Source organism: Schistocerca cancellata, chromosome 10 (genome assembly GCF_023864275.1).
Source record: "Schistocerca cancellata isolate TAMUIC-IGC-003103 chromosome 10, iqSchCanc2.1, whole genome shotgun sequence".
In the NCBI taxonomy this organism is placed as follows: Eukaryota; Metazoa; Arthropoda; class Insecta; order Orthoptera; family Acrididae; genus Schistocerca; species Schistocerca cancellata.
In genome coordinates, this window is record NC_064635.1 from 68775589 (window position 1) to 68919767 (window position 144179).

The following is a 144179-nucleotide window of genomic DNA, read 5'->3' on the forward strand; positions in this document are numbered from 1 at the left end:
TAGATACAGGCTCCCAGGTAGATGCCATTTTCCTTGACTTCCGGAAGGCGTTCGATACAGTTCCGCACTGTCGCCTGATAAACAAAGTAAGAGCCTACGGAATATCAGACCAGCTGTGTGGCTGGATTGAAGAGTTTCTAGCAAACAGAACACAGCATGTTGTTATCAATGGAGAGACATCTACAGACGTTAAAGTAACCTCTGGCGTGCCACAGGGGAGTGTTATGGGACCATTGCTTTTCACAATATATATAAATGACCTAGTAGATAGTGTCGGAAGTTCCATGCGGCTTTTCGCGGATGATGCTGTAGTATACAGAGAAGTTGCAGCATTAGAAAATTGTAGCGAAATGCAGGAAGATCTGCAGCGGATAGGCACTTGGTGCAGGGAGTGGCAACTGACCCTTAACATAGACAAATGTAATGTATTGCGAATACATAGAAAGAAGGATCCTTTATTGTATGATTATATGATAGCGGAACAAACACTGGTAGCAGTTACTTCTGTAAAATATCTGGGAGTATGCGTGCGGAACGATTTGAAGTGGAATGATCACATAAAATTAATTGTTGGTAAGGCGGGTACCAGGTTGAGATTCATTGGGAGAGTCCTTAGAAAATGTAGTCCATCAACAAAGGAGGTGGCTTACAAAACACTCGTTCGACCTATACTTGAGTATTGCTCATCAGTGTGGGATCCGTACCAGATCGGGTTGACGGAGGAGATAGAGAAGATCCAAAGAAGAGCGGCGCGTTTCGTCACAGGGTTATTTGGTAACTGTGATAGCGTTACGGAGATGTTTAACAAACTCAAGTGGCAGACTCTGCAAGAGAGGCGCTCTGCATCGCGGTGTAGCTTGCTCGCCAGGTTTCGAGAGGGTGCGTTTCTGGATGAGGTATCGAATATATTGCTTCCCCCTACTTATACCTCCCGAGGAGATCACGAATGTAAAATTAGAGAGATTAGAGCGCGCACAGAGGCTTTCAGACAGTCGTTCTTCCCGCGAACCATACGCGACTGGAACAGGAAAGGGAGATAATGACAGTGGCACGTAAAGTGCCCTCCGCCACACACCGTTGGGTGGCTTGCGGAGTATAAATGTAGATGTAGATGTAGATGTAGCTCGTGGATGCAGGCGGCGCGTTATTGTCTTGAAACACCCCAGGACCGCCACGGTGTTGGAAGGACATAAACAGGTGGAGTTGGTCCCCGAGCAGCTCAACATATACAAATATGGCACAAACTTTACGGCCTCATTTTTTTTCCGCTTAGTCGTCACTGGACCACTCAGTGGACTACGCCTGTCTGTATAGACTAACCTCCTTGCGTCCAAGCGTCCATACTTCAGCACCTGACCTGCTACCCAGAGAAAAATAAGCATTAATGGGTTGGTCTTACAACACATACTTGGAGTTACTAGTCAACCTAAAAATGTTGTTGTTGTTGTGGTCTTCAGAGACTGGTTTGATGCAGCTCTCCATGCTACTCTATCCCGTGCAAGCTACTTCATCTCCCAGTACCTACTGCAATCTACATCCTTTTGAATTTGCTTAGTGCATTCATCTCTCGGTCTCCCTCTACGATTTTTGCCCTCCACGCTGCCCTCCAATACTAAATTGGTGATCCCTTGATGCCTCGGAACATGTCCTGCCAACCGATCCCTTCTTCTAGTCTAGTTGTGCCACAAATTTCTCTTCTCCCCAATTATATTCAATACCTCCTTGTTAGTTATGTGGTCTACCCACCTAATCTTCAGCATTCTTCTGTAGCACCACATTTCGAAAGCTTCTATTCTCTTCTTGTCCAAACTATTTATCGTCCATGTTTCACTTCCATACGTGGCTACACTCCACACAAATACTTTCAGAAACGACTTCCTGGCACTTAAATCTATACTCGATGTTAACAAATTTCTCTTCTTCAGAAATGCTTTACTTGCCATTGCTAGTCTACATTTTATATCCTCTCTACTTCGACCATCATCAGTTTTGCTCCCCAAATAGCAAAACTCCTTTACTACTTCGTCTCATTTCCTAATCTAATTCCCTCAGCATCACCCGACTTAATTCGACTACATTCCATTATCCTCGTTTTCCTTTTGTTGATGTTCTTCTTATACCCTCCTTTCAAGACACTGTCCATTCCGTTCAACTTCTCTTCCAAGTCCTTTGCTGTCTCTGACAGAATTACAATGTCATCGGCGAACCTCAAAGTTTTTATTTCTTCTCCATGGATTTTAATACCTACTCCGAACCTTTCTTTTGTTTCCTTTACTGCTTGCTCAATATACAGATTGAATAGCATCGGGGAGAGGCTACAACCCTGTATCACTTCCTTCTCAACCACTGCTTCCCTTTCATGTCCCTCGACTCTCATAACTGCCATCTGGTTTCTGTACAAACTGTAAGTAGCCTTTCGCTCCCTGTTTTTTACCCCTGCCACCTTCAGAATTTGAAAGCGAGTATTCCAGTCAACATTGTCAAAAGCTTCCTCTAAGTCTACAAATGCTAGAAACGTAGGTTTGTTTTTCCTTGTTCTATCTTCTAAAATAAGTCGTAGGGTCAGTATTGCCTCACGTTTTCCAACATTTATATGGAATCCAAACTGATCTTCCCCGAGGTCGGCTTCTACTAGTTTTTCCATTCGTCTGTAAAGAATTCTTGTTAGTATTTTGCAGCCGTGACTTATTAAACTGGTAGTCCCGTAATTTTCACATCTATCAGCACCTGCTTTCTTTGGGATTGGAATTATTATATTGTTCTTTAAGTCTGGGAGTATTTCGCCTGTCTCATATATCTTGGTCACCAGAGGGTAGAGTTTTGTCAGGGCTGGTTTTCCCAAGGCTATCAGTAGTTCTAATGGAATGTTGTCTACTCCCGGGGCCTTGTTTCGACTTAGATCTTCCAGTGTTTTGTCAAACTCTTCACATAGTATCATATCTCCCATAACCTAAAAGTATACGACTTGTAATAGCTGTAATTATTACTCCGCAAATGACACAAACGCTCATGTAATATTGTTCAGTACACCGTCCTCTGTTACCAACAGAAATATTTCCACTTACACTTGTTACACCCTATATAATTTGACTTTACCGGAATTTCAGCGTGAAGTCTGCGAAAGAAGACAGTAAAATTGCCTTCTTCTGGCAACTCGAGAAGACGACACCAGTCGTGTGCATTAGGTAAAGGTGACGATCTAGTGAAAGTTCTTCACTTAAAACTCCCGGGCTGATAGGCCGTGGTCGAAGTATAAAACTCTCTCCTGACGTTTCGTCTCCGACAGCGGGAGACATCCTCGGAGGTAAAGCGGCGAACTGCTATGCATTACAAGATGCACGCGATACAATTGGATGGCTTTGTGGACACTGCTGGCTGCTCACTACTGTAGCAGACGACAACGCCAGTCGCAAACTGAACTGCCCCAATCATGTCCCTAGCAGAGTGCCATTCCATTGGCAATGCAAGTTCAGGGTTATTACAAATGATTGAAGCGATTTCACAGCTCTACAATAACTTTATTATTTGAGATATTTTCACAATGCTTTGCACACACATACAAAAACTCAAAAAGTCTTTTTAGGCATTCACAAATGTTCGATATGTGCCCCTTTAGTGATTCGGCAGACATCAAGCCGATAATCAAGTTCCTCCCACACCCGGCGCAGCATGTCCCCATCAATGAGTTCGAAAGCATCGTTGATGCGAGCTCGCAGTTCTGGCACGTTTCTTGGTAGAGGAGGTTTAAACGCTGAATCTTTCACATAACCCCACAGAAAGAAATCGCATGGGGTTAAGTCGGGAGAGCGTGGAAGCCATGACATGAATTGCTGATCATGATCTCCACCACGACCGATCTATCGGTTTTCCAATCTCCTGTTTAAGAAATGCCGAACATCATGATGGAAGTGCGGTTGAGCACCATCCTGTTGAAAGATGAAGTCGGCGCTGTCGGTCTCCAGTTGTGGCATGAGCCAATTTTCCAGCATATCCAGATACACGTGTCCTGTAACGTTTTTTTCGCAGAAGAAAAAGGGGCCCTAAACTTTAAACCGTGAGATTGCACAAAACACGTTAACTTTTGGTGAATTGCGAATTTGCTGCACGAATGCGTGAGGATTCTCTACCGCCCAGATTCGCACATTGCGTCTGTTCACTTCACCATTAAGAAAAAATGTTGCTTCATCACTGAAAACAAGTTTCGCACTGAACGCATCCTCTTCCATGAGCTGTTGCAACCGCGCCGAAAATTCAAAGCGTTTGACTTTGTCATCGGGTGTCAGGGCTTGTAAACGGTAAGGCTTCTGCTTTTGCCTTTTCCGTAAGATTTTCCAAACCGTCGGCTGTGGTACGTTTAGCTCCCTTCTTGCTTTATTCGTCGACTTCCGCGGGCTACGGGTGAAACTTGCCCGCACGCGTTCAACCGTTTCTTCGCTCACTGCATGCCGACCCGTTGATTTCCCCTTACAGAGGCATCCAAAAGCTTTAAACTACGCATACCATCGCCGAATGGGGTTAGCAGTTGGTGGATCTTTGTCGAACTTCGTCCTGAAGTGTCGTTGCACTGTTATGACTGACTGATGTGAGTGCATTTCAAGCACGACATACGCTTTCTCGGCTCCTGTCGTCATTTTGTCTCACTGCGCTCTCGAGCGCTCTGGCGGCAGAAACCTGAAGTGCGACTTCAGCCGAACAAAACTTTATTAGTTTTTCTACGTATCTGTAGTGTGTCGTGACCATATGTCAATGAATGGAGCTACAGTGAATTTATGAAATCGCTTCAATCATTTGTAATAGCCCTGTATTGCCGCTCCGGCTTCAGTGTTTTGGTTACAAGGGGAAATATCGACAGTACGTATTTTCACAACACACATGTCGTGCAGATGAAATATTCCACATTTTTCACAGATTTTTCTGCTGCTCCTTGTCTCTCGTAATTTTACTTTCCGCCTGGTCGATTCAAAGTCCCTTCCGGAACATCTAGCGGCCGATCCCTTACCAGGAAAATGCACCCCAAACAGTAACAGAGACAGCACCGCCTCCGGCGGGGGGAATCCATTGATTCGTGTTGTCTGCGCCACACAAGGTGCCTCCCATCGCGATGGAGCAGCTGAAATCGTGATTCGTCCGACCACGTCTCGTTGCGCCATTGTTCCAGTGTCCACCCCGGGAGATTGGCGACAAATGGAAGCTGTTGTGCGCGATGACGCCGAGTTAACTGTGGCGCCGGCTCCCGCACTCCGTGGAAGCCGTGTTCCTACGGATTGTCCACTGAGGGGCGCTTCTAGGGCGTCCTGTGTTGAACCGGGCCGTGATGTGTTGCCCCTCTGCCGTTACTGAGGATCCGTCTCACACGTCGCCGGTCAGGGCCATGGAAGGTCGTTGGACGGCCAGTAGTTGGTCTGCTGTGCGCTGCGAAACCTCGTTCAGCCATTCACAACACATTCTAGACACGGTTTAAGTCAGGGGAGTGCAGTAGGTGGTGGTATAGCACTTAGCAGCGCCATCAGTCAAACAAATCGGTAACACAGAATGAGATTTTCACTCTGCAGCGGAGTGTGCGCTGATATGAAACTTCCTGGCAGGTTAAAACTGTGTGCCCGACCGAGACTCGAACTCGGGACCTTTGCCTGTGAGTACCGGGCGTGAGTCGTGCTTCGGTAGCTCAGTTGGTAGAGCACTTGCCCGCGAAAGGCAAAGGTCCCGAGTTTGAGTCTCGGTCGTGCACACAGTTTTAATCTGCCAGGAAGTTTCATATCAGCGCACACTCCGCTGCAGAGTGAAAATCTCATTCTGGAAACATCCCCCAGGCTGTGGCTAAGCCATGTCTCCGCTATATCCATTCTTTCACTAGTGCTAGTTCTGCAAGATTCGCAGGAGAGCTTCTGCAATGTTTGGAAGGTAGGAGACGAGATACTGGCAGAAGTAAAGCTGTGAGTACCGGGCGTGAGTCGTGCTTCGGTAGCTCAGTTGGTAGATCACTTGCCCGCGAAAAGCAAAGGTCCCGAGTTCGAGTCTCGGTCGGGCACACAGTTTTAATCTGCCAGGAAGTTTCAAATCGGTAACAGCTTGCACTGTACGTGCATGAGCATTGTCCAGCAAAATGATGGGCAGGTCCTGCAGAAAGTTGTTCACTTCTATCCCTACGTAGTTCATTTTTGGAACGCAACCTACGAACAGCTAAAAGACAGAAGTGATGACACTTTCTGTAGGACCTGACCATCAGTTTGCATGACAGTGCTGAAGCACGTACAGTGCAAGCTATTACTGATTTCTTTGACTGATGGGGCTGCTAAGTGCTATACAACCTACTGCACTCCCCTGATTTCAGCCCTCATGAGTTCGACTCGATTTGTAAACTGAAGGAAACACTACACGGCATTCGCTTCAGAACTGCTACAAATTCGACGGGCAACAGACCGCGCCGCTCGAACTGTCAACACAACTGGCACTGCTAAGATTACCCTACGACTTCCACATCGCTGGCAACGTGTTATACACAATTCTGGTGACTACTTTGAAGGTCAGTAAAAGTATGAAACACGTATCTATTTTGTAGGAGCTGTAAATAAATAGATGCCACTATTAAAGTTCCAACCCTCGTATACAGAGTGGTCCATTGATCATGACCGGGCCAAATATCCACGAAATAAGCATCAAACGAAAAAACTGCAAAGAACGAAACTCGTCTGGCTTGAAGGGGGAAACCAGATGGCGCTATGGTTGGCCCGCTAGATGGCGTTCCCATAGGTCAAACGGGTATATCAACTGCGTTTTTTAAAATAGGAACCCTCATTTTTATTACATATTCGTGTAGTACGTAAAGAAATATGAATGTTGTAAGTGGACCACTTTTTTCGCTTTGTGATAGATGGCGCTGTAATAGTGGCAAACGTATAACTACGTGGTATCACGTAACATTTCGCCAGTGCGGACGGTATTTGCTTCGTGATACATTACCCGTGTTAAAATGGACCGTTTACCAATTGCGGAAAAGGTCGATATCGTGTTGATGTATGGCTATTGTGATCAAAATGCCCAACGGGCGTGTGCTATGTATGGTGCTCGGTATCCTGGATGACATCATCCAAGTATCCGGACCGTTCGCCGGATAGTTACGTTATTTAAGGAAACAGGAATTGTTCAGCCACATGTGAAACGTCAACCACAACCTGCAACAAATGCTGATGCCCAAGTAGGTGTTTTAGCTACCGTCGCGGCTAATCCGTACATCAGTAGCAGACAAATTGCGCGAGAATCCGGAATCTCAAAAACGTCGGTGTTGAGAATGCTACATCAACATCGGCTGCACCCGTACCATATTTCTATGCACCAGGAATTGCATGGTGACGACTTTGAACGTCGTGTACAGTTGTGCCACTGGGCACAAGAGAAATTACGGGACGATGACGATTTTTTTGCACGCGTTCTATATAGCGACGAAACGTCATTCACCAACAGCGGTAACGTAAACCGGCATAATATGCACTATTGGGCAAGGTAGAATCCACGATGGCTGCGACAAGTGGAACATCAGCGACCTTGGCGGGTTAATGTACGGTGCGGCATTATGGGAGGAAGGATAATTGGCCCCCATTTTATCGATGGAAATCTAAATGGTGCAATGTATGCTGATTTCCTACGTAATGTTCTACCGATGTTACTACAAGATATTTCACTGAATGACAGTATGGCGATATACTTCCAGCATGATGGATATCTGGCACATAGCTCGCGTGCGGTTGAAGCGGTATTGAATATCATATTTCATGACAGGTGGATTGGTCGTCGTAGCACCATACCGTGGCCCCCACATTCACCGCATCTGACATCCCCGGAGTTCTTTCTGTGGGGAAAGTTGAAGGATATTTGCTATCGTCATCCACCGACAACGCCTGACAACATGCGTCAGCGCATTGTCAATGCATGTGTGAACATTACGGCAGGCGAACTACTCGCTGTTGAGAGGAATGTCGTTACACGTATTGCCAAATGCATTGAGGTTGACGGACATCATTTTAAGCATTTATGCATGAATGTGGTATTTACAGGTAATTACGCTGTAACAGGATGCTTTCTCAGAAAAGATAAGTTCACAAAGGTACATGTATCACATTGGAACAAGCGAAATAAAATATTCAAACGTACCTACGTTCTGTATTTTAATTTAAAAAACCTACCTGTTACCAACTGTTCGTCTAAAATTGTGAGCCATATGTTTGTGACTATTACAGCGCCATCGTTCAGAAAGCGAAAAAACTGGTCCAACTAAAACATTCATATTTCTTTACGTAGTACACGAATATGTAACAAAAAATGGGGGTTCCTGTTTTTAAGAAAAGGAGTTGATATGCGTTTGACCTATGACAGCGCCATCTAGCGGGCCAACCATAGCGCCATCTGGTTTCCCCCTTCAAGCTAGACAAGCTTCGTCCTTTGTAATTTTTCGTTTGACGCTTATTGGGTGAGATATTTGACCCGGTCAAGATCAGTGGACCACCCTGTATATTGAACTTTAAAACCGAATTGCTCCATATAGCCTAACGCAGAATAAAACCAGAAAAATATCGGTATAACTCATTTTGCGAGAGGCAGAATGGTTTGCTTGTAATTTAATCTTAAACTCGAGTCTCCCATGGTAGTGGACAATTCCGCATTACGTAGGGTGTCCTGATGCATCTGACTAGATAGGGCACTGCATCTGCGAGCGCAAGCGACCGGAAGCGAGTTTTTGAGCAACACGCTCCTAGTAATACTAGGGAGCGTGCTGCGCGGATTTGAATGCCCGCCACGGTTCGTACTGCGCGCCACAGGCTAACCAGCCAATCAGAAGCCGCCAAGCGCTCAGTGCAGAGACTAAGTCCGCTTCAAGGTCACCCGCCTAGCGAGCAACCAAGAGAGGCACGACCTCCTACTTTCAAATGTATAGTGTTTTTCGTCTTTTTAAAAAACAAATCTCACGGAGATAGGTAAGGATGGTTCTCGGGTAAGTGGATCAATCTTTATTGTCTATAATACAACATACAATCACCATTTATTTTTATTTTACAATTTCCATTGCCAACTTTAGCCCATATAAACAGGTACTCGTCAGCATTCAATTTCTTCTTTCTTCTGGCAGTCAATACAAATGGCATACTGGGAACAAGCGTACCATATGGAACCTTAGCTAAAAGTCCTGTTGTCTCTGCTATACTCCATGGTTTCCAGGCTAAAATATTAGCATCTGGAAATGCTTCAAGGCCACCTAGTCACAGTGATTGCCCCACACTACAGCTAGTGTAAGCCATGTACTGCCTCCAAAAAGAGCTTGTACATCACATGTAAAGTTCAGGCGGAGTCCACGAAACACATTGGGACCTCCAATCAGTTGTTGTTTATTGAACTGTCCAGCCAAATCAATATCAGTTGCCTTCAGTGCACGATACACAGGAACGCTGTGCCGCAAGCGACGTCGCCATGGACGTCGCCGAGGCATTGCTGTGGCACGTTAATGCGTCTGGAGAGCGTTGCGACCGGCTGGAAACGCTTTGGCCCCGCTGATCCAGCCGGGACGCGCGCCCTGGATCCAGCCTGCCATCAGAGTAAGCTGTCTGGCTGGATATAAGCACCGCGTCAGCGCGGGGGCGGAGAGAGGGAGGGCTTAGCGGCTGACGGCTCAGCTGCGGCCATCACATCACACAGGGGAGGTAGGGGCGCCAAGGGCCGTCCCTACACACACACACACACACACACACACTGACAAAAGACACTCAGCGGGGCAGAGCCGTGACTCGCGAGCACCAGGTGCGTGCGGGAGCCGACACGCAGACAGTGACAGAGCAGAGTACGTCGCAGCTGGTGTGGCCACTGGCGTCGCGTGAACACTCGCCAGATTAGTGGCGAGTGTCTGACGCCAGTAGAACGCGTCGCTGCGTTGCCGTTTAGGACCGGAAATCGGGATCACTTGCCGGCCGGAGTGGCCGTGCGGTTCTAGGCGCTACAGTCTGGAACCGAGCGACCGCTATGGTCGCAGGTTCGAATCCTGCCTCGGGCATGGATGTGTGTGATGTCCTTAGGTTTAATTAGTTCTAAGTTCTAGGCGACTGATGACCTCAGAAGTTAAGTCGCATAGTGCTTCGAGCCATCTTCGGTATCACTTGACTTGCTGCTGTACGCGAATAGCTGCACAGACGGATGCACAACTGACGCGGAATTCTTTGCTGGGGTGGACTTTGGTTGTACACAGAAGCGCCAAAGAAACTAGTATAGGCGTGCGTGTTCAAATACAGACATATGTAACCAAGGAGAATACGGCGTTGCGGTCGGCAACGCCTATAGAAAACAAATACCTGGCGCAATTCTCAGATCGGTTACTGAAGCTACAATGACAGGTTATCAAGATTTGAGTGAGTTTGAACGTGGTGTAACAGTCGGTGCACGAGCGATGGGACATAGCATCTCCGAGGTAGCGATGAAGTGTATTTTCCCGTACGACGATTTCACGAGTGTACCGTGAATATTAGGAATCCGGAAAAACATCAGGTCTCCGACCTCGCTGCGGCCTGAAAAAGATCCTGCCAGAGCGGGGCCAACGACGACTGAAGAGAATCGTTCAAAGTGACAGAAGTGCAGCCCTTCCGCAAATTGCAGCAAATGTCAACATCAACAAGTGACAGCGTGCTAAACATTCAGCGAAACATCATCGATATGGGCTTTCAGAGCCTGACGCCATGATGACGCGTCAGAGCAGTCTCGACAGTAAAAATCACTGTGTCGAAGCCATCTGCAATCCGTTTGCCTCTATACAACACGCCCAGTGGGTTCTGCGAACTCACCTGCCAGTTACCGTGTAGTACTAAGGCGGTACTGTCGTGCCCTTACACCCAAATGACGGTCCTCCCTTTCTGAAGTCACGTGATCGGACCCGCCCTGGTCTTCGGAACACAGTTTCGGTTTCTACACGGTCTCATCCGAGAAATAACAGAACCATTCACACTAAGCCATCGGGCCACATCGGTTTGCGACCTGCTTCCGTTCTTTCTATGACCCTCCAGAGTATGGCAGGCGTCTTCTCTGTGCTATGCTGCACCGGCTGTGCTGTGCTGTAAGGGTACCAAAGGGGTCCTACTATGAAAAGAAGTGATACCCCAGACCATCACCCCTGGTTGTTGGACCGTACTGCGGGCGGTTCGCTGTTGGGGAGGTTTTCCTGTGAGCAACACCGAGTGTTTCTACTGCTGAAATTTAGCCGCCATGCGGTGCAGTTAACTATGTCGGTTGACTACAAATCAAGTGCACCAGCGGAATTTTCTCCCTTTTGGCCGTTAGTGTTTTGGTTACCTGCCCTGGCCGCTGACGTAAATTCAGACAGTGTTCCTTTTGGGTAAAGTTAACTACACTCCTGGAAATTGAAATAAGAACACCGTGAATTCATTGTCCCAGGAAGGGGAAACTTTATTGACACATTCCTGGGGTCAGATACATCACATGATCACACTGACAGAACCACAGGCACATAGACACAGGCAACAGAGCATGCACAATGTCGGCACTAGTACAGTGTATATCCACCTTTCACAGCAATGCAGGCTGCTATTCTCCCATGGAGACGATCGTAGAGATGCTGGATGTAGTCCTGTGGAACGGCTTGCCATGCCATTTCCACCTGGCGCCTCAGTTGGACCAGCGTTTGTGCTGGACGTGCAGACCGCGTGATACGACGCTTCATCCAGTCCCAAACATGCTCAATGGGGGACAGATCCGGAGATCTTGCTGGCCAGGGTAGTTGACTTACACCTTCTAGAGCACGTTGGGTGGCACGGGATACATGCGGACGTGCATTGTCCTGTTGGAACAGCAAGTTCCCTTGCCGGTCTAGGAATGGTAGAACGATGGGTTCGATGACGGTTTGGATGTACCGTGCACTATTCAGTGTCCCCTCGACGATCACCAGTGGTGTACGGCCAGTGTAGGAGATCGCTCCCCACACCATGATGCCGGGTGTTGGCCCTGTGTGCCTCGGTCGTATGCAGTCCTGACTGTGGCGCTCACCTGCACGGCGCCAAACACGCATACGACCATCATTGGCACCAAGGCAGAAGCGACTCTCATCGCTGAAGACGACACGTCTCCATTCGTCCCTCCATTCACGCCTGTCGCGACACCACTGGAGGCGGGCTGCACGATGTTGGGGCGTGAGCGGAAGACGGCCTAACGGTGTGCGGGACCGTAGCCCAGCTTCATGGAGACGGTTGCGAATGGTCCTCGCCGATACCCCAGGAGCAACAGTGTCCCTAATTTGCTGGGAAGTGGCGGTGCGGTCCCCTACGGCACTGCGTAGGATCCTACGGTCTTGGCGTGCATCCGTGCGTCGCTGCGGTCCGGTCCCAGGTCGACGGGCACGTGCACCTTCCGCCGACCACTGGCGACAACATCGATGTACTGTGGAGACCTCACGCCCCACGTGTTGAGCAATTCGGCGGTACATCCACCCGGCCTCCCGCATGCCCACTATACGCCCTCGCTCAAAGTCCGTCAACTGCACATACGGTTCACGTCCACGCTGTCGCGGCATGCTACCAGTGTTAAAGACTGCGATGGAGCTCCGTATGCCACGGCAAACTGGCTGACACTGACGGCGGCGGTGCACAAATGCTGCGCAGCTAGCGCCATTCGACGGCCAACACCGCGGTTCCTGGTGTGTCCGCTGTGCCGTGCGTGTGATCATTGCTTGTACAGCCCTCTCGCAGTGTCCGGAGCAAGTATGGTGGGTCTGACACACCGGTGTCAATGTGTTCTTTTTTCCATTTCCAGGAGTGTATATTAGCGTATTTCAAATTCAAGTGTACCAGCGGAATTTTCTACCTTGTGGCCGCTAGTGTTCCGGTTACCTGCCCTGGCCTCTAACGTAATTACAGGCAGCGTCCTTTCCTCGCCTATTGTCGCTGTCGTGTAGTTTAGACAGCTAATATATATTTCATTGTGGATAACCACGTTCGTAACCTTTTGTGTTTGGTTCTCATGTAGTGATTGGTGGCAAGCAAGTCGTTTTGTCGGTCGGTCCGTGGCTGTCCTCTGGTTGCTCTCACCACCTGCCTCACCTAAGTGAACGAGGGCAGATCGACGTGACTGGAGGCTTCTGAGTGACGTTTTCTTTATTGTCCTTGTCACCAGTGATTAATTGTCTGTTTATAATCTATCATAGCGAATGATTTAAAAAATTCTTGCTTTTACTGAATTTTTATGTATTTTAGAATTTTGGGACATCAATTGTGTGCCTTCAGCCACTTAAATCCTTGTCCTTATTTTTTTAAAAAAGTGCGGTCTTTGAAAGGTTATGGTAACTTATATTTTAAAATCTTGAAAATTTTATTGTGGGCCTTCGGTCGTTTGTATTGCATCTTGTTTGTCTATTTACTTATATATATATTATTTGCAATTTTAAGTGCATGTTTTTTTCCACTTGCGATTTATCTTGTTGCTGTGAGATTTCTTGTTACAAGGTCTTCATCCGTGAAATAATTCGCCTTTTGAAACTCGTACTTCTAAAGGTTCAGCTATGTGCGGTTTTGGTTTAAAGATATTCTTCTTCTTCGCGGATGGATCACTTAGGACCACGCGTAATCAACATTTGTTGGCCTTCCTTTGCGCCCAGTATTCCTTCATAAACAACGAATGGGCTAGCTTTCGTTGCGTAAACCACGTATGTAGGTTAGTTTTTCTCTCTTCTTCCTCAAAACCCCGTGTGTTTGTGATTTTTCTGATTTCATTTCTATCATGTAGATTTGGAGACCCTAATGCTTAACCATATTTGGAAACATAAAAGACCAAAAGACATACTTGCAAGGACATAACATCTATGGCCAAGCATACGCAAACATAATGGCACAGGCGAGCCCCTGTTAATCAGACGCATTTACTGGATATCCAGCTGAAATACACTGCCGAATAACTGGCACCACACAGGGAAGCCGTACCGTACACTGCATGCAAACAAGCTCCACACATCCCCCACACAGTGAGACGATCTATGGCCGATCTCCCACTACTGTATAACGATCTTGATTGTTCCAGGAATGTAGCAGCTGCTGCAACTGGGACACATCGCCATCGCTTGTCATGGTAATGATACATGATACCTATACTAACAAATCCAACCTTGCATGAGCTATCGCAGCTAGTAAGCCACTACTGCTCTTACTACCCATCCCACTGTCGCAGAGGTTTTTTTTCCCACGGCACGAGCCATGGCACTTTTTTCCCCTCTGCTCTTCAAATCGCTACCCTCACTCGCGTTTCGTGCACTATCTATCACCTGATGGACCGTGTTAATGCGTAGCCTTACCCAGACGCACGGACAACATCACAGCCCAGCATCCTGTGATCCACTTACTAGATAACTAACATGTATACGGAGGTGACAGTAGGACTTTTGGTTTGGTCACCACGTTGGTGCGGGCGTGGAGGGGCCCCATCTCTAAAAAAAAAAAAAAAAAAGAAAAAAAGGCTCAGGTCTTTTTCCGTCTGTTTGTACCAGTTCGGTCTTGTAGTTTTGTTCTTTAAAAATGTATGGATTTTGTGCGTTAACCTGTTTGAGTCCATTCTTTCTAAAAGATATTAAAGATATTAGTAAATTACCATAAATGGCAATTTTGAGTGAATCTGACCGACACCCTATTTGGCCCCCTTTCCACAATCCTAATTACCTGTTCTGGCCTCCTGTGGGTTTAGCGGGCGTTTCATCGCACAACTCGTTCTTGGTGGTGCAGTTACCTTTTCCCGTCAGTGTAGAATGACAGTGAGACTGCGAAAGCATTACCGTCTAGTTGGTCCTACAGAATGGGACATCTACTGACATGCTGATTCTTCGAGGAACGACGCAGGCAGTGCGTAGAGAACAGAGGGATGAGCAAGGCGTGGGCAGGCTGTGGTCTGGAGACCCAGTACTCACTCCACTGCACTCCACTCCATTCACGCCTCGCGCCATGGCAACGGCCGGCGGTGTCCCGTGCGTGCTCTTACCTGCAACACGAGAAAAGCGAGGTGTTATGGGGCGAGCGTGGAACGTCCGACTACACTTCTTGCCTGTCCTGCATGCTTACCCTCTAAGTACCGGCCATCCCTTATTTGTAATCTAGGAAAAGACAGATTGCTAGCGACTCGTCGAGTTGCAGACACACCAACACCATTCACACACGCATGCAAGCATACCTCACGCACACACGACCGCCAACTCCAGTATCTCCAGCCGGAATGCTGGAGTTGGGGGTGTGTATGCGTGAGGTATGCTTGCATGCGTATGTGAATGGTGTTGGTGTCTCTCTTTCACTGATGAATGCTGTAGCTGAAAGCTGCATGTGAGTGTCTTTTAATCGTACCTCTCTGCTACTTGACGTGTCTTCTTTACAGTAAGTAGCAATCAGTCTTTTGCTACATTGTTGATATTCCTAACTGGAGTTTCCAATGTTTGAGTTCATCCTTTATTTATTTACTAATGCATCTACAGTAGTGGCATTAATTCTGGACACTCTGTTGAAACGTTCATTCGTTTTAACATCACGAGGTGTAAGTAAGTTTTGGTATACTAAATTATTAAATTCTACTTTTATATTTTCTATATGTTATGTCCTACTGAACATTTATCATTTCTGGGGAATGTGATGTTATATTCTTTTATTAAGAATGAAGAAAAAGGCTTTATGTGACAACGGTTAAGAAACGTCACTGTTTTACCTGCTTGTGCAGCTGTTTGTATTTGATACAGTCATTTTTGAAAGCGTCTTACTCCAAATTTTGACAAAATTAGTTAAGAAAGGTACCAGATTATACTCACATAAATGCATCTATCTTCGTGAAACAGGCCTTATTCTATACATTGTAAATTCTTTTTGCGATTTCGTTGCAGCGACGTCATTTTTCAAAGGGCTTCACTGCTGGAATAATGTCATTTCAAAGGTGATCACACTTGCGGACCATCTATCGGCTACCTAACGGACTAGGCGTTACATTTCGCCTTCCATAGTTCAACTGTTACTATTTGTTTTGTTTACACAAAATAGGAAAAAGTAAAATAATGGATATGATGGAAGAAATGGAAATTTTCATACATAACACAAAGCATGGAGATAACATTCTTAATGAAATAACCTATTTCAAAAACTCAGAATTCTTCAACAGTCTTAAGCCAGTTCTAACTCAATTGATTCAAAATATGTTAATGTAAATAATTGACTACAAATCTGAAACTTCCTGACAGATTAAAACTGTGTGCCCGACCGAGACTCGAACTCGGGACCTTTGCCTTTCGCGGGCAAGTGCTCTACCAACTTTTTTTTTTTAATAAAGAGAATATAATATTGCTTTTTCTATACTTCAAAAAATATCTTGAACTTAACTTAAAGGAATGTATAACAATGAAATTATATATGACCAACAATCAACTGTCAGATCTTGGCACACAAATATATGTCAAAAATGTTTACATGATTATTTACAAATTATTTTTTTACAAGAACTTAGAACTACTTTTTTTATTGCTTATTTTTTTTCAACTTTTTTTGTAAAGTTAATTTTTTTTAAAAAAATAAAATAAAAATAAAAACGCGGTTCCTCCGCTTTATGGTCCAACAATGCGACCACTTCTCGACCATCTGAGCTACCGAAGCACGACTCACGCCCGGTACTCACAGCTTTACTTCTGCCAGTACCTCGTCTCCTACCTTCCAAACTTTACAGAAGCTCTCCTGCGAAACTTGCAGAACTAGCACTCCTGAAAGAAAGGATATTGTGGAGACATGGCTTAGCCACAGCCTGGGGGATGTTTCCAGAATGAGATTTTCACTCTGCAGCGGAGTGTGCGCTGATATGAAACTTCCTGGCAGATTAAAACTGTGTGCCCGACCGAGACTCGAACTCGGGACCTTTGCCTTTAGCGGGCAAGTGCTCTACCATCTGAGCTACCTAAGCACGACTCACGCCCGGTACTCACAGCTTTCATATCAGCGCACACTCCGCTGCAGAGTGAAAATCTCATTCTGGAAACATCCCCCAGGCTGTGGCTAAGCCATGTCTCCGCAATATCCTTTCTTTCAGGAGTGCTAGTTCTGCAAGTTTCGCAGGAGAGCTTCTGTAAAGTTTGGAAGGTAGGAGACGAGGTACTGGCAGAAGTAAAGCTGTGAGTACCGGGCGTGAGTCGTGCTTCGGTAGCTCAGATGGCAGCCGGCACGGTAGCTCAGCGTGTTCGGTCAGAGGGTTAGCTGCCCTCTATAATAAAAAAAACTGAGCTAATCGATCAACAACGATCAGAAGCGAACAAAATGAGATTAATAAAAAAAAAAAAGATGGTAGAGCACTTGCCCGCGAAAGGCAAAGGTCCCGAGTTCGAGTCTCGGTCGGGCACACAGTTTTAATCTGCCAGGAAGTTTCATATCAGCGCACACTCCGCTGCAGAGTGAAAATCTCATTCTGACTACAAATCTGTCTGTACCAAGAATATCGATACAAAACCTTGATAATCGATACAGACTCACATGCTACAGTCCGCCATCTTATGTTGTGTGTGTAACATCGAAGCAATTTGTGCAGTGAATTACGTTGGCAATCAGTGACAAAATATAATGTGCAATAGTGTAATGTCAATCAACAGCTCCGCCATGATGCAAGTGAAGCAGCAAGATGATGAAATTGTAACACGTAACTGATGCGAATCCATCTGCATTCTATACAGGCTGTGATATACATAGTCAAGAACAAAGAAGAAAACCATCAGAAGACATCACTGATTTCAATCTCCAGCCATACACTCACTGCCCCTCCCTCCTTCCCCCCAAATCCCACACCAGCAGCTGCAGTAAAAAATAAAAAAATAATAATAATAATGGACAAAGTGTTCTACATTAATCTAGTTTAAGACTGTTCATTTTTAAGTAAATTGAAATAAATATTGTTACTATTTCTCTGTATGTGTCGTGAGATGTAAAATAGCATCAAGTATTGAATTGGAACATAGTGAAAGTACGAAAAAAAAAAGAAAGAAAGAAGAACGTCAATAGAATGGTATAAAAACACCAAGAATTTAAGGTCATGAGTTTACTACCTGTAAAAGTAAAAAAATATTGCATTAAGAAAAAAACAGTGAAAAATGCAGGTCTGTACAATGTTTTCACAGCTGTATCAAAATACATTATTACTTTTATTGGTGCATATTGTGTCACGTCTTCCTATGATTTTTTTTTGGTGCCAGTAAACACTAAATGACGTAAAGTGTGCCTTACAGCTTTTATTTCATTATATAGGTATGCCTGTGATGATGTGATGAAACGGCCTCTAGGTAACAATGCTGCTGCTGTTGAGAATGATGATGATCAATGACACTATTTTGTAGTTTGATTGAAGTTGAACAACTGTGACAGAATGGTTGAAAAACCTTAAAACAGTGCTAAAACGATAACTTGGCTATGTGTATGATACTTCCTCAAGAAAAGGGCGATGTTCCTACTGAGCTTATTTTTTTTATATAGACTGCAATAGCCGGCAACTGCAGTAACGACAAAAAAAATTCATTTCATTGCAAAGCCCATGGTGTTCTATTCCATATACTCACCCGTAGAATGTTTTCCTTCGGTCCTGAAAACTTAAGATTTTGGAGTAAGGCCCTTTCAAAAATGACTGTATCAATTTGTTCTGTTATTATTGATTTATCCAGTAAGAAAAAGCGTTCTGGCCATTACTGTAATTCCAGTAGTAGAAGTGTATTGTTGTTGTTGAAGTGTATGGTTTATTTAGTAAAAGCTAAATTCGGAAGGATGTCTCCAGTACTGAAACATGCTGAGTGTTCACCAGATAACCGGTGTAAGTCAGTAACACTCCGTGAAGAAGAGGCATAGAGGTTGGGTCGAGGCGCTACAAAGTCGGTTGTGAGGAAAATTTGCAACAGGTATGAAGAAACTGGGTCAATGAAAATTGCTCCAAGAACCGGCCGGAAACCAATATTGACTAATCAAGACTGTCGTAGAATCTGCCGCAAATGACATAAATGCCATCTTGATGACTTTAGGGGTTGAAGTTTCTGCTCGAGTCTTCAGACAAAAACTTTGCAAAAAGTTTGCGAGCAAGGACTCCAAGGAAGAAGCCTTTTCTGAAGAAAATGGAGAGGCAGAAACGTGCGTATTGGGCGTTAGCATACAGGAAGTGTACGCATGCGGACTGGGCTGGAGTAATTTGGAGTGACGAGACTGAGATCAGAATCTTTGAAAGCGATAGAGTTAACTCCATTCGTCGTCGACCAGGCGAAGACTTATGGAGCCGGCCTTTGTGGCTGAGCGGTTCTAGGCGCTACAGTCTGGACACGCGCGACCGCTACGGTCGCAGGTTCGAATCCTGCCTCGGGAATGGATGTGTGTGATGTCCTTAGGTTAGTTAGGTTTAAGTAGTTCTAAGTTCTAGGGGACTGATGACCTGAGACGTTAAGTCCCATAGTGCTCAGAGCCATTTGAACCATTTTGAAGACTTATGGCCTCAGTGCAGCACTGCCTCTGTGAAACATCCCATCAGTGTTGTGGTGTGGGGCTGCATGCCAGGTCATGGCACTTGACCTCTGGCAGTGTTACAGGGCAACATTAGCGCAAAAAAGTACCAAGGCGTAGTGCTGAAATTGCTGCGTTTTATCCGCGGTTTGTTCGAAGGTAACAACCATCGGTGCATAATCAATAAGAAATGTTTCAGTGACTATCAGATTATTGTGCTGCTTTGGCATGGAAGCAGTCCCGACTTCAACCCAATTGGGAAGTTGTGGTCAAGGCTTAAAATCAGGGTTTCACGGTGGAATCCCAGCAACAAAAGGGAGCTCCTACACGCCATCGTCAGTCCTCGCTGCAGTGATCAGACCAGGAGATCTGTGACGTTTGGTGCATCGATGTTGTGCAGAGTCGAGGCAGTGATTAAATCAAAATGATATCCCACAAAATACTAAGAAACATTGCAATAACTTTCGTGCCAAGTAATTTCTAATTTTCTGAAATTGTTGGTTTGTGAGTACATCTTTTTAAAAAATTTTAATTAAATTTTCATATTTGGACTTTAATTTTCAGATAATGAACATTTAGGAATGTCTTCTGAAAATTTTTAGTGGATAGTTTATTTCAAATGAAATAAAATCCTGAATGCAATATTCAATTGTCGAGAATTAATGCCACTGCTGTATTTCACCAGCCAAGATTATGATCTTCAGGTCCTGTCTTATACGTAAGCAGACATCCTTATCGAATTAACACTGCCAATGTGGGCAGTACATGGGCTGTATGCAATGTGTATTATCGACAGTATGATTCTATTGGGTATCAAGGGGAATTTCCTTTTCAGGACTGAGGATTCCTTGGTAGGAAAGACGCATCTTAAATGGATCGAAAGTCGCTGAAAAATGTACAAGTATCAGCAAGTGTAGCCCCAGGAAAGTGTTGTAACGGAACATATTAAAGGCTTTACTGTACCGAAGTATGCGATACCCTCCAAATTCAACCAGTTGAACGAGTATTTATGATTATAGAAAAGTTATTGTGTATGTTAACAATGATTGCATAACATGTCTGCATAAACAGTCAACCCATTAAATTATACTGAATAACTGACCCACACAAAAGTTTATATCACTTGATCACTGATACAGCAAATGTCATCATGTAAAAACACTAAGTTCATCTTAAATAATTAATATGAAGTACGAAAAATAGTGGCCAACTTTGGTATTTTAGATCTCCTTAAATAAAAATCACCCAGTGAAACCTATTTGTTCACTAGGAGCGGTTTCACTCAGTATTCACGAAATCAATCTTATTTTAGACGAAAACCAATGTAATTCTTAATAATTCATGTTATTTACTTATTTATGCAAATTAGAGAAGTCAATTGACAAACTTCTAAAAAACGGCCTTTTTGTAACAAAGAATTATTCTGTCAAGTAACAAATCTGTCTGTCATTTTAATAACATGTTAAATTATGTCACTCATTGCAAATTAATAACTTTTCTGCACAAATTATGATAACAGATGTACATGTGACTTGTAAACTATATCTCTTTTTAGTAGTTCTTTGACAATGTTATAAATACAAGCAGCAAGAACGGTTGGGGGGCAGTCGGAATGTCACTATGGTAAAGTGTGTTTGTGTGTTATTGTTTGAGGTGGATAAACAATGCAAAGAACATGTAAAGGAAGTTGTGTTGTGTCATGGTCTCTGGTGGACAGTGGAATTAAGATGGCCACCAGAGTAATAAATATTTGAAGTTTACATATTTGTTGGTTTCGCTCGTTCTTTATCATCAAAAGCACATGAAAAACACGGGACCTCATGTTCTTAACCCTAGACAACCAGATTTAGAGCCAGCATCAGCCAGCATCGAGACACGGCAGCGATCCAGCAAGTAGCAGCGATTACCACAACACAATGCATTTTAATGGCGCCAACCTAACATCAAGTGCTAACAAGCTCCGTAAATGGGAGTGAAATAGTGCGATTATAGCAATTAGCAATATCTACGACTAGGCGACCGTTGGGACCCTTGCTGTTCAGATTATATATTAATCACCTTCAAGGTAAGTTAACAATGCAGCAAGTGTCCTACATACAGACGATGTCGGAAAGGTAGAAAATTATAGTGACTGGGGTAAAAATCACAAAGGGAGTTGCACAGGGTTCAGTTTTGGGTCCACTCCTATTCCTTATGTACTGTATGTGAATGAGCTCCCACTTAAAATTCCACCTTTTTTTTTTTAAGACGATACCAGTGTTATATCTAATTCCATTGGAGAGAAAGCAATAAAAGACTTCGTGAATTTTTAAAAAACACAGTACGTTCACTTCTGTACAACAGACAGTCATACCAACAATTGATGTAACATGTGAGCAGGAGTAGGGTAGCATGCCCCAAATTTTTTGGATGTACATATCAATGAAAACTGGAAGAAGCATATTACTGAGTTTTTCAAACAACTAATTGCAGTTACTCTTGCCCTTCCTACAATTTCTAATCTTGGAAACAAACGTATCAACCTCCTGATATATGTTGTATACTTCCACTCAATAGTGTTGTGCGGGATAATTTTCTGGGCAAACTCATCACTTAGAAAGTAATGATTGCACAAAAGCGAGCAGTAAGAATAATATGTGGTGTTCACCCACAGTCACCTTGTGGACAACTCTTCAAGGAACTAGGCATTTTAACTGCGCCGTCACGATACATATTCTCGCTAATGAAGTTCGTCATAAATAATCAGTCACAATTTGAGGAGATCACTGAAGTACATACCTACAACACTACAAGAAAAAATTATTTTTATTACCCATTGTTAAAGCTGTGAGTGGCCCAGAGAGGAGTTCAGTATGCAACAATAATTTTTTTTTATCTCAGGCCCAATATCATAATGTTAATAAACCGATAATATGTTAATTAATGTTTACGTGAACCATATGTATACATATATTGTAAACTGACTCGTTCCAGTTCATATCGATAAATAAACCGTTGAAATGATCTATGGAACATATGTCTAAATAACTAACTATACTGGACTGCAAAGTCGACCCCCAGCTTCTTGGCTCTGGATTCTACTGAACTCTTGTGAAACCAAGAATACACAGTAGTTTAGATTTCTAACGCTCTGTAGCGTGCACCCCAGTTAGTCTGCTGCTCTTGTTACTTATCATATCTCCATTATATGTATTGACAATGCACTGCGTTGTAGGACATTTTCACTCATTTCTCCTAGATGTTGGCAGGTACGCCTTTTAACATATACATGTTCTTAAGTAATAAGGGTTAAGATTTGTTTGGTTAAAAATTTATTTGATTCACAAAATGTATGCAGTAATTGCTGAAACTGTTTCCCCTTCAGTTACTTACATCGGTTCCTTACTTTTTCGAGTTTTAAAGTACGCCTGTACTAGTACACACTCCTATTCTCTTGGACTTCTATTGCAGATTCGAAGAGGATGATGGAGAAGGTTGACCAAAGGAAGTGCGAGTCCTTTTAAAATGACAAAAGCTATTGATACAGTTAAGAAAAAGAAGTTGGGTTGGAAGAAAGCCAGTGAACAGTTTAATGTTCCAATAACAATCCTTACGAAGTTTTACAGCATGAAGAAGTACGCTACACTTGAGAAAGCAGCAGAAATATAATAGACAGACCTATAATTCTAGGTGATGATCCTGAAGAAGAGCTGGTATGTTACGGAAGCTTCTTTCTTTACTAATAATAACGTGTGAATATGGGCGTGCAATCGGCAAGGAGAAGTAACACTGAATTGTCTTTCAAAGACGACATTGCTGGGCAAAAGTGGGTTAATCTCTTCCTTAAGCGTCACGAAATCTGACTGTCTGAAAGAAAGTCTACAAGAACATCCTATAATAGGGCTGTTGGTTTCAGGAAGAAAACTCAGAGAAATTCTTTAACTTTCTGAAACATGTTACATTACACCCACTTTCAAACTACAGTATCTTATGTTTTATGTAATTGAATACCTTTCATCAATTTCTTTAGTACCATTTTACAAACTCCCAAGTGTAAGGTTTCTGAAAATGATTTTCTAAGTTTAAAAGGTAAATGGAGCATAACATTACTTTGTATATATTATATCCTCTTAAAACATAACTTTTACTGTATTCAGTTACTTTTAAATCAAAAACAAAATGAGGGTCCGGTTGTGGACATTTTGATTTGCCCTCAGACTTTTTGCGAATGATGCAGTTTTCTATAATGAAGTTGGTACTGCAATTCGGTTTTATAGAGAATACCTTGTGGCACTGGCCGCTTACTTATCTTGCATTTATCGCGAATTTATTGCCCAGCGCAAAGTCCCAAGGGACTGGAAAAAAGCGCAGATGATTCCTGTGTATCAGAAGAGTAAAAGAACAGACCTGCAAAATTGAATATTAACCTCACTAACGTCGGTGTGCTGCAAAATTCTTGACCATATTCTAAATGCGAATATAATAAATTTTCTTGAGACAGTGTAATGTCCCCACGGAAAATACCCTCTACCACGCACCAATTAATCATTGTCAATCAAACCATCCACATTCATTCACTTTGGAAAAGTATCTGAACTGATTTTCTCGTAACATATACGGCGACAGCTCGACGACGCCAAAGTATTTTCTAGTGCGTTTATTCTTTGAAATAACAGAGATGCATATATGCATTCTCCATGGTTGTTAGAGTGGCAGCTTCTGGAGTATCTGTTGAGGGATTGACGTGTTTCTGAGAGATACATATTCTGCTTTTCTTCTCGCTAAAGCGAGCCAATTAACATTTGTGCCGATAGCGATTTGTTTGAAGAGAAAGAGACTGTAAACGGAAAATAATTAAGACGTGGAATCACCGGAGATCTGGACATGTATTGGAGATGGATTTAATACACGATTTCCTTCACAAATAAGGTTTGTGACTTTTTTGTTCTGGAGTGAATGGTTTTTTCTGAATCATTTGATGATCACGTTGGCCCTGTAATTAGTGGGGAAGTTTCAGCTGTGTCGAAGAGAGCCTGCAATCACTGAGTCTGTGTTAAATCGTCCAAAAAGGCTTCGTACACATCTGGAATTCGCAATCTTTCGTAAAAGGAACAAATTGTCCACACGATTGATTCTCCCGACTGAATGCAGTGTTTAACAGTAATAATAAATGTAAAGATCTCTTACAGCAAGCCAGCCGCTGATTACCAAGACGAAGGACTCCACCAAAGATCCTATTTGGCTGATTTCACGTAATGAAATATTATATTAAAAACTGTACATAGATAAAGGAGAGAAAGAGAGAGAGCGAATGAAAATAGAGATAATACTAATAATCCTCCATTAGTCTAACTTTTCGCCTGTCTTATCATGGATCAGCCAAGAAATGGGAGGCCTTTACTTTACTGTGAAGGTGAAGGGATCTTAAGGGCAACAGATACACGTCTATACAGACAAGACATTACACAGAGATAGCGGCTAGCTGCATTCACCATCCTGTCACGGTCGCCATTTTAACATTTTTTAAATGTTAAGGATAATGAGTTGCCGTCTCTTCATCTAAGAATAGATGGTGAATACAGCTAGCCGCTGACTTTGTGTAATGTCTTGTCTGTATAGACGTGTATCTGGTCATGAGCCTAGGAGGGGCACTGCAGGCGGTGTCGTGCTGTTAACAAAGGCACTCGCATCGGTCGTCTGCTGCCATAACCTATTTACGCCAAATTTCGCCACACTGCCCTACAGGATGCGTTCGTCGTACGTCGCACATTCATTTCTGCGCCTAATTCACGCAATGTTGCTTGTCTGTTAGAATTGAAAACTCCACCCAAACGCGTTTTCTCTCGGTCGTTAAGCGAAGGACGTCGGGCACTGCACTGTCTGTGGTGTGAGATAATTCCTGAAATTTGATATTCTCGGTACACTCGTGGCACTGTGGATCTCGGAATACTGAGTTTCCTAACGATTTCCGGAATGGAATATCCGTTGCGCCTATCTCCAGCTACTATACCACAAGTCTGTTATTTTCTGCCGAGCGGCCATAATCACGTTAAAAACCTTTTCGCTTGAATCGCCTAAGTACGAATGACGGCTCTGCCAATGCACTGCCCTTTTATTCCCAGCGTGCGCGACAGCACCGCCATCTTTATGGGTGCACATCGCTATCCTATGACTTTTGTCGTCTCAGTGTTTATAGCATACTATGTATCATGGCCTAAGCTGAATCCATCACGTCCGAAAACCACACATAAAAGACAACGAAACAGAAGTAAACATGAACCCCGTGTCAGCACCCCTCTTGTAAAGCATAGTGCAAACCGACTGATCGTTCAGCCTCACTGCATCAGATGTTTGTCACAGACTGTTTGTGACTGACTTATTTGTCCCACCATGCACTGAATCTTGTCCGCAGCTAGATTTGATTGCAGGGGAGTAGGAAGCTGTAAATTGAGTTATCTGCTTAGCAGCAAAAAATAGCCTGCTTTATGCTGTTGAAAACCGTGCGTCTTGTGCTGAAGTAGTTAAGTGGAAAATATCTTACTTTTTGTATTAAGAAATTAAAAAGCCGCAGATTTCAGACACGCATGTTTTTCCCTTATGCAGTTATTCTCAAATGATTGCTTTCAATACTTTCAAGTAAAGTAACCCACTGTCCGTAGCCAATTATGAGTTTGAATTGTGATTGCAAATAAGAGGGAAACAGAAGCTGACTGCCTGAAAACTTTTTTCTAAACGCAACCCCAACGGTCTGTGGAAATCTTTAGAAACATTCTCTGTTCATCCACTGGGAATTTCTGAATGTCATTCGATCTTATATCTTTTTAATTGTCAAGAATGTCACAGCCATGTCTGTTCACTTCTTTAAGAAGTTCAGGAATTCACCAGCCTTTATGAACAATGCTGTTACTTCTCGGTTGGTGCACTACAGGTTACACACTGTTGCGCGTGAAATGTATTTTAATTAAAAAGTCCAAATAAATAGTATGTGAATACGGTGAGTCGTATCCACAGTGATGGTACTGCATTAAACACATTCCTTCTGTTATCGAGACATCGAAGACCCTGCTGTAGTTTGGCTGCGGCTACACTGCTCTGCACAGAGCTGTAGACCCAAGGAGCTTTTCCATCCACTGCTACATGGCAATGGCCCCATTCTCACAGCGGCAGTTGGCAAACTCATCATAAATCAATCAGTTTCCTCAAAATATTTATAAATTATATCCACAAACCTCAGATTTCAAGAAGAATATAATAATTCCAATACCAAAGAAAGCAGGTGCTGACAGATGTGAAAATTACCGAACTATCAGTTTAATAAGTCACGGATGCAAAATACTAACGCGAATTCTTTACAGACGAGTGGAAAAACTGGTAGAAGCCGACCTCGGGGAGGATCAGTTTGGATTCGGTAGAAATACTGGAACACGTGAGGCAATACTGACCTTACGACTTATCTTAGAAGCTAGATTAACGAAAGGCAAACCTACGTTTCAAGCATTTGTAGACTTAGAGAAAGCTTTTGAAAATGTTGACTGGAATACTCTCTTTCAAATTCTGAAGGTGGCAGGGGTAAAATATAGGGAGCGAAGAGCTATTTATAACTTGTACAGAAACCAGATGGCAGTTATAATAGTCGAGGGACATGAAAGGGAAGCACTGGTTGGGAAGGGAGTGAGACAGGGTTGTGGCCTCTCCCCAATGTTATTCAATCTGTATATTAAGCAAGTAGTAAAGGAAACAAAAGAAAAATTCGGTGTAGGTATTAAAATCCATGGGGAAGAAACAGAAACTTTGAGGTTCGCCGATTACATTGTTTTCTGTCAGAGACAGCAAAGGACTTGGAAGAGCAGTTGAACGGAATGGACAGTGTCTTGAAAGGAGGATATAAGATGAACATCAACAAAAGCAAAACGAGGATAATGGAATGTAGTCCAATTAAGTCGGGTGATGCTGAGGGAATTAGATTAGGAAATGAGACACTTAAAGTAGTAAAGGAGTTTTCCTATTTGGGGAGCAAAATAGCTGATGACGGTTGAAGTGGAGAGGATATAAAATGTAGACTGGTAATGGCAAGGAAAGCGTTTCTGAAGAAGAGAAATTTGTGAACATCGAGTATAGATTTAAATGTCAGGAACTCGTTTCTGAAAGTATTTGTATGGAGTGTAGCCATGTATGGAAGTGAAACATGGGCGATAACTAGTTTGGATAAGAAGAGAATAGAAGCTTTTGAAATGTGGTGCTATAGAAGAATGCTGAAGATTAGATGGGTAGATCATATAACTAATGAGGAGGTATTGAATAGGACTGGGGAGAAGAGAAGTTTGTGGCACAACTTGAGTAGAAGAAGGGATCGGTTGGTAAGACATGTTCTGAGGCATCAAGGGTCAACAATTTAGTATTGGAGAGCAGCGTGGAGAGTAAAAATCGTAGAGGGAGGCCAAGAGATGAATAGACTAAAGAGATTCAGAAGGATGTAGGTTGCAGTAGGTACTGGGAGATGAAGAAGCTTGCACAGGATAGAGTAGCATGGAGAGCTGCATCAAACCAGTCTCAGGACTGAATACCACAACAACAACATCCACAAACCTTCCTCATAAGTCACTCTACCTATCACAAAAATCGTATCACAATCCTTACAGCAGTTCGCGACAGGCTGCGCGGGGTATCTGTGCGGTCTGGGGCGTCTTATCACGATCCGCGCGGCTCCCCCCCCCCCCCCCCCCGTAGGTTCGAGTTCTCCCTCGGGCATGTGTATGTGTGTGTGTCGTCCTTAGCGTTAGTTTAAGTTAGATGAAGTAGTGCATAAGCCTAGGAACCGATTACCTCAGCAATTTGGTCCCACAGTACTTACCACAAAAAAAAAAGTTCGTGACATTAGCCCAAACATACAAGAAGAAGATACCAAGCGGCTATAATTTATATGTATATGCAGTGATTTTCGATTGTTAGCTGCTGGGACTTAGAATACCAAACCCTAATGTCATGTGGTGCCCTTAGTGTGAAATCGGAAACTTAAAGGACTTAATAAAGTTTATTTGTTTTTAAATACAATATTAAGAAAAGAATAGACTGCTAATTACCAAATAGAGCAGAATTGGGATCGCAGACCGGGACAACGAAAAGACTGCTATTCATTTAACCCTTCGGCCAAAAGGCCTTGTTCGGAAGTAGCAAATACACACATATACGAGGGTAAGTCAATTATTATCCGTAAAGTAGTTATAAAATTTAATTGTAATCAAATAGGGAACTTGCAAGAACATCATATTTCGACATCGACACAGTCTCCTTGCGTTTCAACACACTTGGTCCATCGTTATACAAGCTTCCTGATGCTCTCATAAAACAAGGTTCTCGGTTGAGCTGCGAGCCAGGAATGCACCGCATCTTTCATTGCTTCGTACGAGGCAAATCGACGGCCCCTTAAAGCCCATCTCAGTGGACCAAACAAGTGACAGTCAGAAGGGGCAAGATCGGGACTATATGGAGGATGATCCAGTGCTTCAGATTTGAGTTTATGGAGAGTTTCAGCAGTGTGGCTAGCAGTATGCGGACGGGCATTGTCGTGCAACAACACGACACTTTTTTGACAGCAATCCTCGGCGTCTGCTTCAAAGTGCAGGCTTTAGCCTGGCAGTAAGCATCTCACTGTAACGTACACTGTTTATAGTTGTGCCCCTTTCCTCATAATGTTCCAGTACTGGACCTTGTGCGTCGCAAACAACCTTAAGCATCAGTTTTCCTGCGGACGGTTGGGTCTTGCACTTTTCCTTGCACGGCGAATTTGCATGTTTCCTTTTCATACTCTGTCGTTTACTCTCCGGCTCGTAATGATGGATCCGTGTTTCGTCACCAGTAATGATACTGTCTAAGAAGTTGTCCGTTACCATAGCGATCCAAATGCTTTTTGCAGGTGTCCAAGTTTTTTTATGCAGTTGTGTGAGGAGTTTTGGGACTCATCTTGCACAACTTCATGAAACCCAAGTCTGTTGTGGATGATTTCGTAGGCAGAACCGTGACTAATTTGCAGACGATGTGCCATTTCGTCAATAGTTAATCGTCTGTCTTATAGAATCATTCCACGTGAACGCTCAATCATTTTTTCATTTGTGGCGGTAACTGGTCGTCCGCCACCTTCTTCGTGCGTAACACTTGTGCGACCATTTCGGAATTTTTCAATACATTCGTAGACACTCCGTTGTTCAAAACATTGTTCCCGTAATGTACCGAAAGTCTTCGATGAATTTCGGCTCCTAATACGCCTTCCGACCACAAAAACCGGATCACTGAACGTTGCTCTTCTTTGGTTCAAATCGACAGCGGAGCAGCCATGGTTATCAACATGGCAGCGAAAACGAAGCCTTTTTTTCTTTTTTTATTCGCTTCTAGCATAAAAAATTTTTAACCATCACAAGATAACGAAATCAACCTAGCAGCCTGACAATTGCAATGATATAACAACAAATAAACAAAGCATGCGTCATCAACGTAAAACGACAGTACTACCAAAATAAGCCGGCCTGAGTGGCCGTGCGGTTCTAGGCGCTACAGTCTGGAGCCGGGCAGGTTCGAATCCTGCCTCGGGCATGGATGTATGTGATGTCCTTAGGTTAGTTAGGTTTAATTAGTTCTAAGTTCTAGCGGACTGATGACCTCAGATGCTAAGTCCCATAGTGCTCAGAGCCATTTGAACCATTTGAGCCACTACCAAAATAAACAAAAATGTAACTAAACTGCGGATAATAATTGACTTTCCCTCGTATATTTACACAAGCACAACAAACAAACGCCTACACACACACACACACACACACACACACACACACATACATTCATATCTACAAACTGTAAAATTATGGGATAAGGATTTGGTAATAAGGCAAATATTATTTAAACGGTTAAATAATTGTTTAAGATCATTCTGAAACGTATTATCGGATAAGGGACGGGTTTCGGCTATCTGAAGAGGCACTAACGAAGAAAAAATTAACAATAAGATTTCTTTATGAATACACAGATAAAAAAATTAAAAATTTTCTTTTGACCCTTCTTCAACTGATTTCTTATACCTCTTCAACGCTGCGATGAGACTTTGGTGTTTCCCACCATTACTACTGGTGTCCTTGTAACTCCTGACGATCGTCCAAACATTTATTACGACATACTTTCATGGACTAATAAATAAATATTCAAATAACTTTTTAAAACAATCCCGAATATATCTAGAAGGAGACGAGGTACTGGCGGAATTAAAGCTGTGAGGACGGGACGTGAGTCGTGCTTGGGTAGCTCAGTCGGTAGAGCACTTGCCCACGAAAGGCAAACGTCCCGAGTTCGAGTCTCGGTCCGGCACGCAGTTTTAATCTGCCAGGACGTTTCAATCCCGAATATATTTTTACACACAACCTTTACGTAATACATTAAAAGCGTTATTAATACTTGGCGCACATACGTTTTTTACACGAATCATCTTTTTTCAGATCTCAACACAGACAGACAGCTACTAATTAATTAGTGCACGATGGCCTGCTCATCAATAATCATCTCTGGCCTCGCTATCTTTTATTATTGTCACAGATGTTTCAGCTGTCTAGCGACCAGGGAACGCGTCTTTTAATGAACTTAAAATTAACGCCACAACAAACACATGACAGGAACTGTATGAGGTAGTAATCAGGTGAATGGGTGTTGTGCTTGTATGATTGTGTGTGTGTGTTTTCTATTTCTGAAGAACGCCTTTTGGCCGAAAGGTTAAATGAGTAGCAGTCTTTTCACTGTGCCTGTCTGAGACTCAGCGACTCCTGTACATGAGTAGCAGGCTATTCTTTCCATAACATTGCTATTAAATCCTTTAAGTTCGATAAACCGCAACCTCGGTAGGCCACAATGCGCTATTGACTTTTGAGACGTGGTAATAGACGTTCTCCTTTCTACACTGAACGTAACGATCTCCTCACAAACAAAAGAAGACTAAAATGCTATTTTGGAATGAGAAACCAGCTACGATGTCTGTCCTCACATGTATAGAATGTACATGGCGTTACTACTACTTACCTTGCGGCTTTGCGCTGATAAGTTAATAAAGTGCACATCCTAGCATACACGGTGTAAATTTGAAGTTGACAAACCAGAATAACTCGAACAATAAGATTCACACGAAAAAATGTGTAGAATCCAAAGTTGATTATTTTCGAGGGAGACATCTTCTGGTGCTAAAATTAGTCCGCCACCCCAGCCCCCTGGGGGTGGGGCTGGAGACAACTTTAAAATTTCAAATGGAAACCCCCATTTTTTTATTGTAGAATCAGATTCTACATAAAAACTATGCACATTTTGTCTCAAACATTTTTTTTTTTTTATTCTTGGTAGTCGGCGCTGTAATTCAAGAAGATCCATGCTCTCATTTTCGCGTGGAAAATGGTTACGGATATATAAAAAATACTTATTTACTTCGTAAATCTTGATTCGCTAAAACTAAAACTCTCCCTCTCTCCCCATAGGGTGGGGTTTGAGAGAGAGGAATTAGAGTTTTACAAATGTTGATCCTGCAGAAAAAATTAATTCCTCTCTCTGATACCCCAGCCTATGGGGATACAGGGAGAGTTATAGTTTTAGCGAATCAAAATTCACGAAGTAAATAAGTATTTTTTATTTATCTGTAACCATTTTTCACGTAAAAATGAGAACATGGATTTTCTTGAAGTACAGCGCCAACTACCAAAAATCAAAACAAATGTTTAAGATAAAATGTACGTAGTTTTTTTATGTAGAATCTGATTCTGCAATAAAAAAAATGGGGGTTCCCATTTGAAATTTTGGAGTTGCCTCCCGCCCCACCACCAGGAAGCTGGGGTGGCGGACTAATTTTAGCACCGGGAGATATCGCCCTCGAAAATAATCGACTTTGGATTCTACACACTTTTTCGTGTGAATCATTGTTCGAGTTATTCTGGTTTGTCAACTTAAAATTTACGCGTATTGTACACTTCATGCCGATTAGACATGTGTTGCATGATACGAGGTTTGTCCGGAAAATACGTATAAAAGTTGAATAATGTCTTCATGTTACAGGTTGCAGTCACCGCCAGGTGGGACTACTGCTGTAATCAATCCCATCAACGCTCAGTTCGAGTCAGAGCACTCTGCGTGAAGGTGGGAGTGTGCGGCAGCTTGTTGACAGTTACCCTTTTTCACCTGCCGTCGACATGGAGCTCTCTCTCTGATTGAGGAACAGCGCGTCAACATCAAGTTTCTTGCAAAGCTAGGCAAGAACGGCCGTGAGATATTTGAGTGTTTGAAACAGGTTTACGGAGACAATTCTCTGAAGGAACCAACCGTGAACAAGTGATTAAAAAGGTTCCGGGATGGCCGAGAAGAAGTGAACGATGACCCTCGCCCAGGACGCCCGTCGACATCGAGTTCAAAATGGTTCAAATGGCTCTGAGCACTATGGGACTCAACTGCTGTGGTCATAAGTCTCCTAGAACTTAGAATTACTTAAACCTAACTAACCTAAGGACATCACACACATCCATGCCCGAGGCAGGATTCGAACCTGCGACCGCAGCGGTCGTGCGGTTCCAGACTGTAGCGCCTTTAACCGCTCGGCCACTCCGGCCGGCACATCGAGTTCCGATGCAAATGTTGAACGAATTCGGGCTTGTGTTCTTAAAGACCGTAGATTGACAGTCTGAATGATTGCTGACGAGCTGTCAATCCTCAAAACAAATGTTCACGAAATCCTCACACAAAAACTTGAAATGAAGAAATTGTGTGCGAAAATCGTACCGAAGCTCTTGACGCCAGAACAGAAAGCAAAGAGGGTAGAGTGCTGTGAGGATTGGTTGGAAGCAGAGGAACGAGGGGACTTTCTCAACCGAGTCATCGCTGGAGACGAGTCCTGGTTTTACGAATTCTATGTGGAGCTCAAACCTCAAAGCAAGGAATGGAAACTAGCAGGAGAAGCGAGAACAAAAAAGTCGCGAAAATCAAGGTCCAATTTGAAGACAATGTTGATTGTTTTCTTTGATTCTAGGGGCATTGTTCAAAAGGAATTTGTCCCTTCCGGCCAGAGAGTTTACGTTGAAGTTCTGACACGCCTCAGACCTCGTGTGGCCCGAGTTCGACCGGAGTTGGCAAAAGGGGGCACGTGGATCCTTCATCACGACAATGCACCCGCTCACACGTCGCTCGTTGTGCGCGAGTTTTTGGCCCAAAGCTCAATCACCGTGACAGACCACCCGCCTTATTCACCCGATTTAGCCCCGTGTGACTTCTTCATGTTCCCGAAATGCAAAATGGTGCTTCGGGGGCGGCACTTGGGAGATGTGGAAGCCATCAAGGCGGAAACGACACGGCAACTGAACAACATAACTGAAGACTTTCAGCAATGTTATCAACAGTGGAATCAGCGTTGGCAGAAGTGTATCGCGTCTCAGGGCGAGTACTTTGCAGGAGACCGTATTGTAATACCTGAATAATTGTAAAATAAAGTTATTATTCAACTTTTATACGTATTTTCCGGACAAACCATGCATCTTGACGGTGATGCAGTTTTAATGCGGAGCAGCGTCTAAACAGCTTGTCGTCTATTACTGAGAGACTGTAGAAGTTCCGACGTTGAGTTGATTTCGAAATCTCATCTCGAAATGCGAGAGTGTTTTTGTCGGCAGGTCTCCGGAGCATCTCGTGTCGCTTCAGCGAGACTGCTTTGACGTGACTGAGACATGCAGATGAGTTTCGTTGCCTCTCGTCCATGAACGGACACTGCGTCTCAGACACGCTCCCTCTCGTGAATAATTCTCTCTGAGAGGAGGGCACCTGCTCCCCTCCCCCTCCCCGGCGCTTTGTTCGGCGGGAGAATGCGGGGAGGGGTCGGAGACGGAACACGCCAGAAGACGACTAATCAAGCGAGCGAGGATGGCGAAGGGGAAAGGTGGGGGGGGGGGCAGAGTAACACCACCTGCCGGCGGCCAATCACATGTAGGCAGGCCTACCAGCACTCACTCACTCAAGGGATGAGGGCGTGCGACCAGAGCGAGGGAAGCTCTGACCGTGACAGCATCAAAACATCCAACTGGGAAGGTCTGAAAACGTAGCTACGAATTCCAATTAAATACTTATATTAAAGAGCAGAAATATGTCAAAACAACTGAAGAGGAAGTATGGCACTGGTTGCTCGTAGCTGCCACACACACAGTGACGGAAAAAAATCACAGCACCAAGAATGAGTTGTGCTCAAATTTCTGGCCAATTGCATATAACCTACTGGCGGGTGCAAAGCAGGTTTGCTTCAAATTCAGTGACTGGATGTGGTGAGTGTGAAGTGTCAGAAAGTTTGTCTCTTGAAGGTGTAGTTACTTTGCACATAAAAAGGTACATTGGTGCATAAATTGTGAAATTCTTTTTTTGATGTTGAAGAATAAAATAATTATGAAATTACTGCAAAAATAAAACTTCCTCTGTTTTCTCTTGAGGTATATGCTCTTAATAACAGTATATCAATAGATATTTAATACACAATAAAAATTTTCGCTTCCCAAAACTTGAAAAATAAAAAATGGAGAAAACGGTAAAACGTTTTGTGGAACTATCTCTGTAAAAGTAAGACATAGAGCAGTTTAGAGTAACACTGAACATACGTCATTGGCTGTACATGATGTTGAGAATCATTCAAATGGACGTTCTCCAATGTACCAGTAGTTTATTTCTTACTTTTAGCCAAATCATTTCACAAAACATTTGACCGTTTTTTTTTTTGTTATGTTTTTTTTTTCTTCTTTGCAGTGTCTGGCGATCTAAGAGGCCAAGAATACAGGGCAGTCCCACGGTCCCGTGCAACCTGTCCAGTGTTGAGAAAGAGTGTCACCGAGAAACTGACGTAAGTTGTGCCAGTGTGTAGGAACTCCGTCGTATTGGAAATGAGGTTTTGGAGAAAGCCAGTTCTGCAGCATTTCAAGACAGCTCAACGCCGGATAGGGCGCAGAAGACCCCGAGATCGCCAGATATGATCCCAAGCGATTTTTTCTTGTGAAGCAAAGTGTGTTCATTTCCCCTTTATCTCGTGAGACAGAAGAAGTCAAGAACAAAATAACAGCCTCCAAAACTTCTGTAAAACCAGATACGCTGTGTAAAGTATATGACGAGTTTAGCTATCGTCTAGATGTTGTTCGTGCTGCTGCTGGTGGACAAATACAGCATTTACAACAGAAAATGTAAAATTGTGTGAGTATTTTTCAATTCATTCCATGTGTGTCGTACGTTTTTATCAATAAATATGGAGTTTTGAAATCAGGTCATTCTTTTTCAAACGCCTTGTTCTTTGTGGCCCGCAGTGCACAGTATGTCCTCAATGATTATTATGAATGTCAGCCAGCTACACTGAGCTTTCAATGGTTTTTATTTTACAGATCACTCACGATGAGCCCATCTCGGCATATTGTCATCATCAGCTGCTCTGTAAGTATATAAGTAAGTGATGGTCTTAATACACTCCTGGAAATGGAAAAAAGAACACATTGACACCGGTGTGTCAGACCCACCATACTTGCTCCGGACACTGCGAGAGAGCTGTACAAGCAATGATCACACGCACGGCACAGCGGACACACCAGGAACCGCGGTGTTGGCCGTCGAATGGCGCTAGCTGCGCAGCATTTGTGCACCGCCGCCGTCAGTGTCAGCCAGTTTGCCGTGGCATACGGAACTCCATCGCAGTCTTTAACACTGGTAGCATGCCGCGACAGCGTGGACGTGAACCGTATGTGCAGTTGACGGACTTTGAGCGAGGGCGTATAGTCGGCATGCGGGAGGCTGGGTGGACGTACCGCCGAATTGCTCAACACGTGGGGCGTGAGGTCTCCACAGTACATCGATGTTGTCGCCAGTGGTCGGCGGAAGGTGCACGTGCCCGTCGACCTGGGACCGGACCGCAGCGACGCACGGATGCACGCCAAGACCGTAGGATCCTACGCAGTGCCGTAGGGGACCGCACCGCCACTTCCCAGCAAATTAGGGACACTGTTGCTCCTGGGGTATCGGCGAGGACCATTCGCAACCGTCTCCATGAAGCTGGGCTACGGTCCCGCACACCGTTAGGCCGTCTTCCGCTCACGCCCCAACATCGTGCAGCCCGCCTCCAGTGGTGTCGCGACAGGCGTGAATGGAGGGACGAATGGAGACGTGTCGTCTTCAGCGATGAGAGTCGCTTCTGCCTTGGTGCCAATGATGGTCGTATGCGTGTTTGGCGCCGTGCAGGTGAGCGCCACAATCAGGACTGCATACGACCGAGGCACACAGGGCCAACACCCGGCATCATGGTGTGGGGAGCGATCTCGTACACTGGCCGTACACCACTGGTGATCGTCGAGGGGACACTGAATAGTGCACGGTACATCCAAACCGTCATCGAACCCATCGTTCTACCATTCCTAGACCGGCCAGGGAACTTGCTGTTCCAACAGGACAATGCACGTCCGCATGTATCCCGTGCCACCCAACGTGCTCTAGAAGGTGTAAGTCAACTACCCTGGCCAGCAAGATCTCCGGATCTGTCCCCCATTGAGCATGTTTGGGACTGGATGAAGCGTCGTCTCACGCGGTCTGCACGTCCAGCACGAACGCTGGTCCAACTGAGGCGCCAGTTGGAAATGGCATGGCAAGCCGTTCCACAGGACTACATCCAGCATCTCTACGATCGTCTCCATGGGAGAATAGCAGCCTGCATTGCTGCGAAAGGTGGATATACACTGTACTAGTGCCGACATTGTGCATGCTCTGTTGCCTGTGTCTATGTGCCTGTGGTTCTGTCAGTGTGATCATGTGATGTATCTGACCCCAGGAATGTGTCAATAAAGTTTCCCCTTCCTGGGACAATGAATTCACGGTGTTCTTATTTGAATTTCCAGGAGTGTATAATCGTCTGTAAGTGTGATCGGAAAATCTATAATACATTCATTTGGTGTTTTTACCTTACATGTAATATTGTGGTTGTGGTGCCATGTCGTGTCTTTTTGTTGTAAATATTAGTTTCTCCTTATATGTACGCGGGAGACGTATATCTGACTTGAGTCGGTCTTTATATTGGCTTTTTTTCCATCTTGGATGACAGTGGATCATTGATATTACATGTTGACATAGTTACCATTATAAGTAAGTCATGTGTGGAAATTCGGTTGTTTTATTTTTATTTTTTATTTTTTTATAGGTTTGGTCCCAATTACGTTTTTGACTGGAATTCCTTTTAGTTGAGTTTTTTGAGTTATATTTTTATTTTTCCATAACGTTTTCGTGATTGTCTACGATTTGTGATATTTTCTTGGTGTCATATCCTTGTTGTATACTCTTCATGTTGTTATCGCTGTTGCTATGGATATTTATTATATAGTGTCTTTGATTTATTATCTTTCCCGTTTTCTTGCTTTGTAAAGTGAATAATGTTTTTATGAACATTTTGTACTTTTGGTTTGTTGATTCATTCATTCATTAAATTTGTGGGGCTGCTGTATGCATGTGAATATTGTGACTTGGCAAGACAGCCAAGCCACTATGATTGGTAGCCGAAAGGCACGCCTTAAGCTCACGCAGGCTGGCGTGAGGTCTGAAACAGGTAAAGTAATTATACTAGCAAAAAAAAGGTACGTAGTTCTGAAATACTTAACTTTAATCCATAATTGGTGAACATCGGTCTGACGGTACATGCATCACAAGATAAATAGCAAATGATAATGGCGCCTTGCTAGGTCGTAGCAAATGACGTAGCTGAAGGCTATGCTAACTATCGTCTCGGCAAATGAGAGCGTAATTTGTCAGTGAACCAACTCTAGCAAAGTCGGCTGTACAACTGGGGCGAGTGCTAGGAAGTGTCTCTAGACCTGCCGTGTGGCGGCGCTCGGTCTGCAATCACTGATAATGGCGACACGCGGGTCCGACGTATACTAACGGACCGCGGCCGATTTAAAGGCTACCACCTAGCAATCGTGGTGTCTGGCGGTGACACCACAAATATATGTCTATTTCCTCAAGGATGGTCATGATTGCTCCGTTTTGGCAAGTTCTTCGTTATTGGGCTTTACGTCGTGTTTTTCTACCTGCAGATGTTGAAAAAATTGTGAATGGGTTGTTTCCACTTTCTCTGGTAAAATGTAAATGTCGTGTGACTAGGGCCTCCCATCAGGTAGACCGTTCGCCTGGTGCAACTCTTTCGATTTGACGCCACTTCGGCGACTTTCGCGTCGATGCGGATGAAATGATGATGAGGACAATACAACACCCAGTCCCTGAGCGGAGAAAATCTCCGACCCACCCGGGAATTGACCCCGGCCCTTACGATTGACATTCTGTGGCGCTGACCACTTTTTTTTTTCATTTTGTTCGATATAGTTCGTTGCGCTTGGTCCTGGGCGGACGTCACAAGACGTCCGTTCACGTTGATCGTTGATTCCTTGATTCAGTTTTATTATTACAGAGAGCACGGAGCCCTCTGACCGAACACGCTGAGCTATCGTGCCGGCTCACTCAGCTACCAGGCGCGGACACTTCCTTTGGTGTGCGCTTTATATCTAATGTCGACATTTCTACAGATTTGTCCTATGTAGAATTTGTGGCACGTGTCACGCGAAATTACTGGTCTTCTTTGAACCTCGTAAAGTACGTCCCGTCCATAACGCATGTGACATTACAGCCTTTATCACTGCGATTTTTAACATGTAAAAGTTTTTTTTCTGTATTCGCGTCAGTATGTGCGAACTTTTAACATATACCAATGAATGTTGTAACCAGATATCTTTGCCGCGCTCCTGAAAAGCGCAGAATATCACGATAGCTATAAACTGTTATACGCTGCTATCGATCAGTAAAAAAAAAACGATGCACCTATGTTTCAAAATAACAATTGCCAATTTTTTTTACTTCTGCAGGGAGCCGCGCCGCTCTCTAGCTGTTCTTCTGTGAATGTGTTGCGAGTCGGACGCAAAAGTATTGTGATCCATACTGATATAATCATTTTATTGTAAATTTATTCGCTCCACCGCCACAATGGGTGGCCATGTTAATGTAAGTTTCCGTTTCATAATATAATACTTGAAGCCTTGAAGTTTATTTAATTTCAAAGAAAATCTCTCAACCTTATTTTCATTAATTATACTTGTGATAATATTTTCTGTTTAAAAGATTTGTGCAGCTTATGATCCAGCTTGTGTTCTCTCGGAACAGGAGGCTGTCGTGACGACATCGCTATAGTATTTATTCCAAGTTCTTTCAGTTCCGTTTATATGTTCGTACAAATCCAATTAGTTGGTCCCTTAGGTTTCTTTCATGTAACTTCTGTCTGTTTTCTCCGCGCGATCTTCCTCCGAAAAAAAATTTCTGTTCATTTTTTAGTAATTTTCGATATCGCGAATGAGAAAAGACAGCCGCCTCCTGCTTCGAACGGAACACCACGACTTTTCTAACGTCGGAGAGTACCGCACGAATTTTCCGCTAAAAGGTAATAGAATTTCTTAAAGCTGGATCAATTACACATGTTGCTGCTGTTCTCCGACAAATCTGGTGTGATTAATAGTAATTTATTCTGTCACGACAAAAAGAACCAATTTTATTTTTACCAAAGCAACAAAGCTTTCAATTAAATTACTAAAAGAAAAATATATATACCAGACGCACTAGGGTCCGCTAGTACCTACTGGCTCAGCGATGTGTTGTAGTGGCTCTGCCAATCAGACACATGCTCGCTCCACTGCACTCGGCTGTGAAATCTTCATCAGAATCCCACTTTCGAACGCTTGTACATTTCATGTACTGGAAAACTTGCTTGACCATGCAGGATCACCAACCGCTGACTTCAGGAACACACTTTAAGAGCAGCAGCTCCGGCCCAGAGGCCACACGACACCACCTGTACTTGCGAGGAGCCGGCCGCGGTGGCCGAGCGTTTCTAGGCGCTTCAGTCTGGAGCCACGCAGCTGCTACGGTCGCAGGTTCGAATCCTGCCTCGGGCATGGGTGTGTGTGATGTCGTTAGGTTAGTTAAGTTCAAGTAGTTCTAAGTCAAGGGTACTGATGACCTCAGATGTTAAGTCCCATAGTGCTTAGAGCCATTTGAACCATTTGAACTTGCGAGGACTCCCGACCGACTCCGCGACTTGGCAACCTCTAGTCGCTCCTGTGTTTAAAACTCAGGCCTTTCGACTAGTCGGACGCAATAGTTGCACGCAGACAGTTTGATTGGCCATTTGCTCGCCCTAACCACTCCACCCTAAACCACCGCCTGCTGCCACAGGTATTCAACTTCAGTAGTTTCCTTGTCTGCAGGTCTCTCCTTTCGTGTGCAGCGTAGTTGTCGTGCGGGTTGCGGATGCTGCCCCTGGACACCACAGCAGCTTCCGTCACCCGGACACAGCAGGTGCCGAGCGAAATATTCTGACCGCAAGGGGATTTCGCTCTCTGGAATTGGGTGCGAAATGAGCTGAAAGTGTCAAACATCGGCCTTAAATTGAGGACAAATTTCTGAGAATCTCGTAGGGCAAATCAGGTAGAAGCGCCGCATGTCGTATATACTCGGCACGTCGCGTAGTTTCCGCAGACACAGAAAGAGTGGGCACTTTATCGCCACTGTAGTTTGTGGACGCAAGGCTATAATAAAAGTGTTTACTTTCCCATCGAGTAAGTTTTACAGAGGCTCTAGTGGGAAACTGAAGTAAGTCTATAAATATCCCTTCAAAACCTTTTCAGCGTCACTATTAATCGTCCGCAGCTCGTGGTCGTGCGGTATCGTTCGCGCTTCCCACGGCCGGGTTCCCGGGTTCGATTCCCGGCGGGGTCAGGGATTTTCTCGGCCTCGTGATGACTGGGTGTTGTGTGCTGTCCTTAGGTTAGTTAGGTTTAAGTAGTTCTAAGTTCTAGGGGACTGATGACCATAGCTGTTAAGTCCCATAGTGCTCACAGCCATTTGAACCATTTTTTTTTCACTATTAGTTCTTAGTCTAAGCTAAACAGTTAAACATTTCCAAATGTTTGAGTTGTATTCACAGTGCGCTCTATTGGGCGTGTTTTGATTCTAGTATGGCCTCCATGACTATCAAAGTCATGAATTTATACGGTGCGGCGTCTCTCCTCTACAGATAGGGATACATATCGCAATAAAATACGGTACATATGTCACATTTTTTTTCGTTAGGGATACTTATCGCACAAATCTAATAACAGTTTTAAATAAGTGAAAACATTGCTCTTTGGTTGCTATTTTCGTTCAAATATTTTCAGCTATCAATAAATAAACAAGTTACGTAAATAGTAAACTACTTACATGTATAAATGAAATATCATCAAAAAAACCTGTTTTTAACACACCAAAATGTATTTTTATGTTTGTTTATTTACACACACACACACACACACACACACACACACACACACACATATATATATATATATATATATATATATATATATATATATATATATATATATATATATATATATATATGAATCAGACACAACATTACCAATTACTATTGCAGGAAGGGGGCTAGGGTATGACGTATGAGGAACAACACCACCCTCTAGGAGGAAAGCATGAATACTGCAACAGTGGCTGCATGGTACCTGCTGGTACAGCGCGTATTAGACCGCAGTCTCTGTAACAAAGTATGATTAAGTAAATGGTCTCTAGCACAGAAACCATGCATTTCCATACGTAAGTTCATTAGACCTTTTTTGTTCTGTATCCTCTCAGTGATCAATCCCTAGAGTTCGTACACGGTGGAAAAAATCACCCCACAACATATATGTTCATAAAAATGCTGTGAGGTGAAGAAAAAGCGATATAATTGACTTGAAAAACAGGACAGTTTTACGGCTTTTTGGAATGTGGCACATCATCCATAGCAAATGGAATAGAGGCCGTAATGTAAAATGTTATGTTTAAATGTCACATTGAAAAAAAATTGAAAAATTGGTATGTCATAGACAACTTGCGTTTTCAGTTATACAAAAGAAGTTACTAATAGTGGATCATGGGACTTAACATATGCGATTTTGAAAATGTGCTCCATCTCTCCCGGATTTACCCTATGCATGCAGCACAGCACAGCACTGTATGGAACTGAATAATAGAGTGTGGGCAAACCGGAAATGAAAAGTATCGATGTGTTCGAGATGTGGTGCTACAGAAGGACAGAGAAAATTAGGTGGACTGATAAGAAGTGAGGAAATTCTCCGCAGAATAGGTAACGAGAAGAATATATGGGAAACATTGGCAACAGCAAGGGACAGGATGAGAGGCATGTGTTACGACATCGGGAAATAACTTTAGTGGTACTGCAATGTGATATAGAGATTGGAATACATCCAAGAAATAACTGAGAATGTTGGGCGCAAGTGCTGTTCTGAGGTGAAGAGGTTGCCAGAAGAAAGTAATCTAAGCCGTGGCAGGTCGCATCACACCAGTCATAAGAGGCTTTTTCTTTTTCAGCCATCGTTCTTCTAACTGGTTTTAAGTGGCCTGCCACGAACTCCTCTTCTATGCCGAACCTTCACAGTAGCCAATATCGGAGCTCTCAACTGTAGAAGAAGTAACGGATGGAAAGATTACCGGGTAAGCCTGCCTGGAGAGGGGGGGATGAGGGGGGGGGGAGGGAGAAGTGGGCAGTAGCGGCGCAGCAGAGCAGCGTCAGCACAAAGCAAATCCCCGAAGAGGGCGCGCGGGACTGCGGCCGAAACGTTGGACAGTCTGAGCCAGCAGATTTATGGTGGGAGTCCTCCTGTACCTGCCTCCTGCTTGTGACGGCACGATGTGCACGCGGCCGGGGATCGCCGCGCCGTCACAAACTGTCGCACATCGCGTCCTACAGGCAGTCTCGCATCCTCCGTAAAACCGCTGTTTTCTTTTTAGCTGTTGTACTGCTCTTCTATCGTATTACAGTTGAAATGCCCAGCTAAACCCGCAGGACAGGACAGATAGAGTAAATTGTGGAAAGGGGCCAAAGTAAGGGACTGTCAGTTGCACTTGAACATACAACTTAATTATTTGATCAAAATTACAAGAGCCCAAAAACATTTTTTAAACATACAGCTTTAATCTTTGGGACTTAATTACTGGCTGAAAGCCACTTTAATTTATAAACGGTTGAAGGCCAATAACTTAAGACGCAAGTATAATCAGAAATTTAAAAGGCAAGTCTTATCTCAAAACAGTTCTTTAGTTAGGCTGAAGTGAACAAGTTAAATTCAAATCGGCTGAAGGCCGAACATTTAAAACTCCAAAACATTAATTTTTTAAAAATACCAAAGTCCTTACGTGAAACAGTTCTTTAGGCTGGAGGCCTCAAGCACAAATAAGTGAAACTGAAACCGGCTGAAGGCCGAAGACTTAAAAATTCAATGGGTTGAAGTAAACAAGTTAAATTCAAATCTGCTGAAGGCCGAAGACTTAAAAATTGAATTGTTTTAAAATGACAAACGGCTTACGTGAAACAGTACTCCTTAAGAGTAAAACAACTCTAATTTAAAACACAAAACTGGGTAGAAGCCATACAAGTACCAACAACAAGAACAAATTTAAAAAATAATGGCAGTCCACACAAGGGCACACAGATGTTAGAGAGTCGGCCTGTAATTCAAACACCAGCGCTCGCTTAGGTGAGACAGGCAGTCGGGCCAACCATTCACGATCCGACGACAACCCAACCGACCGACAGTCAGCGGACCCACCGACAAGATAACTTCCACTTCACCCAACCAGGGCACAACACGGAGTTCAACGGAACAACGTAGAAGATATTGGAGCCCACAAGCAATCATACACGTAGCTGTCAAACTACACACCGTGCTGGACAGCAACAACACGATGAGGAAACTACACTGCCCAAAATTTAAGGTCAACACCCGGGGCAGATAACCGGAACGTTAACAGCCATAAGGCATAAGATTCCGCTGGTGCACTTCAATTCGAATAACCAAACACAGTGAAACTCCACCGGGGGCTGGCTAGAATTTTCCAACTTGAAAACCACGTTGTTGCTCGCGGGAGTATCCCAACGGCCGACAACGAACTCCAAGCGACACAATGTGAACAGTCTTAAATTGCTGGTAGGTTAAATCAAAACTCAACTTTCGTGTCCAGGGTCGGTGAGCCACGGACCTCGTATCAATTGGAGCAGCGACACACCCTCCGACACCGCGTAGAGACCGACCGACGACGAACCATAATAGTCCCCACTCCAATCATGCGTGTCAGCAACCGTCTGTCGAGTCATGGCGGTAGGGATCTCACTGCTGCCGCGCCCCGACTGAACTTGTGCCGCGTGGTAACTCAAACGCTGCCGGATCCGAGCTAACTCACAACACACGACGACCGGAAAGTAATAGCAGTCCAGCAAAGATAATACGGGCAGGCAAGGCAGCAACTCAGTGACACGAGTAATTGAAAATTAACATAGCGAGGTGGCAGTACAGTAAGAAAAACAAGATGTTAAATAAGGGATGGCACAAACACGAGCCACGCACGGCTCAACAACGTTCTGTATTAGTAAATTATCATTATTCCTTAGAGAATCGAATTCGAATGTATAAAAGAGCTTCAAACTTCCGATTACTCTACGAATGAGTTAACGTGTTAAATAGTTGACTCCAAGCACGTAAGCGAGAGAAAGTTTAAGAAAGCTTTGAAATTATGTTTAAAGTTCGTTGGAAGTCGCTAACTCATCTCATTATAGAACACTGTATGAATACAGACTGGTAAATTTGCGCCCCATTTCAATCGAAAGCCAGTTTTTCACGCAACGCAATGTTTATGACATCATATGCCCTAAACCATGGTTCCGACAATTATATACACTGCTGGCCATCCAAAATTGAACGCCATGAAGGACCAGACGTATCACAGCCAGATTGATTTGGGAGATAACAAAAAAAATGTGTGTGAAATCTTATGGGACTTAACTGCTAAGGTCATCAGTCCCTAAGCTTACACACTACTTAACCTAAATTATCCTAAGGACAAACACACACACCCATGCCCGGACTCGAACCTCCGCCGGGACCAGCCGCACAGTCCATGACTGCAGCGCCCCAGACCGCACGGCTAATCCCGTGCGGCCGGGAGATAACACGTTGTACAAAGATCTCACGACTGAAAATACAGCCCGATGCGAAGGGAGGAAGATGATGAAATCAGTATCAAGTATTGCCGCCGTTGCTGGCTATAACCCCCGCTACATGCCTCGGAATTGATTCAAATACACTCTGTTTCGCTGGGGTGCAGGACTTCATACTGCTTCCACATATTGCTTGAGTTGATCTGATGTAGCAGCGGGTGGTGTATCCCGGGCCAGTCGTTCTGCAATCATCAAAAAAATGGCTCTAAGTACTATGGGACTTAACATCTGAAGCCATCAGTCCCCTAGAACTTAGAACTACTTAAACCTAACTAACCTAAGGACGTAACACACATCCATACCCGACGCAGGATTCGAACCTGCGACCGTAGCAGCAGCGCGGTTCCGGACCGAAGCGCCTAGAGCCGCTCGGCCACAGCGGCCGGCCTGCAATCACCAACTACATGTTTTCGATAAGTGAAACACTGAGCGAACAGGGAGGTAGAGGCAGCAATGCTATCCGACGGACGATGAAGGAGTCTCAGACACTGCGTGCCAAGTGTGGTCGCACATTATCCTGTCGGAATGGCGGCGTCGGAAGGCTCCGAAGATGCGGGAGGACAACAAGCTCCAACAGTTCAGAGATTTAAAGCTAGCTGGTTAGTGTACCGGCACTGCATAAGTAGGGGGCAGCGAAAGTGGAATTCAATACCACCCGAAACCACAATACCGAGTGCAGGATAAGTATGGTGAAGCATAAGGCAATAGTTCAACATTGTCTCACCACGGTGTCTCCAGACTCTAATCCGATCATCGTGGTGGTGCGGCCAGAATCGGGATTCGTCGGCAAAAACAATGTCGTCCAATTCGGCCGTCCACGTCCGTCGTTCATCGCACCATTGCCGGTGCAGACGCCTCTGACGTCGACTCAGTGGCAATTGCAGCAATGGACCGCCTTGCGGACAGTCCACTTTGCTGTAAACGACGTCGAATGGTATGCGCGCCCACTGCTTGTTGCACAGCAGACCGAATTTGTTGGGATACGGTTCGTGATGTGACAGAGCAGTCCATGACCGCAACACGCACAGTACGCCTGCGACCACGTGTAGCGGCGCAACGAGGTGGCTGCAATCGGCCCGTCGGTTCACCGTTCCCTCCTGCATCCAGCTATAAAAGATGCGCATCACAGTTGCTCAGTTTGTGGCGAAATAAATTAAAGAATTAAATTTATTGATTTTTTGAAAAGAAGAAAAATTACGGACATGGAACTGTAACTTTATAATTTTTGAAGGGCTTTTTTACGGACTGTATTGACCGGCTTGAATGCGGACAAATTCAGTGCTGCGTGAAATATGCCTGTAATATAATTTGCCATTCCGATTAATTACATTTTTGAATTCTACGTCATTGTTGATTTATTCAGAGTTCTCACCTTAGACGTAGAATTAGTCCTTCTGCCGCAATATTAATTCATTAGTCGCCATCGATGTTCTTCTCTTTGTTGACCGTGTGTATCTTCCTAAGTCGGCATCGGTTCATTTCACGAAGACGGTGGAAACGAAGGAATACAATGCTACGTCGCTTTAAATAATTTTCGTAACACTTCGATACTCTTCAGTATTTTTTTATTCACAAGACAATAAGACTTGCTGTGCTCGTCGCACAAACCATAATTACTAACTATATGGCTGCCTTTCCGCACACTCCAAAAATCACGTCCATCCTCCACAAGGCAACAATCGAAAGTGTCTCTTAGCTCCTTTTTGGAGTATGAAACAAAAGAGAATCCAATGTGAACATTACAAAGATTATAATCTACATGCCTCTCAATTTAATCTTTGGCGCAGCTTTTAAGGTATTGTATGTTTGTGCGTCGGAATGTGTCATTACAAGTTCCATCCGACACGACCACCAATTTCTCTGTCCGCCCTCGGTGGCTGAGTGGTCAACACGACAGAATGTCAATCCTAAGGGCCCGGGTTCGATTCCCGGCTGGGTCGGAGATTTTCTCAGCTCAGGGACTGGGTGTTGTGTTGTCCTAATTGTCATCATTTCATCTCCATCGACGCGCAAATCGCGGAAGTGGCGTCAAATCGAAAGACTCGCACCCGGCGAACGGCCTACCCGACGGGAGGCCCTAGTCACACGACGTTTACATTTACCGATTTCTCTGAATGATAATCCACAATCCCTGTAGGCAACTATTCTTGCTCAGTCGAACTCCGAAACGTGCTCGAAAGACGGTCACTGTCTTCTACGAGGCATACAGCAGCAGGTGACGCAAAACAGCCGCAGTTGCAGTTCGTCCTCACGGCCGACTTCCAGCTCTCCCTTTATAAAGCTCTTGCAGTGGTGGCCGTGAAGTGCGCCTGCACTGAGACGCTTATGAGCGTCTCTCTCGCCGCAAACGCACCCTGCAGCTGTCATCTGATTTGGAAGCTTCCTTCAGGATGTTCCATTTTGGGTGGCCAGCAGCGTAATCTTGCAGTTACATCAGCGATATAGGTAGATACTGCCTGCAAAGGGTGTTGCGAACAGAGTAGAAGCCGACCTCGGGGAAGATCAGTTTGGATACCGTAGAAATCTTGGAACACGTGAGGCAATACTGAACCTACGACTTATCTTAGAAAATAGATCAAGGAAAGGCAAACCTACGTTTCTAGCATTTGTAGACATAGAGAAAGCTTTTGAAAATGTTGGCTGGAATACTCTCTTTCAAATTCTGAAGGTGGCAAGGGTAAAATACAGGGAGCGAAAGGCTATTTACGATTTGTACAGAAACCAGATGTCAGTCATAAGAGTCGAGGGGCATGAAAGGGAAGCAGCGGTTGCGAAGGGAGTGAGACAGGGTTGTAGCCTATCCCCGATGCTATTCAATCTGTATATTGAGCAAGCAGTAAAGGAAACAAAAGAAAAATTTGGAGTAGGTATTAAAACCCATGGAGAAGGAATGAGAACTTTGAAGTTCGCCGATGACATTGTAATTCTGTCAGAGACAGCACAGGACCTGGAAGAGCAGCTGAACGGAATGGACAGTGTCTTGAGAGGAGGATATAAGATGACCATCAATAAAATCAATACGAGGGTAATGGAATGTAGTCGAATTAAATCGGTTGATGCCGAGGGAATTAGATTAGGAAATGAGACGCTTAAAGTAGTAAATGAGTTTTGCTACTTGGGGAGCAAAATAACTGATGATGGCCGAAGTAGAGGGGATATAAAATGTAGACTGGCAATGGCAAGGAGAGCGATTCTGAAGAAGAGAAATTTGTTAACATCGAGTATAGATTTAAATGGCAGAAAGTCATTTCTGAAAGTATTTGTATGCAGTGTAGCCGTGTTGGAAGTAAGACGTGGACGATAAATAGTTTAGACAAAAAAAGAATAGAAGCTTTCGAAATGTGGTGCTACAAAAGGATGCTGAAGATTAGATGGGTAGATGACATAACTAATGAGGAGGTATTGAATAGAATTGGAGAGAAGAGAAATTTGTGGCACAACTTGTAGAAGGGATCGGTTTGTAGGACATGTTCTGAGGCATCAAGGGATCACCAGTTTAGTATTGGACGGCAGCGTGGAGGGTAAAACTCGTAGAGGCAGACCAAGAGATGAATACACTAAGCAGATTCAGAAGGATGTAGGTTGCAGTAGGTACTGGGGAGATGAAGAACGTTGCGCAGGATAGAGTAGCATGGAGAGCTGCATCAAACCAGTCTCTGGACTGAAGACCACAACAAAAACAACAACAACAATTTGATGATGAAGTCTGTCAGTAGGAACAGATAAAAGACTACTACTACTACTACTACTACTACTACTACTACTTGACTCTACAGCCCTTGAAGGGCCGTGGCCCGCACCACAATATCCTCCCATTCTATCCGGTCCATGGCTTTCCTCTCCATCCTCTGACACCCAGCGTTTTCATGTCTTCTTCAATTCCGTCCTCCCCTCCCCTCCCCCCCCCCCCACCCACCCATCTTTCTAGGACATCCCTTCCATCGTCTGCCTCCAGCCTTGCCCTAAAAAATCTTCTTACATGTTCTGTCTTCCTCCAGTCTGAGCACGTGTCCTGCCCATCGCAGTCTTCTTATTTTCATGGTAGTGACAATGTCAGGTTCTCCAAAAAGTTGTTCTAATTCTGCCTTCGTACGGAGGCGCCAACCTTCTTGATCGTATATTGGGCCGTATATTTTACGCAAAACCTTTCTTTCTCAAATGCTAAGGATCCTTTCATCATCTGCAGTCATGGCCCATGTCTCGGCACCATACGTAACAACTGATCTTATAATTGTTTTATATATGGGGATTTTAGATTTTCGCGATAGAAGTGAACTACTAAGCATGAGTATTGTGGCAAAGTAGCATCTGTTGTCTGTTGCTATTCTAGCTTTCACCTCGCTGCTGATGTCATTTGTCTCTGTGATAGTCAAAATGGTTCAAATGGCTCTGAGCACTATGGGACTTAACATCTATGGTCATCAGTCCCCTAGAACTTAGAACTACTTAAACGTAACTAACCTAAGGACATCACACAACACCCAGCCATCACGAGGCAGAGAAAATCCCTGACCCCGCCGGGAATCGAACTCGGGAACCCGGGCGTGGGAAGCGAGAACGCTACCGCACGACCACGAGATGCGGGCTCTGTGATAGTCGATCCAAGGTATTTGAAGTCTCTCACCCTTTCAAACTCCTTGTCGGCTATCTTGAGATTTGGTAGGTTTCGCTGGTCGGTCATTGCCATATATTTGGTTTTTTCGACATCGACTTCCAGGCCAAGTTCCCTTGCATCTCTCTCCAGGCACCAGGCAGCACAGCAGTTTTTCGTGCGAGTAATGCTATATCATCTGCGTAGGCGTCCGCCCCCGGTAGCTGAGTGGTCAGCGCGACAGAATGTCAAGCCTAAGGGCCAGGGTTCGATTCCCGGCTGGGTCGGAGATCTTCTCCGCTCAGGGACTGGGTGTTGTGTTGTCCTAATCATCATCATTTCATCCCCATCGAGGCGCAAATCGCCGAAGCGGCGTCGAATCGAAAGGCTTCCACCAGGCGAGCGGTCTACCAGACGGGAGACACAAGTCACACGACATTTACATCTGCGTGGGCTAGGTACTGCAGTGAACGATTAAAAATAGTTCCTCCTCTATCTATCTCTATCTGAGCTATGAGTTTTTCTAGGCAGAGGTTGAATACCACTGAGGAGATACTGTCACCCTGTCTCAGTCCCTTCTTCACTTCCACTTCTCTGGAGATTTCGCCAGGCAGTTTTACTTTCACTGAGGGTCATCATAGTAAGTTTAACGAGGTATTCCTGCCTTTCCCATCACATTCCGCAGTCACTCTTGAGATGCTATCATAGGCTTGTTTAAAATCGATATAAAGCTGACGTATGTTCATTTGATGTTCATAACATTTTTCAAGTACTATGCGTAATGTGAATATTTGGTCAGTTGTTGTCCTATTTCTTCTAAAGCCACTCTGATAGTCTCCAATTCTCTCTTCAAATGGTTCAAATGGCTCTGAGCACTATGCGACTTAACTTCTGAGGTCATCAGTCGCCTAGAACTTAGAACTAATTAAACCTAACTAACCTAAGGACATCACACACATCCATGCCCGAGGCAGGATTCGAACCTGCGACCGTAGCGGTCACGCGGTTCCAGACTGAAGCGCCTTTAACCGCACGGCCACACCGGCGGACAATTCTCTCTTCCACAGAGGGAGTAAGCCTTCTAGTTAGGATCTTGGAGAACACTTTATATGTAGTATTTAGAAGAGATATTCCTAGGTTATTCTGGCTGTTTAATTTATCCCCTTTTTTATGTATGCGGCTCTAAGAGGCTAACGACCGTTAATCTCCGAAATACATGTGCGGTTATTATACAACAGAACAGAAAGCAAGCAAAAGTTTTCTGAATGTCGTACACGAATATCTCTATCAAAATTATTAAATCACTTAACAAATAAAGCCTTCAGGTCCAGACTGTATACCAATTAGGTTCCTTTCAGAGTATGCTGAGGCATTAGCTCCATACTGAACAATCATATACAACCGTTCGCTCGACGAAAGATCCGTACCAAAAGACTGGAAAGTTGCACAGGTCACCCCAATATTCAAGAAAGGTAGTACGGGTAATCCACTAAATTACAGGCCCATAAATTAACGTCGAAATGCAGCAGGATTTTGGAACATCTATTATGTTCCAATATTATGAATTACCTCGAACAACGTAAACCGGCATAATATGCCGTATTGGGCAACGGAAAATCCACGATAGCTGCGACAGTGGAACATCAGCGACCTTGGCGGGTTAATATATGGTGCGGCATTATGAGAGGAAGGATAATTGGCACCCAATTTTATCCATGGCAATCTAAATGGTGCGATGTATGCTGATTTCCTACGTAATGTTCTACCGATGTTACTACAAGATGTTTCACTGCGTGACACATTGGCGATGTACTTCCAACATGATGGATGCCCGGCACATAGCTCGCGAGCGGTTGAAGCGGTATTGAATAGCATATTTCATGACAGTTGGATTGGTCGTCGGAGCACCATACCATGGCCCGCACGTTCACCGGATCTGACGTCACCGGATTTCTTCCTGTCGGGAAGGTTGAAGGATAATTGCTACCGTGATCCACCGACAACGCCTGACAACGTGCGTCAGCGCATTGTCAATGCATGTGCGAACACTACGGAAGGCGAACTACTCGCTGTTGAGAGGAATGTCGTTACACGTATTGCCAAATGCATTGAGGTCGACAGACATCATTTTGAACATTATTGCATTAATGTGGTGTTTACCGGTAATGACGTGGTAATAGCATGCGTTCTCAGAAATGATAAGTTCACAAAGATACATGTATCACATTGGAACAACCGAAATAAAATGTTCAAACGTACCTACGTTCTGCATTTTAGTTTAAAAAAAGTATCTGTTACCAACTGTTCGTCTAAAATTGTGAGCCATATGTTTGTGACTATTACAGCGCCATCTATTGGAAAGCGAAAAAAGTTGTCCAACTAAAACATTCATGTTTCTTTACGTACTACACGATATGTAAAAAAATGGGGGTTCCTATTTAAAAAAACGCAGTTGATATCCGTTTGACCTATGGCAGCGTCATCTAGCGGGCCAACCACAGCGCCATCTGGTTTCCCCCTTCAAGCTAGACAAGTTTCGTTCTTCGTAGTTCTTTCGTTTGACGCTATTTCGTGAGATATTTGGCCCGATCACGATCAATGGACCACCCTGTATAGTCTCGAAGTTAGCAGTTCGTAGGGAAGACGCCGAAAACCAGACAGTCCTTACTAGAATCCAAAATTTAAAATATGTATTGACCTTTAGAACCAAATTGTTCCATAAAGCGTAGCGTAAAATGCAACAAGAAAAATATTGGTATAACTCAATTTGCGATAGGGCTATCGGCCTGATTGTAATTAAAGCTTAAACTCTAGTCTCCCGGGTAAAAAATCAGATAGTAATACGAAAATAGGCTCTGCTTCGTAGAACGTAACAACACCAGTGTACGTGTGCTACGGCGCCGACCAATCATCGCGTTTGTGTTTGTTTACATCCGATATACTTATGATGAACAGAGTACAGTGGTCGCCCATGTTGTGGGCTGGCGAGGCGCCCTGGCCACAGCTGGGGCGGACCTGTTGAGCGGCCGTATCGACCTGCTGGGGATGACGTCAGCCGGGGGCGGACAATGGCGGCCGGTCGATCCCCCTGCCGGGCCTCCTTCTTCCCCTTCCCCCCCCCCCCCCCCGCGTTATCGTCACACCACGCTCTCACCCTCTGCAGCTGCCTGTCCGTCTCATCAGGTGGGAGCTGCCTGCCACGGTACACCATACATCACAACAGAGTAAGACGACACGTGCTCACCTCTGTTACACTGTCCTACGAGCAGCAAATGAAGCAGTTGAGAGACAGAAGGAAAACCATGGAAAAGAATGGATGATTACATCTATATCTACACGGATACTCTGCAAATCACATTTAAGTGCCTGGCAGAGGGTTCATCGGACCACCTTCACAATTCTCTATTATTCCAATCTCGTACGGCGCGCGGAAAGAATGAACACCTATATCTTTCCGTACGAGCTCTGATTTCCCTTATTTTATCGTGGTGATCGTTCCGTCCTAAGTAGGTCGGTGTCAACAAAATATTTTCGCATTCGGAGGAGAAAGTTGGTGATTGGAATTTCGTGAGAATATTCCGTCGCAACGAAAAATGTCTTCCTTTTAATGATGTCCAGCCCAAATCCTGTATCATTTTTGTGATATTCTCTCCCATATTTCGCGATAATACAAAACGTGCTGCCTTTCTTTGAACTTTTTCGATGTACTCCCTCAGCGTAGTGTAGGCAGTCTTCTTAGTAGGTCTGTTACATTTTCTAAGTGTCCTGTCAATAAAACGCAGTCTTTGGATAGCCTTCCCCACAATATTTTCTATGTGTTCCTTCCAATTTAAGTTGTTCGTAATTTAGTTGAATTTTCGGCTTTTAGATTAGACTGATTTATCGTGTAACCGAAGTTTGTCGAGTTCCTTTTAGCACTCATGTGGAAAATGTATTCACATGGAGCAGTTAAAGGGGAGTGAGCTGGCATCTCGTTAGCGACGTTTCCTCTCGACACTGCAAAAATCTGTTGCGTCTACCGATGCCCCGCGGCGCGAAACTACATGCTATGACGTCACAGTCCTCGACCTCGTCCGCTTCTACGCTGCGTGTGGCGGTAGAGCGCTTGAGCTGCAGTGCGTGCCAAGCTCTGTCACCGGCTTTTCCAGCGCCTGCGCTGGTGGGTCGCTGAAATAAGCAGGCCTGTCAACGAGGACGTGACTCACAAGGAAGCCCTTGAGTGCGAGGTCGCAAGAGGCCAGTGATGTTTACAGCATTCGTAGCCCGACGTACTGTCTACCTTGCAACCACAATTTGGCCGCTAATGGCAACTGGGGGCGGGACTGCAGGTGTCCAGTGGTGAGCCCAGCATGAGGCTACGGACCGTAGTTGAACTGCTTAGCCGACGAGTAGGTCACAACAGTGCTACAGTGCTAGTGGTGTTGATACAAAGCAGAATGGTAACAATAAACAAAGCAAACACTGCCATATATCCACAATAACTGCAGCCGAAGTTGACGTTTCGTCAGAAAGGAAGCCAAAAGTTTCGCAGATTGAGAAAGACGAGTCAGCTGAAATATTAGTTGTATACCAATTAGGTTCCTTTCGGAGAATGCTGATGCATTAGTTCCACACTTAACAATCTCATACAACCCTTCGCTCGCCGAAAGATCCGTACAGCAAAGACTGGAAAGTTGCACAGGTCACACCAATATCCATGAAAGGTAGTAAGAGTAATCCAGTAAATTACAGGCCCATATCGTTAACGTCGATATGCAGCAGAATTTTGGAACATATATTGTGTTCGAACATTATGAATTACCACGAAGAAAACTGTCTATTGACACACAGTCAACATGGGTTTAGAAAACATCGTTTCTGTGAAACACAGCTGGCTCTTTGTTCAGATGAAGTGCTGAGTGCTATTGACAATGGATTTCAGATCGATTCCGTATTCCTGGATCTCCGGAAGGCTTTTGACACTGTACCACACAAGCGGCTCGTAGTGAAATTGCGTGCTTATGGAATATCGTCTCAGTTATGTGACTGGATTTTTGATTTTCTGTCAGAGAGGTCACAGTTCGTAGTAATTGACGGAAAGTCATCGAGTAAAACAGAAGTGATTTCTGGCGTTCCCCATGGTAGTTTTATAGGCCCTTTGCTGTTCCTTGTCTACGTAAACGATTTGGGAGACAATCTGAGCAGCCATCTTCGGTTATTTGCTGATGATGTTGTCGTTTATCGACTAATGAAGCTATCTGAAGATCAAAACAAACTGCAAAACGACTTAGAAAAAATATCTAAATGGTGCGAGAAGTGACAGTTGACCATAAATAACGAAAAATGTGAGGTCATCCACATGAGTGCTAAAAGGGACTCGACAAACTTCGGTTACACGATAAATAAGTCTAATCTAAAAGCCGTAAATTCAACTAAATACCTAGGTATTACAATTACGAACAACTTAAATGGGAAGAAACACATAGAAAATGTTGTGGGGAAGGCTAACCAAATACTGCGTTTTATTGGCAAGACACTTAGGAAATGTAACAGATCGACTAAGGAGACTGCCTACACTACGCTTGCCCGTCCTCTTTTAGAATACTGCTGCGCGGTGTGAGATCCTTACCAGATAGGACTGACTGAGTACATCGAAAAAGTTCAAAAAAAGGCAGCACGTTTTGTATTATCGCGAAATATGGGGGAGAGTGTCACAGAAATGATACAAGATTTGGGCTGGAAATCATTAAAAGAAAGGCGTATTTCGTTGCGACGGAATCTTCTCACGAAATTCCAATCAACAACTTCCTACTCCGAATGCGAAAATATTTTGTTGGCACCGACCTAAAAGGGAGGAATGATCACCACGATAAAATAAGGGAAATCAGAGCTCGTACGGAAAGATATAGACGCTCATTCTTTACGCGCACTATACGAAAATGGAATAATAGAGAATTGTGAACGTGGTTCGATGAACCCTCTGCCAGGCACTTAAGTATGATTTGCAGAGTATCCATGTAGATGTAGCTGTGGCGTTACTGCAAGATGAGAATGGAATGTGTACACCCTCGACTGTGCGGCTAATGTACCTCATGATTGCAATGGTGTGTGTACGTGCTTAACAAGTGAACGAGCTACTGAAACAGGTGTCGATCCACGTATTTCATCTGTCGGACAGGAAGCCATAAATTGAGTCTCCAGCGAAACGTGGTAAACGACAATAGTTGGCCAAGGAGAGGGTGGAACATCGTACTTAGCATAGTAAAAAAAAAAAAATAAATAAATAAATAAATAAATAAAAAAAATTTCATTCGGTGCTCGTTGTGCAAGTTAATGGTTTATTTTCAACATTTCTTGAATGTCGATGAAGTCCATTTTGTGAGACATCACATTTTCTGTCTTTCTTCTGATGTATGTGAGAGTCATTAGCAGCTAACGTTTTTTCCTAATTGTTAAGACAACACCTTCAGATGAGCCCCTATTAAAGAATGAACTTGCGACCACTTACTCGAAGGGTTCATTTTCACTGAACGCGGAAAGCCGACGGTGGACGCACGGCTTGTACAAGGGAGTTCTGCATTGTTTCCACTTCTGGTTGTCTTGTATTGCCATGTGCCTGTCTCTTCCTGAGCATTTTGGTCTCCCTTCTTTCGTCGATCAACTGAAGTATTTTTTTCTGTTACTCAACGTTTCTTGGCCCTTACCTTCCTTGTATCTACATCTGTGTGTCCAACTTTTAAGACTCCCCTTTTTAGAGACGTTCGCAGTTCCTTTTCAGCTGAGGTTGCCTACTGCCATATCCATTATCGCAGTATCTACAGCCTACGGAACATCAAATTCACGTCATGATTCCTCATTACGTCATTATCTACCTGTACTTCAGACTCAAGGAACTTCAGAAGAGCATCATCATTCCTCTTTATTGCAGTAGCTACCTGTACTTCAGCCTCAAAGAACTTCAAACAAGAATCATCATTCCTCATTAAGCCAGTATCTATCTGTAATTCAACCTCAAAGAACTTCAAACGAGCATCATCATTCCTCATTACGTCAGTATCTACCTGTACTTCAGCCTCAAAGAAGTTCAAATGAGCATCATCATCCCTCATTACGTCAGTATCTGCCTGTACTGCAGCCTCAAAGAAGTTCAAATGAGCATCATCATTCCTCATTACATCAATATCTGCCTGTACTTCAGCCTCAAGAACTTCAAACGAGCTTCATCATTGCTCTTTACTTCATAGCTCCCTGTACTTCAGTCTCAAAGAATTTCAAACGAGCATCATCATTCCTCATTACGTCATTATCTACCTGTACTTCAGCCTCAAAGAAGTTGAAATGAGAATCATCATTCCTCATTACATCAGTATCTGCCTGTACTTCAGCCGCAAAGAACTTCAAACGAGCATCATCATTTCTCATTACATCAGTATCTACCTGTACTTCAGCCTCAGAGAACTTCAAACGAGGATCATCATTCCTCAGTAACTCAGTATCCCACTGCTTCTCCTTGACGATTCTCTTAAACTTCAGCCACTCTTCACCATTACTAAATTGCAGTCTCAGTCCATATCCACTCCTGGTTAAGCCTTACAATCCAATGTCTGATTTCCAAATCACTGTCTGAGTGTAACGTAATCCACCTGGAGTCTTCCATTGTCTACTGGCCTTCTCCAAGTATACTTCCTCATCTTCTGGCTTTTGAACAGGGTATTCATTGTGTTGAGTGGTACTTTTGTAAATAAATTAGTGAAATCAAAGTGAAGTAGAAATTAGAATATAAATGAAAAACTTGGTTTAGTTTAGAGAGTTACATACTGGCAAACAGCGGGCAGCACAGCAGAGCAGAAGAGACAATGACCGTGAAGTCAGCAAGTTCCACATAAGCAGACGCTGTCGATTCAGCCGTCAGGGCATCGCCCGACCGGTTCACGTGTTTCCCAGTTGTCACATGTGAGCAAAGGCCCTCGCCTAAATTCCAAGGGCCAATGACCGACGTTAAGAAGATTCTTCGAGAAGCTTTACAACGTGACAGACGAGGCAATGACCGTGAAGTCGTTCACCTCCAGTGAACTGAAGTGAATAAATACGCGAGATGCAGTGGGCCCGACAGACGAAGGAAGAAGAGAAGAGTATCAGTAGTTTTCAGTCAGTTTCGGTGCTGAAGAGCGTCATGCAAGAAGAGACTACATCATGCACAGACGCACCAAGTCCGCCGCTGTAATGGAATAGCAAGCAGCAGCCTCGGCGCCAGAAGACAGAAGTTAAAAGGTATTTGAAGTCTGATTTTTACTAATCCGGGTGACTCGTGAGGACGGGAAGGAGACGGCCTCACATCAGCAGTCACCTGTGAGCTGGGATGAAGATCTGACAGCCGAAAGACTGGCAAGCGGGAGTCCGTTGTTCAAGTCCAGGACACTGGTCTTCCCCCGCCGCGCGGCTCCGCTGGCCGACGCACAACACACGCGGCCGCTTAGAGAAGAGAAACACTGGGACGCCACACCCAAGGTATCACCATCCGATGCACGACTTCGCTCGCAATAATTAAACGGGCCACCTCGCGCTGCGCGTCTCCAGTCAGCTGGGCGAGACGGCGACACGAGATACACACCGCTACGCGTAATCAGACGCCGCCGCCGCCGCCGCTGCCGCAGCAGAAGGCTTCGCAAACGGCACAGCTGTCGCTCTCCGAGCCAGTACAATCCAGTAAGAAAACCGTTGTATGAAACTTGCAATAAAAGTTATCTTATGTAAAAATGCTGTTTCATTCTACCTCATACCCGAGCCAAGGGAGAACCCACCCTGCCCACATGTTGTTAAGAGAGAAAAATTAATTTATCTAGTATTTTTACCCTGACATAATGCTTTAGAATGGTCATCCTGACAATCGACTAGCATCAAAAGAGAAAACTCAGTTATATTTAGTAGCAGAAGTGTTACATTTAGTACTGGAACTGTTACATTTGCCCTGACGGCTGAATCAACAGCGTCCGCTTATGCGGAACTTGCTGACTTCACGGTCATTGTCTCTTCTGCTCTGCTGTTCTGCCCGCTGTTTGGCAGTATGTAACTCTCTAAACTAAACCAAGTTTTTCATTTATATTCTAATTTCTACTTCACTTTGATTTCACTAATTTATTTACTTAAGTACCACTCAACATTCCTCCACCCTTCGGAGAAATTCGCCCTCGAATTTACCACTCAACAAGTCTCCATGACGTCAAAAATATGGTTGTGTCTGGTTGCTTTTTTCATTACAAATCTTATAACTGTACTATAGCCACGGTTCTTAAAACGAAAACTTTTGACAAAATAGCGTTGGTTGTATTCGCTGTAATGAGCTGATGTTTACTACAGAACTTGATAAAAAGAATGGCTCTGAGTACAATGGGACTTAACTTCTGACGTCATCAGTCCCCTAGAACTACTTAAACCTAACTAACCTAAGGACATCACACACATCCATGCCCGAAGCAAGATTCGAACCTGCGAACGTAGCGGTCGCGCAGTTCCAGACTGAAGCGCCTAGAACCGCTCGGCCACTCCGGCCGGCAGAACTCGATAAGTCTTTCTCCTCTATCAATGGTACTACCTAGCCCATATTTTCCGATAACACTGTCTTCAGTTACTTCCCCAGTCACTGTGCTTAAATTCCACATTATTATTAGATTACCTCCATCGTTTAAGTACTAAGTTACCTCTTCGTTGCCCTCACGTACTCTTTCTATCTGTTATTTCTGCCTGTGACATCTGCACGTACACATTAATTGATTTTGTTGGCGTTGGTTGCAGTCGATTCTGATGAGAATAACCTTATGATTTTTTTTTTTTTTTTGTTATCAGTCTACTGACTGGTTTGATGCGGCCCGCCACGAATTCCTGTCCTGTGCTAACCTCTTCATCTCAGAGTAGCACTTGCAACCTACGCCCTCAATTATTTGCTTGATGTATTCCAATCTCTGTCTTCCTCTACAGTTTTTGCCCTCTACAGCTCCCTCTAGTACCATGGAAGTCATTCCCTCATGTCTTAGCAGATGACCTATCATCCTGTCCCTTCTCCTTATCAGTGTTTCCCACATATTCCTTTCCTCTCCGATTCTGCGTAGAACCTCCTCATTCCTTACCTTATCAGTCCACCTAATTTTCAACATTAGTCTATAACACCACATCTCAAATGCTTCGATTCTCTTCTGTTCCGGTTTTCCCACTGTCCATGTTTCACTACCATACAATTCTGTACTCCAGACGTACATCCTCAGAAATTTCTTCCTCAAATTAAGGCCGGTATTTGATATTAGTAGACTTCTCTTGGCCCGAAATACATTTTTTGCCATAGCGAGTCTACTTTTGATGTCCTCCTTGCTCCGTCCGTCATTGGTTATTTTACTGCGTAGGTAGCAGAATTCCTTAACTTCATTGACTTCTTGACCATCAATCCGGATGTTAAGTTTCTCGCTGTTCTCATTTCTACTACTTCTCATTACCTTCGTCTTTCTCCGATTTACTCTCAAACCATACTGTGTACTCATTAGACTGTTCATTCCGTTCAGCAGATCATTTAATTCTTCTTCGCTTTCACTCAGGATAGTAATGTCATCAGAGAATCGTATCATTGATATCCTTTCACCTTGTATTTTAATTCCACTCCTGAACCTTTCTTTTATTTCCATCATTGCTTCCTCGATGTACAGATTGAAGAGTAGGGGCGAAAGGCTACAGCCTTGTCTTACACCCTTCTTAATACGAGCACTTCGTTCTTGATCGTCCACTCTTATTATTCCCTCTTTGTTGTTGTACATATTGTATATGACCCGTCTCTCCCTATAGCTTACCCCTACATTTTTCAGAATCTGGAACAGCTTGCACCAGTTTATATTGTCGAACGCTTTTTCCAGGTCGACAAATCCTATGAAAGTGTCTTGATTTTTCTTTAGCCTTCCTTCTATTATTAGCCATAACGTCAGAATTGCCTCTCTCGTCCCTTTACTTTTCCTAAAGCCAAACTGATCGTCACCTAGCGCATTCTCAATTTTCTTTTCCATTCTTCTGTATATTATTCTTGTAAGCAGCTTCGATGCATGAGCTGTTAAGCTGATTGTGCGATAATTCTCGCACTTGTCAGCTCTTGCCGTCTTCGGAATTGTGTGGATGATGCTTTTCCGAAAGTCAGATGGTATATCGCCAGAATCATATATTCCACACACCAACGTGAATAGTCGTTTTGTTGCCACTTCCCCCAATGATTTTAGAAATTCTGATGGAATGTTATCTATCCCTTCTGCCTTATTTGACCGTAAGTCCTCCAAAGCTGTTTTAAATTCCGATTCTAATACTGGATCCCCTATCTCTTCTAAATCGACTCCTGTTTCTTCTTCTATCACATCAGACAAATCTTCACCCTCATAGAGGCTTTCAATGTATTCTTTCCACCTATCTGCTCTCTCCTCTGCATTTAACAGTGGAATTCCCGTTGCACTCTTAATGTTACCACCGTTGCTTTTAATGTCACCAAAGGTTGTTTTGACTTTCCTGTATGCTGAGTCTGTCCTTCCGACAATCATATCTTTTTCGATGTCTTCACATTTTTCCTGCAGCCATTTCGTCTTAGCTTCCCTGCACTTCCTATTTATTTCATTCCTCAGCGACTTGTATTTCTGTATTCCTGATTTTCCCGGAACATGTTTGTACTTCCTCCTCTCATCAATCAACTGAAGTATTTCTTCTGTTACCCATGGTTTCTTCGCAGCTACCTTCTTTGTACCTATGTTTTCCTTCCCAACTTCTGTGATGGCCCTTTTTAGAGATGTCCATTCCTCTTCAACTGTACTGCCTACTGCGCTATTCCTTACTGCTGTATCTATAGCGTTAGAGAACTTCAAACGTATCTCGTCATTCCTTAGTACTTCCGTATCCCACTTCTTTGCGTATTGATTCTTCCTGACTAATGTCTTGAACTTCAGCCTACTCTTCATCACTACTATATTGTGATCTGAGTCTATATCTGCTCCTGGGTACGCCTTACAATCCAGTATCTGATTTCGGAATCTCTGTCTGACCATGATGTAGTCTAATGGAAATCTTCCCGTATCTCCCGGCCTATTCCAAGTATACCTCCTCCTCTTGTGATTCTTGAAAAGGGTATTCGCTATTACTAGCTGAAACTTGTTACAGAACTCAATTAGTCTTTCTCCTCTTTCATTCCCTGTCCCAAGCCCATATTCTCCTGTAACCTTTTTCTTCTACTCCTTCCCCTACAACTTCATTCCAGTCGCCCATGACTATTAGATTTTCGTCCCCCTTTACATACTGCATTACCCTTTCAATATCCTCATACAGTTTCTCTATCTGTTCATCTTCAGCTTGCGACGTCGGCATGTATACCTGAACTATCGTTGTCGGTGTTGGTCTGCTGTCGATTCTGATTAGAACAACCCGGTCACTGAACTGTTCACAGTAATACACCCTCAGCCCTACCTTCCTATTCATAACGAATCCTACACCTGTTATACCATTTTCTGCTGCTGTTGATATTACCCGATACTCATCTGACCAGAAATCCTTGTCTTCCTTCCACTTCACTTCACTGACCCCTACTATATCTAGATTGAGCCTTTGCATTTCCCTTTTCATATTTTCTAGTTTCCCTACCACGTTCAAGCTTCTGACATTCCACGCCCCGACTCGTAGAACGTTATCCTTTCGTTGATTATTCAATCTTTTTCTCATGGTAACCTCTCCCTTGGCAGTCCCCTCCCGGAGATCCGAATGGGGGACTATTCCGGAATCTTTTGCCAATGGAGAGATCATCATGACACTTCTTCAAATACAGGCCACTTGTCCTGTGGATACACGTTACGTGTCTTTAATGCAGTGGTTTCCATTGCCTTCTGCATCCTCATGTCGTTGATCAATGCTGATTCTTCCGCCTTTAGGGGCAATTTCCCAACCCTAGGACAAGAGAGTGTCCTGAACCTCTATCCGCTCCTACGCCCTCTTTGACAAGGCCGTTGGCAGAATGAGTCTGACTTCTTATGCCGGAAGTCTTCGGCCTCCAATGCTGATTATTTATAAAATTTAGGCAGTGGGGGGGATCGAACCTGGGACCGAAGACGTTTTGATTATGAATCAAAGACGCTACCCCTAGACCATGGGTTGCGTACCTAACCCTATGATAGAAAGGATCAAAATAACACACTTCCTAATCATGTAGAATCCTACTCCTGTTTCACAATTTTCTGATGCTACTACAATACTTCCCATCTCTCTTCCCTGAGTACTTCCTTTGTCTAGATTGAGCCTTCGAATTCCTCCTTTTCACATTGTATAGCTTCCCTGCCACATTCAGACTTCTGATATTCGACTCTCAAACTCGTAGTATGTTACCTTTTCGTTAGCTATTCAGTCTCTTTCATAACGTTGCCTGTCCATTGGCTGTACGCTACCAGAAATGTGAATGGGGAAGTAACCCAGAATCCTTAATCAATGGAGAGACCCTCATGATACATTTCAGTCGGAGGCCACGTGTCCTATGGACACACATTATCTGTCTTTGATGCAGTGCTTTCCGTTGCCTTCTGCATCTTCACGCCGGTGACCATTCCTGATTCTGCCGCCTTTCAGAGGCAGTTTACCAACACAGCGGCAAGAGGGGTGCCCTGACACTCGGTACGCTCCTCTTCTCACTTTGACGAGGAAGTTGGCAGAAGGAGGATGACTCGGAAGTCTTTGGGCAACTTTGCTGATGATTTTAACTCAAAATTTATGCAGTGCCTAGGATGGAATCTGAGACCGAGAACTAGAATCGCTAGCCAAAGCGCTACCCCTGAACCACGGTGACCCACAGAGTAGTCTCGCGTCTGAAGCGCAGCTTTAATCCCTATGAACTTGTCTCTGACTGATGAAAATTCTACGAGACTCGAAGTAATGTTTTCCTATTGCTTGAATAATTTTGGTAGCCGAATGTTAGTGCTGACTCGTGTCCTCACCAGACACAGAGTAGTGGAAACGTTACACCGGCGTGACAAAAGTCATGGGATGGCTCCTAACCTCGTCGTGGGACCCCCTATTTTCCGACGTAGAGCAGCAGTTCGACGTGGGATGGACTCAACAAGTCGCTGGAAGCGAAATACAGACTCATGCTGCCTCTACAGACGTCCATAATTGCGAAAACTGTTGCCAGTGCAGGATTTTGTGAACAAACAGACCTCTCTGTTATGTCCCATAAATGTTCGATGGGATTTATGTTGGGTGACCTGGGTGGCCAAATCATTCACTCACACTGTTGAGAATGTGTTTCAAACCAACCACGAACAATTGTGTCCCGTTGACACGTAGCGTTGTCATCCGTAAAAACTCCGTCATTGTTTGGGAACATGAAGTCCATGAATGGCAGTATATGGTCTCCAAGTAACCGAACATAACCATTTCCAGTCAATGATCGGCTCAGTTGGCCCAGAGGACACAGCCCATTCCACGTAAACAGCCCAAAACATTGTGGAGCATAGCTCGGTTACACAGCACTCAGCCAACTAAAATCACAGCGACGCAGACCACAGGACAACTCAGGGGTCAGAGTCTGCGCCCAGTTCCCGGCAACGCCTTTCTTCCCCCTCCCCACCCATTTACCCCCCCCCCCCACCACCACCACCACCACCACCACCACACCATTCAACTCGTCGCGGCTTGCGGCCGGCAGTGGATGAAGGGATTGGGGGGTGGGAGGTCGATAAGAATATAAATGACGCGGGATGTAGCAGAAATGCTCATTCTGCAGGTATGACCTGAAGATGACGACAAGATACACTTTCGAAACATCGTATTAGGAGATCGACTGCACCCAGCTGGACACCCAGTAACAGTACAAACATTCAGTCGTTAGTTTCACATCGCTGATGACTGGCCAGAGTAAAGGCCCCCGTAAACGATCAAACGTCTTTGACAAAGCTGCTCTTATCTAGCCATGGATTTTCCAACGCTTGTCAGTTTAACCTCACTTTCAAACACATGCTGTCCGATTTTTAAGTATTTTCACAGCTGTGAGAACAGCGACAAATGCGCACAAAGCATTTCTGGCATTCTTTGGGACTGTGTTTAAGAAAGAAGTAGTAGAAAACAAGACTCTTGTCCAGGGTGTCGCTTAAAATGAGAGATTTACCCATGAATATCTGCTAAAAGAAATATTACTCTCAGAGGCCGATGATTACACAATCTTTCTTCCAACGGATAATGAAAATTTTTTTTTAAACTTGTTAAAGCCCTGCTAAAGGTGCAAACTTGTCTGCCGAGATCATTCTTATCTAGCCACGGATGTGTCAAACAATCCCGTACACATAGCAAGAAAGCTTGTCAATTTAACCTTACTTTTCAAGCAGAAGCTTTTCGTTGAAATGGTTCAAATGGCTGTGAGCACTATGGGACGTAACATCTGAGGTCATTAGTCCCCTAGAACTTAGAACTACTTAAACCTAACTAACCTAAGGACAACACATGCATCCATGCCCGAGGCAGGATTCGAACCTGCGACCGTAGCGGTCGCGCGGTTCCAGACTGAAGCGCCTAGAACCGCTCGGCCACAACGGCCGGCAAGCTTTTTGTGTATGCTGTATTTTGGCACAAGTGGGAACGGCTACAAATTCGGATAAAGCATAGAGAGTAGCATGGAGAGCTACGTCAAACCACTTTTCGGATTGAAGACCACACCAACAACAACAACAACACTGCCTCTGGCTTTGTGTTTAAAGACGCTGGTCCAGCGAATTGTTAAAAATGAGAAATATATAGCTGAAAATCTGATAATGGAAATGTTACATTCAGAACCTGATGGTTACACAAGCTTTCTGCGGATGGACAGTGAAACGTTCGATAACTTGTTTAGCGTTACTTTGCCCTCACATCGAAGAAGAATACACAAGTGTGCGAAAATTTACTCTCCCCTACGTATCCCTCTAAGACATTTCATTAAAATATCACAACATATGAAAATATTAAAATATCACAACGTAGGAAAATATAGCCCTTATTGTCCGTGGAAGAACTGGTGATCTTCAATTTGTTTTATTTCACTCCACTTCCGCTTGTCTCTGACTGTATCCATAAACAATAGATATATTGTTTTTTGTTCATAATCTTTCCATCCAGTATATATGGCTGGGAAAGACGCTATAGCTCTACCATTTTGGTAATCGTCAGTGTTATTTTGTTTTTATACTTGACTGCAGTTTCCATGGTTGTGGAAACTCACCATATAATGAGATAAATTGTAATAAAACATTTCTTCATTAGACATATGTTGCGAAACATCGTCATAAATGACGTCCGCCATCTTGTCAAACTTTCATTATTATTATTTTGCTATGGTTTCGGCCTGCTATGGACCACAAAGATTTTTATCTCTTCCCTGATTGTTTTCTCCTCTTTTGCCAGTAGATTTTCATTTTGGCTGACTGTGCTTCTTTTATCTGTTTTGGCCATTTGCAGGCAGGACGTGGAACTGGCGTAGTAAACGAAATAAGGTTTTTAGTAATTTTAACTTTTTCTCTGAAAAAGTGTTATTTTGTTATTATACTTGACTGCAGTTTTCATGGTTATGGAAACTCAGCATATAATGAGATAAATTGTAAAAAAACAATTTTTCACGATTTTTCACTAGACGTATGTTGCAAAACATCGTCACAAATTACGTCCGCCATCTTGTCAAACTTTCCACCAATCAGAATTTCTGGCAAACACGTCAAGCACGATGTGAGCTTGAGAAACTCGTCAGACAGGGTCGTACACAGTGAAATATTTGTAAAACATAGTTTGAAAAAATGTTTGATCGTTTACGAGGGCCCTGGCATTGTTTGAGGACGGCCCCATTCGACCGGCGGCGCATTTGACCGGCCGCGTGGTGCGTACAGTGGCAGCAGGGCTGGGTTTTGAAAGCGCAGGGGGACGCGTCCTGCGGGTTGGCCGGCCTGCCCCTGAGGTGCTACGCCTGGCCGTCGCGCCTTTTACGAGTGCGGCGCTAACTGCTCGGCGACAAGCCGTGGGCTGTGGTGGGCCACGGCCGCCACCTTGACGCCATAAAAATTTCAGACCGCTGCAGCCCCCCTGCCTCCCTGCCTGGCTCTCGAGCTGGAAGCAAGAGCGCGCGGCGAGTGGCAGACACTCTGCTGATTACACGCAACAGGCCGGGTGAGGGTGGCGGGGGGACGCTGGCGTCACGTCTCGTCCCACGACGTCACACGGCTCCCACCCCCGACAACGCCTGCCCCCTGGAGAGCCGCCGTGCTCCACGCGGCTCGGTGTTCCCCTCCCCTCACAGACTCCACTGCACTTCATTCAGCACGTACGGCTTTCAGTGTATTAGAGGGCCCGCCTGTTACACGAGCGACTTCCCTGTCCCATTCGACTACAGGTCTCTCAAGAGAGCCCGCCTACCGCAGCACCCCTGGCCTATTACTCCTGGACCGAGACTCGACTGCCACAAGTGGTCGGTTCTTATTTACACGTCGCGTGTGTGTTGTGACAGCTGTCTGCTGCGAAAGTGGCGTTCACCCGCAGACTCTTTCTAACAGACACCTTCCACTCTTTAAAGAAAATAACTCCCACATATAAAGCCGCGTCAAACGTTCTGTTTACACATGAGAATGCCTCCTTGAACAGCGAAAATGTACTACACAATAACTGTTCTTTTTTCTTTCATCATTTTATAGACGGTACCAGAAATAAAAATTTTCGAAATTATGTTTAAATATGGCAATAGTGGCTAATTTGTGTGCCATGACTTTCACTGCCTCAAATACATGTAAAGTTTCTGACTTGAATACTTGACTTATTGTGTCAAATCTTTAACGTAATGTCACACCTTATGATGAGTACATTATGACAGCACTTTTAAATTTTTAAACTGGTAGATAATTATATGAAACCAGTACTGCCCGACTACGTATTTACTCTAGTCTTTTACTACTGCATCTTCTCCCTCCCCCTTTCTGCCCAACTGCTCCTCTCCCCACTGCCTATGCGCTTCTCCTTCCTCTGTCCATCTCCTCCTCACCCCCTCAATCTTCTGCTCCCCCTCCACCTCCTCCTCACTCCCTCAATCTCCTCCTCCCCCTCCATCTCCTCCTCACCCCTTCTCAGTCTGTCTCTTTCTCTCTCCTCTCTCTATCCAGTGCTTTCCACGAAAGTCATGTACACAGCTTCTTTGTACCCTTCCCTATGTTTCCATTCGAAAATACTGAATGTATCTGCTTAAGTATAGAGTTTATAACATCTTGAATATCCCTTCCATTTGAATTCATTGTGACGCCCACGTACTGAGAGTTTCGATAACTTTCGTCCGCTCTTATGAGGAAGTACTGCGTTTTCCCAACATTTACCTACATTCCCCACACGTTTCATTCCTCTAACAACTGTCTAAACATGCGACTTGGTCTATCTCAGCCTCGGCTACAATGATTTGGTGGTCTCCAACCACTGGTCTTTGTACACCCTCATTATCTACTCGCAAAGATATATGTCGATATTCCATGCTCCAGTTCTTAAGGGGATCAAAATTAATGGGCAGAAAATAGACATGCTATATTATGCAGATGATATTGCTATAGTCACTGAGAAGAAAGAAGATCTAGAGCAAGTCCTCAGAACAAGGGAAAAAATTCAATGCAATCATGGAATGAGAATAAACAAGAAAAAGACTAGTGATGGTATGCAGTACAGGAGCAGAATATGAACCTCTGAGAGTGCGAATTGGAAGAGAGGAGCTGGAAGTGATAGAAGAATTTACTTACTTGGGAAGCAAAATCACAAGGGATGGTAGAAGTCGGAAAGAAATTGCGAGCAGAATACAAAAGCCCAAAATTGCATTTAATCAGAGAAAGAACTTACTCACCAGAACAACATCAGTCCGAAAACATGGAAAAGTATCATGAAAGGTTATTTTAAAGTGTGGCCCTTTACGGATGTGAAACTTGCACAATTGGAAGAGAAGAGAGAAGACGGCTAGAGGTCCTGGAGATGTGGTCCTATAGAAAGATGATGAAGATCGGCTGGAGAGACAAAGTAACAAATGAAGAGATGCTTAGAAGAGTACAGGAATCCAGATCTCTGAGCAGTCACATCCAACAAGAAGAGACAAACTTGTAGGGTACATCCTACGACACAACAACATCATTGGAACAATACCAGAAGAAGCTATTGAGGGAAGGAATCGGCGGGAGCGACCAAGGATATCACACATGCAACAGATCATGAATGGCGTTGGATGTAACACGTACGTGGAAATGAAGAGGAAGGCAGACAGAAGAGAGGAATGGAGCTGCTGCAAACCAACCTCAGGGTTGCACAATAAAAGAAAAGGGAAAAAAACAGAGTCTGGAGCGCCTTATCTCAATCGCTTGTTAAATGTGAACTCTTGCGACGGATGGTTACCTATTTTGGCATTACTTTTATTGTCGTTACAAAACCGTTTAACTTCATTGACGTCAGTTAAATTTCACGGATGGTTATAATTAAACTTTCACTACTGAACACGTTATAACACGGTAACTAATTACCGTACGATTACCAAACATGGTAGTATTAATGTCAAGAACATGGGGAAGAGAAATAATGCACAACCAGTTCAACTGAAATACTTTTAATGTGTTGCTTCGGTACATCATACCATTACATACCGGTACCATTACTGCTACAAAGGGGCTCAATATGGCGCCCATCAGTGTCAAGAAGAGTCCAAAGGCGCAGGATTGGATTCTGCACAGAAGAAGGAAGCATGTCCATAGGTACGTTGGCTACATCTCCTGATATGTTGCTCTTCAGATGAGCAGATGTGTGAATCCTGTCCTTCAGGTAGCCCCACAACCATAAATCACAGGGAGTCAGATCAGGTGATCTTTCCGGCTGATAATTCGATCGATTCCAAATGTGTTTCGGAGAAGCGGGTGAATTTCACGAGCGATTTGCGGTAGGGCCCCATCTTGCATGCGTCTCTCTCCAGTAGGGCGGGCATGACGTGCTGGCGAAGCATATCGGAGTAACGCTGCCCAGTCACACTGCACGTCTTTGGTCCTTGAGCGCCAGCCTGTTCAATAAACAGTAAGCCAATGATGAACGTAGCCGTGAAGCCATACCATACGGTGTCACGTTCACCATACAGAGGAACTTCATGCACAGTGACCGGAGGTGTAGGTCCCCACACTCGGTAATTCTGTGTGTTCACCTCATCCCTCGGAGAAAAATGAGCTTCGTCTGTCCCTAGGATGGTCCAGGACCAGCTCTCGTCAACTTCAATCCTTGTGAGAAAATGGAGAGCAAAGTCAACCGGCCGGAGTGGGCGAGCGGTTCTAGGCGCTACAGTCTGGAACCGCGCGACCGCTACGGTCACAGGTTCGAATCCTGCCTCGGGCATGGATGTGTGTGATGTCCTTAGGTTAGTTAGGTTTAAGTAGTTCTAAGTTCTAGGGGACTGATGACCACAGCAGTTAAGTTCCATAGTGCTCAGAGCCATTTGAACCATTTTGAGAGAAAAGTCAACACGTCGAGGTGTGTCCTGTGGTGCTAGCTGCTGTACGATATAGATCTTTTACGGAAACCATTTGAAAGTGGTTAGATGCACCTTCCATACAGAGGACAATGGGCTGTTCAACTGTCATGACACTGCAGGTGCACTGTCTGACGATCGATAATTGCACGCACCGTTGTCTGCCATAACAACATGCAACCGGTCGTCGCTTCTTCCCGGGGCGATGCCCAATTCTCCAGTTGATTCTAACTTCTTCATGCTCTGCACCGCAGGTGGAGAAAGAGGAGCCTTCCGTAATCCTTTCAGCCGCCGATATTCTCGAATTACAGGTGCAGCATTAGTGAAGCTCGGATAATAGAGCTTCACCAATAATGCCCTGCTTCTTTTGTCCAAGCTCATGTTGACAAGTCGAGACGTGTACTGCGACTGGTCAGGTGTGTGAGACGATTAATCACGATGACTGATCACGGCACCTGGTGGCCATAGTTGGAACTGGACGGTGGCGCTGTGGTGCATGATATGATGGATCCCATACTCTGGACATTAATGCTACCACGTTTGGTACTGTTACGGTAATTAGTTTCCGTGTTATGACGTGTTAAATAGGCGAAGTTCAATTATAACCACCCGGTAGAAAATGGCATCCAGGAATTTATTTGACTACAGCTGCTGCATGCACTCGTTACAACGTTTCACAGCCTCACGTCTGTAACTGTTGGAATATTTCACTACTGAAACCAAGGAATCAGAAAGAAATAGAGAGGAAAAAAATTAAAATTAAAAAAGGAAATACGAAAAACACATGAATCTCGAACGGATTTGTTAATTTCAATTAGAGTGAAAGTTTTTTTTAACTTGTACCATTTTCTCTAGCCAATCTTGTGCTCTGTCTTATCATTTGATTGAAAATAAGGGGAAGGGCTGTCAGCTCTCGTACACTACACACGCAGAACATTCAGCAGAGGCCTGGAAAAGAAGTTTGCTATTGCAGTTTTCCCGTATTATGGTTCAGTCGTTGTGTGCGTTACGTATTCCTACTGAAAGGAATCTACTGGGGCACACATATATGTGGCACCCGAATGTTGCAATGATACTAATGTAAACTGAAATGAAACAATTATATTACAAACGACGTACGTGTCTGATGGGCTCTATAAAGCGGCTCGCTGACTTTGTACGACCGCAGAGCCAAAGATTCTAATTCTGGTGTGTGACTGCAGTGTTGGAGTGAGAGAGCGCTTGGCGCACCGCTTTGTGTGTAGCAAGCAGTCTGTGAGCGAAAGAGGATGTAGTAGCCAGTTTTTGTGGTGTGCTCTGTAGAGCTACCAAGCGTTACATTATAATGTAGGATTTTTTTCTCGTAAAAGTATTTTGTTTTACACCGCACCTAAAATAGATAGCTAAAAATGATGAGTGATTTTATAATGGAATGTAAATCTAATTGTGACAATAAAGGATTACTGGACTGATATTACAAAGAAGGTTTACGAGTACATGTATTATTGGAAATATAAATGTGGAAGCCGAAGTCTTCTCGCAGTTAAGGTGCAGATGTTAATTTCCTATTACTTTCCTTTTGCCAGCGCGTTAGTGTAAATGAGTTCGCTGATAATCGGTAAGAGTGAGATATATGTTGAGTACCCCAGATTTAATTTATAGGCTAGTTAGATATTTTCCTTTTGTAATGTTTCTAAGATTTGTTAACACAAGTATATGTAATTTGATACTAGTCTTCATGCTTTTTAGTGATGTTAGATAATACTTGCTGGACAAATCTCAATGTTTATGACTAAGTCAGCAAAGACAGGTATCATTCACTAAAAAGAATATAATTTTCCTGAGTAATGTAATTTAAATTGTCAAATGGTCTGAAAAGCCGAACTTAACATCGAATACAACTTAGTAATTCACTAAAATCACTACCGCCTTCCTGTCCAGGTAATTTAAAGACACTGAATTTTTGAAATGTCTTCATTTATCATCCAAAAGAATGTAATATGCACTACTGGCCATTATAATTGCTTCAGCAAGAAGAAATGCAGGTGATAAACGGGTATTCATTGGACAAATATATTATACTAGAATGGACTTGGGGTTACATTTTCACGCAGTTTGGGTGCATAGATCCTGAGAATTCAGTACCCAGAACAACCACCTCTGGCCGTAATAACGGCCTTGATACGCCTCGCCATTAAGTCAAACAGAGCTTGGATGGCGTGTACAGGTGCAGCTGCCCATGCAGCTTCATCACGATACCTCAGTTCATCAAGAGTAGTGACTGGCGTATTGTGACGAGCCAGTTGCTCGGCCACCATAGACCAGACGTTTTCAGTTGGTGATAAATCTGGAGAATGTGCTGGCCAGGGAAGCAGTCGAACATTTTCTGTATCCAGAAAGGCCTGTACAGGACCTGCAACATGCGGTCGTGCATTATCCTGCGGAAATGTAGGGTTTCGCAGGGATCGAATGAAGGGTAGAGACGCGGATCGTAACATATCTTAAATGTAACGTTCACTGTTCAAAGTGCCGTCAATGCGAACAAGAGGTGACCGAGACGTGTAACCAAAGGCACCCCATTCCATCACGCCGGGTGATACGCCAGTATGGCGATGACGAATACACGCTTCCAATATGCGTTCACCGCGATGTCGCCAATCAAGGATGCGACCATCATGATGCTGTAAACAGAACCTGGATTCATCCGAAAAAATGACGTTTTGCCATTCGTGCAACCAGGTTCGTCGTTGAGTACACCATCGCAGGCGCTCCTGTCTGTGACGCAGCGTCAAGGGTAACCGCAGCTGTGGTCTCCGAGCTGATAGTCCATGCTGCTGCAAACGTCGTCGAACTGTTCGTGCAGATGGTTGTCGTCTTGCAAACGTCTCCATCTGTTGACTCAGGGATCGAGACGTGGCTGCACGATCCGTTACAGCCGAGCGGATGCCTGTCATCTCGACTGCTAGTGATACGAGGCCGTTGGGATCCAGCACGGCGTTCCGTATTACATTCCTGAACCCACCGATTCCATATTCTGCTAACAGTCATTGGATCTCGACCAACGCGAGCAGCAATGTCGCGATACGATAAAACGCAATCTCGATAGGCTACAATACGACTTTTATCAAAGTCGGAAATGTGATGGTATGCATTTCTCCTCCTTAAACGAGGCATCACAACAACGTTTCAGCAGGCAACGCCGGTCAACTGCCGTTTGTGTATGAGAAATCGGTTGGAAACTTTCCTCATGTCAGCACGTTGTAGGCGTCGCCACCGGCGCCAACGTTGTGTGAATGCTCTGAAAAGCTGATCATTTGCATATCAGAGCATCTTCTTCCCGTCGGTTAAATTTTGCGTCTGTAGCACGTCATCTTCACGGTGTAGCAATTTTAATGGCCAGTAGTGTATCCTTCAAAGTATTACAGCGAGCTTTTCACGCCGCTGTGCCTGTAGTTAGCATATTTTATTCTTCTTCATGAGAGAGTAGAATATAACGCTATCCATCGTTGCTGCTTTAGAGGTGAGAGAATTTTATTTATTTTTTACGTACACAGGGACCAAAGTTATAGTTTTGAACAGGGCCAGAGGATTCAGTACTTAAGGAACTGAATCTATTTTAGAGTGAATGTATTTATTTATTGGTATTTGGAGTTGTATTGCCCAATCACTCGGTATAAAGTTTTGCTAACAATGACACAGAGGAAGCACACCACTTGCAGCTACAACATGCCACATGATAACTCCACTATGCATTCCTAGTTCGGGAATTCAGTTATGTATTTCAATAAATTTTAAGGGGCTCCGGAACGCCCTATACTTGCAATGTTAAAATAACGCTTATAAATTACATCTTTCCTCACAAAGTATTTGAGGTAGGAAGTTGAACTTTTTACAGATTATTTATTGGAAATGGGCTACAACTTAACACAGTGATTTTACAATATTTTAGTTCAGTTATTAAAGATGATTTTTTTCAATTGTAATGAAAATTCACAACATTTTTTGCAATTTCTTATTTATGTATCCAAAAATATACAGTTTTTTGGAAAAAGGCTGTGTTTAATTATGCAGAAGGTACTGTGTAACATTTACTGAAAGTTTGAAACAAATATGTTTGGAAGATCCTTAGAAAACATGTAATTAGTATGAGAAAATAAAAGTTTTGGGAATCGAGCGACAAAGATTGGATTAACTTTTTAGTGCATTCCAGGTCCATAGGATGGATTATCTTCATCCTCTGCAAACTCCTCCTCCAGCTTCCTCTTGTTCCTCCTCCTGTTTACTCTTGCTTGTATTTCTAGACTCTTTACAGCCCTGTATGCAGCCCGAAGGCGTTCCTTGTCTAAAGCAAGCATCGCTCGTACCATGTTAGAACCTATCTTCATTCCCATATTTCTAAATACCTTGCACCTTACAATGTTGAATCCAGAGGATTTCTAATAACTTTACTTTTACTCATTATTATAATTCAACAAAACAGAGACTCAAGAAACAGAATTAATTACGAATATTTTCGAGATAACGACAGAGTAAATAAACATGAAACAATCGACAATCACACCAGCGATATATATTGAACCATCATAGGTTAGCCACAACACATACTTTATCTCACATCACTAAAATGTACCTGATGAACACGGACGTTAATAATAACACCATTTGACAGCAGTTTAACAGCGCCACAGTGGGTCACTCCCATGTAGAACACATTTCAAAAAAAATTTAAAAATAGTTGTAGTCTTCGGAATTGAATAAATTATATATCTATTAAAAGGTAATAGTCTGCAGATTCAGAAAACGCAAAAAAGTAAAAATTGAACTTTTCATGATTTTTGAGCCTTTCCGGAGCCCCTTAAAAGAATGTTACAACAAAAAAATTTAAAGAATGTTACACTAGTATCATACTTCACTGTACTCGAGACAGCTTTGCTTCCGTTCCACGTGACACGAAATCTAACAAGATTCCAGCAAACACGGAAGAGTACATGGTGTAAGGTTTACACCAGATCTATTCTGACGATGAACACGGTATAAGTAGAGAGAGAGAGAGAGAGAGAGAGAGAGAGAGAGAGACAGCAGCCAGGCGTGTGCCACCAGCTCGCAGCCCGCGGGTGCCCGCAGTAGTACTGGGGGGATGCACAGCGGGCCCCGGCGTCGCGACGCCCTGCTCTGCGGGGGCGGCGTCGCGTCGCGCCTGTCTGGCGCCAGTGGGGGCGGCAGCGTCCCGGCGTGGCGGCGCTGCGCGCCTTTACGACCGCCGGGATCTCCGCCACGACGGCGGGACCCGCGCAGCCTTTCTGCGTGTCAGTTGAGCCAGCAGGCGTAACGAGTCTGTGCACCTGCACACGCAGAGCGCAACGCAGTACGGAAACTCACTCACGCCCGATCTGTGCAGCCACCTACAGCGAACTCTCATAATTCGTGGAATGAGTCTGCGAACAGATGGGAGACACGACGCCATTGCTACGAGATGCATTCAAGTTCTAAGGCCTCCGATTTTTTTTTCTCTGGACTGGAAAGAGGTAGAAACATGGGCATTGTTTTAAAATGAGGCCGCGTTCATTGTCAATACGTCCCAGAGATGGCAGCACCGTACGGCAGATGGAATTTTACCGCCAGTGGCGAGAGTGAGAACTGTTTTAAATACTTAAAATGGCGACGTTTTCCTTACTTGAACAGCGTGCAATCATTCGTTTTCTGAATTTGCGTGGTGTGAAACCAATTGAAATTCATCGACAGTTGAAGGAGACATGTGGTGATGGAGTTATGGATGTGTCGAAAGTGCGTTCGTGGGTGTGACGGTTCAATGAAGGCACAACATCGTGTGACAACAAACCGAAACAACCTCGGGCTCGCACAAACCGGTCTGACGACATGATCGAGAAAGTGGAGAGAATTGTTTTGGGGGATCGCCGAATGACTGTTGAACTGATCGCCTCCAGAGTTGGCATTTCTGTGGGTTCTGTGCACACAATCCTGCATGACGACATGAAAATGCGAAAAGTGTCATCCAGGTGGGTGCCACGAATGCTGACACACGACCACACGGCTGCCCGTGAGTCATGTTGCCAAGCAATGTTGACGCCCAACGACAGCACGAATGGGACTTACTTTTCGTCGGTTGTGACAATGGATGAGACGTGGATGCCATTTTTCAATCCAGAAACAAAGCGCCAGTCAGCTCAATGGAAGCACACAGATTCACCGCCACCAAAAAAATTTCGGGTAACCACCAGTGCTGAAAAAATGACGGTGTCCATGTTCTGGGACAGCGAGGGCGTAATCCTTACCCATTGCGTTCCAAAGGGCACTACGGTAACAGGTGCATCCTACGAAAATGTTTTGAAGAACAAATTCCTTCCTGCACTGCAACAAAAACGTCGGGGAAGGGCTGCGCGTGTGCTGTTTCACCAAGACAATGCACCCGCACATCGAGCTAACGTTACGCAACAGTTTCTTCGTGATAAGAACTTTGAAGTGATTCCTCATGCTCCCTACTCACCTGACCTGGCTCCTAGTGACTTTTGGCTTTTTCCAACAATGAAAGACACTCTCCGTGGCCGCACTTTCATCAGCCATGCTGCTATTGCCTCAGCGATTTTCCAGTGGTCAAAACAGACTCCTAAAGAAGCATTCGCCGCTGCCATGGAATCATGGCGTCAGCGTTGTGAAAAATGTGTACGTCTGCAGGGCGATTACGTCGAGAAGTAACGCCAGTTCCATCGATTTCGGGTGAGTAGTTAATTAGAAAAAAAATCGGAGGCCTTAGAACTTGAATGCACCTCATACAATGTCGCCAGGCGGAAACCTTATGGTATCGTATTTTTCATTAAAGGTGGTAACAGTGTGTCTCCAGATCAAAATACACTGAACCGCCAAAGAAATTGCTACAGTCATGCGTATTCAACCAGAGAGATATGTAAACATGCTGAATACGGTTCTGCGTCTGGCAACGCCCATATAAGACGACAAGTGTCTGGTGCATTTGTTAGATCGGTACTGCTGCTACAATGGCAATTTATCAAGATTTAAGTGAGTTTCAACTTGGTGTTGCAGGCATCCGCCGGCCGTTGTGGCCGAGCATTTCTAGGCGCTTCAGTCCGGAATCGCGCTGCTGCTACGGTCGTTGGTTCGAATCCTGCCTCGGGCATGGATGTCTGTGATGTCCTTAGGTTAGTCAGGTTTAAGTAGTTCTAAGTTCTAGGGGACATGACTACAGCAGTTAAGTCCCATAGTGATCAGAGCCTTTTGAACCCTTTTGAACATAGCATCCCCGAGGTAGCGATGGAGTGGAGATTTTCTCGTACGGAAGTTTCACGAGTGTATTGTGAATATCAGGAATACGGTAAAACATCGAATCTCCGACATCGCTGCGGCCGGAAAAAGATCCTGCAAGAACAGGACAAACGACGACTGAAGAGAATCGTTCAACACGACAGAATTGGAATCCTTCCGCAACTTGCCGCAGATTTCAAAGCTGTGCCATCAACAAGTGTCAGCGTGCGAACCATTCAACGAAACATCATCGATATGGGCTTTCCGAGTCGAAGGCCCACTCGTGTACCCTTGATGACTGAACGACATAAAGCTTACCGCCTGGCATGGGCCCGTCAACACCTCTACATCTACATCCATACTCCGCAAGCCACCTGACGGTGTGTGGCGGAGGGTACCTTGAGTACCTCTATCGGTTCTCCCTTCTATTCCAGTCTCGTATCGTTCGTGGAAAGAAGGATTGTCGGTATACCTCTGTGTGGGCTCTAATCTCTCTGATTTTATCCTCATGGTCTCTTCGCGAGATATACGTAGGAGGGAGCAATATATTGCTTGACTCTTCGGTGAAGGTATGTTGGACGTTGGACTGTCGGTGACTGGAAACTTGTTGCCTGGTCGGACCTGTCTCGTTTCAAATTGTATCGAGTGGATAGACGTGTGTGGGTATGGAGACAACCTCATGAATCCATGGACCCTACATGTCAGCAGAGGACTGTTCAAGCTGGTGGAGGCTCTCTTTGTAATGCTGTGGAGCGTGCGCAGTTGGAGTGATATCTGATCCCCAGATACGACTCTGACAGGTAACACCTACATAGGCATTCTGTATGATCACCTGCATACATTCTTGACCATTGTTCATTCCGACGTACTTAGGCAATTATAGCAGGACAACGCGACACGTACAGAACTGCTACAGACTGGCTCCAGGAACATTCTTCTGAGTTTAAACAATTCCGCTGCCCACAAAACTCCCCAGACATGAACAATATTGAGCCTATCTAGGATGTCTTGCTACGTGCTGTTTAGAAGAGATCCCCACCCCGTCGTACTCTTACTGTTGATAAGATACGTGTTCCTAACCAGTGGTTCAATCTCGGGATGTATTTAACCACAGTTTGGAAGCCACATGGCATCAGATGTTGACTTTGGAGCAGTGAAAAATTTAACCCTGCCTCGCATGTCAAATCGTTGCTTTCGTCCCTCGCTTACACTGGTTTTAATGGTGCAGCATCTAACAACCCTACCACAACGAAGGTAAAATTTAATTATGATTGTAGTGTTGCTCACGCTGCTAAATATTGCATTTTCGGGCAACAACAAAGTTATATTATGTAACAGGTGTCATTGGCCGCGGTGGTCTAGCGGTTCTGGCGCTGCAGTCCGGAACCGCGGGACTGCTACAGTCGCAGGTTCGAATCCTGCCTCGGGCATGGGTGTGTGTGATGTCCTTAGGTTAGTTAGGTTTAAGTAGTTCTAAGTTCTAGGGGACTGATGACCTAAGATGTTGAGTCCCATAGTGCTCAGAGCCATTTTTTGAACAGCTGTCATTAGAGCACAGTTAATAAAGCCATTTCATGAAATAACGGATAAACTAGGCACTCATCTCTTCGTGTTTCCCACGCTGGTCTCGATGTTAACTCATGGCTCAATCGTCGAAAATCTAGGTAGTGATGATTCCAAGCTCGGATGCAAAGAGGCCTAGGTGTTATTCGGCGATATTCAAAAGTTTTATAGATGTGTTTCATAAACCATTCTTGAAGATTAAACTTTTGCAAGTTAGCACAATGGTGATGTAAAAAAGTAATAAGCACTCCGAATTTACACTTCCTTTTTATTACTTTTGTGGCAATATCACGTAACACAAAACATCACTTCACAATATAAAACATACTTGAAAATATCTTCCTCACTGTTAAGGTTCACATTAAACTGACTACAATTTGCGTCTTTTCAATATCACGACCAAGACTTGACTCTCTAATAACCGCTTACGCGCCCAAAAATCAGAGTTACAAGTACGACAAAGCTCATAGTGACAAAAAAAGAATTCACATAAGAATAATATCATCCCGCAATACAGGGTGTTACAAAAAGGTACGGCCAAACTTTCAGGAAACATTCCTCACACAAAGAAACAAAATATGTTATGTGGACATGCGTCCGGAAACGCTTACTTTCCATGTTAGAGATCATTTTATTACTTCTCTTCAAATCACATTAATCATGGAATGGAAACACACAGCAACAGAACCAGCGTGACTTCAAACACTTTGTTACAGGAAATGTTCAAAATGTCCTCCGCTAGCGAGGATACATGCATCCACCCTCCGTCGCATGGAATCCCTGATGCGCTGATACTGCCCTGGAGAATGGCGTATTGTATCGCAGCCGTCCACAATACGAGCACGAAGAGTCTCTACATTTGGTACCGGGGTTGCGTAGACAAGAGCTTTCAAATGCCCCCATAAATGAAAGTCAAGAGGGTTGAGGTCAGGAGAGCGTGGAGGCCATGGAATTGGTCCGCCTCTACCAATCCATCGGTCACCGAATCTGTTGTTGAGAAGCGTACGAACACTTCGACTGAAATGTGCAGGAGCTCCATCGTGCATGAACCACATGTTGTGTCGTACTTGTAAAGGCACATGTTATGCAGCACAAGTAGAGTATCCCGTATGAAATCATGATAACGTGCTCCATTGAGCGTAGGTGGAACGAAACTAAAATGAGCTCTAACATGGAAATTAAGCGTTTCCGGACACATGTCCACATAACATCTTTTCTTTATTTGTGTGTGAGGAATGTTTCCTGAAAGTTTGGCCGTACCTTTTTGTAACAACCTGTATAAAAATATCGATGTATCAAAGTACCTCTACATTAATGTGTAAAGTGCCAGGACATGGGCACTTACACGTTAGCCTACCAACATTAGTATTAATAATAAAGGGACTGACAAGGGCATCAGATCATGACTCTATTGGATTATGATAAATATGAGGCACTCTCGATCAGTATTCCCTGCATGTCTGCAGGATTCTGCCACTAACTTAAAGCGTTGGTCGAAAGTATCGGAAGTTGAGGATTGTGGAATGTAAAGTCTGCAGATGGCCGAAGCTCGCCGGGCCGCCGTGGGTGGCAGGTAGCGCTCACCGGAAACGCGGGACAATACGGCGCTTTTGGGGGTAGCCCGGCATCCAGAGCCAACTGTGCTGGGCAACACGTGGCGAAGACGGGAATTTCGTTTTCCTAGGGGCGTTATGACCTACTCGATCATTGGGTAGATCTCAGTGGAGGGATTTCGGCGATGATAGAGCGTTCGACATTGGCCGAAACTGAGTATCCTTACGCCGCGTTTTCGTACGCGTGGAAAACGAGAGAATTGTGGGGACTTCGCCTTCAGCCATCGAGCGGTACGGACTTGGAGACGGCGTCTTGCCGTCGTCTTCGAAGGGAGATATACGGTCTGTGTCGCAGCATTGCACCAACGCGTTTTCCGTGCAGAGTTCTGCGGTTAGAGCACTTTGCGTGCTCAGAAGCGAGATTTTTAACCAACGCCTAACCACTACCAACAATTTACTGAATGTTCTCGATCTAGAAGCTATCTTTGCGAGGTGCCGAGTATTTATCAACGCAGCTGTCGGTAATGGGTGCGCGTAATTGTAAATTGTTAATGTGCCATTCTCAGGAGTGTGTGGACAAAGAGATTCAGATTTTTTTTTTTTTTAAATTTTGTCAGTTGTGGGGAATATCAAATTAAAATGCCAATATTACGATCGCTTTATCGACTTCATTGTAGCTAGCATTTACCCTGTCCCAGTAAGCTTTACATGTACTCTAGTCACTGCACAGCTTGCCCAGACGGGAAGGAAAGAAGGTTTGCAGTCTTCTATGTCAGCGACGGACTGATAAGCTTACAAATGAAATCAAATCTGAATGTTGTCTCAGAAATATGTTAACTACTTTACAGAAACACAGTAGAATATTGCTGGTATGAAGAGGTTGGGGTGAGGTGCCGTAATGGTTACGCAATTCAAGTACCATTACAAGCAGTACAGAGTATTAATCAGGATGTGCCAACTAACATTTTCGAGTACATGGTGGTGTTTGTGTCACGCGACCCTCACAGCTTGGAAAACGCTTGATGGAGGCTGGCCGCTGCTAACAGCGGGATCGCAGCTGTGGTGCACGGACGAAACCAGTAAGCTCTCCAGTACTTGGTAAGAACCCCACCCTGTGGGACAATACTCGAGAATCTGAGGAACGAACGTTTCCGACACGGCGCGGCCTCCTTCGTGGACACACACTCGTACAGCTCTGGACAGCGTGTAACACCCCCACCCCACCATCCAGACTCACAAGGAGAGGTCCCCAGCAGTAGGATTGATCGACGTTTTGAAACCATCTACCATCTATACGGTGATGTAGTTTAAGATTTCAGGTGTCGCATCCTGCAGCCATTCACCCTACTGGGGGCCTCATTTACGAGTAATTCACGAAAAAAATCCTTATTTTGCGTGAGTCCCAACAGCCTTAAAATACTGTAGAAATCTCGTAGCTTCAGGTTCCGTGGTGTAATGGATAGAGTAAGGCATTCCTGTGGAGAAAATCGTGGGTTCGAATCCAGATGTGTGCTACACATTTTTTATTCTTAAATCCTTATCTAAATGACCTTGATCATTGTTTTTATTCAATTAATCGGTTTTAAAGGTTTTTTTCTATATCTTTCTTACATCATCATACGAATTTTTCATTTGCTCTCGTTTTTATTTGTATCATTATATTTTCACTTGACATACTTGTGAATGTCAATTTAATTATACTTATCTATTATAATATTTAAAAATCTTAAAATGGCGATCTATCCGTTAAGAAAACAAAAGACGGAATAACGTATTTACTGCACATTGACTGTGCAATGGCGTCAAAAATGTATTTTTCGTTACAAGATGCGCATTTTTTTGGATGGTGATCGTCATACAAACATTTAAAACATAACCTAAATTCTTATCGCGGTATAGACAAAACAATGCAGATGAATATTTAAACGAAAGAAGCGATTGTAAGTAAAACTAAATTCACGCAACATGAGGAATAGAAATAGTCAAGGAAATAATAAGGACGAAAAAATAGACTGATGAAATAAAGTGAAATCAAAATTAACAAATAAAACTAATGAAATTCACGTGAACAAAGAATTCAAGTGGAAAATAGAATCATAGGAAGAGAAATGAAATCAAATAAAGAAGTTGATATGATGATTAAACTGATGTGACGAAGGTACAGAAATGAAAATGATTACATATTAACCGATTATTAAAATAAAAATAATGATCCAAGTCATTTCGATTAAGATTTTAAAATAAAATACGTAATGCACACGTCGGGATTCAAACCCATGACTTTCTGTACATGGATGCCTTACCCAATCCACTAACCCATTTCTTTTGTTTTTTTTTTCCTTTTTTTTTCATTCTGAGGCATGGCCACCGTGCCGCCCCCATATCTGTCACCCTTTATTTTATTTTATTGGCTTTGAGAAGACTTTCAGCATCAGGCAGGCGGAGGCAAACATTCATTCAGAAACATATCCACATTTTAAGTTTTGCACTGGATGCATATGAGGTCCGACCGAGAGAGGTGGCGCAGTGGTAGCACACTGGACTCGCATTCGGGAGGACAATTCAATCCCACGTCCGGCCATCCTGATTTAGGTTTTCCGTGATTTCCCTAAATCGCTTTAGGCAAATGCCGTGATGGTTCCTTAGAAAGGGCACGGCCGCTTTCCTTCCCCATCCTTGCCTAATCCGAGCTCGTGCTCCGTCTCTAATGACCTCGCTGTCGACGGGACGTTAAACACGAATATCCTCCCTCCTCCCTCCTCCTCCATTTGAGGTCTGCAAGGAAGCCATATATTTTTCAAAAGAAATTTCGGAGCCGGAGAGATTTTGCCAAATTAGAACAGTTCTCATGTTAGAACCAACATAAACGAACTTTCCAGGAATAGAAAAAAGAGAAAGAATAATATTCTGCTTCTTACCAATAAAACTGTCCGCCTCTTTGTAGCCCACATAAATTAATAGATAAAAAATTCTGAAACAATTCCTTATATTTGTTATTCTTCTGCAACTTAAAAGGTTCTTCTGCAATATAAAACATGTGCTGTTACCGTGGAACCACTAAGAATTATAGTTCTATTTTAGTGCTATTGAGTGTCATGCAAAACATCGACTCTTTTTTTTTCAGTTACTCGCAAACGAAGGGCCACTAGGGTGAATGGCTGCAGGTAGTGATACCTGAGGTCTTAAACTACATCACTGTATAATTAATTTTGAAAAGTTGACCCCATCGTGGGAACCTCTCCTTGTTAGTTTCTCAGGGATTCGAAAACAGCTAACGGCAAATACAGGACTGGTTCCTTTGAGATGGACGAGGTCGATTTCGTTACCCAACCGACTCCAACTGCTGCTGCGACCCTGGTGACCACATCGTCGACTGGACGATGTCAGGGCCGGTGCAAGGCGCTGTCAGCTACTTACCCAGAGCGCGAGGCGTCTGCTAATATTACGGGAACACGCTCGGACTATCAGCGGTGCTCCTTACCTGCAACAGGGAGATCAAACCGCACGATTACTTCAGGGATAGCCTAATACCACACTCACAACATTATCTACTTACACTGGAAGCAATGCACTTCATAAAATCGAAGAAACAATATCGTACCTAATTCAGTACAAGCTAAATTCTTAAACTCACAAATATACACTGAAGCGCCAAAGAAACTGGTATAGGCAAGCGTATTCAAATACAGAGATATGTAAACAGCAGAATACGGCGCTGTGGTCGGCAATGCCTATATAAGACAACAAGTGTCTGGCGGAGTTGTTAGATCGGTTACTCCTGCTACAATGGCAGGTTATCAAGACAAGTGAGTTTGACCGTGGTAGAAGTCCAACCCTTCAGCACATTGCTGCAGATTTGAATGCTGGGCCATCAACAAGTGTCAGCGTGTGAACTATTTAACGGAACATTATCGATATGGGTTTTCGGAGACGAAGGCCCACTCGTGTACCCTTTATGAGTGCACGACACAAAGGTCTACTCCTCGCCTGCGCCCGTCAACACCGACATCGGACTGTTATTCACTGGAAACATGTTGCCTCGTCGCACGATTCTCTTTTCAAATTGTATAGAGCGGATGGACGTGCACGGGTATGGAGAAATCCTGACGAATCGATGGACTCTGCATGTCAGCAGCGGACTGTTCACGCTGATGGAGGCTCTGTAATGGCGTGGGATGTGTGCAGCTACAATGATATGGGACCTCTGATACATCTAGATATGACTCTGACAGGTGATACGTACGTAAGCATCCTGTCTGATCACCTGCATCCACTCATGTCCATTGTGCATCCGACGGACTTGGACAATTCCAGGAGGACAACGCGACAACCCACACGTCCAGAATTGCTACAGAGTGGCTCCACGAACAGTATTCTGAGTTTAAACACTTCCGCCGGTCCCCAAACTCCCATGACACGAACATTATTGAGTGTATCTTGGATGCCTTGCAACGTGTTGTTCAGAAGAGATCTTCACCCCGTCGTACTCTTACGGATTTATGGATTTGCATGCAGGAGTCACGGTGCCATTTCCTTCCAGCACTACGTCAGACATTAGTTGAGTCCATGTCACGTCATGTTGCGGCACTTTTGCTTGCTCACGGGGGCCCTACATGATATTAGGCAGGTGTACCAGATTCTTTGGCTCTTCAAGGTAGTTACCTTTGGGATGAGTTAATATTAATCAGTAATGCCTTTAAGGCGTCAAAGAGACCATTATGAACATCTCATTCAGTTTGAACGAAGTCATGTAATAAGGCTGCGAAAAGCTGGATGTTCCTTGTGGTGTCACCGCCAGACACCACACTTGCTAGGTGGTAGCTTTTAAATCGGCCGCGGTCCGCTAGTATACGACGGACCCGCGTGTCGCCACTGTCAGTAATTGCAGACCGAGCGCCACCACACGGCAGGTCTAGAGAGACGTACTAGCACTCGCCCCAGTTGGACAGCCGACGTTGCTAGCCATGGTTTACTGAGAATTACGCTTTCATTTGCCGAGACGATAGTTAGCATAGCCTTCAGCTACATTTGCTACGACCTAGCAAGGCGCCGTATTCAATTGCTATAATACTTCTGTATCATCAAGAGCAATGTTCTCCAAATGTGCATTAAAGTTAAGTATTCCAGAAGCTACGTACTTTTCTTTATAGCATTCATTACGTATCCTGTTTCAGACCTCACGCCAGCCTGCGTGAGCTTATAGCGTGCATTTCGGCCTCCTCTAAAAACAGTGTTGGCAATTCTGCCGACACTTCTTTCCTCATGCCGTACAGCAGAAGACTTGGCAGGAATGTAGCGACTGTACACGATTTCTGGCAGCGGTGGTCACGGGAATGTACGGTCCCAAGGAGACCGGGCTCCGGACGGCCACGTGGCACTACCGAGAGGGAAGGCCGTCGTGTTCAGTGTGTGGCTGTGGCGCGCCGTACTGTTACTGCAGCAGCAATCTGAGCAGCAGTTGGCACCACACTTACCTGACGCACTGCCACAAACCGATTACTTCAAAGACAGCTCGGAACCAGACGCACTGCACCCTGCGGCCCATTGACCCCAAACGTCGCCGCTTTCGACGACAGTGGTGCCAAGCGAGAGCTTGTTGGAGTACAGGGTGGACGTCTGTTGTGTTTTCTGACTAAAGCTGGTTCTAGCTCTGCGTCAGTGATGGCCTGGTGTTAGTCAGAAGGTGGTCAGTTGACGGCCTGCAACGAACCTGTCCGCGTCTGGACTCGCTGGACATACACCTGGAGTTATCGTCTGGAGTGCGATTTCGTATGACAGCAGGAGCATTCTCGTGGTTATCCCAGTGAACCCAGATGGCTGATTTGTACATCAATGTGATGATTCGACCTGCTGTGCTGCTATTCATTGGGGTGTCTTCCAACGTGATAACGCCCGTCGACACACCGCTTTTGTAACCCAACACAGTCTACATAGTGTAGACATGTTGCCTTGCCCTGTACGATCACCAGATCTGTCTCCGATCCACCACATATGATGCATCATCGGACAACTCCAGCATCATCCACAACCAACATTAACCATGCCTATACTGACTGACAAAGTGCAACAGACATGGAACATCATTCCACAAACTCACGTCCGTCGCCTGTACAACATAATGCACGGATGTCTGCATGCTTAAAGTCAACATTCTGGCGATTGCACCTGTCATGAATCTACCAGCATTTCACATTTGCATTGGCTTGTCTCGCGCTTACATTAAGCTGTGACCTTGGAATGTTAATCACTTAAATACACAACTGGCCATTAAAATTGCTACACCAAGAAGAAATGCAGATGATAAATGGCTATTAATTGGACAAATATATTATACTAGAACTGACATGTGATTACATTTTCACGCAATTTGGGTGCATACATCCTGAGAGATCAGTACCCCGAACAACCACCTCTGGCCGTAATAAGGGCCTTAATACGCCTGGGCACGGAGTCAAGCAGAGCTTGGATGGCGTGTACAGGTACAGCTACCCATGCAGCTTCAGCACGATACCACAGTTCATCAAGAGTAGTGACTGGCGTATTGTGACGAGCCAGTTGCTCGGCCACCATAGGCCAGACGTTTTCAGTTGGTGAGAAATCTGGAGAATGTGCTGGCCAGGGAAGCAGTCGAACATTTTCTGTATCCAGAAAGGCCCGTACAGGACCTGCAACATGCGGTCGTGCATTATCCTGCGGAAATGTAGGGTTTCGCAGGGATCGAATGAAGGGCAGAGACGCGGATCGTAACACATCTGAAATGTAGCGTCCACTGTTCAAAGTGCCGTCAATGCGAACAAGAGGTGACCGAGACGTGCAACCCCCATTCCATCACGCCGGGTGATACGCCAGTATGGCTATGACGAATACACGCTTCCAATATGCGTTCACCGCGATGTCGCCAATCAAGGATGCGACCATCATGATGCTGTAAACAGAACCTGGATTCATCCGAAAAAATGACGTTTTGCCGTTCGTGCAACCAGGTTCGTCGTTGAGTACACCATCGCAGGCGCTCGTGTCTGTGACGCAGCGTCAAGGGTAACCGCAGCTGTGGTCTCCGAGCTGATAGTCCATGCTGCTGCAAACGTCGTCGAAATATTCGTGCAGATGGTTGTCGTGTTGCAAACGTCCCCATCTGTTGACTCAGGGATCGAGACGTGGCTGCACGATCCGTTACAGCCGTGCGGATGCCTGTCATCTCGACTGCTAGTGATACGAGGCCGTTGGGATCCAGCACGGCGTTCCGCATTACCCTCCTGAACCCACCGATTCCATATTCTGGTAACAGTCATTGGATCTCGACCAACGCGAGCAGCAATGTCGCGATACGATAAACCGAAATCGCGATAGGCTACAATCAGACCTTTATCAAAGTCAGAAACGTGATGGTACGCATTTCTCCTCCTTGCATGAGGCATCTCAACAACGTTTCACCAGGCAACGCCGGTCAACTACTGTTTGTGTATGAGAAATCGGTTGGAAACTTTCCTCCTGTCAGCACGTTGTAGGTGTGGCTACCGGCGCCAACCTTGAGTGAATGCTCTGAAAAGGTATTCATTTACACATCACAGCATCTTCTTCCTGACGGTTAAATTTCGCGTCTGTAGCACGTCATATTCGTGGTGTAGCAATTTTAATGGCCAGTAGTGTGTGTTACAGAAATTTTGTTACTCTGCGTTAATCATTTTTTGGTGTTGTGATTTTTTTTTCATCACTGTATATTCATAATGACAACACTTAACGACTTCCAACAAACTTTACACATAATATCAAACCTTTACGAAACGTATTCTCCTTCACATCTCCCATAAAACGGCGAAAGGAAAAACATGTTTATTGCTTACTACATATTACTGCAGCACCAGGCACAACGTATAATTTCACTATTTCTGTACTACCGACTCTATTGGCAACCGCAGCTCGTGGTCGTGCGGTAGCGTTCTCGCTTCCAAAGCCCGGGTTCCCGGGTTCGGTCCCCGGTGGGTTCAGGGATTTTCTCTGCCTCGAGATGACTGGGTGTTGTGTGATGTCCTTAGGTTAGTTAGTTTTAAGCAGTTCTAAGTTTTAGGGGACTGATGACCATAGATGTTAAGTCCCATAGTGCTCAGAGCCATTTGAACCATTGGCAACACATTCTACGGACATTGTCCACACATAACACAGAATGTATGTGCAACATTATATCACTGTACGACACATTGTTCTACTGGGACTTAAATTGCACCAAACTTCAAAACGATTCTGTTCTCCTCTCGTCTGAACTACCTATCGCCCATATTTCAGTCCCGTACACTCCAGACAGGTATCTCCGGAAAAGACACACTAAGATTTAAATTAACATTCGAAGTTAACAAATTCGTCTTTTTAACAAACGCTTTTCTTGCAACTGCGTGTCTACATTTTATATCCCTCTACTGCGGCTATCGCCAAATACTTTTTTGTAACAGTACCAAAACTCATCTACTACTTTTAGTATCTCATTGCCTAACCTAATTCCTGCCCCATCCCCTCACCCTGAGGCATCTTCTGTCTTAATTCGACTGCATTCCATTATTTTTACACTATGTGATCAAAAGTATCCGGACACCCCCAAAAACGTATGTTTTTCATATTAAGTGCATTGTGCTGCCACCTACTTCAAGGTACTGCATATCAGAGACCTCAGTAGTAATTAGACATCGTGAGAAAGCAAGATGGAGCGCTCCGCGGAACTCACGGGCTTCGAACGTGGTCAGGTGATTGGGTGTCACTTATGTGAGACGTCTGCACGCGAGATTTCCAAAACCCTAAACATCCCTAGGTCCGCTGTTTCCGATCTGATAGTGAGGTGGAAACGTGAAGGGAACGCACAGCATAAAAACGTACAGGCCGACCTCGTCTGTTGACTGACAGAGATCGTCGACAGTTAAAGAGGGTCGTAATGTGTGAAAGGCAGACATCTATCCACACCATCACATAGGAATTCCAAACGACATCAGGATCCGCTGCAAGTACTATGACAATTAGGCGGGAGGTGAGAAAACTTGGATTTCATGGGCAAGCGGCTGCTCGTAAGTCACAAATGATGTCGCAAAAGGCCGGCCGGGGAGACCGAGCGGTTCTAGGCGCTACAGTTTGGAACCGCGTGACCGCTACGGTCGCAGGTTCGAATACTGCTTCGGGCATGGATGTGTGTGATGCCCTTAGGTTAGTTAGGTTTAAGTAGTTCTAAGTTCTAGGGGACTGGTGACCTCAGCAGTTAAGTCCCATAGTGCTCAGAGCCATTTGAACCATTTTGAACGGCACTAAATGCCAAACGGCTGCTCATTAGCTACACAGCACGATGGTAAATGCCAGACGACGCCTCGCTTTGTGTAAGGAGCGTAAACATTGGACGATTGAACAGTGGAAATAGGTTGTGTGCAGTGAAGAATCACGGTACACACTGTGGCGATTCGATGGCAGGGTGTGGTTAAGCCGAATGCCGGGTGAATGTCATTTGCCAGCGTGTGTGGTGCCAACATTCGGAGGCGGTGGTGTTACGGTGTGGTCGTGGTTTTCATGGAGGTGGCTTGCTCCCCTTGTTGTTTTGCGTGGCACTATCACAGCAGAGGCCTACATTGATGTTTTAAGCAACTTCTTGCTTCCCACTGTTGAAGAGCGATTCGGGGATGGCGATTGCAACTTCCAGGGCGATTGAGCCCCTGTTCATAATGCACGGCCTGTGGAGGAGTGCTTGCACGACAATAACATCCCTGTAATGGACTGGCCTGCACAGAGTCCTGACGTGAATCCTATATAATGGCTTTGCGATGTTTTGGAACGCCGACTTCGTGCCAGGCCTCACCGATCGACATCGATACCTCTCCTCAGTGCAGCAGTCGATGAAATATGGGCTGCCATTCCCCAAGAATGATTGAGCGCATGACTGCGAGAGTGGAAGCTGTCATCTAGGCTAAGGGTGGGCCAACACCATATTGAATTCCATCATTACCGATGGAGGGCGCCACGAACTTTTAAGTCATTTTCATCCAGGTGTCCGGATACTTTTGATCACATAGTGTATATGTGCCTGCGATGCGGAATTTAAATGAAATGTCATTACAGCTCCTTGCCATGTGTGTCAGAATCACAATGACATCGACAAAGCTCAAAGTCTTTATTTTAGTACAGTTTCCAAAATTCTCCCTGGTTTACTTCACTGCTTCCTCAACCACATCTTCCCTTCCACGTCCGACTGTAAACACCTTAGTCTGGTTAATGTACGAGCTGTAGATTACCTAACGCTCCCTGTATTTTTCCCCATGATACCTTAAGAATTTCAAAGCGTGCGTTCCAGAAGTTTTCTGAAGCTTTCTCGGAGATTATGCTGCAACACGTAATGAACGCAGTATTTCTTTTTCATTTAGCTTTTATCTATTTGAGGCTCTTTTCCATTAAGGGTCTAGATTCAACCTTTTAAACCACACCCTTGTTAAAAATTCCTAAACAGGTGCACTGTCAGTTAATAAACCGAGTAGGAACTAATCAAATCACTGATGGTTTCATTTATGGCCTTGATTTTGCTGTTTCTGATGACGCTGAAGCTGATTACGATGGCCGGCCGCTGTGGCCGAGCGGTTCTAGGCGCTTCAGTCCGGAAACGCGTTGCTGCCTCGGTCGCAAGTTCGAATCCTGCCTAGGTCAAGTAATTCTTAGTCTAGGGGACTAATGACCTCAGATATTAAGTCCCATATTGCCTAGAGCCATTTGAACCATTTGATTACGATGTTCCTGGTGGTGATCGCCAATTTGATAACAGAGGAAAGTGTGTCTGCACAATGAGGTGACAAAAGCTATGGGATAGCAACATGCACGTACGCAGATGGCTGTAGTACCGCGTACACAAGGTATAAAAGAGCGCTGCTTTGGGAGAGCTGTCATTTGTCGTTAGGTGATTCATGTGAAATGGTTTTCGACTTGCTTATGGGCGCACGACGCAAATTAACAGAATTTAGATGCGGAATGATCTCTGGAACTAGACGCATGGGACCTACGCATGGGACATCCCATTTCGGAAATCGACAGGGAATTGAATCTTTTGAGTTCGACTGTGTCAAGAGTACCAAAATTCAGGCGTTACCTCTCACCACGGACAACGCAGTGGCCGACGGCCTTCACCAAACGACTGAGAACAGTGAGGTAATCGGTCTCCTCGGATTAGGGAAGGACGGGGAAGGACGTCGGCCCTGCCCTTTCAAAGGAACCATCCCGGCATTTGCCTGGAGCGATTTAGGGAAATCACGGAAAACCTAAATCAGGATGGCCGGACACGGGATTGAACCGTCGTCCTCCCGAATGCGAGTCCAGTGTGGTAACCACTGCACCATCTCACTCGGTGACTGAGAACAGCGGCATTTGCGTAGAGTTGTCAGTGCTAACAGACGAGCTACACTGCGCGAAATAACCCCAGAAATCAATGTGGGGCGTACGACGAAGGCATCCGTTAGGACACCGTGACAAAATTCGGCGTTAATAGGCTATGCCAACAGACTCACGCCTTTTCTGACAGCACGACGTCACCTGCAGCGCCTCTTATATCTACATCTACATCTACATTTATGCTCCGCAAGCTACCCAACGGTGTGTGGCGGAGGGCACTTTACATACCATTGTCATTACCTCCCTTTTCTGTTCCAGTCGCGTATGGTTCGCGGGAAGAACGACTGCAGGAAAGCGTCCGTGCGCGCTCGAATCTCTCTAATTTTACATTCGTGATCTCCTCGGGAGGTATAAGTAGGGGGAAGCAATATATTCGATACCTCATCCAGAAACGCACCCTCTCGAAACCTGGCGAGCAAGCTACACCGCGATGCAGAGCACCTCTCTTGCAGAGTATGCCACTTGAGTTTGCTAAACGTCTCCGTAACGCTATCACGCTTACCAAATAACCCTGTGACGAAACGCACCGCTCTTCTTTGGATCTTCTCTATCTCCTCTGTCAACCTGACCTGGTACGGATTCCACACTCATGAGCAATACTCAAGTACAGGTCGAACGAGTGGTTTGTAAGCCACCTCCTTTGTTGATGGACTACATTTTCTAAGGAGTCTCCCAATGAATCTCAATCTGGCACCGGCCTTACCAACAATTAATTTTATATGATCATTGCACTTCAAATCGTTCCGTACGCATACTCCCAGATATTTTACAGAACCAACTGCTACCAGTGTTTATTCCGCTATCATATAATCATACAATAAAGGATCCTTCTTTCTCTTCTGGTCTCGTGACCAATTGGTTGGCCCCGATACAACTGTAAAACCATGGCCTGGTCAGATGAGTCCGGATTTTAGTGGGTAAGAGCTGATGGTAGGGTTCGAGTGTGACGCAGGCCCACGAAACGAAGGACCAGTTTGGCATATAATGGTATGGGCTGTGTTTACATGGAATGGACTGGTTCCTCTGGACCATCTGAACCGATCATTGACTATGAATGGTAATGTTCTGCTACTTGGAGACAATCTGTAGCCATTCACGGCCTGCATGTAAATAAACAACCGTATAACATCACGGGGCAACAGTTTTTCACAACTGGTTTGAAGAACGTTTTAAAGAATTCGAGCGAATGATTTGCCCACCTACATCGGCCGACATGACTCCCATAGAACATCTATGGGACAAAATCGAGAGGTCATTCACGCGCCGGCAATATTTTCGCAAGTATGGAAAGCTAAGAGGCAGCATGCCTCAGTACTTTTACAGGGAACTTCCAACGACTTTTTGCTGCTGTACGCAGCAGACTAAAATGCATATGGGTCGCAGTAGCTATTCAGTGGTGAATTGTCTCGCACAGCATGTACTGGCTTGGGAAGCAACATCAGACAAGTCAACAGAGTAAAGACCACGACTACAGCAACATACACTACTGGACATTAAAATTGCTACACCACGAACATGAATTGCTACAGACGTGAAATTTAACAGACAGGAAGAAGATGCTGTGACATGCAAATGATTAGCTTTCCAGAGCATTCACAAAAGGTTGGCGCCGGTGGCGACACCTACAACGTGCTGCCATGACGAAAGGTTCCAACAGATTTCTCATACACAAACAGCAGCTGACCGGCGTTGCCTGGTGGAACGTCGTTGTGATGCCTCGTTTAAGGAGGAGAAATGCGTACCATCACGTTTCCGACTTTGATAAAGTTTGCAATGACTGTTAGCAGAATATGGAATCGCTGGGTTCAGGAGCGTAATACGGAACGCCGTGCTGGATCCCAACGGCCTCGTATCACTAGCAGTCGAGATGACAGGCATCTTATCCGCACGATTGTAACGGATCGTGCAGCCAAGTCTCGATCCCTGAGTCAACGGATGGAGACGTTTGCAAGACAACAACGATCTGCACCAACAGTTCGACGACGTTTGCAGCAGCATGGACTATCTGCTCGGAGACCATGGTTGCGGTTAACCTTGACGCTGCATCATAGACAGGAGCGTCTGCGATGGTGTACTCAACGACGAACCTGGGTGCACGAAAGGCAAAACATCATTTTTTCGGATGAATCCAGGTTCTGTTTACAGCATCATGATGGTCACATCCATGTATGGCGACATCGCGGTGAACGCACATTGGAAGCGTGTATTCGTCATCCCCATACTGGCGTATCACCCGGCGTGATGGTATGGGGTGCCATTGGTTACACTTCTCGGTCACCTCTTGTTCGCATTGACGGTACTTTGAACAGTGGACGTTACATTTCAGATGTGTTACGATCCGCGTCGGTACCCTTCATTCGATCCCTGCGAAACCGTACATTTCAGCAGGATAATGCACGACCGCATGTCCTGTACGGGCCTTTCTGGATACAAGAAATGTTCGACTGCTTCCCTGGCCAGCACATTCTCCAGATCTCTCACCAAATGAAAACGTCTGGTCAATGGTGGTCGAGCAACTGGCTCGTCACAATACGCCAGTCACTACTCTTGATGAACTGTGGTATCGTGATGAAGCTGCATGGGCAGCTGCACCTGTACACGCCATGCAAGCTCTGGTTGACTCAATAGCCAGGCGTATCAAGGCCGTTATTACGGCCAGAGGTGGCTGTTCTGGGTAACGATTTCTCAGGATCTATGCACCCAAATTGCGTGTAATCACATGTCAGTTCTAGTATAATATATTTGTCCAATGATTACCCGTTTATCATCTGCATTTCTTCTTGGTGTAGAAATTTTAATGGCCAGTAGTGTATTTAATTGGCCGATCAGACTATGGCAGTCAAAGGCCAAGATATTTTTAGTAAATTCTTTAATTAGTGAAGGTGCATGTTTTTACAGAGAGCGGGACAGCTGCAGCCTCTGGGGCAGAGCCATAGGGCGTCGTGTCGGCAAGCGAGGTGACCTCACTCAAGAGCGGCGGACACGTTATTTACGTTTCAGTGTTCATGTGTTTGGACGGACAGACGGCCGTGTGTGGGGCCTGCTCTGTTCAGGACGATTCCATTACAGCCCCGTGGCTTTCATGTCCGGCCGCAGCGGGGATAAGCACAGAGAGAGGACGCGGTCCGATTAATTACTAATTACGTTCTTTGGGGAACCACACGTACACTCGGAATCGAAAAAAGCCGCTTATTTCGCTAATTGGATTCCGCTGCAAAATTTGCGCGATACGTAGTCCACCTAACGGGAAAATAACGTTTTAATTACCCCTGTCCGGGGCTGTCTATTTATTTCCCCATTTCCCCGTTTTTCGCAAATGCAATTATCGACATGTCGTACTGCGCGATAACACACTTCCAGGAATCTAAGAACAATCAGAATATTTTTATTAAAACAGAATGAAGCGATTACAGAAATGGTTGCCGCAGCAATGTTTTTTTCGTTTTCTTTAATCCAACGTTTCTATGTAGGTTCCAACATGTAAAAGGAGCACCTTTTAATTTTTTATAAAAACGATTCGGTATTTCAACAAGGAGACCGCAATAGCTGCGAGAACTACAGGGGTATCAGCTTACTTCATACCGCAGACAAAGTCTATGCATGAATACTGAACAAAAGGTTATAGTGAACAAGAGGTTAAAGGTTATAGCCGGGCGTATATTAGGTGAGGAACAAACGGAATTTCAGAGAGGCTGTTCGACAACAGATGCAATATTTATAATAAAAGAAATAATCGAAAAACAGAGAGAGCAAAATAGGGAAATCCATTTAGCGTGCACTGATTTTATTAAAGCACTCTGTAATGTTGATAGAGAGACACTGTGGAGAATAAGGAGGGAAAGAGGTTACCCAGAACACCCAGTCAACGTTTTAGAAAGTCTGCACAAACACACGAATGTAATTTTAGATGTAAATGGCACTTTAACGCAGCCTATAGCCACAAACAAAGAAGTAAGACAATTTTGCACCTTTCCACCCACACTTTTTAACAGTTGTTAAGATGACGCAATTCGGAAGTGGAAGCAGATTTTTAACGGGGGAATTAAGATTAACAGTAATTCAAACTTTAATTGTCTTTTATATGCAAACGACGCCACACTGCTGACGGATAATGGCGATGACCTATAAAGGGGAATACATTTATTAGTAAAGTTTGTGAAGAGTGCCATTTCACCATTTCACAGAGGAAGACAAAATCAACGGCTTTGGAATGGAAATATTCTGCACGGTCGACAACTGTCATCAACAATAGCATATGTCAAACATGTTAATTACACACATCAAAAAAAGATTTGCATCACCACGGTTCCCGCAACTCCTGAACACAGACTATGGATATTGTATCACAGACACAGTCCCCTTGTCTGTTCAGAGAAGTCACTAAAGCCGCCCAAAGATGAAAACAACCATGCATGAGCAGCCCCTATTAGACGGAAGGGGTCATATAGTCGATCAGTTCCAGTCATTCCATCAGGAAGGAGGTACACGGCTCGTGTTTTCTGTAGTTCAACCGTGCCTAGACGGTCAATACCGCGGTTCGATCGCATCCGCATTGTTACTTTGTGCCAGGAAGGGCTCTCAACAAGGGAAGTGTCCAGGCGTCTCGGAGTGAACTAAAGCGATGTTGTTCGGACATGGAGGAGATACAGAGAGACAGAAACTGTCGATGGCATGCCTCGCTCAGGCCGCCCAAGGACAGTGGATGACCGCTACATAAGGATTATGGCTCGGAGGAACCCTGACAGCAACGCCATCATGTCGAATAATGCTTTTCGTGCAGCCACAGGACGCCGTGTTACAACTCAAGCTGTGCGCAATAGGCTGCATGATGCGCAACTTCACTCCCGACGTCCATGTCGAGGTCCACCTTTGCAACCACGACACCATGCAGCGCGGTACAGATGGGCCCAACAACATGCCGAATGGATTGCTCAGGACTGGCATCACGTTCTCTTCACCGATGAGTATCGTACATACCTTGAACCAGACAATCATCGGAGACGTATATGGAGGCAACACGGTCATGCTGAACTCCTTAGACACATTGTGCAGCGAATGCAGGAAGTTGGAGGTTCCCTGCTGTTTTGGGGTGACATTATGTGGGGCCGACGTATGCCGCTGGTGGTCACGGAAGGCATCGTAACAGCTGTACGAACCTCGAATGCCATCCTCCGACCAATTGTGCAACCATGTCGGCAGCATATTGGCGAGGAATTAGTCTTCATGGACGACGATTTGCGGCACCATCGTGCACATTTTGTGAATGACTTCCTTCAGGATACCGACATCGCTCGAGTAGAGTGGCCAGCATGTTCTACAGACATGAACCCTATCGAACACGCCAGGGATAGATTTAAAAAGGCTGTTTATGGACGACGTGGCCCACTAACCACTCTGAGGGATTCCCGCCGAATCGCCGTTGAGAAGTGGGAGAATCTGGACCAACAGTGCCTTGCTGAACTTATGGACAGTATACCGTGACGAATACAGGCATGCATCAGTGCAAGAGGACGTGATACTGGGTATTAGATGTACCGGTGTGTACAGCTATCTGGACCACCACCCCTGAAGGTCTCGCTGTAAGGTGGTACACCATACCGTGTGTCGTTTTCATGAGCAATAAAAAGGGCGGAAATGATATTTACGAGGTGCATTCAAGTTCTGAGGCCTCCGATTTTTTTTCTAATTAACTACTCATCCGAAATCGATGAAACTGGCGTTACTTCTCGACGTAATCGCCCTGCAGACGTACACATTTTTCACAACGCTGACGCCATGATTTCATGGCAGCGGCGAAGGCTTCTTTACGAGTCTGTTTTGACCACTGGAAAATCGCTGAGGCAATAGCAGCACGGCTGGTGAATGTGCGGCCACGGAGAGTGTCTTTCATTGTTGGAAAAAGCCAAAAGTCACTAGGAGCCAGGTCAGGTGAGTAGGGAGCATGAGGAATCACTTCAAAGTTGTTATCACGAAGAAACTGTTGCGTAACGTTAGCTCGATGTGCGGGTGCGTTGTCTTGGTGAAACAGCACACGCGCAGCCCTTCCTGGACGTTTTTGTTGCAGTGCAGGAAGGAATTTGTTCTTCAAAACATTTTCGTAGGATGCACCTGTTACTGTAGTGCCCTTTGGAACGCAATGAGTAAGGATTACGCCTTCGTTGTCCCAGAACATGGACACCATCATTTTTTCAGCACTGGCGGTTATCCGAAATTTTTTTGGTGGCGGTGAATCTGTGTGCTTCCATTGAGCTGACTGGCGCTTTGTTTCTGGATTGAAAAATGGCACCCACGTCTCATCCATTGTCACGACCAACGAAAAGAAAGTCCCATTCACGCTGTCATTGCGCGTCAACATTGCTCGGCAACATGCCACACGGGCAGCCGTGTGGTCGTCCGTCAGCATTCGTGGCACCCACCTGCATGACACTTTTCGCATTTTCAGGTCGTCATGCAGGATTGTGTGCACAGAACCCACAGAAATCCCAACTCTGGAGGCGATCTGTTCAACAGTCATTCGGCGATCCCCCAAAACAATTCTCTCCACTTTCTCGATCATGTGCTTGTGCGAGCCCAAGGTTGTTTCAGTTTGTTGTCACACGATGTTCTGCCTTCATTAAACTGTCGCACCCACGAACGCACTTTCGACACATCCATAACTCCATCACCACATGTCTCGTTCAACTGTCGATGAATTTCAATTGGTTTCACACCACGCAAATTCAGAAAACGAATGATTGCACGCTGTTCAAGTAAGGAAAACGTCGCCATTTGAAGTATTTAAAACAGTTCTCATTCTCGCCGCTGGCGGTAAAATTCCATCTGCTGTACGGTGCTCCCATCTCTGGGACGTATTGACAATGAACGCGGCCTCATTTTAAAACAATGCACATGTTTCTATCTCTTTCCAGTCCGGAGAAAAAAAAATCGGAGGCCTTAGAACTTGAATGCACCTCGTATGTTGAACTCTATTCCAGTTTGCTGTATAGGTTCCAAACCTCTCGGAAGCGAGGTGATGCAAAACTTTTTTTTTATGTGTGTATTTAGATTGTGACGTCATATACGATTTGACGAATATATGTCGAAAAATAAACGGATGGCTAAAATTCAAAGGAGGAAAGAAACAAAATTGAAATTTTATAAAACAGTGGCGGTTGCGGTGCTTGTTTACGGAAGTGAAGCGTGAACGTCAAGAAAGTCGCATACAAGCAACGGAGGCGAGGTTTCTAAGCGCAGTCAAGCCATGCAGAAGAGTCGACAAATTTAGAAATTCGGAAATAAGGGAAGAACTCACCATATTTAACAGTCTCAACAAAATAAAAGAAATTAAAAGACACTAGAGTGAACATCTCGAAAGAATAAGTGGAAAAATATGACCTCTCCAGAAAAGAATATTTCAACCAGTTGGGCGAAGAAGTCAGGGAAGAGCGAGGAGGCAATGCGTATCGTAACAACAGAAACCTACACGCGCCATTTTGAAAGTGTCCTGCAGCTACGCTATCTGTCGGTAGTGGCGGAAACTTGGCGCACTGACTCAGGAGACTTCAGATAATACGTACGTAAAGTTCCGCATTCGTAGCATTGTTTTCCGCTGAGAAAAAGAATGGGATGCATTGCTTTCTGGGCAACCCCTGTATATTCTTGAAGATGATGTCCGTCTACTCAGCTAAGCGAAACGCTGTTTCTTTTGTGCCATAAGCGTTTCGATTCTCTTAATTCACGAAACAAGTTTACAGGCTTGTAATATGTTTTGTGTATACACTGAGGTGATCAAAGTCATGGGATAAAAGTTAATATCGTGTCGGAACTCCTTTTACCCGGCGTAGTTCACCAGCTGGACGTGGCGTGGATTCAACAAGTCGTTGGACATCCCCGTCAAAAATAATAAGCCATGCTGCCGCTACATTCGTCCACAATTGTGAAAGTGTTGCCGGTGTAGAATTTTGAACACAAAGTTGCCTGTCAGTTATGCCTCATATATTTTCGATGTGATTCATGTCGAGAAAACCGGGTGGCGAAATATTTGGCTCGAATTGTCCAGATATTTCTAACCAATCGCGGATAATTATGGCCCGGTAAAATAGCGCATTGTGATCCATAAAAATTCCATCGCGGTTTAGGAACACGAATTTCATGAATGGCAGAAAGTGATCTCCAAGTATCTGAACATAGCCGTTACCAGTCAACGATCGGTTCAGTTGGACCAGACGCCCCAGTGTATTCCATGTAAACAGACACACCATTATAGAGCCACTACCAGCTCGCACAGTGCCTTGTTGACAACCTCGGTTCATGACTTCGTGGAGTCTGCACCACACTCGAACCCTACCATCAGCTCTTACCAACTGAAATCGGGACTCATCTGACCAGTTCACGGTTTTCCAGTCGTCTAGGGTCCAACAAATATGGTCACGAGGGCAGGGGAGGCGCTGCAGACGGTGTTGTGCTGTTAGCAAAGGCACTCGCGTCGGTCGTCTGCTGCCACAGCTCATTAACGCCAAATTTCACCGCACTGTCCTAACGGATACGCTCGCCGTATGTCCCACATTGATTTCTGCTCTTACTGCACGCAGTGTTGCTTGTCTGCTACCACCGACAAAACGCCGCTGCTCTCGGCCGTTAATTGAAGGGCGTCGGCCACTGCGTTGTCCGTGGTGAGAGGTAATGCCTGAAATTTGGTATTCTCGACACGCTCTTCACACTGTGGATCTAGAAATACTGAATTCTCTAACGGTTTCTGAAATGGAATGAACCATTCGTCTATCTCCAACTACCATTCCGCGTTCAAAGTCTGTTGATATCCGTCGTGGGCCATAATTATGACGGACACTGTTACACGTGAATCACCTGAGTGCGAACGATAGCTCCACCAATGCGCTGCCATTTTATACCCTGTGTACGCGACATTACCGCAATCTACATATGTGTACATCGGTATCCCAAGTCTTTTGTCGTCTCTGTGTATAATACCTGCGATATATAATAGACGCAATCGCGTTACAATATTTGCATCTTTTGTTATTATTGTCTTATTGTTAACTAAAAAATAATTTTCTGCAGCTCTGTTTTACTAAGGTTAAATTGCTGCTGGGTTGCCCTTACGTTTTTTTTAGACATTATTATTCCGTAAATGTAGTCCTAAAGTTTTACTTACAAAAGGTACGCTCCAAATGCGGCCAATGGATTCGGTCCTCATTGGGTAGGTCGCTTGTGTACAACGTAAATTAAAGACTAAAATATATTACGTCTCAGTGTAGCACCGTTCTTGACACTCTTCTTCACGAAGTACCACCGCAACACTGTAGGGATCGATAGATAATTGAAATGTTAGCATATTTCATCATTACATCTCCAGATGGCAAACGCATATTTTCCTACAAATCGAGGACAGAAACTCCTACCCATACATTAAACGCTGTCCACCCATAGCGCAGATGACGTAGCGGGCAAGGCATCCGGCTGTGTCCAATCCTCAAATGCATTCCACAGCCTTTTTATGTGTATTTTTTCCATGCTTCAATTGACATTTATACAGTATCACATATTTTACGAGGTATTTGTGTTGTGGATTCGCAAGAGAGCCAACCCGGTATGAGAGGAAGCCGAAAGGCACGCGTTTTAGCTCACGCAGGCTGGCGTGAGGTCTGGAACAGGTCAAGGAAATTATACTACCAAAAAAGGACGTAGCTGTGGAATACTTAACTTTAATCCATAAATGGTGAACGTCGCTCTTGACGGTACATGTTTTACAGCATCAATAGTAACTGGTAATGGCGCCTTGCTAGGTCGTAGCAAATGACGTAGCTGAACGCTATGCTAACTATCGTCTCGGCAAGTGAGAGCGTATTTTGTCAGTGAACCATCGCTAGCCAAGTCGGCTGTACAACTGGGGCTAGTGCTAGGAAGTCTCTCTACACCTGCCGTGTGGCGGCGCTCGATCTGCAATCACTGATAGTGGCGACAAGCGGGTTCGACGTATACTAACGGACCGCGGCCGATTTAAAGGCTACCACCTAGCAAGTGTGGTGTCTGGCGGTGACACCACAATTTGCAACAAAGGATACTAACACATAATAACCTTTGCTGAAATTACGTCAGCAAGAGTAAGTTAAAGGTTGTCTTTGACGCCAACACTGAATGTTATAGTAAGAATGCAAACGAAGACTCTAAACCCATCACATCAGTGCGAGTCACGGAATCGTTGGGATGCGAAGAGGACTTCGGGTTACGTTAGTACTTCAGAGTAAATTTGTGAAAGACGATCTCAGCAAAAATGTCTGTTCCTTAACGTTTATGCACTGTAAATTTGGATTGGATGATACATCTTTCACTACATGAACTTAACACTATTTGTTATTATTGGGTTGGTGCATAAGGTCGTAGTATTTTTCCATAAGTTCAATGGACAAAACAGATACACATAACAGAGAGCTTTAGACATCAATATTACACTCTCGATCACTATTTACAATAGTCTGCCAACGCTGGACATCCTATCGAACCGGAGACTATAGAAATAACCTGGTTTTGCGGCAAATAACTCGCCGAGCGAAGTTCGGAGTGCACTTTCATACGAAAGGGAACGTTGTTCGATAAAGAGCGGAGAAAGTGAGAATCTGAGGACGCAAGATCAAGTGAATAAGGTGGGTGTGGAACGACTTCTTAACCCAACGCCTGCATAAAGTTTTCTGTCGATTTAGCAGAATGCGAGCGGGCGTTATCGTGGATTTGCTTCACTTCACGTAATCTTGCTGGTCTTTGTTCTTGCGTTGCGTCTGCAAGAAGTCTCACTTGTTGACAATGAACTTCGGTAGCGTAGGTTACACCTCGAGGAAGCAATTAGTAATATACACCCAGCGCCGCTGCCCCACCGGATGCGTAACATTAGATTTTGTGAATGCGTGGAGGTACGGGAAGCTGCTGCTTTTGTTTGAGCTAATTTATGTGATTTTGGTTCAAAGCACGCAAACTCACACATTCGATTTTTGTATCTTACCCGTTGCATGCAAATGTCGCACGAAATGGTTCAAATGGCTCTGAGCACTATGGGATTTAACATCGCACGAAATGGTTCAAATGGCTCTGAGCACTATGGTACTTAACATCTGATGTCATCAGTTCCCTAGAACTTTGAACTACTTAAACCTAAAATAACCTAAGGACACCACATACATGCATGCCCGAGGCAGGATTCGAACCTGCGACCGTAGCAGTCGCGCGGTTCCGGACTGAAATGCCTAGAACCGCTCGGCCACCGCGGCCGCCAAATGTCGCACGATGTTCGAAGGATCACATTTCTTAACATTTTGCAGTTCTCGAGTCCACTGACGTGGATCATTGTGGATTAATGCGTTTAAACGATCTTCATCAAACCTCGGAGGTCTTCATGGTTGTGGAGAATCACTAACGTCAGAAGGATCCTCATTAAACGAGAAAACTATTTTCTTGCCATGCTCTGTCCAGTGGCATTATACTGATACACGGCGCAAATGTTTCTGGCTGCCTTGGCTGATGACGCCCCTCTGTTGAACTCAAACAGAAGAATATCAGTGGAAAAGTTCCGATTTCTCCACTTGCCATTCCATTTTCTGGCTTACACAGCTCCACTCAGTATCTCCCAATGACAAAATGACAATATGTTAACTCAGACAGCAACAATACACTACAAAAAATGACAATCGATAAATAAACCCGCAGCAAGAGGAGTACCAACATGCAAAACAAAAACGCTGCGAACTTATCCACCAACCCAATACTACTCAAATGATCAGTTTCCTATAAGTGTGACGTACGTCACAATCCATTCCTAAACAGCACTTGAATGTAAGAGAGATCGGTGGGACCACTGGAGTGAGGACGAAGTTACAAACACGCTACCCTGTGTGTGACACGTGAGATGTCACGTGGAACACGGCTGCAACCACGCACGGTCGGACAAGCACGCCCGCATACCGCAGCCCCTGCACACACAAAGGAATGCAGCCCGCATAGCGACCGCGTGCTGCGGGCGGCGAAGCGTCAGGCGTCGACAGATGCTATCCTGCGGTCTCGCTGTACAGCGTTCGAGTCCCGGCGTTGCGCCCAGGGAAGTCAGGCATCCCGATTGTGGCGAACGGTTTCCTCATGATGTTTTCGCATGTAGGTACATGTTCTGAAGTCCTGTGCTTTTTCCTTCGTTACTAGCGGAGGCTCAAATCGAGAGTAACGTGGTAGTACATTAACTTTTCGCAGTTATTTGCGTTTTACGTACATTCTTTTCTTTAATGCTGCATTTGTTCATTATGTAAGACTATTGATGGTAATATCGCCGCGTTAAGCTTCAATGATCTTTCCTACCTACATTTCATGAAACGTCTAATAACTTTGTGTTAAAATATGCATCCAGTTTTTGCTAAAGATTTAAAAATGTCAAACACTAAATTCATCCCGTCGTAATCACATAAATATTTCAAATATTATCAGTTCTTACGTGTTAAGCTAACTACAGTTAAATAGTGTTTTACACCATATGTGTTTTTTCTTTAATTTAGAAATTATCTTCAGTAGTCAAAAATTGGTTCAAATGGCTCTGAGGACTATGGGACTTAACTTCTAAGGTCATCAGTCCCCCTACTTAAACCTAACTAACCTAAGGACATCACACACATCCATGCCCGAGACAGGATTCGAACCTGCGACCGTAGCGGTCGCGCGGTTCCACACTGTAGCGCCTAGAACCGCTCGGCCACCCCAGCCGGCTATCTTCAATAGTCATTCTGGACGTTTGGTACCGGATATATAGTATGCCTCTACATTTCGGTATTTATAGATTAAAAATGGTATAATTTTATGAAATTGACCAACGATTTCCTCATAACAGTTCAAAATATTAGTACATAATAGCAAAAACCAACCACCAGTATTGATTATAACCTACAGGTACAGCGACAAAATGTAAACTAAATAGTAAACGTATGTACATATTCCATGCCAATGAAGATGCCTTGCAAGAAATAAAGGCGAAATGCATATGGCACGAAAATCGTGTTTCATTCAGTTGCTGTCAGACGGTCCATAAAGTAAAAATTATCAATATACCATGACATGGTAGTACATTAACTTTTCGCAGTTTTTTGCCTTTTACCAACACGCTTTTCCTTATCGCTGTATTTGCGATTTTTCCACTTCAACTCACTTTTATAAACTTTAGAAAAGAAACACTACCGTAGTTTTCACTGGCAGTGTTCACGTTTACTCATTTGTTTTGCTTGTAGGGTGTGAGTATTGCCAACTTTGTGATAACAATAATTCTGTTTTAGTTTTGCGCGTGTGTGTGTGTGTGTGTGTGTGTGTGTGTGTGAGTGCGTGCATTCACAAAGCTGGTAACAGAGGTAACACAGTAGCAACTCCCAGCCTATTCTGACGAACTCATCTGTAAAGGATCTTCATTTTGACATGAAAACATTTATTCACTTGTCGGGCAGACTTTTCTTGAGTGATCTTGAGTGACATAATGCCGTCACATTTGAACCGCAGATAACTGTAAGTCTAATAATGCGTAGACAGTGACTTGAGCCCACAACGGATAGACCATGTCTGTACATGATTTTTTTTTTCCTTTGGCGTCTCACCTACAGTGCAGCTACGAACTCATGATTGTTGTGAATTAGCTTTGTGTGAAATTATAAACTGATATAGCCTGGACATTGATTAGGGTGACGTTGTGAAGAACATGAAGTTAGACAATAAGTGAAAATCGCTATTGAACTGAAAATTACAAAATAATGAAAGATTTCATCCCGTAGGACTAGTAAACATGCTCTAAATGGCATGAAACGCAAGTCAGAGCAAAGCTCGCTTACAAAGGAACACAAAAGTCTAAAAAGTCCAGTCCAGAGCGAATGCGAGGGCTACGGCAGCGTCGAAAATGAAATGAAAAAAGCCCTTTAGTAGCTGCGCAAATGTGCTTACAGTGACAGCTCGAAAGTCTGCGGATCACGTGCAGGTGTTGCTGGAAGGTAATGCAGAAAACAGTCACAATATAGGGCATAACGGATGTAAGTGCAGATATTTTTATATGTGGGTACACTAATACAGGGTGTAACAAAAATGTACGGCACAAATCGCAGGACACATTCGTCACGAAGGAATTATGTTATATGTACATGGGTCAGGAAACGCTTTCTTCCCATGTTGCATCTCATTTTTCTCCAACTCATTAATCATGGGAAAGACAGACGAACAGAACGCACCAGCATATCACATGCAAGTTTTTCTCATAAGAGACGTTCAATATGCCCTCCGGGGGCATTGATGCAGGCTTCAATCCGCCATCGTAGCGAATCTCGCATGCGCTGATGTACACCGGTTGTTAATGTACCAGCATTTCATATTTGCAACGGCCTGTCTCGCGTTTACATTAATCTCTGATCTTGCAATCTCTTAATATGCTAGCTAGGCGCTACAGTCTGGAACCGCGTGACCGCTACGGTCGCGGGTTCGAATCCCGCCTCGGGCATGGATGTGTGTGATGTCCTTAGGTTAGTTAAGTTTAAGTAGTTCTAAGTTCTAGGGGACTGATGACCGCAGATGTTAAGTCCCATAGTGCTCAGAGCCATTTGAACCATTTGCTAGCTAGGCAGATTTATTCCCGCAATTTCATTGATCTACATTAATTTTTTTTGACGGTGCGATTCTTTTCCATCAGTGTGTACTACTACGTCTCTTTTTTTAAAAAAAGAAAGAAAGAAAGAAAAGAAACTTTTATAGGCGCCTTTGCAGAGTGTTTGATGATGCGTTACGTGTTACGTAAGCGCGGGAGTTGTGGCTACAGCTGCTGAGGAGCACTCCCGTCGTATGCTGGAGCTGGAACGTCTGCGGAAAGGCCAGCTACCGTTTAGCTGGACCGGAGCCGGTGGCCGCTCGCTACAGCGCAGGATCTCGCGGTGCGTTAAATATGGAGGAGGGGCTCCCCTGCTGATACGTTTAGGCGCCGACAATGCGGAGCATATGTGCGTGAGCCAGCCGTCCGGGGAGGTCTCAAATTTTAATTACTCCGCGAGGGGCGCCGGCTAACCGAGTGCAGGGAACCCAGCAGGGCCGGCCGTTTGTATTTTTAATACCGCGGCGGGCGAGTGCACGGCCGGGCGGGCCCCGGCTAGCAGCTACTACCGTGGCTATTGTGTCCGCGTGTGGTCGCGCGGTCCCTGTGTTGTCGCGACTCCTGCGATACAACCCCCCCCCCCCCCCTCGCCATCTCTCTCTCTTCTAAAACTGAAAACGCCGGTGGATGCCGTCTGCAGCGCGGCGATAGCACACCCTCATTTATTCGTCGCAGACTTTTCTCCATCCAGTAACTGCATGTGTGTGTGTGTGGGGGGGGGGGGGGGGGGGGGGAGTATGTGTGTGTTTGATTGCCGCAACATCTACGTCGACACTCTGGCAGTCACTAACAAGTCTATTCTACGTGGATAGTCGTCATTGTGGAATGAAATGTTGGTTTATAGATGAATAAAAAGTAGCCTCAGTTTACTTCACGTCTACGGTCAAACATTTTTGTCATCAAGCTACTGGTTTCGGTGTATAACGACCATCTTCAGATATGTTTTATAAAAAACATGTCCTAATATGCTATTTTGTCTAAAACTGACGTGGTGAGACCGTGGCTGTGTACAATTAATGCAGGTTAATTCTTACAGAAAAGAAAACAGCAACCAGCCACTATTAATACTGCTATTTATTTAGGTAAATAGCGCCGTTCTGTTTCGAACTGGCAAGTTCATCATCAGACGGCTGTTCACATGATTTTATAGGTACACTATACATTATCGTACGTTTTCGATTTTTATTATTCCACTGTGGCGAAGTATTTTTGGTGTGTTGTTGCCCTACGGTAGAAAAACAGTGTTAGAAGTGCCATATGTGAAAATAACTAACCTCAAAACGATGAAATACAGCGTAAATAAATATGTGAGGTTACATGGTTATGGTACTTGCGTCGAAACTTCCGCGCGATTTTGTTGCGAAGTTGCAGGATTGTATTTTTCGCATATTCCTAAATATATCCAGCACTTACGTAACTTGTACATCACCATATTGTGCAAAGCACCACACACACACACACACACACACGCCAAAAATAATTTTTCACATGTGAAGTTATCACAGAGCTTGCAGATTTACAAACACAACAGTATCAGAGACGTTCTCTCTCAGAGACATCACAATATGCAGGTTGCTTTGTTTTCACAGAATGACTGTTTTTAAAGAATGACATAACTTAATGAAAATTAAAACACAAAGATAAACCTTACACTATGAGCGTATAATATTACAAATGAAGTTGACAGATGTAGTAACCAGCTTGTGTGAATGCTACTTATATGGTATTATGTAAATACTGTGCTGTATACAAGGAGCAACATAGAGGTGAGATAAAATGAATAACATGACACTAACAATTGTATTAACATCTATCTATGGTGCACTGAAATTTTGAATCAAGTATAGTAGCAGTAATTTTTTTCTCAAGAATCTAGGTAGCATTACGACTACATTACAAGTACACTCCTGGAAATGGAAAAAAGAACACATTGACACCGGTGTGTCAGACCCACCATACTTGCTCCGGACACTGCGAGAGGGCTGTACAAGCAATGATCACACGCACGGCACAGCGGACACACCAGGAACCGCGGTGTTGGCCGTCGAATGGCGCTAGCTGCGCAGCATTTGTGCACCGCCGCCGTCAGTGTCAGCCAGTTTGCCGTGGCATACGGAGCTCCATCGCAGTCTTTAACACTGGTAGCATGCCGCGACAGCGTGGCCGTGAACCGTATGTGCAGTTGACGGACTTTGAGCGAGGGCGTATAGTGGGCATGCGGGAGGCCGGGTGGACGTACCGCCGAATTGCTCAACACGTGGGGCGTGAGGTCTCCACAGTACGTCGATGTTGTCGCCAGTGGTCGGCGGAAGGTGCACGTGCCCGTCGACCTGGGACCGGACCGCAGCGACGCACGGATGCACGCCAAGACCGTAGGATCCTACGCAGTGCCGTAGGGGACCGCACCGCCACTTCCCAGCAAATAAGGGACACTGTTGCTCCTGGGGTACCGGCGAGGACCATTCGCAACCGTCTCCATGAAGCTGGGCTACGGTCCCGCTCACCGTTAGGCCGTCTTCCGCTCACGCCCCAACATCGTGCAGCCCGCCTCCAGTGGTGTCGCGACAGGCGTGAATGGAGGGACGTATGGAGACCTGTCGTCTTCAGCGATGAGAGTCGCTTCTGCCTTGGTGCCAATGATGGTCGTATGCGTGTTTGGCGTCGTGCAGGTGAGCGCCACAATCAGAACTGCATACGACCGAGGCACACAGGGCCAACACCCGGCATCATGGTGTGGGGAGCGATCTCCTACACTGGCCGTACACCACTGGTGATCGTCGAGGGGACACTGGATAGTGCACGGTACATCCAAACCGGCATCGAACCCATCGTTCTACCATTCCTAGACCGGCAAGGGAACTTGCTGTTCCAACAGCACAATGCACGTCAGCATGTATCCCGTGCCACCCAACGTGCTCTAGAAGGTGTAAGTCAACTACCCTGGCCAGCAAGATCTCCGGATCTGTCCCCCATTGAGCATGTTTGGGACTGGATGAAGCGTCGTCTCACGCGGTCTGCACGTCCAGCACGAACGCTGGTCCAACTGAGGCGCCAGGTGGAAATGGCATGGCAAGCCGTTCCACAGGACTACATCCAGCATCTCTACGATCGTCTCCATGGGAGAATAGCAGCCTGCATTGCTGCGAAAGGTGGATATACACTGTACTAGTGCCGACATTGTGCATGCTCTGTTGCCTGTGTCTATGTGCCTGTGGTTCTGTCAGTGTGATCATGTGATGTATCTGACCCCAGGAATGTGTCAATAAAGTTTCCCCTTCCTGGGACAATGAATTCACGGTGTTCTTATTTCAATTTCCAGGAGTGTATTTATATTACAAAGAATACCATATTCAGTGAGCATTAGTTACAAATAAATTGGGAAAATGTGATAGGCAGGTGTATGAATGTTACTTATACGGTATTGTGTAAATACAGTGCAACAAACAGGTGACAACATATACACGAGATACATGAATAATGTGACAGTAGTAATAATATAAATGCAGCATGGCACACCACTTTTATTTTTAAAACAATTTTACAGTTGCAGTAATGTGCGATTGAGCTGGCAGCTATATTATGATGTAATACTTTATTTGGATTATTGATTGAATGTTGTTGTTAAAATGAGTACTGTTTATTTATGTTTTACACTGGATAATAGGTGAGTGAAGCTTTGTAGAAAGGTTGCATTGGTGATTTGCTTTTATGTGTATATATTCCTATTTCTTCAAGCAGATTCATGAGGCTACCTTTCTCAACATGATGCAAGACTTGAATGTGGTCTTCAATGTTTTTTACTCTATGTTTACTGAGAGTTGTGTGCATTGCAAATGCAGATTTTGAAGGATTGTTCAGACGTATGGCATCTAAATGTTCTTTGAATCGAATCTCAAAGTTTCTCCCAGTCTGTCCAATATAGAAGGAAGGGCAGTGTGGCATCTGAGTTTATATATACTTGATCTTTTGTAGTGGGGGTTGTTATTCCTTATGTTATGAATACTTAGCTGCTGAAGTTTATGATTTGTGTGGAAGCATATATTTATGTTTGTGTTTTTGAAAAGATTACTTATTTTATGGAATATACTCCCTAGAAAAGGACGTGAGACATATTTTCTGCTGCTTCTTGCAGGTTTTTGTGTTGACTGCATAGGTGTCTGGTGTGGAGATTTGTTTGCTGTTTTTTGGATTTTTTGTGATAATTTATCAAACATGTGTGGGCTGTATCCATTGTTTAGAGCTATGGCTTTGATGATATTGGTTTCTTTATGTTGTTCAACTGGTTCCAGTGGAATTTTATGCAGGCGATTAAGCATGGACCTGAAGTATGCCATCTTATGTTGGTTTGGATGGCAAAATGAGCTGTTGATGCACACATCTGTGGCTGTTTGCTTTCTGTAAATTTCCTAATATAATGAAGCCATAGTGGCATCGTCAAATGCTAAACACAAAATCAGCGCCAGCATCGTCAAACATACACACATCAAAAAAAGTTTTGCATCACCCCGGTTCCCAGAACTCCTGAAGACAGATGTTGACTGTGGTTCAAATGGCTCTGAGCACTATGGGACTCAACTTCTAAGGTCATCAGTCCCCTAGAACTTAGAACTACTTAAACCTAACTAACCTAAGGACATCACACACATCCATGCCCAAGGCAGGATTCGAACCTGCGACCGTAGCGGCCGCGCGGTTCCGGACTGTAGCGCCTGTAACCGCTTGGCCACCACGGCCGGCAAAGTTGACTGTGGATATTTTATCACAGACACAGTCCCTCTCACTGTTCAGAGATGTCATTATTCGGCTCAAAGATGTAAACAACCATGCAGGAGCAGTGCCTATTAAACGGAGGGTGTTCCAGTCATTCCACCAGTAAAGAGGTACACGGCTCGATCCGTCTGTAGTTAACGATGCCTAGGCGGTCAATACCGCGGTTCGATCATGTCCGGGTGGTTACTTTGTGCCAGGAGGGGCTCTCAACAAGGGAAGTGTCCAGGCGTCTTGGAGTGAACCAAAGCGATGTTGTTCGGACATAGAGGAGATACAGAGAGACAGGAACTATGACATGCCTCGCTCAGGTCGCCCAAGGACTACTACTGCATCGGATGACCACTACCTACGGATTATGTCTCGGAAGAACCCTGAGAGCAACGCCATGATGTTGAATAATGCTCTTCGTGCAGCCACAGGACGTCGTGTTACGAATCAAACTGTGCGCAATAGACTGCATAATGCGCAACTTCACTCCCGACGTCCATTGCGAGGTGCATCTTTGCAACCACGACCCCATGCAGCGAGGTACAGATGGGCCCAACAACATGCCGAATGGCCGCTCAGGGTTGGCATCATGTTCTCCGTGTTCGGAGGCAACCGGTCAGGCTGAACGCCTTAGACACACTGTCCAGCGGGTGCAGCAAGATGGAGGTTCCCTTTTGATTTGGCGTGGTATTACGTGGGGCCGACGTAAGCCGCTAGTGGTCATGGAAGGCGCCGTAACAGCTGTACGACACATGAATGCCATCCTCCGGCCGATAGTGCAACCATATCGACAGCATATTGGTGAGGCATTCGTCTTCATGCATGACAATTCGCGCCACCATCGTGCACATCTTGCGAATGACTTGCTTCAGGATAACGAACGGAATGAACAGTCTAATGAGTATACAGTATGGTTTGAGAGTAAATCGGAGAAAGACGAAGGTAATGAGAAGTAGTAGAAATGAGAACAGCGAGAAACTTAACATCAGGATTGATGGTCACAAAGTCAATGAAGTTAAGGAATTCTGCTACCTAGGCAGTAAAATAACCAATGACGGACGGAGCAAGGAGGACATCAAAAGCAGATTCGCTATGGCAAAAAAGGCATTTCTGGCCAAGAGAAGTCTACTAATATCAAATATCGGCCTTAATTTGAGGAAGAAATTTCTGAGGATGTACGTCTGGAATACAGCATTGTATGGCAGTGAAACATGGACTGTGGGAAAACCGGAACAGAAGAGAATCGAAGCATTTGAGATGTGGTGCTACAGACGAATGTTGAAAATTAGGTGGACTGATAAGGTAAGGAATGAGGAGGTTCTACGCAGAATCGGAGAGGAAAGGAATATGTGGAAAACACTGATAGGAGAAGGGGCAGGATGATAGGACATCTGCTAAGACATGAGGGAATGAGTTCTATGGTACTAGAGGGAGCTGTAGATGGCAAAAACTGTAGAGGAAGACAGAGATTGGAATACGTCAAACAAATAATTGAGGACGTAGGTTGCAAGTGCTACTCTGAGATGAAGAGGTTAGCTCAGGAAAGGAATTCGTGGCGGGCCGCATCAAACCAGTCAGTAGACTGATGACCAAAAAAAAAAAATCGTGCACATCTTGCGAATGACTTCCTTTAGGATAACGACATCGCTCGACTAGAGTGCCCAGCATGTTCTCCAGACAAGAACCCTATAGCAAATGGCTGGGATAGGTTGAAAATGGCTGTTTATGTTCGACGTGACCCATCAACTACTGCGAGGGATCTACGCCAAATCGCCGTTCAGGAGTGGGACAATCTGGACCAGCTGTGCCTTGATGAACCTGTGGATAGTATGACACGAAGAACACAGGCATGCATCAGTGCAAGAGGACGTGCTACTGGGTATTGGACGTACCGGTGTGTACAGCAATCTGGACCACCATCTCTGAGGGTGTCACTGTATGGTGGTGTAACGTGGAATGTGTGGATTCCATGAGCAATAAAAAGGGCAGAAATGATGTTTATGTTCATCTATATTGCAATTTTCTGTACAGGTTGCGGAACTCTCGGAACGGAGATGATGCAAAACTTTTTTATGTGTGTGTATTAATAATCGTACACTCCTGGAAATTGAAATAAGAACACCGTGAATTCATTGTCCCAGGAAGGGGAAACTTTATTGACACATTCCTGGGGTCAGATACATCACATGATCACACTGACAGAACCACAGGCACATAGACACAGGCAACAGAGCATGCACAATGTCGGCACTAGTACAGTGTATATCCACCTTTCGCAGCAATGCAGGCTGCTATTCTCCCATGGAGACGATCGTAGAGATGCTGGATGTAGTCCTGCCATGCCATTTCCACCTGGCGCCTCAGTTGGACCAGCGTTCGTGCTGGACGTGCAGACCGCGTGAGACGACGCTTCATCCAGTCCCAAACATACTCAATGGGGGACAGATCCGGAGATCTTGCTGGCCAGGGTAGTTGACTTACACCTTCTAGAGCACGTTGGGTGGCACGGGATACATGCGGACGTGCATTGTCCTGTTGGAACAGCAAGTTCCCTTGCCGGTCTAGGAATGGTAGAACGATGGGTTCGATGACGGTTTGGATGTACCGTGCACTATTCAGTGTCCCCTCGACGATCACCAGTGGTGTACGGCCAGTGTAGGAGATCGCTCCCCACACCATGATGCCGGGTGTTGGCCCTGTGTGCCTCGGTCGTATGCAGTCCTGATTGTGGCGCTCACCTGCACGGCGCCAAACACGCATACGACCATCATTGGCACCAAGGCAGAAGCGACTCTCATCGCTGAAGACGACACGTCTCCATTCGTCCCTCCATTCACGCCTGTCGCGACACCACTGGAGGCGGGCTGCACGATGTTGGGGCGTGAGCGGAAGACGGCCTAACGGTGTGCGGGACCGTAGCCCAGCTTCATGGAGACGGTTGCGAATGGTCCTCGCCGATACCCCAGGAGCAACAGTGTCCCTAATTTGCTGGGAAGTGGCGGTGCGGTCCCCTACGGCACTGCGTAGGATCCTACGGTCTTGGCGTGCATCCGTGCGTCGCTGCGGTCCGGTCCCAGGTCGACGGGCACGTGCACCTTCCGCCGACCACTGGCGACAACATCGATGTACTGTGGAGACCTCACGCCCCACGTGTTGAGCAATTCGGCGGTACGTCCACCCGGCCTCCCGCATGCCCACTATACGCCCTCGCTCAAAGTCCGTCAACTGCACATACGGTTCGCGGCATGCTACCAGTGTTAAAGACTGCGATGGAGCTCCGTATGCCACGGCAAACTGGCTGACACTGACGGCGGCGGTGCACAAATGCTGCGCAGCTAGCGCCATTCGACGGCCAACACCGCGGTTCCTGGTGTGTCCGCTGTGCCGTGCGTGTGATCATTGCTTGTACAGCCCTCTCGCAGTGTCCGGAGCAAGTATGGTGGGTCTGACACACCGGTGTCATTGTGTTCTTTTTTCCATTTCCAGGAGTGTATATACAAGAGTCATCTTGTCAACAGCATTACTATTCCAGACAAACTGCCCATTTACTGTATATTCTGGTCACTGATGAATTCGTGACTATGTCGGAGGTTGTGAGAGTAGCCCCAATTTTAATTAATTCCTGAAATATTATAAATGCTTTTACATATCTAATAAATTTAGGTATTAATTGAGAGAAATGACGTACTAATGAGATGATGTATTGTATTTTAATTATTCATGAATTATTCTGTAAAAATAGTATCTATGAGTTAACACGTGTAAAGAAAAGTCTATGAAACGAAACGTAGCAAGTACCTTCGTTTGTTTAGAGGTACAAGAAAGCGGAACGCGACTATCTCGGTCTCTCTCTCTCTCTCTCTCTCTCTCTCTTTGTCCTCTGCTACCGAGATAAGCTGTGTGTCACTTGTAGGCGTTTGTTGAATAATTATGTTAATTAACCAAGATGACAATTTTTATGACTCACAAACGTTACCTACGTAAAATTAGATTCCTAAAAAGGAACAGTCACAGTTTGCAGCTGCTATGCTCAAGTCAAAAGTAAAACAAAAAGTTTTAGCCTTTGCCACGTGTACCCAAGCTGGGAACAATATCAGAGTGACCGCCCCAGTGGCTTACACTGCTGCCTCGAAAACAACGCGAGTTGCTCCGCCTATCAGCAATTCAAAAATGGTTCAAATGGCTCTGAGCACTATGGGACTTAACATCTATGGTCATCAGTCCCCTAGAACTTAGAACTACTTAAACCTAACTAACCTAAGGACAGCACACAACACCCAGCCATCACGAGGCAGAGAAAATCCCTGACCCCACCGGGAATCGAACCCGGGAACCCGGGCGTGGGAAGCGAGAACGCTACCGCACGACCACGAGATGCGGGCATCAGCAATTCCTTGGCTATTAATGAGAGTGAAGGAGGAGGAGGAGGAGATGAGTGTTTATCGTCGCGTCGACAACGAGACCATTAGAGATGGTCGCAGGTTCGAATCCTGCCTCGGACATGGATGTGTGTGATGTCCTTATGTTAGTTAGGTTGAAGAAGTTCTAAGTTCTAGTGGACTGATGACCTTAGAAGTTAAGTCCCATAGTGCTCAGAGCCATTTGAACCATATTTTTTCCTGCTTTCCCTAACTCCCACGTTTCAACCATATTAACCCACGTGTGCATTTGTGTTGTAGAAAGAGGATACCGGCCACCCATAAAAACATCCTCTCCCTTGCTTCCTACGGTACAAGAGTCTACAGAGGCGACGAGGATAAAAGTCCCCTCTACAATTACTAGAAGCCTGTAACAGGAATTTCCGCGAACACCGTGTATTTGTCAGTTGCCTGGGAAGCAGCGCCGCATCCTGCAGGGGCGTGGCCCCCCTGACACTGACGCTGACGCCGCGTGACACGGCGCACGCCGCCGCATTCCGCGCGCCCGGGCCCCGCTGACACGGCTATCGACGGCCCGCCGGCATTGTCCCGGCGCCGGCTTTGTGAGCGCGAGCGGCGCGGTGCCACAGCGTCAGCCTCCATTACGCGAGTACTGCCTCTGCTGCCTACTGTGTACAGCCTGCCGGGCGCTCCCTGCTGCCTGCTGAATGCGGGGACTGCCCTCCCCTGCCCCTCTCCCTCACCCCCTTCCCGGCAACTTCTGCCGCTACTCGGCGCCATTGTAAGAAGTTGCCGGGGACTCCCCTACCACCCCAATTCTTCGCCGCAGGATACTGTCTGCTCGTGTCACGGTCGCCAAACAACGCGCCCCTATCTTCCCTGAACAGTAAGCTGCGTCTTGTACTGTTCACTGGCTTGCTGCTGCCGTGAAAGCGCGGAAAATACTCGGTTTATCCGTCGTGCTCGATTAATGGCAATGAGCACAGAAGGTCGATGAAATATTGCTTCTTACACCGTTTAATTCTTCATCAGGGTATTTTATAATGTTACTTAAAATCCGTCTTGTTTGCAAATTTTTTAATCATATGACCAGTTTCGGTTCATTCAGAACCATCTTCAGATCTGATATTTCAGTTACAGGAGTAACCGGTCCACGTAGCATGTGAAAGTTGCTGGATTTGGACGGGTTACTCCTGTAACTGAAATATCAGATCTGAAGATGGTTCTGAATGAACCGAAACCGGTCATATGATTAAAAAATTTGCAATCAAAACGGATTTTAAGAAACATTATAAAATCACTGATTGCTGTTATCCCATAAGACATTATGTCTGTTTTTGCAAAATCTTCATCAGGGATCTCTCTACTCCCAACACAATGAGAAAGCAAGAGTCCCTAACATTTGAGAGATAACTGAACATCTACACTGATGTGCCAAAACATTACAACCACAGTATTACACTACTGGCCATAATATTGCTACACCAAGAAAAAATGCAGATGATAAACGGGTATTCATTGGACAAATGCATTATACTAGAACTGACATGTGATTACATTTTCACGCAATTTGGGTGCATAGATCCTGAGAAATCAGTACCCAGAACAACCACCTCTGGCCGTAATAACGGCCTTGATACGCCTGGCCATTGAGTCAAACAGAGCTTGGATGGCGTGTACAGGTACAGCTGCTCATGCACCTTCAACACGATACCACAGTTCAACAAGAGTAGTGACTGGCGTATTGTGACGAGCCAGTTGCTCGACCACCATTGACCAGACGTTTTCATTTGGTGAGAGATCTGGAGAATGTGCTGGCCAGGGCAGCAGTCGAACATTTTCTGTATACAGAAAGGCCCGTACAGGACCTGCAACATGCGGTCGTGCATTATCCTGCTGAAATGTAGGGTTTCGCAGGGATCGAATGAAGGGTAGAGCCACGGGTCGTAACACATCTGAAATGTAACGTCCACTGTTCAAAGTGCCGTCAATGCGAACTAGAGGTGACCGAGTCGTGTAACCAATGGCACCCCATACCATCACGACGGGTGATACGTCAGTATGGCGATGACGAATACACGCTTCCAATGTGCGTTCACCGCGACTCGCCAAACACGGATGCGAACATCGTGAACCTGGATTCATCCGAGAAAATGACGTTCTGCCATCCGTACACACAGGTTCGTCGTCGAGTACACCATTGCAGGCGCTCCGAGCTCATAGTCCATGCTGCTGCAAACGTCGTCGAACTGTTCATGCAGATGGTTCTCGTCTTGCAAACGTCCCCATCTGTTGACTCAGGGATTGAGACGTGGCTGCACGATCGGTTACAGCCGTGCGGATAAGATGCCTGTCATCCCGACTGCTAGTGATACGAGGCCGTTGGGATCCAGCACGGCGTTCCGTATTACCCTCCTGAACCCACCGATTCCATATGCTGCTAACAGTCATTGGATCTGAACCTGCACGAGCAGCAATGTCGCGATACGATAAATCGCAATCGCGATAGGCTACAATCCGACCTTTATCAAAGTCGGAAACGTGATGGTACGCATGTCTCCTCCTTACACGAGGCATTACAACAACGTTTCACCAGGCAACGCCGGTCAACTGCTGTTTGTGTATGAGAAATCGGAAACTTTCCTCATTTCAGCACGTTGTGGGTGTCGCCAAACTTGTGTGAATGCTCTGAAAAGCTAATCATTTGGATATCACTAGCATCTTCTTCCTGTCGATTACATTTTGCGTCTGTAGGACGTCATCTTCGTGGTGTAGCAATTTTAATGGCCAGTAGTGTATTTATGTTTGACTATAGTCACCATGGCGACGAACACATTTCTGCCAGCGAGACGCTAGTCTGCTGATATCGTAACTGTAGAAGGTGTGAGGGTGATGATTCGGGCCGGCCACGGTGGCCGAGCGGTTCTAGGCGCTTCAGTCTGGAACCGCGTGGCTACTACGGTCGCAGGTTCGAATCCTGCCTCGGGCATGGATGTGTGTGATGTCCTTAGGTTAGTTAGGGTTAAGTAGTTCTACGTTCTAGGGGACTGATGACCTCAGCTGTTAAGTCCCATAGTGCTCAGAGGCATTTGAACCATTTTTTGATGAATCAGTGCAAGCACACGTGAGGCCGTGGCTCCGTCAACAAAGTCTAAGCGAAGGACTCGAGGGTGTTCGTTAAGTTTTGAAAACAGGCGAAAATCAGGTGGGGCCAGTATGGAGGACGATGGATGACAGTGAAACCAAGGCGTCGGCTTGTTTGAGATGTCGCAGCGCTCGTGTGAGGTCTGGCATTGTCATGCTGAAGGAGACGCTGCTCCGTGTGTGGACGAACTCTTAGAATTAGAAATTCGATTATAGCACGCTGTTTCGTATGCACTGACGTAGTTACGTTACACAACGCCATGGTACACGCTATAATTCAAGAGTTCTCCAGTGGTAGGGGAAGGTTTCCAACCGGTTTCCCATACACAAACAGCAGTTGACCGGCGTTGCCTGGAGAAACGTTGTTGTGATGCCTCGTGTAAGGAGGAGAAATGCGTACCAACACGTTTCCGACTTTGATAAAGGTCGGATTGTAGCCTGTCGCGATTCCGGTTTATCGTATCGCGACACTGCTGCTCGCGTTGGCCGAGATCCAATGACTGTTAGCAGAATATGGAATCGGTGAGTTCAGGAGGGTAATACGGAACGCCGTGCTGGATCCCAACGGCCTGTGTTATGTCAATGACATTATCCCCCCGATTTCGCGGAAATACAAATTTGTTGCTCTTCTTTGAACTTTTTCGACGACGTCCGTTAGTAGTATTTGGTAAGTATCCCACGTCGCGCAGCGGCATTCTAAAAGAGGACGGACAAGTGTAGTGTGGGCAGTCTCCTTAGTAGATCTGCTACATTTTCTAAGTTTCCTGCCAATAAAACGTAGTCTTTGATTTCCCTCCTCCACAATTTTTTCTGTGTGTTCTTTCCAATTCAAGTTGTTCGTAGATGAATTCGTAGCTATTTAAGTGAATTTACGGCTCTTACATTTGACTGATTTATCGTGTAACCGAAGTTTAACGGATTTCTTTTAGCACTCATGTAGATGACCGCACACTTTTCATTATTTACCGTCAACTGCCACTTTTTGCAACATTCAGATATTTTTTCTAAATCGTTTTGCAGTTTGTTTTGATCTTCTGATGACTTTATTAGTCGATAAACGAGAGCGTCATCTGCAAAGAAGTTAAGACGGCTGCTCAGATTGTCTCCAGAACAGCAAAGGGCCTATAACACTATCTTGGGGAACGCCAGAAATCACTTCTAATTTACTCCATGACTTGACGTCAGTTACTACGAACTGTGATCTCTGTGACAGGAAATCACAAATGCAGTCACATAACTGAGAGGATATTCCATAAGCACGCAATTTCACTACAAGCCGGTTGTGCGGCACAGTGTCAAAATCTTCTGGAAATGACAAATACGGAATAAATTTGAAGTCCCTTGTCAATAGCGCTCAACACATCGTGTGTGTAAAGAGCTAGTAGTGTTTCAGAAAAACGATGTTTTCGAAATCCATGTTGACAGTGTGCCAACACCTGTTCTGGATCGTGTCCTCTTCACTGATGAATCAACATTTCAATTGAATGGGAACGTAAACACACACAATATGTGCATCTGGAGGTCAACAAATCTTCACGAGGTGGTACAGTTGCAACGAGACTCCCGCAAATGGAATGTTTGTTTTGCCCTATCGAGGCTGAAAGTTTATGGGCCTTCATTTTCTGATGAAGCGTCTGCATCTGATGTTTCTTACCTTGATGCGCTACACCTAAGTCTCGATCTTCAACTGGAGGAAGCTGATCCACGGAACTGTACTTAGCAGCAAGATGGTGCGCCTCCTCACTCGTCTAACTCACTACGTGATTGGTTAAACGACATCGCACAAGACCGCTGGACTGGACGCAAGGGACGGCAGAGCAGAGATCGTATCGCATGGCCTCCACGTTCTCCCGAACTGACGCTACGCGACTTTTACCTTTGGGGAGTCATAAAGAATTATTTGCGTGTGCTTGCGTCACCAGCTGACCTACCAGACTTAAGAAACAGGACTGAAGCAGTTATTGCGAGATACACTGATCAAGGTTTGGGAGGAACACGTAGCGTGCCGTGTGACAAATGGTGCTCACACTAAACACTTGTAAGATATACTGTCTGAGATACTGTTTCATTTGATGTATTATTCGTAGTAGTTAGCTGAATGTAATAAATTACAAAGCCCTAAAAAACCGATATTCATTTTTGAAATACGTGGTATTGACTAGGACGATTGGAACGCTGAACTAGGGGATCGAATAGAAGACATACACTATGTGATCATAAGTATCCGGACGCCTGGTTGAAAATGACTTACAAGTTAGTGGCGCCCTCCAGTGGTAATGCTGGAATTCAATATGGTACTGGCCCAACTTTAGCCTTGATGACACCATATACTCTCAAAGGCATACGTTCATTCAGGTGCTGGAAGGTTACTTGGGGAATGGCAGCCCATTCTTCACCAAGTGCTGCACTGAGGAGAGCTATCGATGTCGCTCGGTGTGACCTGGCACCAAGTCGGCGTTCAAAAACATCCCAAAGTTGTTGTATAGGATTCAGGTGAGAACTCTGTGCAGGCCAGTCCATTACATGGATGTTATTGCTGTGTAAGCACTCCACCACAGGCAGAGCATTACGAACAGGTGCTCGATCGTGTTGGAACATGCAATCGCTATTTCCGAATCGCTCTTCAACAGTGGGAAGCAAGAAAGTGCTTAAAACATCAATGTAGGCCTGTGCCGTGACAGTGCCACGCAAAAAAACAAGGGGTGCAAGCCCCCTCTATGAAAAACGAGACCACTCCATAATACCACCGCCTCAGAATTTTACTGTTGGCGCTACACACGCTGGCAGATGACGTCCACCGGGCATTCGCCATACACACACCCAGCCATCGAATCGCCACATTGTGTACCGTGATTCGTCACTCTACCCAACGTTTTTCCACTGTTCAATCGTCCAATGTTTACGCTCCTTACACCAAGAGCGGCGTATTACACATTACGACCCTCATCAGCTGTCGACGGTCTCTGTCAGTCAACAGACGAGGTCGGCCTGTACGCTTATGTGCTGTACGTGTCCCTTCACGTTTCCACTTCACTATTACGTCGGAAACATTGAACCTAGGGATGTCTGCGAGTGTGAAAATCTCGCGTACAGACGTATGACACAAGTGCCATCCAATCAGCTGACCAAGTTCGAAGTCCGTGAGTTCGGCGGAGCGCCCCATTCTGCTCTCTCACGATGTCTAACGACTACTGAAGTTGCTGATATGGAGTACCTGGCAGTACGTGGCAGCACAATGCACTTAATATGAAAAACATACGTTTTTGGGGATGTCTGGATAGTTTTGATCACATAGTGTAGCTAAGGAGGAGTATCACCTTGGTACCAGGTATGAGAGAGGAGAAAGAGTAGTTAAGTTCTCCAATAAATTGTAGGTAGCAATAGCGGACAAACTATTCAAAAACCACAAGAGAAGGCAGCCTGGTGACAGGGGGTGGACTCCAAATGAATTACACCATCCCCAAACATAGATTCCCAAATCACCTATTCCATTGGTAGGTGTATCCACGAGAAGATATAGCCACAGATTGCAAATTAGTAATGATGAAGAGCAGGCTCAAGTTTAACAGGCTAGTCCGGAAGATTCAGTGAGGAAGGAGGCAGGATACTGAAGTTCTGAGGAACGATGACTGCAGATACTGCTATAGTAAATCCCATAGTATTCAGTTCATCTCATGACAAATGGAGATTAATCACGGCAGTCAGAGAAGTGGGACAGACAAACGTTGTACAAGGAAAGGAACTCCGAAGGAACCTTGGATAACAGAAGAAAAATTCAATTGATCGACGAAAGAACGAAGTATAAAAATTCTCAGAAAAAGACAAGAACACAGCAGCTTAAATCAGTTATGGCAAACCATCAGACGTTTGGAAAAATATGATCCACATAACCTTCGAGATCGCAGAATAAGATTAACAGCTCGTGCATGTAAATGGGTAACACGCATAATATACAGAATAATGGAGAAATAAGGTTGATAATTTGTTATCTGACGGTGAGTTTAGCTTGAGGAAAAATAAAAGCACCATAGAGACGGTTCTGATGTTCCATTTGATAATGGAAGCAAGACTTAAGAAAAATCGAGATACTTTGATAGGATTTTTCGACTAAGATGTGTACGACAATGTAAAGTGATGCCGTATGTTCAAATTTCCAGCAAAATAAGTGTGAGCTCTAGGAAAAGACGGGTAATGTTCAATACGTACAAGCACCAGGAGGGAACAAAAAGAATCTACGACAAGGAACGAAGTGGTCGAATTAGAAAGGACGTAAGACAGAGATGTGGTCGTTTCCTTTACTATTCAAACCACACATCGAAGGAGCAATAATGGAATTAAAAGGTAGGTTCAGAAACGGTGTTAAAATTTAGGGTACAAGATAGCAGTGATAAGATTCGCTGATGACATTGCTATCCACAATGAAAGTGTAGAAGTATTAGATGGCCTGTACAGTTGAAACTTCCGGGCTGAGAGGCCGTGGTCGATGTATAAAATTTCCACCTGACGTTTCGTCTCCATCTGCGGGAGACATCTTCTGAGGTCGTCCGGCTACTGCGTAGGTGGAAATTTTATACATCGATTACGGCCTCTCAGCCCGGAAGTTTCAACTGAAGACAACACCGGCCGTGGAAGCCTACATTGTATTAGAGGACCTGTTCAGTAGAATGACCAGTCTAAGAAGCACACGCTATGGATTGAGAGGAAACTGACGGTATTACAGAAATGAGATTATCGATGGACTTAACGTCGAAATTGGTAAGCACCAAGAAAATGGAGCAAAGGAACCCTATCTTGGAAGCAAAATAACACGTGGCTGACAAAGCAAAGAGGGCATAAAAAGAAGACTGAGTTAGGAAAAGAGGGCATTCCTGTCTAAAATAAATCTAGTATTAAACATCAGCATTGATCTGACGAAGAAATTTCCACAATATGGCTTTAAGCACTATGGGACTTAACAACTGTGGTCATCAGTCCCGTAGACTTAGAACTACTTAAACCTAACTAACCTAAGGATATCACACACATCCATGCCCGAGGCAGGATTCGAACCTGCGACCGTAGCAGCAGCGCGGTTCCAGACTGAAGCGCCTAGAACCGCTCGGCCACTGCGGCTGGCAAGAAATTTCGAAATGTGCGTTTGAAGCACAGCGTTGTATGCTGAGGAAATCATGGGCAGTAGGGAAATCGGAGCAGAAGGGAATCGATACGTTTCAGATATGGAAAGATGTTAAATATTAGGTGGACTGATAAGATAAGAAATGAGGAGTCTCTCTGTAGAATCGGCGTGGAGAGAAAAGTGTGGAAAGTATTGACAAGAAGGAGAGACAGGATGCTGTGACATGTGTTAAGAGATTTAAGCCGTCGGCACACGACCCGTGCTGTCGAACGTTAACGTTGGGCGTGCCAAGTTCACTCAGGAACGATGCGACTCGTGCATACGGTACGTGGGCCCCAACGTGGTATACGCGATCGCGACGCACTCCAGCGGCAGTTGAGGGATGTTTGTAGTTCGTAAATCACACTGTTTACTCAACGGGCGCGCGTAAAATTCCCACGTTAGCTCCATTAAAACGCACATTTCCTCCATGGTCCACGAAAAGGAAAATACCATGTCGAGTCAATAAGGACACAGGCTTATAAAAGTGCCATTACAAATAGTGCGGTACAAATTTGGAATACTTTTCCGAATAAGGTAAACATTATTTCGTCATTTCTACATTTTAGTAAAACCCCAAGGTCAGTCTTACTTGATCACTGTTCCTGCCCAGCAGCAGAATCTTTGCAACACGTGAATTACGAAGCGTAAAAGGAAAAGGAGCGAAATATCTTTATACAAGTAGCGCAAGCTGTCCAGTAGATTAAGTCAATGGAACAAAATAACCCCTCAAAAAAAAAAAAAAAAAAAAAAAAAAAGGTGAACTTATATTTACATAACATCAAATATTATAGTATGTAATTTTATTAAACTAATAATAAAGTATCAGAACATAAAAAAACGCGAATGTTAGGAAAAAAATTTTGGGAGTCTGAAGACGCGAACAACCGCCCCAACAAAAAACTCAACACAGGTCAATGACGCTACGCGTTACGCTGAATCAGCAAGACACCCCCTTATCTAATCATAGTAAACTAACGCTTGCTGAAAACCTTAATCGTAGATATGTTACTAATTGCAATATAATTATAACAAATTGTACCAACAACAACGCGCTTTGGGTGGATCTTCAGTGTGTCGCTGCCTTCAAATAGCCTACTCTCATAATACGCTCGTTACAATAATTCTTTTGCCACGAATATGATGTTTCTCATTATTGTATTGGAACGAATCACACAGTTAACAACGGGTTTCCCAGTGATTCTCAATTTGCTCGTGCTCAGAAATGGCATATATACAGGGTGAGTCACCTAACATTACCGCTGGATATATTTCGGAAACCACATCAAATACTGACGAATCGATTCCACAGACCGAACGTGAGGAGAGGGGCAAGTGTAATTGGTTAATACAAACCATAAAAAAATGGACGGAAGTGTGTCTTTTAACACAAACCTACGTTTTTTTAAATGGGACCCCGTTAGTTTTGTTAGCGCTTCTGAACATATAAACAAATATGTAATCAATGCCGTTTGTTGCATTGTACAATGTAAATTACACCCGGAGATATTGTAACCTAAATTTGACGCTTGAGTACCAACCTCCGCTGTTCGATCATGTTTATCAGAGAGCACCGAATTACGTAGGGATCAAAAGGGAACGGTGATGGACCTTAGGTGCAGAGGAGACTGGAACAGCACATTATGTCCACATGCTAACACGTTTTTATTGGTCTTTTTCACTGACGCACATGTACATTACCATGAGGGGTGAGGTACACGTACACACGCGGTTTCCGTTTTCAATTACGGAGTGGAATAGAGTGTGTCCCGACATGTCAGGCCAATAGATGTTCAATGTGGTGGCCATCATTTTCTGCACACAATTGCAATCTCTGGCGTAATGAATGTCGTACACGCCGCAGTACATCTGCTGTAATGTCGCCGCAGGCTGCCACAATATGTTGTTTCATATCCTCTGGGGTTGTAGGCACATCACGGTACACATTCTCCTTTACCGTACCCCACAGAAAGAAGTCCAGAGGTGTAAGATCAGGAGAACGGGCTGGCCAATTTATGCGTCCTCCACGTCCTATGAAACTCCCGTCGAACATCCTGTCAAGGGTCAGCCTAGTGTTAATTGCGGAATGTGCAGGTGCACCATCATGCTGATACCACATACGTCGACGCGTTTCCAGTGGGACATTTTCGAGCAACGTTGGCAGATCATTCTGTGTGAGGACCAATGAGGTGGTCGCCAATGATTCCGCACCATACATTTACAGTCCACGGTCGCTGTCGCTCTACCTGTCTGAGCCAGCGAGGATTCTCCACGGACCAGTAATGCATGTTCCGTAGATTCACTGCCCCGTGGTTTGTGAAACCCGCTTCATCGGTAAACAGGTAGAACTGCAACGCATTCTCTGTTAATGCCCATTGACAGAATTGCACTCGATGATTAAAGTCATCACCATGTAATTGCTGATGTAGCGACACATGAAACGGGTGAAAGCGGTGACGATGCAGTATGCGCATGACACTACTTTGACTCAGTACACCGGCTCTCGCAATGTCCCGTGTACTCATGTGTGGGTTCATGGCAACAGCAGCTAACACACCAACTGCACCCGCTTCTCCTCTGACGGGCCTGTTATGGACCCGTTTGCGTGCTACGACCATACCTGTTGCATACAGTTGGCGGTAGATGTTTTGCAATGTGCGGCACGTTGGATGCTCTCTGTCCGGGTACCGTTCTGCATACACCCTGCAGGCTTCAGCTGCATTTCATCGACACTCGCCGTAGATGAGTATCATCTCCGCCTTTTCAGAGTTCGAATACACCATGGTCACAGTTCCTACAACACTACACTATCACAGACGTCTGGTAACACGGTGTACTACAGTTGGTCTGCGTGCGGAGACGAATGCAGAATAACAATAGCAGCAAAGCGCTACAAAACTAACGTGGTTCCATTTAAAAAAACGTAGGTTTGTGTTAAAAAATATACTTCCGTGCATTTTTGTATGGTTTGTATTAAACAATTACACTAACCCCTCTCCTCACGTTCGGTCTGTGGAATCGGTTCGTCAGTATTTGATGTGGTTTACGAGATATATCCAGCGGTAACGTTAGGTGACTCACCCTGTATACATATAGGCTTGAAATGAATGTCAATATGGCGCCTCACAACTCTGTACTGAAGCGAGACGGCGTGGGTGTGACGTAGGTTGCGTTGAGTCATCTCATTGGTCAACGCTCAGACGCATGCTCAGAATATCTGACATGCCAGATATTGCTCTGCACGTTCGGAAAGATTCCCGAACGTGCTATTCCACGCTATGACGTCAGAAACTCGGCGCGCTCAACGCTCAACGTTCGGATGCTCGGTCCGTGTGCCGGCGGCTTAAGGAAGAACTTCCTTGAGAACCAGTAAAGACTGTGAGGGCAGACAGAGACCGGAATATATTGATCAAGGAATTGCGGTCGATCGACGTAGCTCTGCTCTGAGATGATGAGGTTTCTGCAAGAGGGGAACTCGTGGGGGCCACAGCAAACCGTTCACAGTGCTGGTAACAAAAAAAAATTAAAAAAAGAAGGCTTGGCTACGAGTAGCACTTAAACGAAATCTGAAACCGGCGCTGTGAGTGAACGCGAGCGACGAGACAGGGGAGGGCGCTCCCGATGATGGAGCGTCACAGCTCGAAACGTTATCCGCGACGCGAAAATTATTCTTGGGGAAGCGCATCGGCGCGCCGATGGCCCGATGGAATAAATTTGCGACTGCGTGCGCCGGTGCGTGCGCTATCTGCGTATTGGCTGCCCCTGAGGGCAGGGAGGGGAGCGGGGAGGGGGAAGCGTGCTGCGGGGGTGGGCTCACGACTGCTTCCCATTAAAAACCGGTATCGGCCGCCGACGGCGCGAGCTGCAAATACAGATAAAACAAGCCGCACGTGTGCGTGTGAGCGCCGACGAGCCGCTAATGGAATACGCAGTAGCGTCCCAGCTGTTCACGGCGCCGCAGCTCACATGACGTCGCCCTTATTACTTCTGTTGGTGCGGAGGCGTTTCATATCTAAAGAGCATCCAAATATACGCTTTGTGACAAAAGTATCAGGACACCCCCAAAAACATACGTTTTTCATATTAGGTGAATTGCACTGCCACAAACTGCCAGGTACTCCATACAGCGACCTTAGTAGTCATTATGCGCGCTTACGGTCTATCCGATGATGTATGCAGTTGGACAGAAAGTTTTCTAGCACAAAGGGAGCAGTATGTCGTCCTGAACGCGGTGACTACAACAGAAACAAGCGTAACTTCAGCTGTGCCCCAGGGCAGCGTAATAGGTCCGCTGCTTTTTACGATTTATATAAACGATCTGGTTCATGGTATTGACAGAGGCATTAGACTGTTTGCCGATGATGCTGTCGTCTACAGGAAAGTAGTATCACATGAATGTTGTGAACAAATCAATGAGGATTTGCAGAAAATTAATAAGTGGTGTAATGACTGGCAGTTATCTCTCAATATGAGTAAGTGTAACCTACTGCGTGTAACAAGGCGAAAATGCCCGTTAATGTACGAGTACAAAATAAATGCCCAGTCTGTGGGAGCGGTAACATCCGTCAAGAATGTGGGTGTGACTATTCGAAATGATCTCAAGTAATGCGCAAGGCAAACTCTAGATTTCGGTTTATTGGTAGAATCCTGAAGCCATGCAGTCCTTCAACAAAGGAAGTAGCTTACAATACGTTAGTTCGTCCAATCTTATTGTTCGTCTGTATGGGACCCTTACCAGTTGGATCTGATTCAAGAGATTGAGAAGGTCCAAAGAAGTGCGGTAAGATTCGTAACTGGTACATTTAGCGATCGCGAGAGCGTTACAAACCTCATACAAAGTTTGAAGTGGGACACACTTGCAGACAGATGGCGCGCTAAACAGAAGGGGCTGCTCACTAAATTCCGAAATCCGATCTTCGCCGAGGATGTAGATCATATATTATTAACACCAACTTTCACATCGCGCAATGATCAACACTCAAAGATAAGGGAAATTAGAGCTCGTACTGAGGCGTTCAAAAAGCCGTTTTTCCCTCGAGGGATCCGTGAGTGAAACAGGGGGGAGGAAATGTGACTTTGGCCAGAATAGTGCCCTCCGTCACACACCGCTTGGTGGGTAGCGGAGTATATATGTAGATGTAGATGTAGAGAGCAGACCTCAGTAGTCATTAGACATCGTGAGAGAGCAGAACGGAGCGCTCCGTCGAAGTCACGGACTTCTAACCTGGTCAGGTGATTGGATGGCACTTGTGTCATACGTGTGTACGCGAGATTTCCACACTGCTCAACATCCCTAGGTCCACTGTTTCCGATGTGACAGTGAGTGGAAACGTGGAGGGACACGTACAGCACAAAAGCGTATAGGCGACCTCTTCTGTTGACTGACAGAGACAGGATCCACTGCTAGTGCTATGACAGTTTGGCGGGAGGTGAGAAATCTTGGATTTCCTGGTCGATCGGCTGCTCATAAGCCACGCATCACGCCGGTAAATGCCAAACGACGCCCCGCTTGCTGTAAGGAGCGTAAACATTGGACGATTGAACAGTGGAAAAACGTTGTGTGGATTGACGAATCACGGTACGCAATGTGGCGATCCCATGACAGTTTGTCGGCGCCCCGCCCATATACACACGGTGGCCTGCACAGAGCCCTAACCTGAATCCTAAAGAACAACTTTGGGATGTTTTGGAACGCCTAATTGGTGCCACGCCTCACCGATCGATACCTCTCCTCAGTCCAGCACTCCGAGAACAATGGGCTGCCATTCCCCAAGAAACCTTCCAGCAACTGACTGAACGTATGCCTGTGAGAGTGGAAGCTGTCATATTGAATTCCAGCATTATCGATGGAGAGCACCACGAAATCGTAAGTCATTTTCAGCCAGGCGTCCGGATACTTTTGATCACATAGTGTACTTTTACAAACTATGGGGACAGGTTCCTTACATCAAAACAAGAAAAAACGTGTCATCCAAAATGCTTCAATTTTGAGTTATTAATGGAAGTTTACAATTGGGGCTGGTCGACAACTTAACTCAGAACAGATCTTCGAAATGTCCTCTTCTTGCTTGTAAACATGCACGTACTCCTCGAACCGAGAACTGTCGCACACTTTCGAATACTCCCTGAGCTTTAGAACAGTTTCGCAGGCTTCCATGATACATGGATGAATTGTTTCTGCATACAGGTGCTCTGCTGCATAGATAATTTGTTTACAGTGCCCCTAGAGATAACAAACCGATGCACTGAGGTCGGGGGAATGTGCAGGGAATGGAATTGTTCCTCGTCGAACTCCCAATCTGTCGTGGTAGATACCAGCCAGTGCACCTCGAAGACAGCATAAACCACACGATTCTTCTCATTTGGAAGGAGCACATTTTGTAATAGGTCTTGGCGAGGGTCTGAATAAAGTCCCTGTAGAACGCACATGTAAGAGGTGCTGGGAGAACATATGGCCCTAACAGACAGGCACCTACAATTCCAGCCCACACACTAACCTTACACTGACGCTGATGTCTAACCTGTACCGCAGCATGTGGGTTGCGGTCGACCCAGATGTGATGGTTGTGGAAATTCGTTATTCAATCCGTTACTGCCATGTACCCACCGTTCGCCTTCCAAGATCGGCAACCCCTCACACACTGCGGCACCACGGGTTTGCATAAGCACAAGGCGTAGCCTCCCCGGACTGCGTCGATCACACGGCCGACAGTTGGCAGGGCAAGCGCCACCAGAGGTCCCCCGTCCCAGGGACCTATTTTCTCCGCCGTCTCACATGTGCGGAGCTGGATCGACACGAACACCTCGACGCCCCGCCCATATACAAACGGTGGCAGTTCGCGCCTCCGGACCTCTAGGCCAGTTCATGCACCGGCTCTTAGCAGGCCATCAGTCAGTCAAGGATTACCTGTGGCATAGTCTTCACGTCCCACTACGTTTATTCACTGTGTTCCAAGCGTACGAGGTTTGTTCAAAAAATTTCTGAACTTCGTCCACACATTTTTTTTTATCTTACATTTTATTTATTGTGAATGGTCTCTCCCGAAATACTCTGCTCCACAGTTGATACACCGCTCTCAAAGCCATTTCCACTTCCGGAGGCAGTCCTGGTACGCCTTTTGCTGGATCGCGCCAAGCGCCGTCTGCGACTTCTCTCTATACAGCTTTACAAGCAGAGCTTGATCATGCGTTGAGACTGTCATGGCGAACGTCGCAGACCGAGGAAAAGCCGTGTACCCGGCGTGTTTATATCAACTTCGATGGGTCGTGCGCATGACAGGTGTTTTCATTTACGTATTCTGACACATACAGCGCCATCTATTGATCATTTTTACACTATTTTTTTCTGCCATATTTGTTTCCTCTTCTCCGATAATATTCCGTTGCAATTTGGAGTCATTCTGACCAGTGGAGTTATTTCTACAGCGATTTGAAAGTTTAGCTTTAATCACCCTGTTTGTTGGGAACATGCCCTATAACGTTTTCCATGGGCAACCACCTATATTCACTTTTTAATCCTAAAAAATTTTGTACATCCGGACAGCTGAAAGATGTCACTTCACAGTTCACGTATAGTTGGCTACACTGCGATTGCGAGGTTGCGATGGCTGCCACCGCACACGCCCACAGCTGATACTCCAAAGTATGTTTTGCAAATGTAAGCTACAGTCAACGTGTATGTAAGCCGTTGAATAATAATGTACACGTAAGTAAACAAAGAACGTTTTCTAACAATGGAAAGAACAACGACAGAGGAAAGGGGTTTCATAGTACAGTATATGAAATCAAGAAATGAACCACGCCCGAAGTTAATGTCAATGTCTACTAGAAGTCGTTTCGAACTGTTATCGTAATGTTGTTGTTGTTGTTGTTGTGGTCTTCAGTCCTGAGTGTATTCATCTCTTGGTCTCCCACTACGATTTTTACCCTCCACGCTGCCCTCCAATACTAAATTGGTGATCCCTCGAGGCTCGACGTCTCAGAACATGTCCTACCAACCGATCCCTTCTTCTAGTCAAGTTGTGCCACAAGCTCCTCTTCTCTCCAATTCTATTCAATACTTCCTCATTAGTTATGTAATGTACCCATCTAATCTTCAGCTCTCTTCTGTAGCACCACATTTCGAAAGCTTCTATTCTCTTCTTGTCTAAACTATTTATCGTCCATGTTTCACTTCCATACATGGCTACACTCCATACAAATACTTTCAGAAACGACTTCCTGACATTTAAGTCTACACTCGATGTTAGCAAATTTTTCTCCTTCAGAAACGCTTTCCTTGCCATTGCCAGTCTACATTTTATATCCTCTCTACTTCGACCATCATCAGTTATTTTGCTCCCCAAATAGCAAAACAAATTTACTACTTTAAGTGTCTCATTTCCTAATCTAATTCCCTCAGCATCACCCGACTTCATTCGACTACATTCCATTATACCCGTTTTGCTTTTGTTGATTTTCATCTTATACCCTCCTTTCAAGACACTGTCCATTCCGTTCAACTGCTCTTCCAAGTCCTTTGCTGTCTGTGACAGAATTACAATGTCATCGGCGAACCTCAAAGTTTTTATTTCTTCACCAAGGATTTTAATACCTACACCGAACTTTTCTTTTGTTTCCTTTATTGCTTGCTCAATATACAGATTGAATTACATCGGGGATAGGCTACAACCCTGTCTCACTCCCTTTCCAACCACTGCTTCCCTTTCATACCCCTCGACTCTTGTAACTGCCATTTGCTTTCTGTACAAATTGTAAATAGACTTTCGCTCCCTGTATTTTACCCCTGCCACCTTCACAATTTGAAAGAGAGTATTCCAGTCAACATTGTCAAAAGCTTTCTCTAAGTTTACAAATGTTAGAAACGTAGGTTTGCCTTTCCTTAATCTTTCTTCTAAGGTAAGTCGTAGGGTCAGTATTGCCTCACGTGTTACCATATTTCTACGGAATCCAAACTGATCTTCCCCGAGGTCGGCTTCTATCAGTTTTTCCATTCGTCTGTAAAGCATTCGCTTTAGTATTTTGCAGCTGTGACTTATTAAACTGATAGTAAGGTAATTTTCACATCTGTCAGCACCTGCTTTTTTTCGGATTGGAATTATTATCTTCTTCTTGAAGTCTGAGGGTATTTCGCCTGTCTCATACATCTTTCTCACCAGATGGTAGTGTTCTGTCAGGACTGGCTCCCCCCAAGGCTGTCAATAGTTCTAATGGAATGTTGTCTACTCCGGGGGCCTTGTTTCGATTTAGGTCTTTCAGTATCTTCACGCAGTATCATATCTCCCATTTCATCTTCATCTACATCCTCTTTCATTTCCATAATATTGTCCTCAAGTACATCGCCCTTGTATATACTCCTTCCACCTTTCTGCTTTCCCTTCTTTGCTTAGAACTGGGTTTCCATGAAAGCTCTTGATATTCATGCAAGTGGTTCTCCTTTCCCCAAAGGTCTCTTTAATTTTCCTGTAGGCAGTATCTATCTTACCCCTAGTGAGATAATCCTCTACATCCTCACATTTGTCCTCTAGCCATCCTTGCTTAGCCATTTTGCACTTCCTGTCGATATCATTTTTGAGACGTTTGTATTCCTTTTTGCCTGCTTCATTTACTGCATTTTTATATTTTCTCCTTTCATCAATTAAATTCAATATTTCTTCTGTTACCCATGGGTTTCTGCTAGCCCTCGTCTTTTTACCTACTTGATCCTCTGCTGCCTTCACTATTTCATTCCTCAAAGCTATCATTCTTCTTCTACTGTATTTCTTTCCCCCATTCCTGTCAATTGTTCCCTTATGCTCTCCCTGAAACTCTGTACAACCTCTGGTTTAGTCAGTTTATTCAGGTCCTATCTCCTTAAGTTCCCACCTTTTTACAGTTTCTTCAGTTTTAATCTACAGTTTATAACCAATAGATTGTGGTCAGAGTCCACATCTGCCCCTGGAAATGTTTTACAGTTTAAAACCTGGTTCCTAAATCTCTCTCTTACCATTATATAATTATCTGATACCTACTAGTATCTCCAGGATTCTTCCATGTATACAACCAAGTATTAGCTATGATTAAGTTATGCTCTGTGCAAAATTCTACTAGACGGCTTCCTCTTTCATTTCATACCCCAATCCATATTCACCTACTATGTTTCCTTCTCCCCTTTCCTACTCTGGAATTCCAGTCACCCATGACTATTAAATTTTCGTCTCCCTTCACTACCTGAATAATTTCTTTTATCTCATCATACATTTCATCAGTTTCTTCGTCATCTGCAGAGCTAGTTGGCATATAAACTTGTACTACTGTAGTAGGCGTGGGCTTCGTGTCTATCTTGGCCACAATAATGCGTTCACTATGCTGTTTGTAGTAGCTTACCCGTACTCCTATTTTTTTATTCATTATTAAACCTACTCTTGCGTTACCCCTATTTGATTTTGTATTTATAACCCTGTAGTCACCTGACCAAAAGTCTTGTTCCTCCTGCCACCGAACTTCACTAATTCCCACTATATCTAACTTTAACCTATCCATTTCCCTTTTTAAATTTTCTAACCTTCCTGCCCGATTAAGGGATCTGACATTCCACGCTCCGATCCGTGGAACGCCAGTTTTCTTTGTCCTGATAACAACGTCCTCTTGAGTAGTCCCCGCCCGGAGATCCGAATGGGGGACTATTTTACCTCCGGAATATTTTACCCAAGAGGACGTCATCATCATTTAATCATACAGTAAAGCTGGATGCCCTCGGTAAAAATTACGGCTTTAGTTTCCCCTTGCTATCAGCCGTTCGCAGTACCAGAACAGCAAGGTTATTTTGGTTATTGTTACAAGGCCAGATCAGTCAATCATCCAGACTGCTGCCCCTGCAACTACTGAAAAGGCTGCTGCCCCTCTTCAGGAACCACACGTTTGTCTGGCCTCTCAACAGATAGCCCTCCATTGTGGTTGCACCTACGATACGGCTATCTGTATCGTTGAGGCACGCAAGCCTCCCAACCAACGGCAAGGTCCATGGTTCGTTGGGGGGGGGGGGGGGGGGGTTATCGTAATAGCTTCATATAAAACGGCGTATAATATTGTAAACCTAAGAATGCCAAAGAACAAGTTATCCATAATCGGAGGACTCAGTAAAGAACAAATGCATAGCCTATTCGGTTGCAGAGAACAAGAATTAATTCGGCATACATTCACATTCACCAATTTCCGATGTCAGAGGCGCAATTCCATCCAGTTCTGCGTCACTGTCGTCGGAATCGGCGCCGAAACCACCGTGATCATTATCAAGAGAAATCGTTCATTCTCGTTTATAAGTCCGGCTATCGTTTGTGCTCCTCAATAACCTTGTCAACATGGTCTACTTTCTTCCTACTTGAGTTGGTGTCTGCGGTAGCAAGACCTTCACGTAGCAGCCTTTCCGCGTCTGTTATTGTAAAAGACCTGTTATTATTTCGAATGTAAGCTCTGACAATACTCTAAAGCAATTTCATTGGGTTTAAACGGCAGTGATAAGACTGTAGTCTAATTAGCACATCACCTTGTTCCCTTGCAATTTCGTCTACAACATTCGTAGGCGTCACAGGCTTATTTTGTTATACAAATGAATATAACAACAGCTTTGTCATGCCCATGTATGCAGCGCCTGTAACCACTGCAATGTGGCTTCACTGCGGTCACAAGCTGTTCGAGTTTTGTTTAATATCACAGAATGGTAATGTGCGTTATACATTAAAAATACTGTTGAAACATTAAACTGCAGCAACCAAATTTTACACCACTATAGATATTGTGGGTGGTACTTATCCTCAGTCACAGGTTTTTCTCGATCGACAAGCTAGAAGGCATTCACGCACAAAGCCGTTTGAAGAACCCGCACGGCCCACAATTAATCGGGTTCCCCTTCCCGTTGGCTGATGACCGCCTCTACTCGGAGTATCATCTGTCCAGCATTTATCAGCTGTTTTTCCAGTGTTTACCCAGGTTTCATCTAACCACATACATGAATGTACACTACTGGCCATTAAAATTGCTACACCAAGAAGAAATGCAGATGATAAACCGGTGTTCATTGGACAAATGCATTATACTAGAACTGACATGTCATTATATTTTCACGCAATTTGAGTGCATAGATCTTGAGATATCAGTACCCAGAACAACCACCTCTCGCCATAATAACGGCCTTGATAAACCTGGGCATTGAGTCAAACAGAGCTTGGATGGCGTGTACAGGTACAGCTGACCATGCAGCTTCAACACGATACCACAGTTCACCAAGAGTAGTGACTGGCGTATTGTGACGAGCCAGTTGCTAGGCCACCATTGACGAGACGTTTTCAATTGGTGATAGATCTGGAGAATGTGCTGGCCAGCGCAGCAGTCGAACATTTTCTGTATCCAGAAAGGCCCGTACAGGACCTGCAACATGCGGTCGTGCATTATCCTGCTGAAATGTAGGGTTTCGCATGGATAGAATGAAGAGTAGAGTCACAGGTGGTAACATATCTGAAATGTCACGTCCACTGTTCAAAGTGCCGTCAATGCGAACAAGAGGTGACCGAGACGTGTAACCAATTCCATAACGCTGGGTGATACGCCAGTATGGCGATGACGAATACACGCTTCCAATGTGCGTTCACCGCGATGTCGCCAAACACGGATGCGACGATCATGATGCTGTAAACAGAACCTGGATTCTTCCGAGAAAATGACGTTTTGCCATTCGTGCACCCAGGTTCGTCGTTGAGTACACCATCCCAGGCGCTCCTGTCTGTGATGCAGCGTCAAGGGTAACCGCAGCCTTGGTCTCCCAGCTGATAGTCCATGCTGCTGCAAACGTCGTCGAACTGTTCGTGCAGATGGTTGTTGTCTTGCAAACGTCCCCATCTGTTGACTCAAGGATCGAGATGTGGCTGCACGATCCGTTACAGCCACGCGGATAAGATGCGTGTCATCTCGACTGCTAGGGATAAGAGGCCTTTGGGATCCAGCACGGCGTTCCGTATTACCCTCCTGAACCCACCGATTCCATATTCTGCTAACAGTCATTGGATCTCGACCAACGCGAGCAGCAATGTCGCGATACGATAAATCGCAATCGAGATAGGCTACAATCCGACCTTTATCAAAGTCGGTAACGTGATGGTATGCATTTCTCCTCCTTACACGAGGCATCACAGCTACGTTTCAACCGGCAACGCCGGTCAACTGCTCTTTGTGTATGAGAAATCGGTTGGAAATTTTCCTCGTGTCAGCACGTTGCAGGTGTCGCCACCGGCGCCAACCTTGTGTAAATGTTCTGAAAAGCTAATCATTTGCCTATCACAGAATCTTCTTCCTGTCAGTTAAATTTCGCGTCTGTAGCACGTCATCTTCGTGGTGTAGCAATTTTAATGAGCAGTAGTGTATATCCTTCCTACAATTTTATGTAAGGAATGAGATGAGCTTTCTCGAGCAACAGTTTTCGTCCGACCAACTTTTTAAAGCGGAAGCCCATACTTTTTAACACCACTCCAAGTGACGTTTCCCACCACCCGCTAGCCCGCAGTCCCTGGGAAAAGTTCACATTCTTTCAAATAAATTAGCAACTCCGATACTGTGGAATATTATTACCTGCTACAATATTCGTAAATGTGCCCGCCAAATGCATCGCACTCCAACGATCAAGATATGTAACTGGACATGGCTGCTTTTTTTTTCCAGGAGTACTTAAAAATACAGACTGTTTTTCTCCACAGGGGCTTTGTTTAACAACGGCTTACTTCAGAATATTGGAAGTCTTGAAGTGGCATCCCTTACCTTGTGACAGTTCTTTGACTGAATCCTACAGTTTTCGAGGTACGGTATAAAACTTTATCTGCAGAAATCGACGTGAAAAGAAACAAAGTGTGTTTATCTGGTAATAAATGTGCAACCAGTCGCTTTCTCCGACTTATTCAACCATGAACATGTTTGCACGTTTATACGACACTTTGCCAAGGAATGGAAGACAGACAAATTTTGACTTTTCTTTCTTAGTATGCAAATCTCTTCAGACCACACAACATAAAAATATCCTTCCACACTGACATTAAATTACGAAATAAAATTGTTCACAATAATAAATCCATTGGAGATTGGCATAAAAATTCTGGCACACGCTCCTGTTCTTGCTTCTACATAGGCCAAACATTGAGAAATTTTGCAACCTGCTACGAAGAACATATGGATGCCCTTCGACTCAAAAACTTAAACAAGTCCAGTTCTGCTTCACACGCTGCTCACCATAAACACTGTTGGTGATATCAGTGACAGTCTTTCTGCGCTACACATTGCAGAGAAAGGAGTACAGATGGACCACCTCGAACAACTGGAAATTTACATATACAAACTAAAATCACCCCAAAAGTCCTGAATGAACAGACTGAATCAACACAAAACCTTTTCTTCCGGAATTTCCAGGATATCCGTGCACCAAAACAACAATAACACACATTCATCTTCCTGCATAAATCCTGTTCTTCTTGGCATGTAACGACCATGGTATTCTGTAACTTACAAAAAGTTTTTCACTATGTATTACATATTCCACTCTAGCTGTTTAACTTTCGTATAACTGTTAACCCATATTAAAAATTTTTTGCCAATATAAAAACGCTCCTGCAGCTATCAACATTTACTGAAATGTAAATTCTATACTACTAATATTTGTACCATAATACAATGCATCTGTTGCCAAAGACTATTATGTTATAAAGGGTAGTATCTGTCATGTCCATATTCTTTGTAAAAACATCGAATGTTTGCATTTTGCGATCGGTGTAAAATCAAGTGTCGCTGAATACTGGTGTTTACTTGTGCACACAGCTTAATAATGCACGATATAAAAAGCAATCTGATGTGGAGAGCACAAGTCAGTGGACTGTAAGTACCTAAAACACAAAAAACTTTCGGGTTCGTAAACGTTTCGTTTACCGATTACTCAATTTCCGGCATTTCCGCCAGCAGCACCAGCACTGCATGAAGCTACACTTGGTCCACAACGTAATGTTCTTGTGACACCTTCATCTGATGATGAACCTGCAGTGGCTCGAAAAAATGTTCATGGTTGAATAAATCGCAAAAAAGCGACTGGTTGCATATTTATCACCAGAAAAACGCCAATTTAAATCACAGTCGCAGTACGTCATCCACTATGGATGTACTGTAACAAAGTGTGTTTGTTGCTCGTAAAATTCACGCGTCCTTCGTAGCGATTCCAGAGACTGACTCCATTAACGGCACTCCACGACGAAACGGATTGTCGCTTGGTGAACGACGTCGTTTTGATGACATTCTTTAATGAACAGAAACTGTCATCGAAGCGATAACAATTGTGCAAAAGCAACCGGTCGAGCACTGGTACACAATGTTTACACAAAAGCCGGCCACGTGGATTGGTCGACGCCAGGACCGCATGTTGTTGCTGTGCTGTAATTGGTTCAGCAGACGCAGCGCCTCGCGTTCCTCTTTTGTTTGCCAGTCGTACTGCCAACTTCATCGCGCCCGTTCAGTGACATTGAGGTGACATGTTTCAGCGGTTCGGGTGTCGGTACAGGAGTCCTTAAACAATTATCACTGCTGATCGCACGACCTTGTTAGTGGCGAGGGGACCTCGAACAGGTGTACGCGCCAGGACAAGGCTGAAATGTATGTAGGACGTGCATTCAAGTTCTAAGGCCTCCGATTTTTTTTCTCCGGACTGGAAAGAGATAGAAACATGCCCACTGTTTTAAAATGAGGCCGCGTTCATTGTCAATACGTCCCAGAGATGGCAGCACCGTACGGCAGATGGAATTTTACCGCCAGCGGCGAGAATGAGAACTGTTTTAAATACTTAAAATGGCGACGTTTTCCTTACTTGAACAGTGTGCAATCATTCGTTTTCTGAATTTCCGTGGCGTGAAACCAATTGAAATTCATCGACAGTTCAAGGAGACATGTGGTGATGGAGTTATGGATGTGTCGAAAGTGCATTCGTGGGTGCGACAGTTTAATAAAGGCAGAACATCGTGCGACAACAAACCGAAACAACCTCGGGCTCGCACAAGCTGGTCTAACGACACGATCGAGAAAGTGGAGAGAATTGTTTTGGGGGATCGCCGAATGACTGTTGAACAGATCGCCTCCAGAGTTGGCATTTCTGTGGGTTCTGTGCACACAATCCTGCATGACGACCTGAAAATGCGAAAAGTGTCATCCAGGTGGGTGTCACGAATGCTGACGGACGACCACACGGCTGCCCGTGTGGCATGTTGCCGAGCAATGTTGACGCGCAACGACAGCATGAATGGGACTTTCTTTTCGTCGGTTGTGACAATGGATGAGACGTGGATGCCATTTTTGAATCCAGAAACAAAGCGCCAGTCAGCTCAATGGAAGCACACAGATTCACCGCCACCAAATAAATTTCGGGTAACCGCCAGTGCTGAAAAAATGATGGTGTCCATGTTCTGGGACAGCGAAGGCGTAATCCTTACCCATTGCGTTCCAAAGGGCACTACGGTAACAGGTGCATCCTACGAAAATGTTTTGAAGAACAAATTCCTTCCTGCACTGCAACAAAAACGTCCGGGAAGGGCTGCGCGTGTGCTGTTTCACCAAGACAACGCACCCGCACATCGAGCTAACGTTACACAACAGTTTCTTCGTGATAACAACTTTGAAGTGATTCCTCATGCTCCCTACTCACCTGACCTGGCTCCTAGTGACTTTTGGCTTTTTCCAACAATGAAAGACACTCTCCGTGGCCGCACATTCACCAGCCGAGCTGCTATTGCCTCAGCGATTTTCCAGTGGTCAAAACAGACTCCTAAAGAAGCCTTCGCCGCTGCCATGGAATCATGGCGTCAGCGTTGTGAAAAATGTGTACGTCTGCAGGGCGATTACGTCGAGAAGTAACGCCAGTTTCGGAGGCCATAGAACTTGAATGCACCTCGTCTTGATTTCAAATGAAGATCTAACGCTAGCTAGGGGATGTTACGGTGCATTGTTTACATAGCGCGAATCATCTAAAAATTGCACCGCAAATATTGCGGAAATGGGAAGTGCTTCTGGTGTTCCCACAGAATGGATTGATAGTCAGCGGCTCGTATTGTTAGCCAATGTACAGATTTTAATAATTCTTCGAAACTCAATTTTTTGGGTCACAAATATCCTTTTTTAAATGGAACAATTCCTATTGACATTAAAAGACTAAAATTAGGGTAAATTAGAATTTCAGTGGTGTTTGCTGCAGGACTCTAGTGCTCGTCGCTTACGAGATATTTTATTTCCGAAAGTATATTTGCAAAAGTTTCCCCACCGAAAATTGTACAATACCTGTTGTTGCACAGAACAACATAAGTTTATACACTACTTTTGAGCCGTGCTGCGGCTCACGTTGGTGCCGTTTGTAGGTTTCCGCCATCTGTTGGACGCCAGACCGTATCGTTTAGTTGGCATGGTTGCGGTTGCTTGTCTTCTTATCTTCTTGAGTGGGGCCACTTGGTTTCGCAAGTGTAGCCTGTCCGCTAGTGGCAGCAGCGGCGGTTATCGATATGTAGTAAGTGTTGCCCTATCTTTGGGACGAGGTTGTTGTTTTTCCGTGTCGTGTGGGTGGAGCAGTTCGTTTGGGGTCTCATGAGGAGCCAGGTCGACGCAGTGCGAGAACACGCCGGGACCACTGCCGGCGCGCATGGACTGCCGGATGGAAGTGCTCGACCTAGTCGTAAACCAGATACTGCAGACTTTAAGGTGACTGCATTTCAATTCAAGTAGAGAAACCTCCACCATTGTGATATCTCGCGACTCTCCAGTGTCTTGGGTTCGTGTTGCTGCTCGTAGTGTCGCCGAGGCGAAGAGCAGCGAGGGGAGTGCTTGAAGGAAGGGGATCTGATTAGCTTTCCTCGACTTCTTATTACTATTTACTGCGTTTAGCTTGTTACAATTTGTTAAGTTCAACCAGCGGAATTTTTCCTGCCAGGTGGCCACTAACGCCCCAGTTACCTGCCCTGGGGGTAAGTGTATGTAACGGCAGTGTACTTTTCCTCTCCTTGCGGCTGCTGTCTGGTAAGGCGTGTAGTTTTGACAGCTTTCTTGACTGTAGGTGGGTTGGTGATTTTTTTTTTCTATTCTGGTGATAGTGACTCCTTCTCGTTCCGGGCGCTCTAAACATTGTATTCTGGGGATGTAGTGCAGATCGCCGGTTCCGGCTTTGGCATGTTGTTCCATTCTTGCACTTTGTTTACTGGACGTCAGGTAGCTTCAGCAAGATTATCGTTAGTCGTTAGTTAGACTGCCAGTAGCCTGAGTTACCATCTTGTGAAGTGAATGCAACTCTTGGCTGCCTTTCTCATCGCTCGCGGAAGTTGTTTGTTGCTGGATCCTCTCAGGGGTCGATTCCTGGAGCACCGTCTGTGACTTGTCCTTTTGTTTTATTATTGTATTATTTATTACCATACCTTGCAATGCCTACAGTAAAGGTTATGTATGTCTAGTTAATAGTTCTGGGCGCCTTTGGGGAATAAATCTAGCAGTTTAAGGGTTCTGTTACAAGGTTACCATCATCTTATTTCACCCGTTTGGTGGTCAGTTGCGTGTTTCTTTTAATTAACCTTTGCTTGTATTTGCAGTTTTACAGCAGGTTTCTACATTTTTTATATAATTTCCGTTCCTGGAGTGTAAAGCCTTCAGTCGCGATTGTGGTAATTTGTTTAAAAAAATCGATATTTGTATTTTAGCATTAAGCCTTAAAACCTTATTTATTGCCATTCCTGGCGTCTGATATCTTCTGCTGTGTTTCTGGCCACTTATTTTTTTTATTTTTCAATACCTGTAAGTTGTAATTGCAGCGAGTTCTTAAATATTCTTAATTTATTGCCATTCTTGGCGTGTAAGGCCTTCAGCCGTGACCACAGGCGCTTGTTTCTTTTTAAACATTATCTGTATCTGTATTTTATGGTGATTTGCTAAACTGAAACGCAATGAAAACACTATTATTTACACAGTTGTTTATTCATTCATTAACAACGTGTGGTATTTTTTTATTTATTGTTGAGTCTGGAATTACTGTTTTAAAAATAAATGTGTGTAACTGTAGAAGGCAGCCAATAGTAACTGATTACGGCCCCGTCCACAATCGTATCCGAAGCCTGCCTTCCCTTGACTATCAGGTTTCAACTTTGTGGATTCTGAGCAGTAACGAGATAAATGATCTTCACAACTTGTCATCAAAATGACCACCGGCAGCGGCAATACACGCTTCCAGTCTGGTATGGAACGACTGCTCCACACGTGCTAGCTTTTCAGCGGAGATATCCGAGCAGGCTGCAGTAATAAGCCACCGCATATAATCGGGTGTAGTTATATGTCCTTGTAGACAGCGTCTTTCAGCTTCCGCGACAGAAAAAAGTCTACAGGCGCTAAATCCGGGGAACGCGCCGCTCAAGGTACAGGTCTTGTGCGTCCTATCCAACGATTTGGAAACAATTCGTGAAGACATGCCACAGTACTTGGTGCTCTATGGGCTGGACAGCTATCGTGTTGGTGCCACAGTCTGCAGAGGAACGTCTTCTAGCATCCGTGGAAGATGGTCTGCTAGGAGGCAACGGGGAT